Here is a 127,110-nt window from a genome sequence, read left to right on the forward strand (position 1 = left end):
CAGCTGCCATTTTATCCCCCCCAGCTTCCATTTCATCCCCCTGCTTCCCATCCATCCCCCAGTTCCCCATTCCCCGCGTTCAGGGAGCGGGGCGCAGGCTGGAGCTGGCGCGAGGCCGGCGACGCCGTGTGCCGTGACAGCACGGAGCGTCTCCTCTGCCTATGCCAGGGCATGCGCGGAGCCGGGGCTGAGCATGACCCTGCGGGGCCGAGCTCCAGAGCCACCCTGTACCCCCGTGTCCCCTGCCACAACCTCCGTACGCCCGGCTGGCGACGGGAACAGCCGGGCAGCTCCGCAGGGGTTTGGAGATTGTTCCCAGGCCATCGCATCGGCTGCCGCTCGCTCCTGTGCCTGGCCTGAGCATCAACTTGCAATCCTGAGTCGCAGAAGGATTTTGGTGCCTAAAATAAAGCTGAAGGAGGGATGGGGTGATGGCCATGCAGGTCACTGTCCTTCGGAGGCACGGCGTGATGGGGATGGGGAGCTGCTGCCCTTTTGAGGGACAGGGCAGTGGGATCAGCAGTTGCTGCCCTGCCATATCTCTCGTGCTGGTGGGTTTGCCACCTGCCATAACACATCATCCTAGTGAGATTTTGACATAAACCTGCTGAGTGTTTGTAAACTTCAGTCCTTTCTTAGGATATTTACTTTAAGCGTGGCACAGAAATCTCCCTGTGCCTGTGTTACCTTCTGGCTTCTCGTGCTTTGTGTTTGGGCTGATTTATGGCCTCTGGAAGCCGTGATTTGGTGGCACCACTGGCTTTGCTAGCGCCTTGGGGCGATAGCAGTGCTGCTGCCTCAGGGCCACGCAGATAACTCTACCCCAGCCTGAAACAATGCTCTTAAGGTGCTTTAAAAGAATCTCTTGTATTGGGATGGATATGCACTCAGTGGACAGGTTTGGGTTTCAGTCCCTGGGCCTGTGAGGGCTGCACTGGGAGCAGGGCTCTGCTGCTGCACCCTTGGGAGTTTCCCCTTCTGTCCCCAAATTTGGCTAAAGGATATCTGCTCCCACCCAGATTCACCCCTTGGGCAGGGGACTCATGAACCCCATGTTGGCAGAGGTGCTGTGAATCCTGCCCTGCTGTGGCTCCCCTGAGTATAGGCTGAACCTTGCATGTAAGCTCTGGTGATGCTGTGGCTTATCAGAGCAATAAAGCAGAAACTGGTGTATGCCTGGATGTGCCCAACATGGAGATGCTTGGAAAGGCAGTGGGAAAACCCAGGACATCTGACCCACAGGCAGCACTCAGGGAGGTACATGCAGTGGTTTTAAAAACTAAACTTATTTTCCCACAACTTTTAGTTTTCTTTATCCCTTACAAACTTCCTAAAGGCTGTTAATCTCAACTGTTGTCTTCCTGTGCTGAACCTTGCAAAACCCCCAAAGCTGCTCCATCTGTTGGGGCTCTTTATCTTCAGGAAACACAAAATTGTGTATGCCTGGTTCTGGGACAGGATTAGACTGAGAAACAAAGCCAGAAGAAGCACTTTGCCTGGAGAAACAGTACGAATGGTTTATCTCTAAACACTCTTTGCAGCTTCTCCCTAAACCCTGGGAAGAACAAAACAGAGAGAAATTATTAAGATGGCAGACGCAAGGAGGAAGCCAAATCAGGCAGGGAAGCTGCTCCTTAGGCAGGGTGATCTGCACGGAGCCACAGGCAGGTTCAACCTCCACTCTGGGATCTGGTGGCACTGTAGGGCCGTGGTGGGACATGGAGAGGAGCTGGTGTCACTTTTGTCCTGTCCCTCCAGCACTGGGGGCCGCCTTTGTCTGCGACTCCTGGCTCTGCGAGTCCCTGGCCGCTGCCTGGGCAGTGCAGGTGCAGCGGGAGACCTCGCGGTCTCCCAGGCCTAGGCGCCATTAGCAGGGACCCCAGGGTCACTGTGCAGAGTGCATAGCCTGGATGTGCCACCCGGTGTCCTCAGCAGGAGTGCTGGCACTTGCTGTGCCGGTGCTTCTCAAACCCCATCAGAGGGATGGAAAAGAGAGCTGCTGGACAGTTGAGGCCAGCTTGGCAGGACCCTCGGGGGTTAGCTCATGGTTGAGCCATGTTTGAACCACCGGCATCACACCTCTGGCATCACCATGCTGCCCTCCAGAGCCAGAGCAACTGGAGTACAGCCCCTGCATGCAGGTGTGATGGAGTTGGCACCACTCTTGCTGCTGTTCCTTGTGCTCTGTTGCAGCACCTGCAGCTTCACACTCTTGCCCAGCTCAACCTGTGTGACTGCACGTCCCAGGGTGCAGGGACACCCATTTGGCCAGGCAGGTTTATAGCTTGCACTTCAGTGTGTCACCTGTGATTTCCAGGTGGGAAGCACAGCAGTGTCATTTGCAATGTTTTGTGTGAGGATACAAAGAGCTCAGCAGCTTTCAGATGTCAGTCTGTAGTAAAAACGGTTTAGAGCCTGTTTTGGCTCATTTTTTTGCCTGCAGCCACCCCAGTGCAGGACAGGAGCAGAGCTTGGGTAGTTCAGCCTTGCCTGTAGCAGCCAGGCTCTGGTGCATAGACAGGTTTAATGCTGAGCTCTGATGGCTGCAGACGGAGCCTCTGTCCCGTATATGCATCACCTGCTGAAACTCAGTTTGCTGTCAAACGAAAAAGCACCCACAGGTGCAAGACCCTGGCAGTGCTCAGGTCACTTAGGAAGGAACAGGCAGCGATGTCTGGGTTGGCAGAGCTGAGACGGGGCTTTTTTAAGTTTGGGCTCTATGAAATGGCGTTGGTTGCTGCTTAGAGCCAGTGGTTTTGAAGGTGTCGAGCCTGGAGATTTGGAATGCCAATTGCTCACCCTCCCCAGCAGCTGCCTTTCCCATTGCCTTTCCCCTTGCTTTGCTTCCCGACATGGATTTCACTTCCGGGGGTGGGGGGTGCGTGTTGTTTCTGGTGTGGTTTAGGATGGGAGATGTCTCGGGGTGAGGATGGACCACGCTGCATGTCTGGTGGCATTTTTTCTGCCGCGACCCCGTCTGCACATCTCTGATTCCCTGTATTTTGGCGGGTGGGTGTGCGGAGAGGGGGCCGGCGCGGACCCGCCGCCGCCGCAATAAAACTCCCTTTTGTCTGGGCCCGGTTCCCGCGGCCCCTCGGCTGAATGCGGCGCTGGAGAGGATTTCAATGACATGGTAATTTCATGCTGTCCCACCGGCGGCTTCGCCCGGCGCAGGCAGCTGTTGGGCAGCGGGTCGTGTTCCCCAGCTGTTACAATAAATAACAGAAACAAAACGTATTCCAGCGCTAATTACCTCAAACTTGCTTTCACTTCGGTGGCTTTGCCCTCGCCGCCGTCTCTGCCCGCGGTACCCGGCGCAAGGGCGTCGATGCTCCGCCGCCGGCGCGTCCCCAAGGCACGGCTTTGTGTGCGAAAGTCTGTGATTCCTCCCGGGCCTCTGAATTTCTAATGGCAGCGGATTTCATCCCGCTCACTGGCCGCATTGTGCTGCAGGAACAACACTCGCCCTGCAGCCCCCGGCCCCGGCGCCCGCATTTACATGACAAAGTGGGAGCCTGTGCAGCTCCCATGGAGAGTCGAGGTATGCAGGACCCTCCTGTGTGCTGGAAGCCCCCCTGTTTCCATGCACTCTGGGTAGCTTTTTAACGGGGCTTCTTCTTTCTGGCTTCTTTTCTGCTGCCCTGAGCCGGCTTCAGGCATGAAGTGCCTGGGGATGACAGTCGAGCTGTCCGGGATTCTCTGGCAGCATCTTCTGAGCCAGGAGAAGGGTGGCTTTCACTTAGGCAAATCATGGAGGGACCCTGAGTGCTCCAAGGCAGGAATGTGGCATGTGAAAGGATGAGCCAAGCTTGCATGTTCACCAAAGGGTTTTGGGGTCTCTCCCACCTGGCTGAAGCAGCCAAGGCTGGGTGAGAGCTTGGCTCATGTGCTGGAGGTGCTGCCTGGTCAGCTGCTTTGGCTTGTCACATTCCAGGACCATGTGTTACTGTCACCAAAATAAAACTCTCTTAAGTCAGCCCAGGGCTGAACTTGCCCGTCCTTGATGCTGGTCGTGGTCCTTCCCTGGTCTTTGCAGAGCATCTCCTGCACCATCAGGTGCTGCTCCCTCTGGCCACTCTGCCCATTTATCTTACCCTGCGTTTGCTGTATCTTCTGTGTCCCATCAAAATTCTGAGCCAACTTTTGTTTTGCTGGAGGCTGGCTCCTTCCTTCACCTGTGATTCATGAGCCTAATTGCAGGGTGTTATGTTTATTAAGCATTTGGGGATCCTCTGGCAAAAGGGTTTGCATGGTAAAGCCTGGAGTGACCAAAGCAGTGCCAAGTGCGGGATTGATGTGGGGCGAATTGGTCATATCTCTGCAACTCCTGCCAGCCCTTAACTGGCTTCAGGTCCACTTGGGCACCCAAGTGCCACTGAGCAGCTGGCCAGCTGTGGCCACTGCCCTGTGTTCCCTGCATCTGTGGGGTTACTATGGGCACATAGTATGCAGTCCTGCTTACACACGGCTGCCAGGATTGTCTGGGGGGTGAGAGGAGGAGAAGCTATGGGTGCTGGGCTTGATGTGGCTACAGGAAAGCAGCGGAGAGCTGCTGTCCCCTGACAGATATTGCAGGTGGGTGGTATGGTTCCTCACTCAAAGTCAGGGACTGGAGGCTCCAGCAGCACTGGAGGCAAATACCTCTTTGCTTGTGAGCCATGATTTAAAAATGCATGAGCTTGCAGCCAGGGTGCTGGCCACTGCCAAGAAATGTTAATCATGTGAAGACATGACTTACACCAGGAGCAGCTCATCTGAAAATCAGTTCCTTCAAATGAGCTGCTTCTGAATTGCAGCACAGATGTTTTTCGGGGGCGGCTGGCAGTGACCCTGTCCTGGGGCAGCTGTGGGTGCCAACATAGTCTGAGCCCCACAGTGGACTCGGGGATCCCCACCTTGCTCCAAGTCTTGTGCTATCTTGTCTGAGGAGGTGCTGGGGCCGGGTGAACCCAGGCTTGGGGCTCCCAGCAGATTTTGAATCTCTTGAGCTCCTGTTGCAGGGCAGAAGCAGGAGCAGAGGTTGGCTTTGGAGAATTAACTTCTGCAGTTCAGCTCCTGGATGCTCACAAGAGTTCTCCCATCCCCTGGGTGTCCTGCAGCACTGGTGGCCTTCCATGGGCAGGAAAAGTCTTGTGAAGTTTGGGTGCAAAAGTAAAAGGCAAATTTGAAGCTTAGTTTGCTGCTGTACTGTTTTTCTGCTTCTGATATTTTTAGCCTAGAATGGAAATTTGGATTTAAAAAGAAAGTGGATGGGAGAAAGGGGTGCTAAAAGCACCATGTGTTCCGGAGCTTGAATTGGAGCTGGTTGCTTTGTGGGGCGATGTGGACAGTTGGCCGCGCAGATGGAGCTCTCTGAATACCCCCACACTCGATCCCTACACTATCCCAGCTGGCTCAGACCTTTTGGTGTTTGAGGAACAAAGAGAAGGTGTAGACTGAGAAGGGTGGAGATAGGAAAAGTGGGAATGGGGCAGGAGGGGCTGAGCTCACCTCAGAGAGTAGCGGGGTGGAATAAATCTGTGGCAATATTTTAAGATACATTTGAGTGCAAGGGTGCTGTTGATTGAGAAATGCAGCTCAGTCCTGTAGCCATGTACTGGTGCCATCATGCATCTCCAGAACTTCATAAGTGAGTCTGTGTAATGGGAATTATGGAAAAACTGGTATTTCCCTCTTTACAGGTCCCAACACTGCTTCAAGTGGGGATTTGAGATTGGTTTGGATTTTTTGTTGTTTTTTGTGGTTTGTTTTTGGGGTTGTTGGTTTTTTTTTTTTTGTTGTTTTTCGGGGTTTTTTTTGCAAAACCCAGCAGTTCAATAGTTGTGTAGTGCAGATGGAATAATGTGTTTCCTGTTTCTCGTGGCATCCTCCCTCCAGCAGTAAGTCGGAATTCGCTGGGGAATGGAGGGGAAATATATGTGTTGTGTCCCTGTTGACAGATTATCCAGGGAATTGCACCCCCTTGGAAAGGGCCACTGTGACAGTGGAGCTGATGCTGCTCTCACATAGCAAGTGGCAGTGCTGGAGCCTGTGCCAAGGGAGTTGGTGGGGACGCTGTGCCCTGGCACTGCCCTTCAATAGCTCGGCTGGCACCAGTGTTCCCCAGATGGTGCCCAGGGAAGCTGCTTCCTGGTGTGCTGCTCTGAATTCTGCCACTGCCACCTCCTGCCAGGAGGAGGGGTAGTGGGAGACTTACCTTCCTGTTTAGGATGTGGTGATGGAGAGCACTGTGACTCTGTGAGATCTGTCTGTCTGTCTGAGTATAGGGTCGCTGGCAGCCCTTCTGACCTGTGCTCTCTTCCACAGCTGCAGGCGCATACCTGCCCCCCTTGCAGCAGGTTTTTCAAGCACCACGTCGGCCCGGGATAGGAACTGTTGGGAAGCCCATCAAGCTCCTGGCCAACTACTTTGAAGTGGACATTCCCAAGATCGATGTGTATCATTATGAAGTGGATATCAAACCCGATAAATGTCCACGCAGAGTCAACAGGTAAGGCAAGTATTAGAGGTTTGGCACTTGCCCCCTGCTTCGAGTTTCCTAGTGGAGGCTCTATAAGTGCCTATCTCTGTCTTTGCAGTAGAAACCATTAGGGTTATGGCAGGGGTCACAGCAGTGGCAGGGGTCGTGGCACTGCACGATACCCACAGGTGGCTGGACCCCCCAGCCATGTTTGTGCAGCAGTGCTGCTTCCTGGCCTAGGAGTGTCAGGGGTCCAGAGCCTCAGCACAGTCCCTGCTGCTCCAAAGCAGCTGTGCTATTTTGGCAACAATCCCTGATTTAAAAATAGCAAGTCCAGACCTCGGGCCATCATGTACTTTTCTTTGTTTCTCTTTTTGATGTCCTCTTCGCTGCCTGACCCCTCCTGCCCTCAAAGCCTGGAGAGCTCTGTGCCCCGAGGGCCGGTGAGCAGATGCTTCATGTGCTTTCGGCAGCGAGTCATAACTGCAGCAGCTCCAGCCACTGTGTGTTCCCCTGTTCCCCTGCGCCATGTCAACTCCTTCTTCCCCCCAATGCCATGTACACTCCTGCCAAAGCCAATGTACCGAGCTGTAGGACAAGGCACGTAGCTGCTTCTCCAGGGGCTTTCCTGCCCCAGGGGTCTCAGCTCTGCTCTCAGTTGCCCCAGGGAGGAAGACTGTTGCAAAAGGCTGTAAAGAAAATGACAAAGCAAACCTCTCCCTTCTCTCCTCCTGCCCCCTCTGTCTTGCCTGTGTAGGGAAGTCGTGGAGTACATGGTGCAGCACTTCAAACCACAGATCTTTGGTGACCGAAAACCAGTCTATGATGGGAAGAAGAACATCTATACTGTCACGGCCTTACCCATTGGGAATGAGCGGGTAAGAGGGGGCAGCAAGCCCCATGTGTGCACTGAGACCTCCCTCCTGCCTGGGAAAGACCAGCAGAAAATGACCCAGCCTCGTCCCTGCAGGGATGCCATGGTCACTGTCCCTTCCCTCCTGCACCCAGGTTGACTTTGAGGTGACAATCCCAGGGGAAGGCAAGGACAGGATATTTAAGGTCTCTATCAAATGGATGGCCATTGTGAGCTGGCGCATGCTGCATGAGGCCCTGGTCAGCGGGCAGATCCCTGTTCCACTGGAGTCCGTCCAGGCACTGGATGTTGCCATGAGGCACCTGGCTTCCATGAGGTACCTGCACTGAGGGACAATGGGGCTGTGCCAGGGAGGGGAGGGCACTGCTGCCCTTGGTAGGCTGCTGTGGCTGAGACTGGCCTTGACAGTCATTGTAGGAGGTGGCTGTGCCAGCCTTGTCCTTGGGTGCTCCTTCAAAAGAAATAGAGGGTGTGAGGCAGCTGGCAGGGTGAGTGCCAGCTTGGGCATCTGGGGGTGCTGCTGTAGGCCCAGTGTGTGCCATTGACACGGTTTGTCCTGGTTCACAGGTACACTCCTGTCGGCCGCTCCTTCTTCTCCCCCCCTGAAGGCTACTACCACCCCCTGGGAGGGGGCAGGGAGGTCTGGTTTGGCTTCCACCAGTCAGTCCGGCCTGCCATGTGGAAGATGATGCTCAACATTGATGGTGACGTTATTTCTCATGTGGGGGAGCTGCAGTGGGAGGGCTTGGATGTATTTGGGAAGGCAGGTTGAGAGCAGAGACACATGGTGGTGTCTGTCCCACAGTGTCGGCCACTGCCTTCTACAAAGCCCAGCCTGTCATCGAGTTCATGTGTGAGGTGCTGGACATCCGGAACATCGATGAGCAGCCCAAGCCCCTGACGGACTCACAGAGAGTGCGTTTCACCAAGGAGATCAAAGGTAGAGCCCCCACGGAGCTCTGGAACATGTCCCCTGACACTGGCTGTGGCTTGTGTCCCACCTAGCCCCTGCAGTGAGGTGGGGTTGCACATTTTGATTCTGGGACATCACTGCCTCCCTCATGCTTGGAGTATCTTGGGTTGGAGTATCTTCAAGCAGGAAATTAGTTAAGGAAACTGTTGGCAGTGTCCTGGGGAAGTTGAGCAAAGGGGAATTGCTCCCATCTTCATCATGACTGTGCTGTGTCTCCCTGTCTCACTTCAGGTCTGAAGGTGGAGGTGACCCACTGTGGGCAGATGAAGAGGAAATACCGTGTGTGTAACGTTACCCGACGGCCAGCCAGCCACCAGACGTAAGGCGGGTGGGCAGATGCCCTTGGAAAAATCTGGGCTGTTCTCTTTGTTAACAGCTGCTGGTGTCATTAGGGAGAACTGAACAGGAAGCTCCAGTCTTTGATGGCAGAAGGAGACGTGTCAGGGGCTCCACAGCCCTGTGCCATGTGTGGAGTGGGATGCAGGGCGATGGGAGTGCAGAGGATGCTGTGTCTGGCAGGTGGAGCATGGTGATGGGTGGGAGCCGATATGCCAGGAATTGTCCCAGTTTTTGCCTCTGGGTTTGTTTTTTTTCATTCTTGAAATAGTCACTGCCAGAGCAGAGACTTTGTCAGGGGCTAACACAAGTGTCTCCCATGGAATTTTTTGTGCGTGCCTGGGAGCAGCCTGGCCCTGGGCACTCCTTGGTGTCTCCTGTGCACCAGCATCCTTGGGTTGCAGCCTTGGGGCTTAGTGAGAACAGGAGGAACATGGCACCTCGCTGATGTAGTCAGCCTGGTTCTCCTGTAATTTTGGTTCTCTACAGAATATCAGGTCAATTCTGAATTTTCATGGAGCTCTTTATGGAGCTGGGAGCAGCTGGTGCTGGCTGAGGATGGGTATTGTGCTCCAGCTGCGGGTGTCATGGCACATCTCAGCTCTGCAGCCAGGAAGTTTGGGCTTTTTTTTCCCTTCTATTTTTGAGGGGAAATGTTCCCCTCCTGCCTCCCTCTGCCCACCCTGCAACTGCTGTCCTGTACCTGGAGAGGCCAGTTAGCCTTTCCCAGTTCAACTCCCAGGGAGGACACCAGGCACAGAAACCCTCCGGAGTGCCAGTGTGCTCTATTTTTTTTGCCCAACCATGGCATGTATGGCATGTCTTGCAATAAACATTTGCCCTGATTAACTGGATTAGTGAGGAAGAGTTTTATTTAGGGACCTCACTCCCACACTGGGGTAAGAGTATTCCTGACTCCATTTCTGAAAATATCTTGTGCTTTTTATTTTGTTGTGTGGCAGCTCAGGGTGGGAGCCCAGCAGCTCCCTCCGCCCAGCCACAGTACATAGTGCCTGAGTTCTGGAAGTGTCTGTTCTGAGTAGGTGCATCTTTCATGTCCTGCCTCTTCCAGGTTCCCGCTGCAGCTGGAGAGTGGTCAGACAGTGGAGTGCACAGTGGCTCAGTACTTCAAGCAGAAATACAACCTGCAGCTGAAATACCCTCACCTGCCCTGTCTCCAGGTTGGCCAGGAACAGAAACACACGTACCTTCCCTTGGAGGTGAGTGTTGGCAGCTGTTGTTTGGGGCTGTGCTCAACTGTGGTCCCCTTTTGTCTTACCTGTCCCCAACACGTGGTTGCTGTCTGTCCCCTCCCCATGCAGGTATGTAACATCGTGGCAGGCCAGCGGTGCATCAAGAAGCTCACGGATAATCAAACGTCAACCATGATAAAAGCAACAGCCAGGTCTGCCCCAGACAGACAGGAGGAAATCAGTCGCCTGGTACGTGACACAGGTCCCTGGGGGGGCAGGATTGGGGCTTGGCACTGATAGCAGGTTATGGTGTTGTGTCTGTGTTGGACATTGCCATGGTCCTGCTCCTCAGCTGCTCTGTGGTGGAGAGCTGTGACCCACTGAGAAGGTGTTGGTGAGCTTAATGGTGGGGCTTTATCCCCCTCTTCCCACTGAATCCCTGTGCAGAGGTATCTGTGTGTATGTAATGGACACTGGCACAGGGGAGCCTGACTCCAAGAGACCATGCAAACGCACATACAGCAAATTCACACCCTTGCACTGATGGAACCTGACCCAAAGGGAGCTGAAACTAAAAATGGGTAACAGATTAGACACACTCCTGGCTGTGGGTGTTAGTGGGGCTATGTGGTGGGGCTGCAGTACAGGAACTCTGTCCGTGCCTGGTCACTTGTTAATGGGGCTGTTGCTCCCCAAATGTGTACATTTGTACATATGTGCATGGCTTTTGAAGCCAGGGACATTTGGTATTCCTTCTGGAACTCTTGTTAAGTTTCTTGCCAGTCTGAACTTTCCTGTTGAAATCTTAAATTTCAGGAGCAGGCTGTGCTGTTAGTTGCATTGGTTAGTGTGTTTCAAAATTAGGTCCCCCTGGGTCAGTTTGCAGGAGAGGGTTTGAGCCTCAGTGTTGATCTGCTTGCCCTCCCCTGTCAAAGCTGCTCCACCTGCAGCTCTGTGGAGAACAGGGTTTCTGGTGCCCACATTTGCTGGCCAGCTGCAGCCTGGGATGCAGCAGTTGGTCTTACTCCTTCCTGTGGCCCTTCCTGCTCTCTGCAGATGAAGAATGCCAGCTACAACCTGGATCCATACATTCAGGAGTTTGGGATCAAGGTGAAGGATGATATGACTGAGGTGACAGGGCGGGTCCTGCCTGCTCCCATCCTGCAGTATGGAGGCCGGGTAAGTGGGGCTGCCTGGGTTGGGCTGCACTGTGCAGGGAGATGCTGTCAACACCTGGAAACACTGTTTCTGAGCAAAAGTTGTGTTACCTTCACCTTAGAGCTGGAATGTTTTATCAAAGCGCCTTAGCTTTGTGGTTTTTGAGTTTTTTGTAATATAACTGGTTCTGAAAGTTGTAGCCAAGAGTCATTGGTGATAAGATGAAGAGGAGAGGGGTGCTCAGCATAGGGCAGCTTGGGTGAATTTTCTGTCACTGCTGAGGAGCTGAGGCTGTGGATTGCCCATCGCCAGGGAGTTAGCTCCAGCTCCAGCACTGGGACAGGGAGCACAGCCCCAGCCCACGCAGGGGCTCTGGGGCTGCGGGGCTGGGCAGGCTGCGGCTGCACTCTGACCCTCTGTTTGCCTTGCAGAACCGGGCCATTGCAACTCCCAACCAGGGCGTGTGGGACATGCGAGGGAAGCAGTTCTACAACGGCATTGAGATCAAAGTCTGGGCCATTGCCTGCTTTGCCCCGCAGAAGCAGTGTCGAGAGGAGGTGCTGAAGTAAGGAAAGGGGCAGCCCATGTGGGTGGGGGAAGCCAGAGGGGCCGTGGCTCCAGAGGTGGCCACACTGCTGCTCGCAGCTGGGGACTGCGTGTCCGGCATCACCAGTGCTGGAGCTGCAGGAAGCTCCACTGCTTGTGGTACCAGTCTAATGTGGGGTGTCTAGTTCCTGCTGCTCTTGGTTTATCCAGGGAGCCTAACTGTTTGTCCCAGCTGCAAGTGGTCCCTAAGCCATCACAAAGCTGCTAGGTTGGAGTACCTGTGAGCTGTCAGTCAGGCTCTCCTCGATCTGCTCTTAGTATCAGAGAGCTGCAGTATTCAGAGATGAAACTGCCAGCTTTGAAGCGGTATTGAACTCTTCTAGACTGAATCTCCTCAGAGAGAAGGGGTTCTGAGGATTAAAAGTTTTTCCAATAATCTGAAATGATGTAATTCATTTAGGAAGCATCCTAACTTTCCATGGGTTATTACAGAGAAGTTTTGGGCTTTCTGAAAAGCTTTAGTAATTTAGAGAATATGTTTCTGTAGCAAAGTGACACAGAGCAGGAACAGTTTATTTGACTTAGGGAAATGGACACTTTGGTTTTGGATTCTTCTGGGGCTTCAGGTTTCTCCTGACTGAGAGTGGATGCATTGAGGTGAGCACTTTGTGTGTGTCTTCTGGGTGTTTGGCATGGTCAGTGTTTGAGGTTTGGAGGAGCTCAGTGTCCATGTTTGCAGTACCTGGGTGCAGGTGGCAGTGACACCGCATTCCTCCCCGTGATCCCTTTGCAGCAGAGCTGTGAGCCCTGTGTTCCCTCTGGCTCTCGCCGCATCAAATCAATTCTTCGCATTCCAAAAATCCAGAGTGTGGCTGAATTATGGTAAGTGCAGGGTGACATTAGCTTTGCAGTCACCTGGAAATCAGCTGTGGCAGGCAGCAGGTTTGTTCTCCACTGCTCCAGCTTCCTAAGGGAGAAGGGCTCAGCTCCATTGCATTAAGAAAGAGTCAGTACGTGGGTAAGATGGCACCAAGAGGGGATAGTTTAACCCTGACATGTGCTGGTCTTGTGTTTTCCTGTGCCATGCATGTGCTGGGTGCCATAGAGCCACCAGTAGGTGATGTGCTGGGCCTGTCTCTGTCCCGTGCTGCAGCACTGAGCTGTGGGGCTCTGTGCTTGGTAGCACATCTGTCCTGCAGGAGGGCTCAGGGCTCACAGTTTCTTCTCCTGGCACAGGAACTTCACAGACCAGCTGCGCAAGATCTCCAAGGATGCTGGGATGCCGATCCAGGGCCAGCCCTGCTTCTGCAAGTATGCCCAGGGTGCAGACAGCGTGGAGCCCATGTTCCGACACCTCAAGAACACCTATTCAGGGCTTCAGCTCATCATTGTCATCCTGCCAGGGAAGACGCCTGTGTATGGTGCGTCTGGGGCGAGCACAGAAAGAAGGTCTTTGGGCTGGCTCTGCAGGACTGGCTCCTGCAGGGTTCTCTCTCCCCATTCCCAAGGGTGTTGCTGGAAGTGGTGCAGGGCTGATTGCCTGTATGCTTACCTGCTTACCTGCTTCCTCTGCCCACAGCCGAAGTGAAGCGTGTTGGGGACACTCTCCTGGGAATGGCCACGCAGTGCGTCCAGGTCAAGAATGTGGTGAAAACCTCCCCACAGACTCTTTCCAACCTCTGCCTCAAGATCAACGTCAAGCTTGGCGGGATCAACAACATCCTTGTGCCTCACCAACGGTTTGTACTGCTACTGCCTCGCATAGTTTTGGGGTTGTACCTCAAGTCCCTTGTGGTGCTGTCTGCCTGGCTTTACATGGAGAAGAGAGGGCCTTCATAAAGTAGCTCTTTGAAATGGGGGTTTGTAACTTGTTTCACCTTGTTGATAACGAGCTGTTGATGTGTCCAGGCCAGAGTTGGAGGTCAGGAGATATCCTTGATACCATCTGCTCATCTCCATTGGGTTGTACATCAGCCTGAGATGGCCCCAAAGGCTGACAGCTTGTTTTCTCTTCTCTCCCACCAGCTCTGCTGTCTTTCAGCAGCCGGTGATCTTCCTTGGGGCTGATGTCACTCACCCACCAGCAGGAGATGGGAAGAAACCCTCCATAACTGCTGTAAGTTCACAGCTTGGTGCCCAAAAACCCTGCAGGATGCAGGAGCTGTAATGGGACTCATGTGTCCATATGTTATTGCTGTCCCCATGGTGACACTTCTCAGGGTGGGCCCGTACCCTGTCAAGTGTTCTTATCCCAGTCCTGGGAAGTTGCATCCCAATCCCTTCCTGCCTCTGTGCAGGGAAGCTGTAGTTTTTGGGAACTGCAGGGAGACTGGCAGCTGCCACCAGATGGGGCTCATGATGTGCCAGCCCCGAGCATGGCCTTGGAGAATGCCAGGAGCTTAGTGGTGCATGGAGTCATCCTGGGGCATCCCTGTCCAGCTGCAGCCCTTCAGGGACCTTCCCCCTACTGGAGAGCTGGGGTTTGGGACATGGGGAAAACTGGAGTGACTGGGCTTCTAAGCCCTTTGTGGAGGAGGATTTGCCTCTTCTCAAATGAATAATGAGCATCCATGGAGCAAAGTTCTGCTCAGTGCCAGTGGGGCCAGGGACAGCTTGTGCCCTCCATTGGGCTGGGAGACTCTCGCCTGTGCTTGTTGCCATGCAGGATAAGCACATCAGCATTTTCCTATTAAGTTCTTAACTTTCCAAGACTCACAGCTCAGGTTTTCCTTGGCATGCAAATGTGTCTTTGGAGGAATGTTTTTTTTCTTAATTAGAAGGGGTTGGGAAAGGTTTTGGGTTGTTTGCTGTAGGTGTGGGTGGGACAGAACAGGCTGTTTCCTGGCAGCAGAGCTTCCCCTCTGAAAATATCTTTTGTGGTTTGTGCAAGACCACTGGGGCTTTTTTCTTAATTTTTGTGAAAGCTTTTTGAAGCTGCAGGGGAGGAGAAGGGTAAAGCCTCTGGAGCAACTTGACCATGTCCTTGGTGTGTTGCTGATTGGACAATAGTAGTGGGTCTGTGGCTGTGAAACTATAGGAACAGTTTTTATTGTACACATTGGCTCCAGTGGAGGAGCCCCAGCCCCAGAGCTCTGTTTGCAAAGCGAAAGTGGAAGTGTTGGGGCAGCAGATTCACACTGCTGAGGATGTGGAGTCTGTGGTGCTTCTCCTCTGCTCAGGGGACATGGGGCACATGGCACAGTTGCTGCTGAGTGTGGGGAGTGAGGCAGCTGGGTGTCTGTTCCCCAGCATGGGCCGGCACTTGATTCACGCTGTTCCCCCAGCCCTGTGTCACAGCCAAGCCAAGCTGCCCCTGACCTGTTGCTCTGACATGTCTGAGGCCTGCCTGCACTGCAGTGGGGACTCCCTGCTCAGTGATTCCCATGCAGTGACTCGACCCACCATGTCCTGGGGCAGCCCCACTTCCTCTCACTGCCAGGAAGGAGAAGTGAAGCAGGGGCAAAGCAGCAGCAGTCCCCCACAGCCACGGCATTCAGTGGCACCAACCAAAGTTGTTTCACTGGAAATTCCCACAAATGTTTAAAAGGACATGGCAGAGTGTGAGATCAGCATGTGGCCATGACCATGGATGTCCCTTCTGGGCACTGATTGCCTGTACAGTATTTGCTGTCCCATCTGATCTGTGAGTTCAGGTGCTCTGCCCATGGCCAGCTGTGTGTTTGGGAAGCAGGTGGAGGCTGGGAACATCCCACATCCCCTCTGTCCTTTCTGGTGTAAGACATGGGCCTGGCCTGTCTGTCACTGCAGGTTGTGGGCAGCATGGACGCCCACCCGAGCCGGTACTGTGCCACGGTACGTGTGCAGCGTCCTCGCCAAGAGATCATTGAGGATTTGTCCTACATGGTGAGGGAGCTCCTCATCCAGTTCTATAAATCCACACGCTTCAAACCCACCAGGATCATCTTCTATCGCGATGGTGTTCCTGAGGGGCAGCTCCCACAGGTGAGGAACCCTCAGATCCCTGTTGACCAGCAGGGCTGCACCAGCTCCTGTAAGGTTCCTTAAGGATGCCCAGAGACAGCTGGGTGCTAGTGTGTCCCCTCATTCTGTGTGCCCTTGTCTCTCCAGATCCTTCACTATGAGCTCCTGGCAATCCGAGATGCCTGCATCAAACTGGAGAAGGATTACCAGCCTGGCATCACCTACATCGTTGTCCAGAAGAGGCATCACACCCGGCTCTTCTGTGCAGACAAGAATGAGAGGGTGAGTGCTGCAGGGTGCCAGGGCTGGAGGCGGCTGATTCATCCCTGTCTGATGGAAGAGCCAGCCCTGGCTTTGCCAAGGGGAAATCTCACCACTGGCAGGGAGAGTTCATTCTGAATGAAACGTGCTGCTCAGTGAATGCCTACAGCCACATGGATTAGTCTGCTTCTAGAACCCCAGCCATCTGTTTGCTGTTATTATGAGTTACTGTGTGCTGATGATCCTAGTGACTCTTGAAATAGCCTCTGTCAGCTTGAAAACATCTGTTGTTTTGGTGATAGCTGGAGTTGCTGATGTGACAGGTTGAATAATCCCTTGCTTGCTCACAGCTTGTTCATGTGTGTTCTGCAGTAACACTGATTGCTGTCACTGTTCCTAGATTTCATCTGAATTTAATGGTCAGATCGAGTCTAACCAGACTGCTCCATATGAGCAGGAAGATTTAATCTTGAGAACTAAGGACAGTTTTTGATTAGGTTGTAAAAGCCCCAGTATCTTGTGGCACAGACTCCAGAACATGCTCTACAGACATCCCTGGAGTTTTTCTCACTTAATCCTCATCTCTAAAGTAGGATGGGCCCGTGCCCAGCCCTCACCCTGATGCTCTCTTTCCCATGCTGTTTGCTATGTCTCCCTGTCATGCCTGGTGTTGATTCCTGCAAAAAATGCCAGCAGGCCTATTTGGGCAGGTAGCAGAGTAGGATGAGCTGCTTCTCTCCCCTCTGAATGGGCACTTAGAGACCATCTCGACATCTCAAATGGACATGGGCACCCTCCACCATGGTCCTGAGGCAGGGCAGATGTCCTTAACTGTGTTAAGGACAGTGCTCTTGGCAACTGGAAATAACCAAACTCTGCAGTGCTTGGATCGCTTTCTATTCCCTGCAGATTGGAAAGAGTGGGAACATCCCAGCAGGAACAACAGTGGATACCAACATCACCCATCCCTTTGAGTTTGACTTCTACCTGTGCAGTCATGCAGGCATTCAGGTACTGTGCTCCAGCGCTGGCTCCTGGGATGCTGCTGGGTTTTTTGACTGATGTTGCAGATTGTGCTCTTGTGCATTTGTCCTGGCCCTGTAACAGCCTCCCTTTAGCATGGAGATGTGGGCAGTTGGATTTGAGGATAGTTGGATCTGAGCTGCCACTGCGGTGGTTTGGCAAGCAGGTGCCGGGTCCGTGCTGCTGCTGCATTGTGTGGCATGTACTTGGATTTTCTCCCGAAGCCAAGGGTCTCTCCTAAGAGATTTTTCTCTTCAGAGTAGCCAATTCAGCAGCTTGTCAGCTGGTGTCTGAGTGTGCTGGGTCACCCACTTGTCAGTAGGGACCTGCTGTCTGGCGGGAAAGCCAGGCCAGCCGTCCCTGCCTGCTCTGCAGCTGCCTGACTGCAGGCAGCCAAGATTAGTCAGAAACCAGACTGGAAAAACTGCACTCGTGTAATCTGCAGCTGCTTCCAGAAGGGAGGCTGCTCAGCTTCCCCTCCCCTGTGCAGCCAGCAGGAACTGGCCCAGGGTGATGGGGATGCAGTGGGGAATGCAGTGGGCTGTGTGGCACAGAGGGAACAGGCACCAGGCAGCAGCATTAGTACTGCTTTGCATCTTGGTGCCAAGGGCTTTCCTGCCTCGCTGCTATGTAGGGTTCTCACAGCAGAGAAGCACAAGCATCCTTCCTACCTAGGCCGGCTGACATCATTTGGATCAGAGAGGGGATGATGGGGATGTGAGGCAGCTTCATCCGGGTGCAAGCAGTATCTCTCACACCGGCCCCCTCCTTCCCAGGGCACGAGCCGGCCGTCCCACTACTACGTGCTCTGGGATGACAACCGGTTCACGGCAGACGAGCTGCAGATCCTCACGTACCAGCTGTGCCATACCTACGTGCGCTGCACCCGCTCCGTCTCCATCCCAGCCCCAGCCTATTACGCCCGGCTGGTGGCGTTCCGGGCACGGTACCATCTCGTGGATAAGGAGCACGACAGGTGAGGAGCACAGCCCATGGCCCTGGGAGGGCAGAGCCATGCATGGCCAGGGTACCTTGATATTTGAAAGTGCCTGTGTCTGAGTGCTGCAGCAGAGCCTTTCTAGGGGAAGACCTGCATGTAGCTGCATCCTCTTAAAGCCCAGCACAGGGGGAATGGGGATAAAGGAGGGTTAAATCCTATCCTGAACTCCTCCCAGGCTTGTGGGAGCATTTCCTTGGGTGTCTGAGCATTTCCAGCTGCCTCAAGGTGCTGGAACCTGCAGTACAGGCACAATCACCAGCATGCACAGTATCCCTATGCACTGCAGTGAGGTGACTTCCTGTGCTCCCAGCATTCAGCTGATCCCCATCTCCAGGGGAGTTTCTCAGTGTTCCCATGGGGAAAATGTGAAATAATTACACAGTGATTTCCTTGATTTTCAGTGGCGAGGGCAGCCATATATCTGGACAGAGCAACGGCAGAGACCCCCAGGCCTTGGCAAAGGCTGTGCAGGTTCATCAGGACACTTTACGTACCATGTACTTTGCTTGAAAGCCTAACTTTTGTTACCTCACTCAAGAAAGCTTTCAGATTTGTAGGAGCCATACAAAAAAGGAAGCATTGGGACACCTTGTTTTTTTTTTTCAATGAGAAATCACTGCAGGGCAGGCAGTGTCGACTCGAGGCAGGAGACCAGCACCACGGGACAGAACGATCCAACACCTTTGTAGGATTGGAAGAGACTGATGATGATGATGATGATGATGATAATTTTTTTAATTTTTTCTGGCTTTGCAAAATTTTGACCTGACCAAACACATGAAGGCGTTCAAGGGAAGGGATAAAACTCCCAGGAGGCGGAAGCAGGTTTTCATTTTTAAGATGCAATACTAGAGACTCCTGACTGTGAACTGGCGGCTTTGGTCCTCCGTTGCCCACCAGGCGCTGGTAGGTATTTTTGTGGGTGTTGGGGGGAGGGGATTTTTAGAGCCTTAAAACAGAAGACTAGATTTATAAAACTAATATTTTAGATTATGAGATGCTTTAATGGGTTGAGGGGAAAAGAAAAAAAACAAACAACTAGTTTATAGGAGAAGTGTAACACTAACAGTTCCCCGCCCCCGAGTAATTCCCCCTGGATAATGTAAGGCACCCTAGCACTTAGCTCAGAACTGAAAACTGTCTTCCTCGTGTTACAAGCTAGTCACCTGCTGCCGCTCGAAGCAACAGTCACAGACTTTTCCATGGGTGAGTGCCTTACTATGATGCTGCAAAATTTCAATGTTTTTAATCTTGTAAGGAAACTAGTAATCTTGTCTTGATGGTGGTCCATATTTCCATCGGAAGGAGTTAATTTCTATGGTCCTCAGTTGCAGTTTGTGTCAGATCATGACCTCACAGTGGTTAAACCCCATTGAAAGATGTGCACTTTCATACAGGACACGTTTAATGGCTGCTGACCCATTTTTGTTTCCAATGTATTACTTGTTATTTAAAACTGTTTCTGACAAATGGGGGCATCTCAATCCCATGAGGACAGAAAGCGCTATCCATGTTTTTTCTTTAGGTTTTTTCCCCCCTGAATTTTTATGATGGACACCGGGATTTTTTACTAAACATTATTTTTATACGATATTGAGTCTGTTGCCAAAATCCACAAGTCATTAACATTCTCAAAGTTTACATCCCCGCACTTCCTGAGGCTGTATGCTCACACCACAGCTCTCCGTTTCTGTCCAATGAGTGCTGCCGACTGCAGCCTGTGCTGTGCCAGGTGCTCCACAGTGCTCGTTGCCCGTGTGCATTCGGCATGTGTCTGCCCAGGCCTGCTTTCCCACCTACCATATCTCCACCTTCAGCACCCCAGGCTCTCACCCTCTCTGCTGCTAGGTTTTGCTGATCTTTGTGTCATGGTATCACTGCTCTCATGCCCAGGGTTTTTATTCTGAAAGCACACCAGATTGTTCCTTAGAATGATGAAATCCCTGTTGTTGTTATGGGGGAAACTCCTGATTTGTCCTTGTACCAGGAAAACAGCCTTTTCCCCCACAGGAACCTGGTCACTGCTTTTCAGACCCATTTTGCTGCACAGTGACCGTACGCACGGTGGCGGGACCGTGGTGGCAGCTCAGTACCAGTATCATCCGGGCACATTATCTGGGGTTTTTTCTATGAAAGTGTTCACAGCACTTCCTTCAAGAGACAAATGAGGCGCACGCTCCTGCCACGCTCTGAGGGGAAGAGCTCTGGTATCATTTTCCTGCTGAACGCATTTCCCAGGCGGCCCCACACAAGCGCTACCCCTGGCCCATGCGCAGACAGAAGCACATGAAAACCTCTTTGATTTGTACTTTCTGACGTTGAAACTTGCCTTGCCTTCATGAAAACCACACCGGTCATGTTGGCCCACTGAGCTGTCCTAACCCTGGGAATTCACTCTTTCCATTTTCTTTTGGGGCAACGTGTCTGTGAACAGTGACAACATCACTATGCTATGCAAACTAAGTGCTGAGTCCACTGATGTCACGTTTGGTGAAGATTCTGCGTTTAGCACAGTCCTGTTTTCCTCAAGACCACAGTGTTTGGTTCATATCCTCCTTTGCACCTTGTGTCAACCTCCACTGCTGTATACCCCCAAGGTGACGGGGAGGAGACCAGGAACCATCCGTGGTCAGTAGGTAGGGAACTCTTAAGGAAGGCTTAGAGCATAGGGAACACATCAACACTTAAGTGTCAACATGAGAAGCCTACATTCCTCTACACAAGTGCCTGCATAGTGACACCAATCAGCACCTCCATCTCATCCTCCGAACTCTGGCTTGTGTTCACTGAAAGCAAAACAATCTCAGAGGGGCTGTTCCCGCTCACCTGGTGTTAGAAGGCTCCTCCTTATGAATAAAATCGGGGTCAAGGTCAAGGTTCTCTCTGCAAATCAGTTTGTTCACCAGCATTACACCGGAACGCACCTGGCTGCTGCTCTGCAGTGAGGGGCAAAGGTATTTAGGTTCCTTGTTTTTATTTTAGTGTTTTAGTTGGGTCTAGAATTCTGAAATGTCTTTTAGTAGCTGTGGCATAGCACGTGCCATTTTTAACCATTTGAAAAGAGATAGTGTGGGCATTTACAGAAACAGCTTGTTGCTCTGTAACAATTTTTTTTTAACCTTGAGACTTGAAATGTAAAATGGACCTTTAAGATTTGCACTCATTTGTAAGGTGGCTGTTCATAGAAAACTATGAATGAAGACTTGCTGATGTAGCACCTACTTTTAACAGCAATTTTAACTACACAAAAGCTTCACAGCTTCTGAAACTCTCAGCTGTTGACTTGCAGATCATGTTCTGACCTTATTTCACCCTCTGTGTTGGGTTTTCATGGTTTTGGATAAACAAAAAAGCCAATCTCAGTAGCTGCTGTGCCCTTTAAACCCTGTTTCCACTTTGAAGAAGTTTAGAGAGGTTGGAGTGACCTGCATGTTTTCTATACTAGACTATGCACCGTACCCTCTCCGCGCTCCAGCACTGGCATTTCTCCCCCTCTCTTGTCTGAGATGAAAACAAGTAGCTGCATGTTGAGGTGCGTTTTGCTGCCTGTAGCGGATAGGTGTTACCCCAGGTACAAATCAGGATCTGTAGTTAGCCACAAACCCCACACGGGCATCCCGATCAGCTCCGAGTGTCTGCCTTCTCCATGCGCACGAGTTCCACCTGCGATTGGAAGTGTCGCTGAGTGCATGCAGTTCTGTGGGAAGAGGAGTAGCTTTCATTTACCTGTTGAATGCTGTCGTTTCCCTTATCTCGTATCTGAAAAGAATGGGGCGGGAGGGTTGCTCTGCCCTCTCTCCGAAGCTTCCAGGGCAGTCAGGGTGTTCTTGGATCGCACATGATGTCTCAAACAGCCCAAGCATCCAGCATTGCCTCATGGAAGGTTTTCTTCTTGGAAAATCAGTGTGAAATAAAAGAATGTGATTGTTTCAGGAAGGGAAGCCAGACAGCAGGAGAGCAATAAACAAGTGAAATTCGTTTCTTGCCCAAGTGATTTGCACTTCAATAGTTGTGAAAGAAAATTTCCAGGACTCCAGTGCTTTTGTGTTCGATTTCCAGCCCCTTTCGTACCTCCTTTCTATGAGCAAGTGTGGGACTGTACATAGGGTGTTTACAGGATGCTCCGTTTGGGTTGTTATTTTTCTTGTGGGTTTTTTTTGCTCTAGCTTGAACTCTGTATGGTCCATTTGTTAAATAGCCGTGAACAGTTGATGTACAGTACTTACTAAACAAGCAGCAGCACAAAATTTATTTTATTAAGAAAATATGGCTTATATTTTAAAGGTTGAATATCATTTTTTTTTATTTTTTTTTGGTATGTGTGGAATTAAGGCTGGTGAAGAGTAACAAAGTCCTTGGATTAGGCCAAAAGAAAATACTGTAAGATCCTAACCACCTCTTTATTAAAGAAAGCAGTATGATTAAAGAGCTCCAGAACATTGTATTTATATTGGATTTGATTTAATTGCATTTGTGGATTATTTTTTTTGCCTTGGTCCTGATTTTTGCTTGCAACTTCAACTTTGCAGTCCCAAGTGTCTGTTACCCTGTAACTGTTGGCAGAAGACCTAAATAAAAGCAATGTGAATATGTTTTTATTGACATAAAAATACTCCTGAGTCACATCGCGTGGGGAAGGGACACGTGCATCCCAGCCATTCCCTCAGGAAAGGCAGGGGGACAAACAGGGAAACACTGACTGGAGCCGAATTGCATCAGACACAGCAGAGGATCCAACACCTCTCACTGTCCAATGAGAGAAACACTTAAGCAAACAAATACATGCTTAAAACTTCTGGCAATATAGTACAATTCCTCTTTTTATTAAAGCATCACCTGAGAACTGACTGATTTTGGGCTCCTGGGTTATTAGATAATAGAAATGTATATCAAAATCTGCTGTTCCTCCAGCCTCTCTGAGTGCTTCAGGGGCTCTTGGCTCTGAGGTGCTTTAAGGACAGATTTCAGACTCCTTTTTGGATTGAGGTTAAACTTGATCCTCTGGGTTTCTGCAGTGCCTCATGTTTTACATTTCACATCATGTTTTATATTTCCCAGGTTTGCAATTCTTGCAAACATCCTAGCCTTCTCCAATGCCAGCAGCTTATGGTTGAATTTTACAGAATTGGAGGTTGTTTGCCATCCTCTCAGTTCTTTGTTGGAGGAGTTCTTTGTTTTACTTTACAAAGGTGCAGGGGCAGACCTTAAGCCAATGAATGATTTAGCAATTGAGCTGTAACTGGGTTTTTGAATAATGCCAAGGAATTTCAAGGAAGTCCTTGCTAATGGCATGCAGACACTTGTCAGTTAATTTACCTAACTGCAGCATGAGAAAGTTCTGTCCGGAGCTGGGCACCTGTACAGGTCCTGCACACACCTGGCTGTTTTGTGGGTTGTATCACCTATTTTAAATGTTTCCTACTACATAACAGAATCTTTAGCAGTTTTAAAGGAGCTTTTTCTGTCTGAGGTACAACAGCAAATTGTGCCTTGTATAGCTGGGTCTGGAGTCCTTGGAAAACAGGTCAGAAAACTGGTTTCAAGTGTTAGATTGGCATTTGAGCCCCAGCCCTGGTGCTGATTACAGTGCCCGAGCTGTGGGACCAGATGTCCTGCCCCTGAAGGCTGTGTGTTTGTAGAGATGCCTCTCTCACATATCTGCTTCATCCTGGAGATCACATTTCCCACTCCCAATTTCAGTTAAGGAAATATTCTAGTAGGTTACCTTTAATTTGCATGGGTTTAAAATCCTTACTGTGTCACTTACCTGAAAACTAAATTTATGCTTTTAAAGACTAGTTCAGCTGGGAATCTCCGGGATGCTAATTCTTAATAATGACCCTGAGATTTGGATTATGGGTCTTTAACTTCTGGCCCAAAATTCCAGTTCTTCAGTACCTGCTCAGTTGTTCCCCAGGGGAAGGGCCCCTCTCACTACCAGAAAAAGTCATGTTCTTTCTTCACAATGAGTAGCAGGTTCAAACACTTGAACAAGTCTCAGTATACTGTTCTTACTAAAAAATGATCTTTTGAGGGCAGAGGAAATAGAGGTAAAGGTGTCAGTGTCTGAGCCAGCACTGAGCCTGTTGCGTCTGTCACTTTCAAACGTCGTCCCGGCATGCCATTTGCCTCTTTCACCCCTCTGCTTGTTTGGTGCCAGTTTGTTTAACAAATTCGTAACGGAGCGGTACTGAACATCGCTAAAAAGTCTCAAAAAATGAGAACAGGGCAAGCATAAACTCTGAATTTATGTTGAGACAATGAATAATCGAATCATGAATCATGGAATATCCTTAAATTGGAAGGGATCCACAAGGACCATCCAGTCCAATGCCTGGCCCTGCACAGACACCCCAACAATCCCACCCTGCGCTGAGAGCGTTGTCCAAACACTCCCTGAGTTCTGGCAGGGTCGGGGCCGAGCCCATTCCCTGGGGAGCCCGTCCAGGGCCCGACCCCGTTCTGGCTCCCGCAGCGCTGTCGCAGCCGGACTCGTTCCGCGTGTTCCCGGACCGGGGCACCGCGCGGGCCGTGCCGGCGGCTTCGGCGCTCCTAGCGTGTCCATGTCCCGCGCATGACAACACTTGGGCGCCACCGGGGCTAGAGCGCGGGGGTTCTTCTGGCTAGGTTAGTGAGGATTAAGAAGGCATCAGCTGAGCTCACTGGGGACCGGGCTGGAAGCCCTCGAAGCCCCCGCACATGGCAGCTGCTGCTGCAGGTAGACAGCACCGCAGACATAATGCGTTGTACTGAAATACCACAGCACTGCGGGGTCGGAAATAACCCCCCGTGCTTCCATTCTGACTCCCGATGGGGTCACGTTGTGCTTTCCCGGCGCGGGCGGTGCCGGTGTCCCAACCCCGTCCATCCCGCTCCGGGGAGGCCGCCGGTGCCTGCGGGGCTACCCCTACGCTCCCCCGGCCCTGACGGCCCCGCCGGCTCCCGCCGCCGTTCCCGCCTCCCCCTCACTGTTGCCGTGGCAACCGCGCCTGCTCGCGCCCCGCCCGCTTCCGGCGCCTCTTCCCCTTCCCCCGGAAAGGAAGGGGCACGCGCGGGGGCAGGGGAAGCGTGGGCGGGATTTCCGGCGGGCGGGGCGCGCGCGCGGCGGGGCGGGAGCGGGCGCGCGAGCCTGGGCTGCGGGGCGGCCACGCCACTTCCGCCTCCGCCGCCGCGTGAGGGGCCGGGACCGCCGGGAGCGGCACCGGGAGCGCCGGGAATTCCGGGAGCAGCGCCGAGAGCGGCCCAGCCGGGAGCGCGGCGGAGGAACCGCCGCCCAGCGCAGCCCCGCGCCGGCCGCCGCAGCCCCGAGCGGCTGCGCCCCAGCTCCATGAATGGAAATCGGCAGCGCAGGTGAGGGCGGGCCCGCCGGGCCCTGGCGGGGTTGGGGAACGCCCCCCCTGCGCCATCCCCCCAACTCCCGGTGCTCGCCCGGTGCCGCGGGGCAGCGGCCGGGCCGAGCCCATCCCGTGGGGGATCGGACGGGAGGAGCTGAGCCCCGCGGGCAGGGCCCCGGTACCGGGCAGAGCCGGGGCCGAGCCTCTCCGTGCCCTGATTCCCGTGCCGAAGGTGGAGGAGGAATTGTCGGTATTTCATAACCGGTGTGCCCGGCTTGCGTAACCCGCGCCGTGCCGGTGCCCGAGGGACGGACCCGCAGAGCCCGGCGGGACCGGGCAGCGCTCCCTCGAGCAGCCCCTGCCGGGCACATATCGGGTGTTTGGCCCCTGTGTGTCAGCGCGCTGACTTTTAGGGCTCATTCCTGTGCCTTTGGGTGTGCTGCTTCACAATAATCATTCCGAGGTGGTTATTGCTTAGAGAAGTGGTGGCTGCCCCATCCCTGGGTAGTGTCCAAGGCCAGGTTGGACGGAGCTTGGACCAACCTGGGCTAGTGGAAGGTGTCCCTTCCCATGGCAGGGGGTGGAATGGGATGGGCTGTAAGTTATTTTCCAACCCAAAGCGTTCTGTGATTCTATGAAAATCTTCATATTTTGGCCTTTTGCCAAAATATACATACATATCCTTTTGCCGGGAAGCACGTGCTCAGTATTTATCAACTCTGTGGTTTAAATGGATTTTGAGGGTTGGAGAAGGAAGTTCTAATTCAATTTTTCAAGATAATTTATTCCAAGTCTGGCAGAACAGCAGAGGAGGATGCAGGGTTGGGCAGTGCTTAATCAGCAGTTCCCTGGCTGTACGTTGATGGCAAAGGGAATGTCCAAAGCCACCTGGAGTTCCATGTCTGTCGCTTGAATAGGTACCACAGGTGGTGAAAATATAAGACTGAGACTGAAGGTGTTAACACAAGACGTGTCTTCCCATCTCCATATGGAGAGCCTTTTCTAACATACTTAGAGACTTAAGGACAATGGTGGATTTGGCTGGAAAAACTCCCTACCTCAGCTGTTGCCTGGTTTGAGGCTGTGATGGGTTGAGAATATTTTAAGATGCAGAATTTTAACAATCTGGTGGAATTCATATGATGCTCTCTTATACGGTATTAAATAAACTCTGATTGAAACCTGGTGCAATTGTAGTTGTTTCCTGATAAACAGATTTGCAAGTAAATGGTTTAGTTTTCCTTTGGAGTGGATTTACCTGTTGTTAGGCTGCAGTATGTTGGATTTTATCAAAGCTGCTGCAGAGTGTTCCTTTTGGGCTCTGGCAGTGTCCAGCATGCTGGATGGTTCTTCCTATGCTGTGTGATGAGTGAAGTGTTAAGTGCAGTGTTCACATTCCAAATGTTGGGGTGTTGGAACAGGAGGACACAAACCATCCTTGGTAGAACAAATGAGGATTAAAGCTCTGTCATGAAAGAGAGAAAGACACTTGAGATGTGCTTTGTTTTCTGTGCATGAAGAGAAAACATGGGATAAAATAAGCAGAGAGGGGAACAGTGTCCCTGGAGTAAAATCTGGAAGCGTGTGCCAGGACATCTTGGGTAAAGCAGTGCTGTAGGTGATTTCCTGTTTTGTGTGAGAGGCTTAGCTTAAGGAATCTGGGGAGTATTATGGCTCTCCTGGTCTGTGGAATTTTCACGTCACTGAAAATAGGGGCAAGATGTGAAGGTGGCTACTTGGGACGTAGGTTGTGGTGAAACCAAACTGAGGAACAGCAATAAAGTGTTTGGTGGGGAAAGTGAAGGAGAAGCTGCTCTCGGCACAGGTCAGGCATTTGTACTTCCACCAGGAGAATGCCAAAAGGCAGGGAGGTTCAACCAACAGGGGATGTTCCATGGTGTGACCAAGTTGTATCAATGCTGATTTTCTTCATTTCCCTGTCCTACCTTGTTCTTTCAAAGCTCACAGCTTTCTGCGTTAAGAGTGTTAAATTGGGTATTTTAATTTCAGTTTTTGATGAAGCACTGCAGGCATCCTTAATGTTCACAAGTATCATACAAACTTTGGGCAGAGAAAATCCCAAGAAGTGTTTTTTCTCTTTGATTGAGAGTAGTGATTTGGGAGACCCATTAAAAGTCCCGTTTTTGTGGGTGTGGTAGAGCAGGGAAGGGGCTGATTCATAGTTGCCTTCAAAAGTTACCCTACTGTGAGATACAGTAGCAGATTTCCTTTGGAGTTGCTGTGGAAGTTGTTCGACTCACAGTATGAACTTTACAAATTGTTTCATCCCCGGAGCTTTACTTTCTCAGGGGTGAAGATGTCAAAGACTATTTCTTGAGCTAATTTTTACCTTCCTGATTTTAGTCTGTGGAAATACCTTCCAGGGAAAACCCTTGCAGGGTTTGTGTGGGCTGGCACATTCTCTTCTCCCAGAGCAATTGGGTATTAACTTCATTCACTATGTGCATATAAGCTGCTTTTTTGGGCTTAAAGCTTTTTGTATTTAGATTTTTTTTTAATGGTTCAGAAGCATTGATTGTCTTTTAAATTCTCCCAATACACTTCAGTGTGTTTTCTGTAAATCCATTAGGCCAGAATAAGTTACCACACCAGTATTTGCTTGTGCACTTGGCAGTCACAAACCACGGCATCAAATGTTGGCTTTTGACGAGTTTGAACATGACTTAGTATTTGAAACCTTGAAAAAAACCAAACCCTAGATTGCAAGAAGGAATGTTTAGAAAACATGGATTGCATTACTCATAAATAATGTAATGCCACCCAGCAAGGCCAAGTGATAGAAATGAGGCAATTCATGATTTCTGGCAGATGGAGCTGGATCATTGAAACCGATGTTTGAGTCAAACCTTCTCTATGTATTTTTTTAATCCAGAACTAGGTTATTTTTTGCTAGTGATAAGATTTTCTTAGGACTCTACAGGCTGGGCCTCTGAGTAGGGGCCAGGGGCCCTGTGAAAGGGATTCTTTTATTTTTCCCCCTCCATGGAGAGCTCTAGCTCTCCCCAGTGCAGCTCCAGCCCAGCCTGTGATTGGTTCCACAAATCTGCCTTGTGTTCCTGAGCCAGAGTAAGTTGTATTTACCTGCTCAGGCCTTGATGATATGTTTTGGGCTGTTCCAGCATCCATCCAGCTTTAATCCAGGATTTAGAACTGTTGTATAAACAAAAATAAAACCACTAAGTTATTTCTGTTAATACAATTTGGCTTTATAATGATGAAGACACAGTGGGAAAGAGGATAATTTTTTTTGGAAGCTCGGTGGGGATGGCCCTTTCTGTAAGGAAATCTGCATTTCCTATTAGCATCCTGCTGGAGATCAGGGATTTTCTTCATTCTGTAAAAATGTTGTGCGTGCCAGAAGCTGCAGTTTTTCATACAATGGTGTGTTGGAAGCATTTGCAGGTTTCTGAGCTCCTGCTCGTTGTGTTCAGGCTTTATTCCGACAGGGCTTCTCTGGTTGCTAGGTAGGTGCAGCCAGTGTTTGGATGCAAGCCAGACATGTCCATGTGCTGGCTGGGCTGCTGAGGAATCACCGTCCCTTTCGGCTGTGTTTAAGCTTGATTGGAACATCGACACTTGCGTGGAAGAAAAGAGTCTCACTCAGAGCTCATTGGAACCATTAGAGGGACTTCCACAGTGGAACTGGGGGAGCTTTAAGGTCCCTTCCAAGTCAATCCATTCTGTAATCTTGAGACATGCTCCCTTGCTGCACAAAAGCCTTCGAAAAATCTGAGATACCAGTTTTAGTTGCTTTTTGTGTCTTCATTGCTTTCTGTTATAAGTCAGTTGAGTTTTAGTGCTGAGGACTTTACTGAGCTGGTTTTATGAATTGAGCTCTACTCCAGCACACTGAACAGACTTGATTGGGAGTTTTCTTTGGACTTCTAAGAACGTCTTAGGTATGTATCTGAAGGGAGCCTACAAGAAAGATTGAGAGGGCTATTTACGAGGCTTGGAGTGACAGGGGAATCGCTTCCCACTGCCAGAGGGCTGGCTTAGTGGGATATTGGGAAAGAATTCTTCCCTGTGAGGGTGGAGAGGCCCTGGCACAGGTTACCCAGAGAAGCTGCCCCATCCCTGGAAGTGTCCAAGGCCAGGCTGGATGGGGCTTGGAGCAGCCTGGGATAGTGGAAGGTGTCCCTGCCCATGGCAGGGGGTAGGAATAAGGCGATCTTTAAGGTGCCTTCCAACCCAAACCATTCCATGATTCTGTGGTACTTACCTGGTGCTGTAATGGCAGTTTCTTCAATTTCATTTTTATATTGGTTTCTTTAACACAAAGAAGTTTCTCCTCTCAAGCCTATGGGCAGCTGAGCAGTGCAGGAGTCTCTGGAAGCACTGAGGACCTGTTCCATCCCCTGTGGAGGAGGCCTCACTGTCCTGCTGCTTTGAGAAAGGTTTTTGAGCCTTGACCCACTTTATTTTTGCAATGGTTAAAGGACCTGAAGGAAAGGATCTGCCGCTCAGGCATCCTGTACTCTGCAGAATAATAGTACTTGGAATATTTTTGATTTGTGTGTTTATTTCCATGGGCTTGACACAGGACTTAGGCATGAGGTTGGGTGAGTCACTGATAGATCTGCGGCAGAACCATTCCCAGAGCATCGCTGGTTATTTGGGTTTGAGTCACAGCTTTGAAGCCACTAACACAAGACCTTCACAACAGAATCTGGCAAATCAGTGTCTCTTGAAAGCAAGGTTTTCTGAGTGGGTGCTCCTCTATCTGGGCAGTACTGGCATACTCATGTTTTTAAGTTCATTTGTCCAAGGGAGCTTATGATTCACACAATAATAGCAAAATAGCTGAATGTTTCAAAATTATACCTGAACAGTGTGTAGACCTGCACTTCTGATTCATTTATTGGTCATTTAATTCCTGTTTGCCAAAATCTGGGTTCTAACTTCTTCCAGGGTAGGCTGGGTGAGTGGGACACACTGACCAGACTAAAAGAGCCTTTTTAATATTATCTTCATTTTAGCAGTTTTGTTAGTCTTTCCTTCATACAGGAACTAAATATAAACTATGGTGTGTATGTCTTCAGAATATTAAAATAAACTAGTAACTTGTTTATGCCACTTAAATGTTTTGTAGTAACTTCTTTTTGCTTATGCTTATATTCTGCAAATATAGCTGGAGTAAATTCTAGGGCTGCTTTTACTCATGTGAGAGTATTAGAATGAGGGAAAAGTTGAAGAGAGCAGATGCTTGGAACAAGTTTTGCATAAGCAGAGTCTGTGAGCGGGGTTTAAATGATGCTTCTTAGTTTCTGTTTTGTTTTATCTTATGGCTCCAAGCCAGCCCCACTCAGAATTTTTCAGTAGTTTTCTGGGTAGAGCCAGACAAATGTTAGAGGAACTTGGCTTTGATGTTCACCTGTTTTCAGGACACGATTTCCTTCAAGATAATACAGTTTTTTTTGCAGAAATTATGGAGATTAGTCAAAAGGCAAATAAAAAATATTTTTTTTCCCAGCACTTGACATTTTAACTCTGCTATGAAAACGAGTGGGCTGGAATTGCTGGCTGCATCACCGAGTAGGAGGAGAGGGGAGAACTTTGCACTATCTTGCTTGAATGCTCTGTTAATCAGGACATTTGTGCCACGAGTAACTTCTCAAAACTCAGGCTACCAAGCATTTTGGGGTTTTTGTTGTTTCTTAACTGGAAAGAGGTATTTTTAAGCGGAAATACTAGTAGAAGTTCTGGGAAATGGGCTATGTTTACTACTGTGTTTGATTTGTAAGGCATAAGTAATGCAAATCTTGAGTGGAGGGTTCTCATGTAAATGATGCAAAACAAATTAAATAGATGAGAATGGAACAAATCTGGGCAGGTATTTTAGCTACTTTTCAAAATACCTATCTCAGTGCAGATTTGGATGTTTCTCTTAGCAGTTCTGGCTATTCTTCTCTAGTGTACAAGTAATCAAGAGTTTTACAATCCTGTCTTAATTTGATTCTTTACTCTTCTGGCAAATTGGCTTTATGGGGGCAGTTAGATGGAAGGTAATGGTCTTACTCTTCATCCATTTTCAGCCAGCAAAGTTCGAGAATAATCTGTCTTCCAAGACTAAGCTGATATTGGCACTGAAATGAAGAGTTTATCTCAAATCCTGTGCATCAGTCCAGAGCTACTTCTGTATTTTTGTACTCTGCAGCCACTTGGTTATTACCAGGGTATTCAGAAAAGACTTGTAAAACTTCCTGTGTTATTTTTGGGGTGGTTTTTGTTTAAGGATTTTTTTTGTTGTTGGTGGTGGTGGTTTGTGGGGGGTGTTTTTGTTGGTTTTTTTTTCTTTTCTTTTTTTTTTGTTTTGTTTTGTTTTGGATTTTTAGTTGGGTTGTTTTAGGAAATCTCCTAAACAAAACCTTCTGATTTTATTCATGCTGACTGCTGAAGCTCATGAGTAAGAGAACCGTCTAGATGTAGGTGGAGGCTTAGGGATTAATAATGGGCAAGCATTTGTTTGGAATTTCATGGGCAGCATGCTGTTGGAGACAGCTGATTTTCTTTCCTCAAGTGTGCTGGCTCTGGTGCCCACCTGGTTGTCCTGGGAGTTGGTTCAGGGGATTGTCTGTTGTGCTTTTTCTCCTAATCTGTGGGATTTTTCCTTTGCAGGATCCGTGGGGGCACAGCCCCTGCTCATGGTGCCCAGACGTCCTGGATATGGCACCATGGGCAAACCCATTAAACTGCTGGCCAACTGCTTCCAAGTTGAAATCCCAAAGATTGATGTCTACCTCTATGAGGTGGATATCAAACCAGATAAGTGTCCTCGGCGGGTGAACAGGTGAGAAGACACATTTGTCTTGCAGATTATACCAATGGGAATATTGATTAACATCAAGAGCTGTGAAAGGGAGGATTTCTTTCCTTTTCCCCACCTCCCAGCTGGGAGGTAAAAGTGCTGCTGCTCATTCAGCTTGAAGAGGAAGTCAATATCATCTTCCTGAAGTACTTTGGGTTAATATTGCCTGGCCAGGACCTGGTGCCTGAGAGCTGCTACTGTTCGCATGTGCTGAAGGAAAATGTTTCCATTTTGTGCGACTGAAACACCAAGATTTCCCAAAAAATTCAATTCCAAAGGCCTGTTACAGTTGGAGGTGTTCCAAAAGTCTCTTTTTATCTACTACTCTCATCAAGAAGCATCTTTGTATAAGCTGAAAATTTCATGATGGTTTTTCAAGTGTAATTTCAGTGCTTGTGTCAGGTTAATTTTTATTGCCATCAATTTATAATAAAGCAAGGGAGGCAAATCTATAATTGTGTGCAAATTGGATTGGGCTTTTACATGATTTTGTAAAAACTCAGGTTATTAAGGACTTAAAGCCAAACCTTTTTTGTTAGGGCATCTCATGTTTATAACCGGTGTAGGCAGAATTCAAAATTCTTATCAGTTGAGGAACAGAGAAACATTGCTGCAGACAGTACAATGAACTGGCAGAGCTTCCAGTTGGGGGTTTGTACTGTTTTTTCACAATACCACTTTGTGGGTTTTTCCCAAGGTAACAGTGTCCTTGTATTCCATAATAAAGATGATGCAAAGGCCTTGGTCATTTCTAGGAGTTTCTGAAATAATTTCAATACCAATATTTCCCAGTACTTAAACATTTGCATTGATTCTTATTTTATTCTGTAGTGTTTATTTATTTAGTTCAAGCATGTGAAGCACCTTTTGGAATAGCAGTGGGTGTTTAGAATTCACTCAAGTATTGTTTATTGCAACTACTTCAGCAAAACACTAAGGAGTGAGAGCCAGCTTGGGTCTGATCCTTCCTCAGAAACATCTTCAATGTAAATATCCCTTTTCCAGGGACGTGGTGGACTCTATGGTGCAACATTTTAAAGTGACAATATTTGGGGACCGTAGACCAGTTTATGATGGGAAAAGAAGCCTCTATACAGCCAATCCACTTCCTGTGGCCACTACTGGGGTAAGATAACTGGGATGATGCTGTATTGGTAGCAGCTTCATAGGAAAGGAAAAAAGCCAACTTTAAATATTACTGATGTCAGAAAAGCTGGAACTATCTTACACTATCTGTACTGAAACTGAGTCCTTCTGATACATTTCCTGCAAATTCCAGTGTGTGTAAATGTTCATGGAACAGTTGCATTCAGAACTTCCTGTAGAATTTCGTAGCTGCCTTCTAAAGCAAAATCGATTAAAACATTTCATTTTACAGACTGCAACATATGATCTTGTGAATGAATTGAAAAACCAAGCCAGAGTTTTTCTAGAATGTATCGCTTAATGATTAGAGCTGACAAAAAGTTATCTTCTTCTGCTTGGTCAGGGCCCAGTTCTCATCACTTTGTGCATTTGATAATGTACTTTCATCAAATGTGCTGTCTTTTCAATATTTTTGAGTTTTTGAGTCTCTGGCCCAGTTATGGACAGGAGTAGTCACAAGGGTACCAGACTCCAGATTAAAAAGCTTTTTATTTCTTTCTTTTCTCCTCTGCCCAGGTGGATTTGGATGTGACACTACCTGGAGAAGGTGGAAAAGATCGTCCCTTCAAAGTGTCAATAAAGTTTGTTTCTCGGGTGAGCTGGCACTTGCTGCATGAAGTTTTGACAGGAAGAACCTTGCCTGAGCCTCTGGAACTAGACAAACCTATCAGCACTAACCCTGTTCATGCTGTCGATGTGGTGCTACGACACCTCCCCTCCATGAAGTAGGTTCACTGTCTTCCTGCGGTCTGTCTTTACCTGAAGTATCCCCACTGGGAGACCTTCATCCCCATTTCTTCACAGGTGAAAAGAGAAACTGCTCATTCCCCTTTGCAGCACAGCTGGTGAGCTGAAAGGGGAGCTTGTAGCCAGTTCTGTACAAGTGTTTCTGTAGGCAGAGCAGGTGATATGTGTGTTGGAAAAGATCAAGAAACAGCAGGCATTTATAATAGGTCTTCACTGAAATGTTGAGAGGTGCCAGTGAGCTGTAGTGCTGCTGTCCTGGTTCTGCTCAACCTGAGCCAAGTCATGGCAGTGCCTGTGAAAAAGCACAGGTCTCTCTAATCCATTGATATACTGTGACCAGTGCGCGCTTCTCACGTCTGAAATACATGGCTGGGACCACGTACCTGGCTAAACAAAGTCTCATATTTGTTTTTTTATCTCAGAACCCTGAAATTTAGAGAAGGCTAATTTCACCTGATTTGGTCAATGAAAGTTGCTTTTGAAGTTTGTTGGCTTTAGGCAGCACGATGGCTTTGCTCTGATAGGTGTCACTGCATGTAGCTGACTCCTAAAAAAAGTGCCCTGTGGTTTTGTTGGGAATCCAGTGTTCCTCAGCTTCCTCAGATCTGAAGATGTTAACCTCTATACTAATGCCTGTGCATTACAAAACAGGAGGTGTGGAGACTCAGGAGCAGCTGTTTTCTACTTGTGAGAGAAACATCATTTCCTCTAGTTCTTTGTTTCCCCCATAGTTTTTGCTTCTCTCAATGTATCTTGTATTCAAAAGGTCCCTATGAAATAGGAAAAGTGGTATTTAAGGGTCAGGTCAGTGTAGACAAGGCTGTTGTACACACTCTGCTGTGGTGGAGATTCCACTTTCTTGAAGCAGAAGATCAGGAAGGGTACGTTAACTTAGTTCCTGATTTGTTGTAAAAACTGAAAGTGGTTTGTGCATTGCTAAAAATAGTGAATGTTTTTGTCTAAATTTAAAAGCACTGCAATAGGAACAGAAGCATTCAGGATATTTTGTTTATAGTTGCTTCTTGGCACAGATTGCTGGTGCACAAAATGCCAAAAAAATAATAATGCTGTGTGTTATAGTCTTTGTTACATGAATTTTATGTTTGGAAAGCAAGAATATAAATGTGTGGCCACCTGTTTCACTAGGTACACCCCTGTGGGCCGCTCCTTCTTCTCAGCTCCCGAAGGCTATGACCACCCCCTGGGAGGGGGCAGGGAGGTCTGGTTTGGGTTCCATCAGTCAGTCCGACCTGCCATGTGGAAAATGATGCTCAACATCGATGGTAAGTGGAGATTCAGGGCTGAGATTCAGACCAGACATGTATGGCAAAGGCTACCCAGAAATTCTAGTCTTTTTTCTTACATTTGTCATCATGTCAATGTTTGAGCAGAAATTTAGCTGCCATATAAAGACCAATATCCCTGTGTAAGAAGGAATTGCACAGGGCTTGTTTTCCTACTTAATTTCAGTCCTGGTGCATCCCCAGTGACAGAGGCAGGTTGCCTGCGCTGTGTCTCGGTGCAGCTGTACACAGTGAGTGGTGCTCAGTACTTCCAAGAAAACTCTGTAAAACATACCCCAAACACTTCTCTGAATAAGGCTGATTGGGATAGGCTTTCTTATGCAAAAGCATGAGCTCTGCAGCACTTTATTGAGTCCCAGATGAATGGATCTGAGATTGGCTGGTGCCTTTGTCAGACTCCTCATCCTGTGAGCACTCGACTCTATTTAGTTGTTAAACCCTCATGGAAAAGTGTCAGTGGTGGAGGTGCAGGTGCTGCCTGAGGTTTTCTCTGATGTGCATTCAGTTCCCACTGTCTTTGAAAGGCTTTATAAACCCAAGGTAAATTGTCTTGCTCTACATTGAGTACTCCAAGTCAGGTTGTGCTTAGCATGTGTCTTAGAGCATATTGCAGATGTTGAACTGTCTTGCTGGAAATTTGTAAGTCCGTGTGTTCTGCTTTACGTAAATTGTGGTGATTCTTGTGTGACTGAAGTCACACGGTTTGTTCTTGTAAAATTGCCTTTCTAACGGCAGCTGTGGTTTAAAAAATGAATGTAAAAATCCCAACCTGTCCCAGAAAGAACCAGTGCTGGTATCTATGTGCAAGGTACTGAGAGAACTGCAGTTCAGGCAGGAGAAGAGGATAAATTTACACCAGTTGATGATGTACTGTGCTGTTACTTTGTGAGGCAAGTTTTTCTTACCAGCATTAGCAAGTGTAGTAGTAATTCTTGGAGTAGAAGTTTTTCAGTCCTTCCTTGTGAATGAGAAATTTTAAGTCTGTTGTAAGTGGTGATTCACAGAGCTGTTGTTCTGTTTCCTGATTTGAGGCTGTGAAATTGCCTTCAAATCCCATCACTGGAGGTTTTTCAGTTGTTTAGTTGGATGAGGTTCTCCATGAAAGTGTTGCTGTGGGAGACAACCCACATGTTGCCAGGGTGGGGAGAGTGAGGATTTGGGGTCACTCAGAAATCTGGAGCAGTCTTAGGCATCTGGAGATGTTGGCTGATGCGTCATGTGAGGTTGGTAGGCTGCTCAAGTGACACAAGTCTGAAGAATGTTGGATTGTATCAGCACAGATATGTGGCGGGTTCGGTACATGAGATCTGGAAAACTGATAAATGCTTGTTGAGTATTTCTTTACTGTTGTTACCATTTAAAGTTTTAAACGTGTGGAAGAGTTTGTGTCTGAACTTTGTCTAGTCCCACCTCACCCTTCCTGCCAAAGGTGTTGTTTCAGTTGTTTATAACTTAGTCCATAAGGTAATTTATGATCTTCCTTGCATGGAATAAATCAGCTGTCATGCTTAAAAACAGTATATTATCCCTTAAAGTGATAGTGTCATTAGCTTGTGGAGAGGGTGAGAGATTTGAATAGATCAAGGGTTCTACTCCCCACTACATGAACACAATTTGTGCATAGTCAAAATAGTGCTCATGTCTACACCAGATACTGTTTCAGTAATTGAGCAGATTATGTAATTGACAAAATTATATTGTGTGTTGAATTATGTTAGCTTTTAATATTCAAAAGTCTGAGGTAGAGAGGTATTAGTCCTATCTCTGCAGCTTCATACAGAGGTGAATGAGAATGTCTCTCTGGGGTGCTGCAGCTCTCTAGAAATAAATGTTCTCTGGGGAAAAACCCTTCCAAACCTCTGAAATTCCAGGTAGTAGCAGAATGACTGTACCAGGGACAGATGTGTCACTGTGGACCTTTTTCCTGGCTTTTTGATATTTTACTCTTGCAGAACTCACTGTTCTGTTTCTAAATGTGCCTGAGGTTTACGTGAAATTCTAAGAAATATTGATGTATGAAATGCTTCACAATACCTTGTCTGGGGGTTTTTACACTTAATGTTTTGCTCTGTGTAGTTTCTGCCACTGCCTTCTACAAAGCACAACCCGTAATTCAGTTCATGTGTGAAGTCCTTGACATTCATAATATTGATGAACAACCAAGACCTCTGACTGATTCTCATCGGGTAAAATTCACCAAAGAGATAAAGGGTGAGTAGAAATGGGTCTGTTTTGTCCCAGGTGACACAATAAAGGTAATTCTAATGGAATTGTTTTGACTGGAAACCTGGTTAACATGCGTCAGAAGGGCATGGAACTGCCAAGAGAATTGTAGTGTCCATGTATATAGCTCTAATACTGAGAGAAACAGTGCTGCTCTGCAGAGCTGAAGAACATTCCCAGTGCCTTAAAGGCCAAAAGGGAGCATGTTGTTCATTGCCTGGGCAGAGGTAAGTGGCTGGTGCTAGCCTCTCCTAACCCAGGGTCCCTGAGGCTACCTGGCATTGTGTGTGGGCTCCTGCTGTTTCATTGCTGTGGCAAAGTGAACATTGATTTCAAGGCTAACATTGAATCTTTGAAAGAGTGTTGTTACAGTGAATTCTAATAAGTGATTGTCTTGTGGAAAAACAAGTACCACTTGCAGCTGAAGGCCAAATTCCATTCCAAAGGAATTGCATAAGCTGCTGCTTTGAGTGGTTTCACTCCATATATGCTACTCGGGTTTGTATTTTCCCATATCCTTCATTGCAGTGTAATTTGCAGAGGGAAAAGATGTGAAGGGGCTCAGTTCTTAAACACCTGATGCAATGTTAGACTCTACTGAAATACTGGGCAACTAAAAAGTAAATTTGAACTCTAGTCATAAAGGGATGTGCTCACAGAAGAGTCATGACTGAAAAAGACTTACAGGAATTATTTTGTATTAGTCCTAACATGTCCCCTTTTACATCTACCTGTCTGTCTTCATTCTGTAGGGCAGGTAACTGGAGATTGAGAAACTGCCTCTTCTTAATCTCAGATGCCTCAGAGGCTCTGATACCATAGTCAGAAAATGTTGAAAGTTATCCTTTTGCTCTCAGATTTGTCTTTGCTGCTTTAGGGTCTGAGAGCTCCAGCCAGGACGTGACCACATACAGCAAAACAAGCCCTGCATTAGAGCTGGCTGTGTGTGAGCAGCACTGGGGGAGGGCACTGCCTTGGTAGTGTCACAGCAGAGTAATGACAGAGCAGGGAATGGATTCCAGATATCTCTGTGTTCATCAGCCCTTGTCTGTGGTCACAGTGCCCCATGGTTTCTCTATTTTCTCTTAATGCCGTGTCAGGGCAGTGGTGGTTTATTTTTAACTGTGAGTAATGCTGATGTTCTTGATGCAATTAGTGTTTTATGGGAGCAAGGAGGTACAGCCAGTGTTTCTTTGTGATGTCTGTGTCCCCAGTAAACTAAATACAGTCTGGTGTCTGGTACCTGGGGACCTGATTTTGAGTGGGTGTTCAGTCAGTGGTCCACAAACCTCAACAGGATGAGCCATCCAATTGCTCTCCCAAAGGCCTTTACTACTAGACTTCACCAGTATTAGACTTTACTACTGGAGGTGAATCCTTTGAATACCCAGGCTCTGTTTTTAGCTGCTTTCTGTCCCCTGGGGCTGGAGAAAGACAGCAGCGTGTGGATGCTGTGCAGCCCTTGTGTGATAAGCTCAGTGCTTCCAGCAGATGTTGAGGCTGCCCTGTGTGAGCAGCACAGTGTGTGCACAGTGACAGCAACAGCCCCCAGAGCCTCTTGGAGCTGCCACTGTCATGATTATTGTGGGCAGAGGTAAGTCTGGAGAGGCTCTGGTGTGTAGGCTGGGTGCTTTGAGGCGAGATGCTCAAAATTCAAAATTCAGCTTGGTCACTGAAATTAAAGAAAATTACGGGCTGAATGTAAAAACAAACAACAAATAAAAAGCTGTGGAGAAAGACGATAAAGTAGAAATCTGGTTTTGCCCTTTTAATTTCAAATACATTGGAACTGATAGTTTGGAGAGATGTTCAAGACTGAGAATGAGAACAAGAGGATATGGTGAAAAACTGCTCTCTGAGTTCAGTCAGTGCTTTTTAAATGAAACTGCTAAATGAAATTCAGAAGACACTGAACATTAAATATTCTACGTCATGCTTTCTTTCTGAAGATAGTAATGAGGATTAGTCAGAACTCAAATTATAATGAAAGTAAAAATGTTTAGAGAATAATAGTTTCTTACATTTGTGCTATTTGGTGCTGGTTTAGGGCAGATCTGGGAGAAAACCTCCAATGAGGCTTCCCCTGGAAGCAAACCCAAGTGGCCCTTTTCTCCCACCCCCCAACCAGTTCGGGAAGAGATTTCTCTGAGAGAAGTGGAAAAAACCTGTTTATTTCACAGGTACAGCACTACCCAGCACAAGAATGAACGATACCAAATTACAAATCCTCTTGCCGTTCCAAAGAGATGACAAACTTCAGAGGGTCTCTTTCCTGTGGGTGTTCACTCTGTTATCAGTCCCTCTGGTGCTGGAAAATGCCGCTGCCCAGGCTGGGCTCCACGGGTGCGAGCTCACGGTGCTCCCCCGAGTCCCCAGTCCAGAGCAGGTTCAATTCGTTTCAGAAAAAGGGAAAGAAAACAGTCCAGGAAGACCTCTCTGCTCTGACTAGTTGGAAAGCCAAGGCGATCTGTCTCTTGTTGTCTGTGTGTGCTGTATTCAAAACTCCCGATGCGGGGGGCAGCAAGTACAGTCTCTGATAACAGACTCGGTGCTTCTTTTCCACTCACTTTTACTCTTAGATGGAATTTTAAGAATGCAAAACCTGTGTCTGGGTTAGGTGGACGAATGGGGATACAATTTATCATAATCAACCCAGGACAATCCCAAAGCTGTTATGTTCTATGATTTGAAACCTTGTGCCTTCTGTGTACATGTTTGTGTAGTTATGGCATCAGGGTTTTTTTATGCTTTTATGCAGGCCTAAAGGTAGAAGTGACTCACTGTGGGACAATGAGAAGGAAGTACCGTGTCTGTAACGTAACAAGACGGCCTGCAAGTCATCAAACGTAAGAGGCTTTTTGTCAGAGCATGAAATGTGTGATATTTTCACACTGAGCAACAGGACCTGATAGTCCATTAATTTTGGGACAATGTCATTTGACAACTAATATTTTACTAACATGTTTGTCTTCTCAGCTTTCCTTTACAGCTAGAAAATGGCCAGACTGTGGAGAGGACAGTAGCACAGTATTTCAGAGAGAAATACAACCTCCAGCTGAAATACCCTCACCTTCCTTGTCTGCAAGTGGGACAGGAACAAAAACACACCTACCTGCCTTTAGAAGTAAGAGCCTTACTCTGATTGATCAGATGGGTTTGGATGGGTTCTATCAGTTTGCAAAACATTAAGAATTTATGCTCTTTGCAATACAAGTGTGTTTACAGGTTTACGTGTTCAACCCTCTTAATTTCAGACTAAAGAATGTCTGTATCCTAAAGTGCTTTAAAGTGTAGAAATACAAGAAAGAACAGGAAGTTGCTTAAACATGTTGGGCTTGTGGTTTATAGTGACAGCGGAGTGTGGTGCGTATACAGTGTGATGTGATCTGAGTGCTTCTGATGTGAATTAATGCTTCTGATTTTCCCGTGCAGGTGTGTAACATCGTGGCAGGCCAGCGTTGTATCAAGAAGCTTACAGACAATCAGACATCAACCATGATAAAAGCGACAGCCAGGTCTGCCCCAGACAGGCAGGAGGAGATCAGCAGATTGGTGAGTGCCCCAATCCCAGCTCCATGGGACACTGGGCTGGATTATATCCATGCAGAACTTCCTAGTCTTTTCATTCCTCCTTGTCCTTTAGCTGAATAGATTTAAACTACTTTTTTAATAGGATGTATTTAAAATGGCCTGCAATGATAGCATGAATACAGGCTCTTTCTTGCATTATTATCTCTACAATTAATTTACTGTGAAGAAACACTCAAAAAAATCCTTTAGAACGAACAAACTCCAAATGAGCACTTGCATAATGAAGGGAACAGAAACCATCTCACCCAATATATCTCATGGTAGCAATTGTTTTCATTGGGGATGGGTTGATAGTGCTGAGCAGTCAATTCTGAGCCTTTCTCAATGAAATTGTGTAAGAACACTTCTGCAATGTTCCTGTTAGCCTGTGGCTTGTTATATGGATTATAATCAGATAACATGTAAAATAACATGTACATTTCCATGTAACATGGAAAAATCTCTCCTAGGTGAGAAGTGCAAATTACGATGCAGATCCATTTGTCCAAGAGTTCCAGTTCAAAGTGAGGGATGAGATGGCCCATGTGACAGGACGTGTGCTCCCAGCCCCGATGCTGCAGTACGGAGGACGGGTGAGGCTTTGGCTTTTCCTCTGGTTTCCTTTTGAGGAGTGATTTCTTGTACACCTTGACTCTACAGGGATCAGACTTTGAGTAATAAACTCTTCTTTGTTATCCTGAAACTGCAAATAGCACTGGCTGCTTCTTTTTCAGTCGCTTGAGTGTCTGTTGCTTTTGTTTCCCCAGAATCGAACCGTGGCAACACCAAGCCACGGCGTGTGGGACATGCGAGGGAAACAGTTCCACACTGGGGTGGAGATCAAGATGTGGGCCATAGCTTGCTTTGCAACACAGAGACAGTGCAGAGAAGAAATTCTGAAGTAAGGCATGTTGTGGTTCAGGCTTTGGACTGTTCTCGTAATGGAGTGAAACATGAATGTAGGATTACAATGAGCATTTTACCTGTGTTCGATGTGAGATATTAGGGTGAGAATCCAGGCTGGTGTGCTTCCGTGCTGGGTTCACTGTGGGGTGTTTGTCCTGTGACATCACTGTATATAGTCCCTTCTGACATCTTGAACAAAGTACTGAAGGTGTCTAGACTATTTTTTAACCCATTCTGGCCTGTGGCATTTCACAGCTGTACAGCCTTCACATAACAAACCTTTTTTTAAATGCTGCTTTAAAAGCTATTTGGAATCGTCCTCCTTTGATGGTTCTGTCCCTTTGTGCGTTGGTTCTCATGTGCTGTTGCTACTACAAAAATCCAAAAATCTCCTCTCTGCAGGGGTTTCACAGACCAGCTGCGCAAGATCTCCAAGGATGCTGGGATGCCGATCCAGGGCCAGCCCTGCTTCTGCAAGTATGCCCAGGGTGCAGACAGCGTGGAGCCCATGTTCCGACACCTCAAGAACACCTATTCAGGGCTTCAGCTCATCATTGTCATCCTGCCAGGGAAGACACCTGTGTATGGTAAGGGCACACCTCTGTCTTCACCTGTTATGTCAGGTATCATTTGGAGAAATCTGCTGTCCAGCGTATGTTAAAAATCTCTCAGAACCATCCCTTAAGTATTAGAAACCACTGTTTTATGTTGGAAGATAAATTGGAAGCAGGTCTGAGTATGCAGATAAGTTAGAAGTTGCTGCAGAGTACTCTGAAGTTATTGTGACTTAGCTAAGATAGAAATGCAGCAATAACCTCGAATGGACTCAAGTTGTCTCCTTGTATTTGCTTCCCAGCGGAGGTGAAGCGCGTGGGAGATACACTGCTGGGAATGGCCACACAATGTGTTCAGGTCAAGAACGTCATTAAAACATCTCCACAGACCCTCTCAAACCTGTGCCTGAAGATTAACGTTAAACTAGGAGGAATCAACAACATCCTTGTACCTCATCAACGGTAAGACTCTGGAGATTGCGTTGGGTTTTCTTTTAACAGATGTGGTTACATTTGCTGCTTAGCACCCAAAATTTAAATGTGGCCAAGTTTTAAGTTAAAATAGTCTTCTGATAATAGTATGTGGTATTTGAAGTAGAATTAAATTCCTTCCAGCACAGGCTCAGAGTGGTGGTTGGTCTGTGCATTAGGTCTTCAGCCAAGATTCTTGTCAAATGTTTGATCACTGTCAAAGCTGAAATGAGGAACAGTTGTGTGAGGAAGAATATTTTAAAGGCAGTGTAAGACCATCCTGGTGCTCAGCTACTGGAGAACAGTGTAATGTGTATGCTGGTGCTATAGCTCAGTGGTGCCCAGGGGACCCCCAGGGCCTCTGAAGGCCCTGGCTGTGCCACTTCGCTGAAGGCCTGAGGCTGCTCCCCACCAGAATCATGCCCTAGTTCTGGCAGCGTGTTTGCAGCGTGTTTTGGGCTCTGCTGGGGAGGGTTCCAAGTTCACCTCTTGTGCACAAAGATCCCATTGTTGAGCCTTGGCCCAGGTACCTGGTAAGGCTGAGACACAAACAACCCCCACGGTGAGTAATGACCTTGCGGCAGCTCTTCAGCTACAAGTGTGACTTAGCACTTTTTTCTTTTTGAAGACCTTCTGTGTTCCAGCAGCCAGTGATCTTTTTGGGAGCTGATGTCACTCACCCTCCAGCTGGAGATGGGAAGAAGCCTTCCATTGCTGCTGTAAGTTTTATTAAATTTACATGGTATTTTTTTCATCTTGGGTAAAGGTTAGAACAGTAAATGCAACTCATGGACTATATCTGTATCAAATATTTTTCAGGGTTTATGCCAGTTCTTTGTACAGATTCCCAATGACATTAAAAACCATGTATTTAAAAGGAAAAAACTGCCTGATACTTCAGAGTGGTTCCTTAGCCCTTTAATTTTTAAATCAAGGTAAAATGGCATTGTTAAATAATATATTTCAGCAGAAATACTATTAAGGAAATAACACAGCTTGGTGACATTAGCTAGTAACATTTTTTGTCTTTTTAAAGGAGAAAAGTGTAATTAAAGGCCTGATTTGGTAGAATTTTTTTTGATATTTCTTACCTTTTATATTGGTACAGTCCAGGAACTCAAGGTGGTGATTGGAGGCTTGGTCAGTCCTCTCCTACTTCGTCCCCTTGGTATTTTAGTTGTCATTGATTGCAGTTATGGAAACTGCATTTGTGTTTAACTAAGGGAAGCTGAGGTTTTTCTCAAAGGTGAGAAAACATCACAGAAAAATGTCTGTCTGTATTATAAAATTATGCCATAGTGAGAAGACAAATTCTGCAGGTCCATTTCAGGATGCTTAGGGGCAAAAGGTGTTAAACCTGTACCAAATACAAGTTCCTGTTGAAAGTGTTACTGTGGTTGTTGTCTAGCACAAATATCTTGTGCTTGCTGCTCTTGGCTTTTTTGTTTTTAATTGTTTTGGTATAGATTTGAGCTTGAAGCCCCTTCCCTGCTGCACTCTCCCTGCAGGTTGTAGGCAGCATGGATGCTCATCCCAGCCGGTACTGTGCCACGGTGAGGGTCCAGCGGCCCCGGCAGGAGATCATCCAGGACCTGGCCTCCATGGTCAGAGAGCTGCTCATCCAGTTCTACAAATCAACACGGTTCAAGCCCACCCGTATCATCTTCTACAGGGACGGGGTCTCTGAGGGACAGTTCCGACAGGTTGGTTCAGTTTCTTGAAAGCTTCTGTTACTCCGTAATAGTTGCTGGTCTTGTTTTGTACTGTTTGAGTTGCTTACGTTTACACAAAATAATTGAGACTTTTAAGGAGAGAGATTTTTAATCTTGTTGGGTAAGAAGAGTTGCAGCTGTTTTCCTGTCTGGGAAGGAGAAGTCTTCAAATTTGGGAAACCACATATCTCTAAGTACTTTCTGAGATTACCAGCTGTGTGCTAAAGTTGTGCCTACTGTTAACTACACCAAGTTAGTAGGTGGTGTATATAGGATAGAGTGGAAAGAAAACCTAAATTCTTCTGTTCTTGTGCTTGTAGGTTTTGTATTATGAACTGCTGGCCATTAGAGAAGCCTGCATCAGTTTGGAGAAAGATTACCAGCCTGGAATAACCTACATTGTGGTGCAGAAGCGACACCATACACGGCTGTTCTGTGCTGACAGAACAGAAAGGGTAATCACTGCCCTCTGAGGAGCCTTTTGGGAAAGCTTCATGTCAAGCTTTTAGGCTGCTGGAGAAAATATTAGCATGGGCTTCTGTCCTTCTGGTTGAATGTGCATGCAAGGAGGTGTTGATTTCATGAAATGGGGCCTCAAATTGAAAAATCATTGACCTTAAGTATGTTAAAAGCCCCCACAACCTTTCATTGGAGCTAAAGTCCATGTGACTACTCAGAACCAATCTCTAGCAGTTGTAATAGAAGAAAGTACAAAATGATGGAACCTTTTTACTGAGTTAGTCAATCCAAACTGAAGCTGACAACTCTAAATACAAATATCTGTGCAGCTCTTCAGTCTGAGCCAGAAAGTTCTGATGTGCTGGAGGTGCAGTGTTGTGTAAAGTGCTGGAGAGCCATCCAGTGTCCTTGTCAAATCTCCGAGGCTGATGTAGTGGCACATTCCACACAGTTCTGTGGCACTTCATGTGCTGAAACCTTGCCAGTGGTGAATAGAAGCTTGCATTTTTCATTACAGTTGAGCTGTTACAAACAGCTGAGGCCACACTTACCAAACCTCTTCTCTAGGTTGGACGCAGTGGCAATATTCCAGCTGGGACAACTGTAGATACAGACATTACACACCCCTACGAATTTGATTTTTACCTCTGTAGCCATGCTGGAATACAGGTATGGTTGCTTTGTGTAAGTAAATGTGAATTTAGAACACATTGTTTTTCTCCTTTTTGTGACACCTGATTACAGTTATTTAGCAGGGAAATGTTCTTTTAGCTTGGTTTTATCTGAGATAAAACATTTTTGTGGGACTTGGAGAATGATTTGCTTAAGAGGTGGTCGCTGCTACATGTTTAAATTTGCACTGATGGTAAGTGGTGCTTTTTAAAGTTTGTGTTTAAAGAAGCCACTTTATTTCGTAACATTATTTCTGAAAAAAAAAAAAAGATTTCAGCTTTTATCAGGCTCTTGCTTGAAATGTAAAAAAAATTTGTTCTGTAGATTTTTATGATGTGAGTCTGACCGCATTATCATCAGTTTTGTTTAGATTGGCCGGGCATTACTTCTTTTCCAGTTTTGAATAATTTCAGTGGTTTTTTTGTCAATCTTTACACTGTGTCTGAGCAAGCTGGTTTTGGCCCCTTGGAAAAAGAAATTTATTGAAATTACAGCTCATTGTGTTTAATATAGCAAAGCATAAACAACCTCAACTAAATTGATACTTCAGATGTATTTGTTTTAAAAAGAGAGACTTTTAGCTTGGCTAAAGCACAACTATTTACCCAATTCAGGTGCACTGTAAGATTTAACTTGAGTTTCTAGTGTTCATACTTGCAATTAGGGTGATCAGGAGCTGGAGGGATGTAAAAGCACTGGTTATTTCTCTGAGATGTTTCTCTGTGGAAGCACTGGTTATTTCTCTGGGATGTTCCTCTGTGAGAAACAGTTTAATTGAAGGTAGGTAAAAGATGCTTTAATTGTGGTTCAGTCATGTTGGGAGCAGATGCTGATCAGTGAGGGTTATGTAGAAGGGGTTTTATCCAAGCAAGAACATTTAGAGCAATATAACCATGTATATGTTAGACTTACTCATCTGTAAATACATTTAGGCCTGACATAAAACTGAACTTGTTTGGCTGCTGTTATGTAGGAACTCACGCTAGATAGTCTGGCCCTTTCTGAACATCAAAACCTATCTTGTTTATGGAAATCCAGAGAAGTGACCCTCCATCCCCATCTCTGCAGGGAACCAGCCGTCCCTCCCACTACCATGTCCTGTGGGATGACAACTGTTTCACAGCAGATGAGCTGCAGCTGCTGACGTACCAGCTGTGCCACACATATGTGCGCTGCACCCGCTCTGTCTCCATCCCCGCACCTGCCTACTACGCTCACCTGGTGGCATTCAGAGCACGCTACCACCTCGTGGACAAGGAACATGACAGGTAAATCACAGACTGTCCTCAGGGTTTAGTCCCCACTGCTCTCCTCTACTGTCAGGCCTAAAGACACCTGACTACAAGCGGTTCCTGCTGGTCTTGCACTTAGTTTTTGTTGCCTCTAGGACTGATGTTAGATCATCACTCCTGGCAGCTGCTGCTCTACATCAAACCAGTGTGGGTTGGTGGATTTTAATGAATAACACTCAGATTAAAAGAATTAAAAGAATTCAGTTACTGAAGTATTTAGTTATGACTCTGATGTGGTCTGAGGGAATCAAGCCATGGATTTAGTTTTTTTGCTATAGGATCAGAGTAGTCATGAATGAACCAAATGTTAAGTGCTTCCACTTATCTAACTCTGTACATCAGAAATATTTTATAACCTTCAAGCCATCAGTGTATTTATAAAAAGCTTATTTTTAGCTGAACAAGCTGAGTAGCCATGGTGAAGAGATTTGTCAAAAGCTTCAAGGTTGCTGGGTGAATATGAGTTGATATTTCTCAGTGTCCAGTTCTGACACTCATGCTGTGTTGGTGAAGGGTCTGGAAAGTCAGTCCTTTGGGTAGCAGCTGGGGGGGCTCAGCCTGGAGAAAAGGAGGCTCAGGGGGGACCTTCTCAGTCTCCACAACTCCCTGACAGGAGGGTGCAGCCAGGGCTGGTTGGGCTTCCAGGTAACATGGGCAAGTCATGGTGAAACAGCCTCATGCTGTGCCAGGGGAGGGTCAGGTTTGACATCAGGAGGGATTTCTCCACGGAAAGGAGAAATTTGCATTGGAAGGGGCTGCCCAGGGAGGTGGTGGAGCCCCATCCTTGCAGGTGTTCAAGAACAACTGGACATGGCACTCAGTGCTCAGGGCTGGGTGATGCGGTTGGGATCAATCACAGGTTGGACTTGATCTTACAGGTCATTTCCAGCCTCAGTGATTCTGTCAAAGAGATGCAGAAGCAGCTTTTTGATCCAAATTAATACAATTTACAGCCCTGCCTGTCTCTCCCTCGTTCCCTGCAGTGCTGAAGGGAGCCACGTGTCAGGACAGAGCAACGGGCGAGACCCGCAGGCCCTGGCGAAGGCTGTACAGATTCACCAAGACACCTTACGCACGATGTACTTCGCTTAAGTCAATGACCCGGGAGACACAGAGAGGAGAACTGAGAACTTAAGCCACATACAATGTATGTTTCCAGGGGGTTGGTTTAGGGGCTGTGCCTCCCATCGTGCTGGAGCTGACGCTGTGCAGGGGCGAGAGGCTCACCCTTAAATTGACACGAGGAAGATTGTTTACTTCATCCAGGAACACAGCACTATTATGCAATATGAAACCAGCCAACTGCTTTTTTGCGGCGGGCTCCTGTGGGAAGCACCGCCATAATTTTTTTTTAATTATTATTTCTCGTAGTTTAACCCTCTTCTGCCTTTACCTCAAGTTGCTCGGCAGCACAACTATTGTTGCAAAAAAAAAAAGTAATAATATACTAAAATCTGTTGTGTAATTTAAAACAAAAAACAAACCACCTTTTAGGAACAATCACAGTGATTGTTTGGAGAAGGGAAGTGTGCAAAAAAGAAAATAAGTTTTTAAACCCCATGCATTGAGGAATCTTTCTCTCAGTATTGCCATCGAGCATTCGAATGTGTGAACATATCCAAGTGCATTGGAATGCAGCACTAGCTAGGAAGCAGTGAGTGGGGAAAGATGTTTTGCACACTAATCCAATAATTTGAACCTAATTTAGCCAACGGCTGCCTTTGTGTCTTTTCTCACAGCTTTGGAGTTCCCAGCTCCAAGAGTTCCCTTTCAAAAGCAATCCAAGAAGCTCGTGGTTCATGTGCAGGCAGTAGTGACCCAACTCTTCTTGCTCCCTGGGGGAATTTACTAAAGCTGCTGTTTTACGTAGTCCAAAAGTTTCAATTTTTTCCTATCTGGCGAGTCAAATCTGTTGAAGCTTCATGTAAGATCCAATGTCCCAGGTTTTCTGGGATGACATACAGTAATCACCAGAACTGAAACTTTAGAGCTAAGGTCTTTTTGGAAAAAAAAGAAACCTGCTACTTTACTTGCTGCCTCTCACACCTTAATGTGATTCATATGTATGTGTGTTTGAAGTTTAGCTTACTTTTGTTTCTTTTATATTTATTAGAATAATAATAATGCTTTAATTTAATTATTACAGAACATATGGTCAACAGCAACTTTTTATTTTTTAGAAATGTAATCATGTTTATTTTTAAAAAAAAGAAACTGACAACTTGTTTTGCTATCTTTTAGTGCAATAAGCATTCTAAAGAAAAACTGTGTCCATTGAGCTGTACTGAAGCAGTGTCTGTACCACGGACTGTGGGAGAATGGACACCTCCAGGATTTTAAAAGGACAAAGTAAAAGCCTTAATTTTGAAAGGAAAGTTTTATAGTCAGAAGGAATCTTGAATTTTCCTTTTTTAAATCAAAAAAAATACAAAAAATGCTTCTAGACTTCTGCAAGCTTTACTTGTTGCTGCAGTCTTTTGATTTAACAAAGGAATTGGCCTTATTTTTGGCTTTGAAATGTGGAGCATATTTGAATTAAATGGACAGGGTTTTGTATTAAGATCTCAGTTTTTACATGCTTAGTTAAACCTATTTGACATCAGTAAAATGTCTGGAACGAATAAAAGTTTTTAGGCTTTTTTCCTCTTTGATAGTGACTTTCCTTTTAAAATTAAGTTATTGGTAATTTCATTTCACTTTGCAAATAAAGAGGGCTGGGATAGTTCTAACATGTTAAATTACTGAAATGTGAAACAAACCAATGGGACTCTTTCATTCCACTTTAAAACCAATGTTTAAGATGTCAGAGACGAGCATTTATTCAACAAGGGGACTGGGTAGTTTTGCACTTTGTAAACTTGTGAACTGCATTTTTGACTGTTTTCATTTGCACTGGTTCATAGTATATTTACTGCAGCTGTTTGTATGGGCATTGCTGTGATCCCAGCCCTCCCGACCTCCACCTGCTCTCACATGAAAACCTGGTTGGTCTAAGTAGCTTCTCTCCTCATTCTCAACAAATCAGCTGTTTGCCAATATACTGTATTTTGAGCCTAAAATCTGAGCCCATTTTGCTTCACCAGGCATGAACCCCCTTTTTTCTGCCAGAAAAACCAAGTACTGTATTTTTGTTTGTATATTGTATGAAAATGTCCGTAGTGCTGTTCACAACACTGTCTGCAAGAGCTTTACTAACAGCCGGTGTAGATACCTATTTTATCTCTCAAAACCAAGGAAAATAATGTAAAATACTAACTTGGCAAAGCTAAAATTGCACTGGAAACAGTGGTGGGGGTGGGCATGACTGGAGTGCTCAGAGGGGAGGTGGGGGTGGCTGGGGGGCTCAGCAGGGCCCCGAGGGGTTGGGGACCCCCAGAGCCAGGGGGTCCCAGCTCAGAGTGCCCTGTCCCTGCGAGTGTCTTCGGACACACGTGGTGCAGGGAGGAGGCTGCAACCAAGTCCTTTGAGTGAGGTGGTTTCTCAGTGAGTCTCTCAGATGTTTTTTCCAGTCTGTGGCCTGACACTTTTCTCCTAAAGCTCTCTCAGTAGCAGAGACGTTTGTAAAAGGTTCAGCTTAAGCTTTATACAGAAATTTATTTTGCAACAGAGAACTTTTTTTGTTAAAGAAAACAATTTTACAAAGAGTTCTTGTGGAATTCTGGCATTTAGCTGAAAATTCCTTTTTACAAAGCCTTCTAACTCTCCTTTCAAAGCTGCTTCTCATCCTGCCCACGCTCGGTGACTCGGATTTGAGAAGCGTTTTTGCTCCCTACTTTCACCAAAAACTAAAGAAACTTCATTGGCAAAGTGACTTCAGTTTTCAAGGTAACATTGTACCTGGTTTTCATGTGAAGAGTATTTGGAAGTTTTAATCTCTCCTTAGTTTTGCAAATATCTTCGTCAAGTGCCGATACTTCTTTGTATTACGATATCAAGTTACTGACGTTGTGAGGGCCACACATTTATGATGCTGTAGCTGCTATATTTATTTAAATGGAGATGGACAATTACTGCACTAAGGAATGAGGAGAAAAGCAAGGAATCAAGGTTAGTTAGATATCTTGGGTTTTTTTCAAAAGAGAATTAATGGTGTGAAATATCAAGTGTAACAAAGGGTGCTGTCATTTTAACTGAGATTAAATAGCCAGATATTCTTCTTTTGTTTAAAAACATATATATTTTGATGTTTGCAGTTTGGGGGTGGGGGGTCGGGATAAATGGTACCTCATCTGTGGTGGCAGTTTCCAGTATATTTTCAGAGTATATGGATTTCTTTTATTTTTGTACCTGCTCTCCTTGATAAAGAAAAAAAAAAAATCTCAAATTTTATGTGCTGTTTGAGGAAATCTTGAGTGGCACAGCAGATCCCACTCTCCGGCTGGGAGCTGGCTGTGGATAGTCCAAAGAGGGTTATGGGCACAGGCTGATGGCTCTTCTTGTTTTGCAGACACCGGCCTCGGGTTTCTGCCTGTGGAGAAAAGCAGTTCCCGTCTCCTCAGACACTGCATCGAGACCTCACTTGTACTGAACAAGTGCCACTAAGTGCTCCCATGGTGGGGGCAGCCCCAGGGTATCACCGAGCCCCTCCTCACGCAGCCAGCCCTGCCCAAACCTCCCACCTGGCCACTCCAGATCCAGAGCTGGAGAGAATCGTAGAATGTTTGTGGTTGAGGTGTTAAACTCGCGACATTTGCCAACAGGAGGAGTGACTCCACTGTAAGTCGCCTTTTTCCCTTTCTAGGGACCTGAGCCGTGGCCATTTGACTCAGGATCGCTGTGTCACTGTTCCGTGTGTCATCTGGTTACAAGTGTCCAAAAGTTATTTTTATAGGATTCATTCCGGTGTTCTTTTGGGAGTTTGGCCACAGAAATGGTTTTCAGGAGTAAAATAGGTTTCTGGAAGTTGTCAGTCAAATTATTTCAAGATGCTCTTGGTCCTAAATGATTTTCACTTCTTTATGTACAAATACTTGTCCTATAAAATGCTCAACATGAGATACCACATAGTCTACTGTAAAAATTCCAGCTACAAATACTGGTTTTCTACTAGTCTTAAAGTTCACTCTGGTGAAATTCCAAGCTCAAGCTTGAGGTCTTTTTTTTTTTTTTCCCCTTCTCTTATACTTTCTTCATATCTTGTCCACTTTTGGTATTTTCCCTGTTTTGTGAACTGAGGGTTTAGAACCTTACTCAAAGCACTTTTATAACTAAGGAATCAAAAGCTCAGATTATCTATGTTGGACCTGTAAATTCAGTTTTCAGACATGGTCGTTTCTAAATGGCCATTGTGGTCTCTGGTCAGGCCGGGCAAATGCTCTGTCCCTTTCAGTGCTGTGGAGTTTCATGGCTGCTACTGGCAGGTTGATTTGATCTAGTGAAAAATTCCATATGGGTGTCAAAGGGAAAGATTTCTGTCTGTCTTTTCTACCCAAAGATGGTACTTTAGGTTGATGTTGTGTGTTCGGAATATCATTTTTGGTTTGGCACGTGTTGAAATCAAACTTCACTTAGCCAATTCACTCCTTGTTTTTGTAAAATATCGTGGTTAGAGCTTGAGCTCGTTGATGCTTTCTGCTGATAGAAGATTTTGTACTTTCTGTAGCTGAAGTATGAGCAAGATGGATACAGGATCCTACTCTTACTTCCCAAGCAGAATCTTAAATTCCCGATCTTCATGACACTAAAACCCAAATTGCTGTCCCCTGAGTAGACAAAGGTGCATAGGGAGAGGAAGTAATTGTAAGGGAGAGGCGTTCAAGGGAAAATATCAAAGCATTGGTTTGGCAAGAATGAGAGTGTTGGGGAGACTCCATCCACTTTCCATCCCCCTTGCCCTGGCCTTTCACATCCTGTCTGAGGCACCTCCTCACCTGACATGGGTTGTTACCGTAGGGTCCTTTTCAAATAAAGCAGTTCCACTGTTTAAAACTTGGAGTGACTTTTATTTTTTTTTAAGCAAGACAGTCCTCAGAAAGTGCCTTTTTAGAAGATGGTGCTGTAGATTTTTATTTTCCAGTTGTACGTGGCTGCAAATTTAAGATAAAATTATTGAAAATGCCAAGTGTTTGATGGTATCTTCTAGGTACTTTCAAGCATCAGCTTCTCCGAGTCAGGACCAAGAATGACCAGGAAGGTGTTTTCCTTTTGAGGGAGAGGCATTGAGGAACGATCACCAAATTCAGCTGGTAGGCTGTGGTTAGGTTGGGTTTGGTCTATGTGATTTACCTCTTCATATTGAGGGGGCTGGGGGTTTGGGGTGTGGGAGAAGCCGTGGGGCCATAACTGGTGCTGAGAGGAATCCATACCTCCCGAAGAATGTCTTCTCTTAGGGGAAGCACATTCCCAAAGATGGAGACAAACTGAAGGGTGTCTTTGAAAGATGTCTTAAGGATGGCCTGGGAGATGGTTGGTCCGCACATGGCTTGTGTGTGTTCAGGATGGGTCATTGGGTCTTCTGATTGCCAGCTGAGATCTGGATGCTCTGGATGGGAGCAGCTTGGTGGCTGGGCAATGCCACAGAGGGGGTGGTGAGTTTGGTGAGCGTTCCTGCAGTCAGGAAAAGCTGTAGACTAGACTATTAAACACTGCACCTCAGTAACCTTGTAATGCTGCATAAAGTAATAATAATAGCAAAGTTGTGCTTTGATGACACTGTAATGTGCTTGCACATGCCTGCAAAAAACACTTCCCTTTCTTTTGGTATCGGTCTGAATAGCAGTTATGGGACTTCTCTTTTATGATGAGCCTTGTCCTTTGTTATGGTGTTTCTATATATTTATTGGTGGTCTGTGTGCAGCTCTTAAGTCTGTGTGTCTGCTCTGTGTGTTGCTTTTAACACTTATTTTTAGGCAGGAGAAGTTTCTGAGTGTTTTGGTTTTCTTCTCCAAAGAAAGTTAGCTTAACCAGTTGTGTTTGAGAGGAGACAATTAACCCGCTTGCCATAGACAAGTGCTTCATTGGTACCTTGTTTCTCTACAACTAAAATGACTTTGTGCATTTTATTACTGTTTATAGTGTTGGGCATTCAAGACGTGGAATAATTTGATGTCAGGATATTTTTAAATATCAGGAGCTTAACCACAGAACTCACTGAGTAATTCCAAGTGGTCTCTTTGCAGGAATATGTTCATGTCCAGATTTTGTAGGAGCAAGCAGAACTTCTGGCATAGTCAGCAAAATACATGGGGTTCAGAATCCCAGCACTGGGCAATGCCCTTGCTGAGTTGCCCACACCTTGTTGAGGGGATGCTGCAGCTCCCCAGGCACAAGTTGACTCTCTGCTCTGCAATTTCTTCTGATTAAAGTTTGAGACATGATCTAATGTCTCTTGTAGCTTGTACCAACTTTCTTGTCTTATTGCAGTGCCCAAGGCCACTGTGTTGGTATTTAAGCTTGCCATGATGTTCAATTATTTTATATTTCCAATTTCTCAATGTTACTAGGCTGGGGTTTAGAAAGCATTTTTCAGTCTAAATTCTGAGCCAAAACTGTGTCTCCTGACCCTTTTAGTTGTAGCTGTTTCTATCTTTTAGACTAAAAAGGGCCAAAAACCTTGCACCATCAGCTTGTTTGCAGCAATATTCTCCATCTCCTTCCCTGTCTGTCAACCAACTGCTTTGTTTCATTTATACTGGACCTGTATATTCATTCATACTGAACCTGTTGAGATTTAGAAGGAAAGTTGGTGCCTCTTCTTTCTATCAAAAGGAATGAACTTGCACCTGATAAAGCAGTTTTTTCTGTTGGACACAAATCTCTTGCCTTGGTGTCCATGAGCTGCCACATGGGAAGTTAATTCTAGTAGAAGTGTTTCTGTTGAAGTTGTTGGAGGGTGCATGATGGTTTAAAGTATCCAAATTAAATAAGAGCTAGCAAATCACTAAAAATAGACGTTATTAAAATACTTTAAAATTTAAAAAACAAAAACAACCCAGCAAACCAAAACACAACAAAGGAGCAGCTGCAGGTGGACAGGGAGGACCTTCTCAAGGAGATGGAGAACATGTGGGACATTGAGATCCTGTGGCTATTGGGACAGGTCTACAAGGGAAAGAAAAAGGGTGGAAGAGGCTGAAAGGGCAGACTCAGAGTAACAGAGTGCAGTAGGAGTTATTCAGACTTTAAAAATTACCAAGTGGGAAAATCAAAACAGAATATTGATGCTAATGAAGAAGCAGCAGAGCCTCCTTTGCCTCCTGTAGGAAATGAAAAAGCAAAACTTGACAGTTGGTGTTTTTCTTCAGTACCTTTCAGTAATTAAAAAGGCCTGTAAGAACGATAGGAGTGAACTTTTAGGAGGGCCAGTTGCCACAGGATACGGGGTGATGGTTTTAAACTAAGGGAGGTCAGTTTGAATTAGATTTAAGAAGTTTTTTATAATGTGTGTGATAAAACACTGGCACAGGTTGCCCAGAAAAGCTGTGGCTGCCCCATCCCTGAAAACATCCAAGCTGTCAGGTTGGCTGGGGCTTGGAGCAACCTGGTCCAGAGGTGCCAGGTCACAGCAGGGGGATTTGTCTGGATGAGCTTTAAAAGATCCCTTCCAACCCAAATTACTCTTATTCTCTGACTGCTAATTAAAAAACTAATATATGAGGAAAAAAGCATGTTCCTGTATATTTTTAAGGGTGCCTGTTCTTCTCCAGGACTGTGCTGCAAGCAGGTGGCAATGCCTGTGACAGCTCCCCCCTGAAATCAAACTCTGGTTTTATCCAAACCTTGGAATCCCTTACTTGGGTGAAACAGATGCAATTTCCAGTGAATCCACTGGTTCAAACAGCAGTGACCCACGGGAGTTGTGATTTTCAAATTTGTGAGCAATATGTGGCCCTCCTGTACAATACAGATGCCCTGAGAGATTGCTGGTTACCTGGAGGTGTACCCGACTCCCAGGAACAGCAGCAGGCAGGTGTAGAGGTCATTTTGCTGTAGCACTGCAGTTGTTCTGCTTTTACTCAACTCTTACCTCCCCATTCCCTGAACAGGGTCTTTCTCCCTCCACTGCCTGTATGGAATTAGCCATGTTGAGGCTGCTTTGACTGAGTGGAGCACAGATCAGCTCTGGATGTGAGAGTGGGATGGTGAAAAAAGCCTGTAGAAACAAAGGACTGGGTAGGAGGTGGGTGGGTGTCAGGTGAGCTGTGATCAGCTCACACCTTTCAGGGACATTGATGGGGACATCAGACATGACCTTGGGTATCCTGAACTTCTTGTGTTGGACTTGAACTCACTGAGAGCAAGTATGTGCCTTTTTCTGACCAGGAACAGAGCTGGAAAAACCTGTACTTGCAATGGTAGGATGGTTAGTATTTTTCTTGTTTTTAAAGCTCAAAGTCCTTGGTCAGACTTGGATTTCTGTTGAATTACTTAATCAAAGCAAGCCCTGAATTATTTGTGAATTAGAACTACCCAGAGAGGAGAAGCTTTTAAAATAAGTGGTTTCTGCAGAGTGATGTCATCAAATAAACCTACTTCGTGGTAGACTTGCAATTTTTAAAATAAAATTTAACCTTGATATGTTTATCTAATGAGAATCATTAATTCTGCCTTTATTTGAATGTTGCCTGTCCAGTGATGTCCTCACTCTTTACTGTGCTCCTGCAGCTTTCCATACACTCCATTGCCTCTCCCCTCTCCACCCACATGGAGGTTGCAGGGACATGGGGAATGTTGTCCAATGAATGTCAGGGAGCAGTGCAAAGCTCTGACTCAGTGGGAACATGGAGGTGAGGATTAAACATCACAGATAAGTTCAAAAAGGAGTTTGCCAGCAGCAGGGGGGTGGCTGTGTCTGGGAACAGAATCGTGTGGTCACTTGGGTGTGGAAAGAGGAACAATCCCCCATCCTCTGACACCAGATCCCCATTGTAGACACTGCACTGTGCAGAAGTAGGCACCTGTGTGCTTAGATGCCAGTTTGGGCTTTAAACTGCTAAAAAAGTGGGTTTTCAGACCAAAATGGAAGAGCTTTTCCCCCAAGTTCTCTTTGAAGCTGTTTTGAGACATTGGTATGTTGGCCAGCCAGGAGTTCTGGAATCAGCTGGCTCTGAAGCAGTTTCCCTTTCTGACCTGGGGGAAACGATTCTGCCTCATTTATCATCTAGAAAATGTTTGTGATGATTCATGTCACCTTATGAGAGTAAGTTACTAGGTAATCTGAGGGTGAACCATGTCATGACAGGGTGAACTCATGATACAAACCCGTGCAATTCTTGCATGTTTGCATCTTCCAGTGAATCCAGTTGTTTGGAGCCCATTCTTGCTGGGAGCTGGAGCTCTTGCCTCCCATCCCATTGCAGCTCTGCCCGAGACTGAAGCCCCTTGGGGTCAGTCCCATGTTTGCCATCTTGCTTTCTTTAAACGAACCCATTTGTTGTAAAACAGATGCTCAAAGGGCAAGTTTGAAATTAAATGGGTTTTTTAAATTAAAGGGGTTTTTTTTTCATTGCTGAGAATTACACAGGTCTTTCAAATGCATTTGGCAGTTGGAACATTAATTCTGTAACACTATCTAGCAACACAAAAATATGGCTGTATGTTAAGTTTAGGGCCATGCTTGCCCATAAATCATAGATCCACAACCCATTTCAGTATAGGTGTGCAAAGGTTAGCTTTTAAAATAGTTACTAATAAACTTTCATTTTGCTTACATTTGCAAATCTCTTAAATATCTTCAAAACCAGTTTCTTTGGTAGAAAATACATGTCTTGGTAGGTAGTGTCCACTCAGTTGTAATAGCAAAGTGATGCCCACTTGAGCAATGCTGAATTTAAAAAACTTTTGAAGTTTTAGAACCTGATGGTGTTCCAGCAGAGGGAAAACTTGAGTATTGCTCCTGAAGTAGTGAGGATAATTGAACACCAACAAAACTTGGTGAGAGGAAGAATGCCAGAGATGGAGTTTGGCTTCTGGCAACTTTGCAGTGCACAATGGCTTCTTCTGGGTACTCGCTTTTGTGCATCACTTCTCTCCTGTGGCTGTAGTGTTTACTTTTTTTAAAATGTGATTTCTGTTTTTCAGTGAAATCTTCTCATTTTTGCAGTTTTCAGTGTTGAATCTCACCTTGAGACAACTACGTTTTCCTGTAGAAAAACCTGCTTCTAGCTCATTGTGTTTGGTATCTGTTTGCAGGCAGATGTGGAAAGTGAGCTGCAGCACAGCAGTGGGGCAGGCAAAGTGAGTTTTGAGTCAGAAATGTTGATTTTACAGGCACTGGTGTACAGATCAGTGTTCCAGGGCAGCAGTGACACTTTGGGCTTGCAGGGTATGGACCCTCCTGCCTGATGTTCTTTTCTTTTCCCTTGGTATAAGTAGTTCAGCTCCCCAGGTTGCCTCATGATGGATAAACGGTGCTTGGTGGGGAAAAACTGGGCTGTTCACCTGGCTGGAGGTCTGTGATCATGGACAAGGACATTGCCTGTCAGCAGGTGTTACTTCAGAACTTTCACAGTAATTGGTAACTTTTGGTTATGAGCCAATATTAAAGGATTTTCAGAAGGTGGCCCAGGTGGCATTGTGTGTGCCATAAACATCACTGGCCAGTGAACTGTGTTAGTTTTGGAGACTGCTGGAAACAATGTCACACATAAAAATTTTGTGTATTTAACACCATGTGTTTAAATTGTTTTAAAAAAGTCATGCTGTTTGGGATTCTTTTTTCTGAATGAAATTCTAATAAACCAGTCCTGGTGGATTGATCCTCTCCCATGTGTCTGCTCTTTCTCATATGCTGGTAACTGCTCCCCTGTTTTGGTGTCCCATTGCTTCGACAGGAGTGTGAATGTGTTCCCACCATGAAGGTCCTGGGGGCTGTCGAAGCAAAAGGGAGATGTTTCAAGAGTAAAGTAGAGCTGTGACTTGAGACGTTGCACAAATAGATTGTAGATGGATGGCAAACAAACTGGTAAAAGCCTTTATTTTTACTTAACCATCTTGACCATGTGTGCCTCTTTGTACCGTGGCCTGCAGCCGTGCGGGGTGGGAGGGAACGTGTTGGTGTTTGAGATGTACTTGCTAAGCTGAAGCAGTGTCCTCTGCCCCTTCTCCCTTTCCGGAAAAATTGTTCTTGCCAAAATTTTCTACCTGTTGCAAGAGTTGCTTTCCTTCCAGCACAGTAAAATGTTGACTTCTCTCACTGTTCCTTCCCTCTCGTAGGCATCTGTAACCTCTGTACGACTGTGTATAGGACACAGCAGTCATCGATCTCTGCTGGCTATAGATACCATCAACTTGCGTGTATTGTAAACAAACTGTATTCATTTGAAAAATAAAATTTTTTTGAAATGCACGTGTGTGAGACTATTTATACTTGCATCATTTTGATTTATTCCCAAAGCAAGGAGCAGATGGAAGTGTTGGTCTGGGTTGGGGAGATGTGGATGGAGGCACACCAGGCACATCTAAGGAGAGAAAACCATTTACTTTTGGTCTACTTTGTATTTTAATGCCGTTTAACTAAATTTAGAAGAAAAAAAAAAAGGCAAGAGCTTGTCAAAGTGCCCACATCCTGGGGCAGGATGGCTGTGGAAATGAGAGAGCTCTGGAAGTGGACACCCCCAGCTCGTTCCTGCTTTATGGGCCATTTCGTGGGATTTTTTTAAACCACATTATTTGGCACTGATTTGGGCGCTGCTTTGCTGCAGTTTGCCGTGTCCCTGTCATCGACACCCGCCCAAGAGCCGCCGCCGCACCCGCCGGGGCCCCCCGGCAACGGCCCCGCGCGAGAGCGGGGAACGGTGAGGGGACAGCGGGTATCGGCCGGGAAGGTGCGGGGACAGCGGGGATAGGCCGGGAACGGTGAGGGAAGAGGGGGGACGAGGGGATCGACCAGACAAAGTGAGAGGAAAGTGGAGGTCATCTGGGAACAGTGAGTGGAGAGGGGCAAAATCGGCCGGTAACGGTGAGGTGAGAGAGCGGCCCCGCCCTGGCCCAGCCCTGAGGCGGAAGCCAAAGCACGGCGGGTCCGGAGGAGCTGAGTGCCCTCATACCAGCCGGGGTGAGGCCCCTTGCGAGCTGGCGGCTGAGCCCTTTCCCTTTTTCTCCCCTTTCCGTCTTTCCCCTCCACCTGCGGTCGGGACCCTGTGCCCCGCGGCCCTTTGTGCCCTCCCTCGAGGCTTGGCCTGGACATCCCCGTCAACCCAACTTCATGTCGGTGGCTGTGCTTGAGGAGCTCCGGCCCAGCGCCCTGTGCCCCCGGGGGCTGCGGCAGACACGGCATATCCCGCTGCCAAGGGATTTTGTCCCAGAACTGCCCCTGACTGTGGGTTTGGGCACCTGCAGCCCCCTCGGGAGCTCCTTGGACCTTCTGGAGTGGGGTCTGCCCGTCAGTTTCTGCCCGTTGTGTATGGTGTGCTGGAAAAAAGGATAAGCTTAAAAACTCAGCTGTTCCTTCAAAGCCTTGGAGCCCCCTGGGGTCACAGCCCAGGGCTGAGCCTTCAGTAGTAGCACAACAAAATCTGTCATGTCCTCAGCTGTTTTTGTCCAAACTCAGTAAATATCATATAGAAGCTGGTGCTGTGAGCAGCTCCTTGTCCCTGAAAACAGTTCCATTCCTAGGGAGGAACAGGTGGGACAGGTGCACAGGGTTTTTCCCTCTGGCCCAGGGCAGAGGATGGCTCCCATCATCTGCCCTTGTGCTCCCCCATTTTAAGGACTTGAGTCTGCATTAGGCCAGGTGCCAGGTTGTAGCTTGCTGCTGCTTTTCTCCTGAAGAGCTCTGTAGATTTTGGCTGCAGCTCCATTTTGGGTGTATTTCCATGAATAAACACATAAATCTTCCACTTCCTTTCAGACACCTGTTCAGCGAGATGGCCTCACTAAGTATAAAGCCAGGCCAGCGCTTCACCTTGCCAGACTGGCAGAACAACTCCCTCCTCATCTCAGCTGATGCCGAACAGCAGCGTTTTAATTCCCATCATATCCGGCAGGAAGGACGAGCTCTCCGCAATGAAACTGGCAACCAGGTGAGCCCTCTGGCAGAGGGTTTGCTCACAGGTTTGTCAGGATACTGGGCTGAGGAGCTGGGGAGAGTGTTTAGATTTGGGTGTATGGGTACCTGTACAGAACATGCTAAATATGGACATTTGCTCCCTGTAAACCCACCTGCAATGATGTATCTGTACTGTCATGAAATCCCCCTTGTGTGTTTCTCACATTCACTGGCACTCATGTTCTCTGTGCTCTCCATTTGTGTAAATGACTGTGATTCCAGATGGCAAGGTGTTGTATTCCTGTGAGAGGCTCAGTCAGTCCTGAAAATGAGGAAGGGCTTCAGCAAGATTCACAACTACAATTTTAAAAAGAGTAATGGCATTTCTCTCTAATTCCAGGCAAGATGGGATGAGCACAACAGCCGAACCCGCCTCAATGATCGTATTATCAGCGTGGACAGATGGAGAGAGGCCCTGGCCAAATGCCTCACAGAGATTGATTTGGAAATTGATGCCTTAACCAAAGTATGTTGGGAAGGCAGATGGCTGGAAATGAACTTACACTCTCAACATGGGATGTGAAATAACTGAGGCTTGTCTTGTGCAATGGGCAAGCCCATCTGGAGTTCAAGGAGGGGCTTCTCACTAGATATATTTGTGTGTGTGTATATATATATATATATATTTATTTTATACTGAGATCCATACTTGATGGAATGACTTCCTGGAAAACAAACCACTGTGTTCTTGGCTCAGCCAAACCATGTCATGCAGCTGTATATTGCATGTTTGGATTTCTGGGTAGATTTTTTTGTTTGGACTTTTTATAAATCTCTGAAGGATAATAAGAAGTATGTTAACACCATCCTTCAAAAATTTTTGGGTTTAAATAGAGAATAGCAGTGGGAGATCTCTGATACTGTGAGTTCTAAACCCAGAGGCTGCTGCTGCTTCTGGAGTTAATCCCCAGCAAGGTGTGATTCTCAATGCAAATAGCAGGTGTAGAGGACTGTGGTGTTTGGCTCTGGAAATATTTATTCCAGACTTGATAAAAGGTTTCAGAACTGCAAAGACGATGTAATCCCTCTTAATGATGGTATGGGTGGGTTCCCCTTCCTTTCTCTTTCCCATCTCTAAAAGATCCCTCCTACGCATGTTTGATTGCTTCTTCCAGGTGAAGGAAGCAGCAGAAAATGCCATCCAGGCAAAGAACTTGTGTTTGGATGTTGCCATTGAGTGCCTGATGTTCCGTGAGAGTCGTCGTGACATTGATGTGGTGAGAGATCCTGCAGAAGAGGAGCTACTCAAAGAGGTGAAGGTGATTGAGAAAACCAAGAAAGAACTGCAGCAGCGAGTGGATGATGCCTTCAAACAGTTCTGGTGAGGAGTGACAGCTTTTGGCTGATGACTGCTCTCTTTGCTTGGTCCCAGATACTTCATATGCCTCTAATGCCACGCTGAGATGGGCAGACAGGCAGGCAGGGAACTACACACGAGCCCTGGATGATTTTCAGGGTCTGGGGTTTGCAGGGAAGGGTGTGTCAAGGGCAACTTCACAATCACCCTTTGGAAATTTTGTCCCAGATCTCTTGTACCACCTGCCCATTTAGGAATCAGTGGCCACAAGGTGTTAAAGCTCCCAGGCCCTGATACTCAGGGAGTCCTTTGCAGCTCCATTCTCCAGGGCAATAGCAGTGCAGGGTCCGAGGCAGCCAGGCAGGCACTGCTGGGCAGGTCGGGCTTATTTCCCAGGGAGTGTGGGAGCTCATAATTTACATCACAAAGTTGACTGACACAGTGATGAAGGCTTTGGGAATTGTGAGCTGCCCCTGCCCTGGGCCTGCTCCCCACTGACTCAAGCCTGGTTCTCTGCAGTCTCTTAAAGGAAGCTCGTCAGCAGCTGAGCTGTGACCACAGGCACAAGGTGGAAGCATTGGAACTTGATCGGCAGTGCATGTCCTTCAATCCCACCTCTGGTAACATCTCCTTCAAGGTCAATCCAACACGGATCCCAGACGGGTAAGGAAAAAAAAATCTGTCCTTGTGTGGCCAAATCTGCCCCGAGCCCTGGGATACTTTTTCCTTCCATGCTGTGGGGCTTGATGGGTAGAGTTTTGGAGAGAGCTCAAAACAGAAGTTGGCTGTGGCATAGGGAAGCCACAGACTTTTGGGAGATAGTCTTTGTCACCACAAATCCAGCAGAGGCCAGGTGCCCTGCCTCCCTCCTGTCTGGCTGTAGGTGACTCTCAGCAGGTGGTGTCACCTCTGTGCAGCTGGTCCCCCTGAGCTGTGTCATTTTCACTTGCCTGGCATTCCCTTCCATGAATGGGATGTGTCCCTGGGTGGAGCAGATGTTGGGCCTGATGGGGTTCAGTTTCTGAGGAGATTAGGCAAGATGTGACCAGAATAATTTTGTGCTGCCATACTGGCCTGCAGCAGGTGGTTCCTTTAAAATGTCTTGCAAACACTCATTTTATTTTTGTAACTGATTTGTTCACAGAACAACTGCACTTCATGAGTGGGAACTGAACAGCCAGTGTAACAAGGACCATGCTGAGGCAGAAATGAAAGCCTCAGTTGATCTCCGAGGAGCAATCACACTTAGCATTGCCCAGGTAAACTCTTTGCTCTCTTGGCCCAGAATCTGTGATGCCATTCTGGATCTGGTGTGGGAGAGTGGCAGGCATGTCTCTGTATCTGTTTGGAAGCAGCTGCCCTCCTAGTTTAAGTAGGAGTTTGGTTATACTGCAGAGCTTGCAGCAGTCTCAGCAAGCTGGAGGACATGTCCTTGTCCATTGATCCCTGCCTTTTGGCTGCTGGGGGAGTGTGACCTGCACACATGTGGCAGCAACCAAACCCAAGTTTTGCTCCTGGGTTTGTCCCAGCCTTCCAGGCACAGCTTGGGGGAGACACAGACACCTTGCAGCCATGTGTGACTGGAGCCGTTCTCTCCTCAGACAAACAATGAGCTGGATGCTCAGCGTATAGCTACAGAGTTTGCACTGAGGAAGAGGATTAGAGACATGGAAGGAGCCCTTAGTGAGCTGAGATGGCAGGAACAGAATGTAAGTGTTGTTTCTTTGGTCTTCGACTACAACCCTGGCTGGGAATGGAATCCCAAAGGCTGTTTGTTACAGGGAAAGTGACTCAGCCTGAGCATAGTTTCCACATGTTTGCTGTTCAGTGGCACACATACAACCCCAGCAGTATCCCACCTCTCATAAGTGCTTTTCTGGCACTGCTTGGCAGCACTGCCAGGTTTGGGCCTTTTTATCTCACCCCTTGTCTCAGCAGCACCATCCTGATCCATATGGAAGCCAAGGATTCAGTCCTCAGAAGCCCTTGAGTAAAATCTATCCAGCACAGTAACATTCCCACAGACACGAGGAGCAGTTTCCCAGTCTGTATCTTGGGCTGTCCCTCATGACATGTCTATCCTTAGACCTTGAAGGAAATCACTGAAATGGAGGAGGAGATCCGGCAGCTGGAGGAAGATCTCCGGAAGAGAACACTGGATCTGAAAGTGGCTCACACCCGCCTGGAGACGCGCACATACCGGCCCCACATTGAACTCTGCCAGGATCAGGTACCTCACATGGCGTGGTCCCTGCAGGGAACTGACTGGGAATGGGGCTTTGAAAAATGTGGATGAGTTTTGGAGCAGCTGAGCAATGGATCCTACAGTGACATAGCACAGCAAGGAAATGTCAGAGCTGGGGGAGAGGAAAGTGAAGGAACTGTGGCCTTTGACAACACCCTGTTAAGTGCTGTCCCCTCCTCCCTGCAGGCTCAGTATGGACTGACCGACGAGGTCCAGCAGCTGGAGGGGGCAATCCGTGTGCTCCAGAAGAAGCGGACAGAGTCACAGTGAGTGTCCTGCTGCCCAGGAACAGCAGTGCTCAGCACTGGCCTGACCGGATGAGGCTGTGGGTGTCCCTGCTCTGGGCACGCCTCCAGCCTCTTGGTGCTCATGGTACTTGGGTTCATGAGGGGCAGCAGTGTTTGGGCTTGGTGGGTGCAGGATGCAGGCACAAGGGTCTATGCTGGAATGGGAATGAGGCACCTCTGACCCATGCTTGACTCTGAATTCATCCAGGCCCTGGCTGGGCCAAAAGGGACAAAAAAAGAGAGTGACAATGAAGAAACAGAAGTGCTGCTGTGTGCTGGCAGCTCCCTGGGTGCACATTTCTTGCTGCCCTCCCAGAGCAGTGTGAAGCCTCGCTATTCACTGCCCCAAACAATAAGTATCTGATGAGTTTGCTCTTTGTACAGGGCCAAATGCTGCCAGAAAGTGGGAAGTTGGGTGTTTCCTGTCCAGTTTAAAATCATGGAATATCCTGAGTTGGGAGAGACACACAAGAATTACTGAGACCAACTCCTGGCCCTGCACAGGACACCCCAACAATCCCACCCTGTGCTTGAAAGCATTTTCCAAATGTTCCTTGAGCTTTGGCAGGCTTAGTGCTGTGACCATTCCCTGGGGACCCTGTTCCTGGGAAGCAATGCAGCATTTGATCCCAGCTCCTGTCCCATCTGCTCATTCCTAGGGATGCCTTGGATGCTCTTTACCGACAACTTCACCGAATTCAGACTGATATTGGCTACAAAACCAATTCCCTGCAGCTGGACAACAAGTGCATGGACACCCGGAAAAAGCTCGTGGTCCCTGTGGAGAAATTTGAACCAGAGGTCGATGCCATCAACCGCACCAGGAACCTGCCGAGGAAGAGTCAGCTGGAGCTGGCTTAGCCTACAGGGAATTGTGCAAGCGCGGGGGAAAACTCCCGGTGATTCAGTTCCGTAGTGAGGAAAAGCGACATCTGTGTCGTGTTTTGGGAGAATGGAGTTCTCCTAGTTTGTTTTGTAACTGTCTGGCCCTTGGATGATGTTTACAGCCTCCCGCGCTCCGAGGAGATTTATAAACAATAAAGGGCCTGTCCCCAGTTGTCATCCGCGATGATTAAATCCAGCTGGATTCCAGGAGGGATTAAAGGAACAGGCGGGTGTGCTGTGGGCACCTCGGTCCTCCGGGCCGCCAGGGGGCAGTGTGCACACTGCCCCCTGGCGGCCCGGAGGGAGAAGGCGCCGCGCACGGCAAGATGGCGGCGGCGGGTCCTGCCTCAGGCCCCGGGCAGCTCCTGGCTCGTCCCCGGCCGGGCCTCGCTCGGTTCCGGGGCTGCTTGGCCGGGGCATTGTTGGGTGATTGCCTGGGAGCTGTTTTCGAAGGCAGGAGCGTCGTGAAGCTGCCGGAGCTGCTGAGTTTCCTCAAAGGGCTGGAACCGGCGCCGCCTGAGGAGGGAGGGGAAGCGGCGGGGAGCACACGTGGAGGTGCGTGGGGGGGGGAGCGCGGCACATCCCCTGGTCCCCCTTCACAAACCCCGCACGGGACTCGGCACCCCAGAGGTTCGGGTTAGGTCCCAGAACTCCCCTGGGTGTTCTGGCTTTGGGATGTTTGTGCCCTACTCCCTCAGCACTCCCAGGACTAGGCTTTGGGGTGCGCCCAACCTGCAAAACCTGCAACACTTCTGCTCCACTGAAACGTGGGACTCCCAGGTCCTTACCCCTCACCTGGTTATGGGACATTCTCAGCTGTGACTGCCCTGGCTGTCCCCTGCCCTGCTCTGGGCCCCTGTGCTGTGGGGATTCAACACCCATTCCTGATTTCCTAGGAATTCCTTAGGGACGCCGCTGATGCAGAGGGACCTGTGGTTTGCCCTGCTCGGCGCGCTGCTCCTACTCCAGGGTGCTGAGGTGGAGTGTGCTGTGAATGGGTGTGACAGTGCTGGGGTGTCAGCAGTGAGCAGTGGTACCAAAACTTGAGTAGAAGAGCGAGAGAAGAACAGAGTTGTTATTCAGCTCTTAGGAAGTGATTGCAGCCTTCCAGTGCATGAGAGGAGTCTGCAGGAAAGATTGAGTTTATTGACAAATGCCTGGAGTGACAGGACACAGGGAATGGCTTCCCACTGCCAGAGAGGAGGGTTAGATGGGATACTCAGAAGGAATTCTTCCCTATGGGGGTGGAGAGGCCCTGACACACAGATTACCCAAAGAAGGTGTAGCTACTCCATTCCTGGAAGTGTTCCGGGCCAGACTGGATGGGGCTTGGAGCAACCTGGGATAGTAGAAAGTGTCCCTGCTCATGTCAGGAAAGTGGAACAGGGTGGGTTTTAAGGTCATTTCCAGCCCAAACCATCCTGGAAATCTGTGATTCTGTGTTGGCCTGACTCTTGTCCATATATATGCCTCTGGATGTCATACATTTTCTCCTGGCTCTTACTAACCTTGAAGTATATTCTGTGTTATTATAGCTGTGGATGTAGCTCCCTGGCTGTGTCTCCTTACTCTGACAACCATAGCAGTGTCAACCTCAGCGTGCTGGGGAACTTAAATTCCAGACAGATTTGAGTTGGAAGGCACCTTAAAAATCATCGAGTTCCACCCCCTGCCATCGGCAGGGACACCTTCCACTGTCCCAGGTTGCTCCAAGCCCCGTCCAACCTGGCCTTGGACACTGCCAGGGATCCAGGGACAACCACAGCTGTTCCAGGCAATTTGTGGCAGTCAGGCCTTGGAGATGAGGGTGGTGCTGGCAAAGGGCAGAAGCAGTTTGTCCCTGGCTGCTGGTGTCAATCTTTGCCCTCCCGTTGCAGAGTTGCTGCCATACACGGACGACACGGCCATGAGCAGGTCGGTGGTGCAGTCACTGCTGGCCAAGCAGGAGTTCGATGAGGTTGACATGGCCAAGAGGTGAGGATGAGGCTTCCTGAAGGTGTAACCATCACTGTGACTGTCTGTGGAAGGGGTCAGGGCCTGAGGCAGACTAATTCTAATTACTAATATTTAGAGGGGAAAAAGTTAGGAAAGAGGTGGTTAATCCTTTAGTTTGTTGTTGCTTTGCCATGCCTTGGACTGTGCAGCAGCGTCAGCTTCAGTGTGGAGTCTGAAGCTGCCTTGACAGGGCAGTGCTACTGTGTGTCAGCTTTGTGTGTGTTCACCTTTGGGGAGGAGAATGCTTAGAGAGTCCAGAAACATTTTGTTTCATGTTTATTTGTTGCTATTTATGTTTGTACTGCCCTTAATTTAGAGAGAGAATAGCAGTGAGCTCAGCTTGAATTTGTTTATGATCCGTTTCCCTGTTGAATCCCCAGCCCTGAGAGCATTTGGTTCCACTTAAGGGAAAGCATTTCTTTGTTTAGAAAACTCTTCCATTGAACTTGAACAAAAGACTTTCTTTGTGGTTGTGACCCTTGGTAATGTTTCTAGTTTGCTTCTATTTTGAGGCAGAGTTGAGAGGGAAACAAGTGGGTTATGGAAGGTGATGTTTATATATCCTTCTTTCACACTGTTCTTTGGGAATTGTTTCCCTGCAGAACTGCATCACTGAGCCCTGGCTGTCACTGATTTACATGTGTGTTATTAATTCACTTTAGCAAGAGGCTTCATCCAATCACAAACCCCAAGTAACAGACTAGGTGTTTTCCCACCCTGCCCACACTAGGTTTGCCGAGGAATACAAGAAGGAGCCCAACAGGGGCTATGGGATGGCCGTGGTCAATGTCTTCAAGAAGCTCCTGAGCCCCAAGTGCAATGACGTGTTTGAGCCCGCTAGAGCCCAGTTCAATGGGAAGGGTTCCTACGGGAATGGCGGGGCCATGAGAGTGGCCGGCATCTCCCTTGTCTACTCTGATGTCCAGGATGTCAAGAAGGTAATGGAACATTCTGGGCTTCTCTGGGTGTCCCTGCTGCCAGGGGAGTGTCCCAGGAAGCTTTTCTGACACTGGGGTTTCTCTGGCAGTTTGCGAAGCTGAGTGCAGAGCTGACCCACGCCAACTCCCTGGGCTACAATGGGGCCATCCTGCAGGCCCTGGCTGTGCACCTGGCACTGCAGGAAGGGCTCAGCAGGGAAACCTTCCTGGAGCAGCTCATCTGCCACATGGAACACGTGGAGGCAAATGACAAGTCTCTCAGTGATGCCCGAGCGTGAGTAGCTTGGGGAAAGCCCCAACCCTGCTGTGGTGATTTGTTCTGACTCTTCATGTTCTCTCCTCTTGACTGCACTCTCTCTTTGCAGGCTGGGGTTTGAGGATTTACCATTTTCCAGGCGTCTAAAGAAAATCAAGGAATTTTTGGAGCTCAGCAGTGTTCCCAAAGAAGATGTATTGTTTGAGCTGGGTGAGTACATTTCTTAGTACAAGCATTAGGAAAGCTGGAAGCAGGACTAACTCAGCAAGCCTGGTAGATGTAGATTCCCCCAGATTCCTCTTCAGCCTGTGCTTCCTGTCAGGTACAGAATATGCTGAAAAAGCAGCCTGTGCTTACCAGTCAGGAATTCTGAATCTCAACCCAGTGATTTTCTCTATGTATTGATATGAAAAAAATGTCTTGCTAAGGGAAATTTACATTGCTTAACGTTTCTTAGCATTCCAAGATCTCTTTAAGGGCTATTGGACCATCATGTTGAATGGGAATGAGTAGATGTGTATGGCCAGGCTGTACGGGTAACTGGGAATTGCTCTGCAGGATGTGAGTGGTACTGGGGAACTGGGGAGTTTCTGAGAGACAAACTTATGCACATTTTCCTGGTAAAATCCATGATATCGTTATGGAAAGTTACTGGCAACATCAAGTTGCAGTAGGAAGGGAAAAGGATGGAAGCCCAGAGGGTACTGACGGGGTGTGTTCCAGGCAATGGCATCGCTGCACTGCGCTCCGTCCCCACTGCCATTTACTCCTTCCTGCGCTGCATGGACACTGATCCTGACATTCCTGACCACTACAACGCCCTGCAGAGAACCATCATCTTCTGCATCTCCCTGGGGGGAGACACAGACACCATCGCCACCATGGCAGGGGCCATTGCTGGTGCCTATTACGGGGAGGAGCAGGTGCCCCCGAGCTGGGAGCAGAGCTGTGAGGCTTTCCAGGAGACCCAGAGGATGGCCAAGAGCCTCTATGAACTCTACTGCCAGCGGCTCTGAGCTCTGGGGCAGCACCAGGGCTTTTCTGAAGGCGAAGGGATGGTCAGCTCTGCTTCTCCGGTCAGACCCAGTGGTGGATCTGCACCATCGGCCAACGCCAGCAAGCCTCACCTGGGAAGGGTGCTTGCTGCTGAGAGCTGGGAGCCAGCGCCAGCTTGGAAAAGAGGGGACATCCCCTTCAGTCACAGATCAGCCGGGAAGTGGCTGCACTTGGACAGTGGGTGAAGCTCCCTCAGTGTACATAAGTGTCTCATTTCCATAGGATTTCTGCTGCTTGTTTTGTCCACCATTGTGCCATTTGTCATTGCAGTTACTGGCAGGTGTCTGAATCTGCAAACATTTTCCCTCTTTTACTCTGCTCCTGTGTCCATGGGCTGTTTTGGTGGTCAGTGGCTTGTCCAGTGGCTTTGGGAGGATCCACACTCCTGGTACAGCAGCAGGTCATCCTCAGCTGGCCAAATAAGGGATGTCACAAGAGTCACCAGAGAGGCCTGGTGGCCCAGGTGTCACCTATGCTGAATTAGGATTATGGAGTGTAGATTTCTGGGAAGGTTTGTTGCCTTAAAGGCAGAATGAGAAGGGCCAGTGAAGGGAGAAGGGATTTCTTTGCATTGCTGATGGCTCTGTGAGAGACCTTTGATGCCTGCAGACAATCTTGGCTGGCTCATTGTCCCTGCTGGGAGAGGGTGTCACTAATTGCTGCTCTCTTCCTGGTCTTTGACCCTATGATCCAGCAGGCACCTGCTGTATTTGTGCCCCCTTGCACAGCTGCTGTTACACTGCTGCAGCCACTCTGGCTGCTCCCGTGTTCCTAATCCATGCATCCCGTATATGCCCAGAGCACCAGGTGACATTCCTGTTTAAATTACAGAGTATCCCAAACTGAAACAGATCCACATAACAGTCCAGTTTCTGTGGAGTGCAGATCTGGGAGTGGAGGTAGTACAGGGATAGAATGCCTGGTTCTGCTGCAGACAGCCACAAAGTGACTTGAGTAGGATGCAGGAGGTCACTTATCACACTCTTAGCCTCTGTACTTGGTAAAAACTGCCCCAAAATTAAAGGGAAAGGTGGGTTAATTGGGGACATCAGTATTTAAAAGAAGCTGGTGCTGGTGGCCAAGAACATTCTAGCAAAAACTGTGTTCCAGAATTTTACATTTAAAACCTTTTCCTAGTGGAGCTGGTCAAAAAGGGAGAAACAGCTTGGGAATGGCACATCTAGAAAGGGTTGGAAACTTTTTAATATTGAAAACAAAAAGTCATCATATGGAAATGTTTATAAACTTAAATGTGACAGTGTAACTCTTGTTATTTCTCCAGTATGTCTTGTGACACTGGGAAATGGCCATGGTGCTCCCCAGTGGTGTCAGCACATGGTGGCTGTGTCAGGCTGCATGCACATGGCGGGATCTGGCTGCCACAGGTCCTTCCAGTTTTCCCTGTAGTCTGCTTCCTTCAAGTTCCAGTCTTTTGTGTGATGCTCTAAATGGGTTTTCCTTGTATAAATGGATTCTTGTCTTGGGAATATGTGGAATTTTTGTCTGTTGTATATTTTTGTATTGTGCTGTAAAATATCAGGTTTTCTACATTATTCTGCCAGAGGGGCTACCAGGTTAATGTAATTATGTAAAAGAAGATATTTTTCTTTTCTTTAAAAGAAGAAGCAGATTTATAATTTTAAATGTTTGGAACTCCTGACAAGCAAAGAGCTCCTGTTTAAAGACTAAAGCCCTAGTTTCCTTGGAAAGAAGTAAAATCCCTCAGTTATCTTTGTTAAGTAGCCACTGCTTTGGTGTTTTCACTCCAGTCATGAGGTTGTGCATCCTCAGTGCCAAGAGGACCAGGAGTGGTTCTTGGTACAAGGGTGAGTTGATGCTGGGCATTGCAGGGAGGGCCTTTGGAAAGGCCCCTTTTCCTTAGCCTGTGGAGGGACTTCAGGTGCTGAAATCCAGCATGTGATGATGGTGCAGAGACCAGGGAATTCACTTGGAGCCTCATTAGGCAGGAGGATGGCTTGCTCCTTGGAATGAGCTTTTGAAGGTGCCTGTGTGTCAGCCAAGCTTCCCTGGAAAAGTTTTGCCTCTGCCAGCTGAGATCAGGTGGGAAAATTCTTCTGTTTGGACTGTGCGCCTGTGAAGGTGCTTTACAGGTAAGTCACCAGTTTTGAGTGTTCCTGACTCACTCAGGATGGAGGCTGGCTGTGCACAAGGTGTGTGATGTAGGATAAAAAAAATTATGAGAAAAAAAACACATGGAAAGGAAAGGGAATTCCTAAGGGAATTCAACTTGAGTCACTCAAATTAAAAATCACCAGCTGTAAGGATATGGATTTCAACCTTTTCTAAAACTGAATTTCTGGAGTCTTAATCACAAGAAGCATGCAATAATGTTTTGCATAAGGCTGTTAATTAGGGAATGTGCTGGGAATGAGCGAGACGATTTGAGGTGGGAATACAGTGTAAGAGAACTGTATGAGATAGATTAAGTCCCAGGACAAAGCACAGCTGAGCCCACCCTCTATACAGTAAGTTTTATTGATGTTTGTCAATACAATCAAGTACTGCAGTTTTAGTTGTGAAGAGCAGGTCAGTTTTGGGTCACAAAGAGTGCATTTTAAACCAACTTTTACTAGGACAGTGCATGTAGTATTTACAAAACTAAAAACCTCTATATACTAGGTTAGAAATGAAGATACTAGAGGCAAATTTTAAAAAAAAATAGTAAGAATTTGTATATAAAAATGCACAACTAATGCAGTTTTCAGCATTAAAAATAGACATACCTCATCCAACCCAACCTTTTTTATTCTTGTGATTGAAACCAAAATCCCACGCGCTCACACACACGACAGAAAATAATCCTTTCTGCTGGCTAATATGTACTCAATATTCCAGAAAAAAAACCCTTCTGAAGAGTGAACAGCCTACCTCATCCTGTGCATCTTCTTTTTTTTTTTTTTTAGCCTAACTATGTGCATGTAATATCTTTGCTTTCCATTAGTGTGTAAATGTAAGAGGTTAAATAGCTTCGAGGGGTGATTATGGGTTCGCTCTGCATGTGAAGGGAAAGTGGAATTACAAAACAGTATCTACAGCACAAACTCATTCTGGGGGTGGTTACAGTGAGAAATTTGGTTGTTGCTTTTTGCCAGCTCGAACAAGAAGTCTGGAATGAAGCAGAACAGAACAAGAAGAGATGGGCTGTAGATTAGGCACAGTATAAATAAGTCGCTTTGAGGAGCAGCATGAAGCTCCCACCAGGCGTGGCAGCTCCTGGCCCTGTGCAAGGTTGGACCAGCTCAAATCCCTCTGTTCTCCACAGAAAAGGAGACAAATCCCCTCCCAGAACCCTCCCTTACCAAACTTGGGCTTGGAAAAATCATCTAAGCTTCCACTTTTAATTTTAGGAACTGTTCCTGTTCCTGCTGGGAAATCACCTGTTAGTACCACAACACAAATGGTCCTGACCCTACTCTCAGGAGTTAAAAATGTCGAGTGGGATCAGACACCTTTCAGCTTGAGGAGTTTCATCTCTGCATGAAACTTGCAGCTTTAAGGAGAGAAATTCACAGGGAGGGGACACAGTCCCAACAGGCAGTGCCCAGAGCACTGGCCTTCCAACTGCAAATTTCCTTCTTGTGTTTCTTTATTTCAGGGATAGGTGAGTTTTTAAAAGGAAGGCCTGAATGGCAAGAGACAGAAACACAGGACAGGCTTGAGGAGAAAACAAACAAGCAAAACAGAAATAGGAAAAGTTGTTTAAATATCCCAGAGTCCATCTGGAAACAAGCCCAGTCCCAGTCTTGCTACATTTCTTTGGCCATCAGACAGGCTTTAGGAAAATGCAAAGGTCAGAGCTGGTGACCAAATTGTTGCTGTTTCTCAGGGATGTGCCTTTGCAGAGGGACATGCAGTGGAATATGCACATGGATTGACTGCAGCAGCATGCTCCTGGCCTGGGATGTGCAGCATCCCTGTCCTGGAAGCGGCAGTGACTGTTCTACTGTAACAAAACCTGCAGAGCCACAAGATCTGTGTGAGGCAGTGTCATCATGCCTGGCCTAGAGTCCTGCAGCTCATGCTCAGGTCAGTAATGCTCCAAGCATTAGAGAGACAAAGTGGTAATGACAGGCAACCTAAGTCACGGAGTTGCCCCGGGGCTGGTGCCCTGTCACAGGTACGTATTGCACTACACTTGTAAATTATGTTCTTAAATGGGTCTTAGCACCATGGTGAAATCACTGCTTGGAAAGTTAGAATTAGCACTATTTTTTCTTAATTCCAAGATTCCCAGTGAAAGGGGGGACACCAATGCAAGAGTTCACACATCCCAAAATAGTGAGACAAGAAAAGCAAGTTGTCCATCAGTGGCACTTCCTTATGTCACACCAGCTGGCAGCACCGTGAGCTGGCCTCACATTGCCATCCTTATGTGAGCAGAGATGCTCCTGAGGCCAAGGAAGTCTTTGGGCTGCAGAGACAGACGGGACAGGACCAGCCCTTGGACTTCCCAGCAGGTGAATGGAGAGAGCAGATCGTTGTTCATCATGAGGGTCCCAGCTTCCCTCGTTGCCTTTGCAACCGGTCGTGGCATTCTCCCAGGTACCAGTGCCTGGATGATTTTATTCCTAAAGATGCTGGGGGGGAGGGTTAAAAACAATATTTACTTCTTAGAAGAAGGTGCTTATGCAAAGTGTTCCACTCTTTAGGATTATAAATCCAACCATACTGAATCCGGAGTGAATTGGAGAGACTGCCCCAAAGCACAGTCTGGAAAAACAGGTGTCAGCGAGCCTGAAACTTGGGCATCTGATGGTTTGGAAGGAAATTTCTCAATCCAGCGTGGATCCCTGCTGCTGTACGAATCTGTGTAAGTGCCTGGGACCCTGCGTTGGTTACCAAACATGCCAGCCGTGACACAGCTGGATTTATTTATCTAGCATTCCAAATGGGAAATGAGGGCACTTGATACAGACCACAGGGGTCTGGTCTTCCAGCTGACCCTCTCTGGGTCACAGAGCCAGATCCTTGCCATCCCAAGCATGTTCCTGTGTTTGATGTCCAATCACTAGGGTATTTATTCCAAATATGCTTTGTTGAGGAAGTGGCTCCCCTCCCTCCTTTCTCCCTCCCCCCAAAAAAGAAAGGTAGATGGATAGATGTCTCCTTCCCAATTACCCTCTTGACTCATGGATCAAACAGCGTGAAGCAAGGTCTCATGACAATGTCTTGCGCGTTCTTCCCAGTGATTTTTCTTTTTTGCATTAATTTTAAAACACTTTTTTATAAAAAAAAAAGAAGACAGTTTATGGCTAAAGTGGGTGAAAAGGAAAAGTGCCCAACAGCTGTTATGTGGGGCAGAGCAGGAACCCAGAGAAGGAGGAGTGGATGTATTCCGTGGAGTACAGCCCATTGGCCTGGTCCGAGGGCATTTGTACCCAGACCTGGTCATTCTCCTTGAGTTCAAGCACAGCACTGCCCGAGGCCTGGTCCAGGTACCCCTTTTTGTACTCATCATAGGTGTAGGTGGCTGGCACGTTGTTCTTATACAGGGCCACCCAAACGTTGGTCCCTTTGACGTGCACATGGTAGGCAAAGTAGTAGATTCCAGATATGGGGCAGGTGAAGATCCCAGTGACTGGGTTGTAGCCATTGTGTCCATTATACAAGGTCCGGTCAAACTTGACGGGCATGCCGGATGCGGGGAAGGGGGAGGTGAGGATGGCAGTGAAGGCTGGCGCGATGCGGGCAGCAAGCTCTCCGCGGCCGTACTGAGGCTTGCCCGGCTTCCCGTTGCCCAGCACAGCTCCCTCCACGCCACCGTCTGGCAGGTGCAGCCCTGCGATGCCCGTCTCGTCCAGCACCCCGGGAGCTCCAGGTGGCCCAGGTGGCCCTGGTGGGCCTGGTGGCCCGTTCAGTCCCGGTGTTCCCGGCATTCCAGGTGGGCCAATAGGTCCAGCCATGCCAGGCTCGCCGGTCTTCCCCTCGCCGGGAATGCCAGGGAGACCGGGCTCCCCTTTCAAGCCAGGTAACCCCTGCGGCCCCATGGGACCAGCAGGTCCTTGCAATCCCGGGATGCCGGAGGGGCCCCTCAGCCCCGGCTGCCCCGGGATCCCACCGTCCCCTTTGGGCCCGGGGCCACCCGTCAATCCAGGCACCCCCGGAAGGCCGATGAACCCTGGTTCACCTTTGGGGCCCGTTGGGCCGGGAGGTCCCAGTGACCCGGGCAGGCCCCTTTCTCCCGGCACCCCCGGCTTCCCCGCGAAGCCGTTCGGGCCCTGGTCTCCACGCATCCCCGGCATTCCCGGGGGCCCGCTCGGCCCCACGTCCCCCTTGGGGCCGGGCAGCCCGTGCTTGCCCGGCAGCCCCATAGACCCCGGCGGGCCCGGCGGGCCGATGATGCCAGCAGGGCCTGGTTCGCCCGGCTCCCCATCAACGCCGGGCTCCCCCTTATCGCCGATGGCTCCCTGTGCCCCGGGCTGCCCGCGGTCTCCTTTCAGCCCGGGCATGCCTGGCTTCCCATAGCCCGTGGGGCCTGGCAGGCCAGGGAGGCCGCGGATCCCGGGCTCTCCCTTCGGTCCCATGAGGCCCTGTATTCCCGGCACCCCCGCGACGCCCGGGACACCGATCCCATCGATCCCGGGGGGTCCCCGCGGCCCCACAGGGCCGGGCTCCCCGGTGACACCCGGCCCGCCCGGGGGCCCCATGTCGCCCTTGTCCCCGGGCGCGCCCGGCAGCCCATCGAGGCCAGGCTTCCCAACGCCGGCGGGCCCCGGGGGCCCCGCGGGGCCGGGAGGGCCCCCGTTCCCCCGGGGCCCCGGTAAGCCTGGCTTCCCCACGCCGTTCTCGCCCTTCATCCCTCGTTCTCCGCGGGGACCCGGCTCTCCTTTCGGGCCAGGCTCTCCCCGAAACCCGGGCAGGCCGGGGCCTCCCTGGGGACCCGGCTTCCCATTGACAGAGAGGCCGGCTGGCCCGGGCAGCCCCGGCGGGCCAGGAAGTCCCCTCGGCCCTTGCTCCCCACGCATGCCAGGCTCGCCCTTGGCTCCTGGCATCCCTTTCATACCAGCCTTTCCGGGGAGTCCTGGGATGCCGGGTTTCCCAATGCCCGAGAAGCCAGGGGGCCCAGCGGGCCCAGGCTGGCCGTGCATTCCCGGCTTCCCCGTGCCCGGTTTTCCTGGGTAGCCAGGAGGCCCGGGGGGTCCACGCGGGCCGGGCTTCCCTGGCGGTCCTGGCTCGCCTTTGAGGTCCATGGGCAGCAGCGGCGGCATGTCTGTGGAGAGAGGAGACGCAGAGTGTCACTACAGCTGGCTGTGGGCAAGGAGCGTCCTTGGGATGTTGGAACCTGGGTACGTTCAACAACAGCTTGGCTGGGCTGGGCTGGGCTGGGCTGGGCTGGGCTAGGCTAGGCTAGAAGGTGGACCCTTCCACTTAAATACGGCCACAGCAGCTTCCTGAGCCCCCTCATCAGCAGGGCTGTCCTGAAGCAAGGCCAAAGCCCAGAGTTCTCATTCCAGCTTCACATCCCTCCATGATGTCAGGTGACACTATGGAAGGTGCCAGTGCTTGCTCTCGGCTCTGTCAGGTGATGAGTTACTGCAGGGTGTTTTTGGAGCTGGATTCAAACCTCCAGCTGCCTCACTTCCCAGCAGCCTCAAAAGCACCATGGGATTCAGTTGCTCCTGCCTGGGCTTAGCTGAGAGGATGGCGACAGAGCGAGCCAAGACTGAGGATAATCCCTCAGCCCGTCCCACAAGTCCAGGGCCTTTAATCCTTTTGGATTAAAAAGAGAACTCTTGGACATGTACTTGAGAGCCTGAGGAGGCAATGAATGTATGGGTTAGGCCATGCCCACAGTGCTTGCTGGCGCAGCTCCCGAGTCCAGCAAGGCGGAGAAAAACCAAATAGCAAAAAAGCTCTGGGGATGGAGGAAAAGCCAAGAGCTGGGAGGGAAATGCAGCCTCAGGTCCATCCAAATGAGTCAGCCCAGCTGGGAATAGGCCACAACCACTTGACATTTCAAGAATTTATTGATTTTTGCAAACGGATATAAGAAAGAAACTAATGGGCTGAGAGACTCCAAAGGCAAGGAGAGGCAGATGACATGCCCACCATAACTCAGCATTGAAAGCACAGATGTGAGCATAAATAACTCTTCAAGGCTGGCCCTGGCAGGGTGTCACCTCCCATGTGACACCAGGAAAAGGTGAGAAAGAATAAATCTGACAAACTCTTTTTTGTGCAGTTTGAAATGAAGGAAATACTCAACAGTCACATGTACATGGGACGATAATAAGAAATGCGAAAGGCAGAGGAAAAGGCTGTGACATCTTGGGTGAATTTAAATCAAATCTGCCCAAGGGAGACCATTCCAGTTGGGAAGAGATCTATATGGATGAGTTCCTGGGATGGGGATGGATCCTGCCTGGGGTGGGAGCAGGATACAAGGCTGCATGCCACAGGTCCCCAAGGTCTGCCAGTCTGGCCTCCTCAGTGAGCCAAGCTGGGCTTTGGGAGCACGGACACACGTGCTGTGATCCGCCAGCATGGAGATTTCCTCAGTTAATGGGAAAAGCTTATGTGAGATTTGAGACACGTGAAAAGAATAACTGTGGCAGCAGCAGGCACAGCTCCCGGAGCATTAGAGGTGGCTTTGCCTGCCCTGAACACAGCAATTAGCTCTGGCCCTTCCCAGCCCGGTGCTGCTGTGTTCTCCTTTGGGTGATGGAAACATTTTTATGTTATCTATAAATCAAAGCCTGGCCCACACCCGCAGCTGTAGCTGCAGTCACTTGGCTCTCTTGATGAAGGAAATACTTGTCTGTCATGACACTGCCACTGGATTTCTGCAAGCTTCTGCTCCTCACCCCGGAAAATGGTGTGGGAAAGAGGACAAGGGAGCTGTGCAGTGCTGCACTATTTCTAGGGTTTGAATTCTGGAAAAAAAATTCTCCGGAAAATTATTTCAATGTGTTTTCTCCCCCCATTTGTTAATTTTTTTTTTTTTTTCTTGCAATGGTTTGAAATAAATTCGTTTTCTAGGTCATTTTGCATGGAATCAGAACAAGGATCTACAGCTGAACCCACAAAGGAAGGAAAAAGCACACACACACTCTCTCACACAAGGCAGTGGAGAGAAACGCCAGGCAGGAGCTGCCAGCTTGCAGGCGGCCAAAAAAGCAGACAGGAAAACCAAACCGGGGCCATCAGCGGAGAGAAACTGGGACACTGCAGCCCCACTGGTGTCCAATTTCAAAAGCCCATGTCTTACCACAGACACATGTCTTGGAGCTCTGTGCTTCGCAGCACTAGCGTGAGGTTCTGTGTTCCCCTTGAAGCATGAACTGAGCTGCCATGAACGTTAACGCAGAGCCAGCTGGGGCAGTGGGAAGGGGATTGGGCAAGAATGACCCCCTGGGAGCTCCCACCTGGGCACCAAGGAGCTTTCCACCTCCTGAGGAACATGGACAAGGCCAAGTGGGAGCTGCAGCCCCTATGGAGCTGCGTTCATCCTGCTAAGGACCCCTCCTGCCTGGAGAAGGGACCTAGCAGCACAGACCGTCCAGCAAGAGGAATAATTCATCAGGATGGGAAGTGGTTCCCAGCCATGAGCAGCCAGTAGTGGGTCTGGCCAGCACGGCCAGATGACACTGCAGGAAGGAGAGGTTGGCTACTCTGTAGCAGAGCCAGCCGAGCTTGTTCCAGAGTGGCTGCCAAGCCCTGTCTCATGAGAGAGTTTCACAGGCTCACAGGGATGTTGTGTGGGATCCGTGTTTTAGCACCTCTCATACTGTCTCCCAGCAGTGGGTGTCCCAGCACAGCACTCACTTGTGGGTTTACCTGGCTGCAGGGCCATCAGCATGGTTTAAATTAAGCCAAAGGAAATCCCACTATGCAAATCTCTGCTTCAACGTCCTGAGCATTTCAGCATTTAGAAGCATCTCCTCCCCTGAGCTCACTCTATGCTCTGGGACAGCTATTTTTGAGTGAGAAAAGGTGTTTGGCACCCTGAGGAAACCTGTCACTCACCAGATGGCACCTGGAGGCAGGAGGAAACCCCCTGGTCCCCAGGCCAGGCTAGGGCAGCCCAGGGACCTCCCACAGCTCCCACCAGGTCGGGGTAACCCGCAGAGGCACGGCACAGCCCTGTGCCATTCATGGCCAGTCAGCTGAGCTCCCCGAGCAGGGCAGAAGGCCAGCAGGGATTTTCTTTGCCAAATTAGAGGTTAAGCAGAGATGGGAGCTCTGTGGGATCCAGGAGGCACTGGCTTCCCTAGCTGCCTCTGTGTGGCCCCACAGCCAGTGGCCTGGGCTGCAGCTGTCACTGTGTCCCCCTCTCCTGTCCCCCACCTGTCCTCTCTTTCCCAAGGGTTTTAGAGGAGTAATCTCCAGGGGACTTCTGTGCTCTGCCCTGCCTCAATGTCCTCTCTGCCCGGTCTAACCTGGCAGAGCTTGTCCAAACTCCTCCTTGTCCCAGCCTGGCACACTTGCTGCTCTCCCCAGCATAGACAGCATTGCTCAGAGGCAATGCAAGCCACTCCCATGCATAGGAAGAAGGGAAAAAAAGAAGGGAGAACAGCAGGGAGATATTTGAATCCAGTCCCACCAGCAGCTGAAGTGTTCCTGTGCTACGCTGGAAGGTTTTGGCTCTGGCTGGGATTCAGGGAGCAGCTTTACAACAGCTGGGAAGGGGGGAGGGAGAGGGGGGCTTGTAGCACACTTCAGCTCCAGGTTTTGCTGTGTGTTTTCTGACACGTGCTGAGCTGAACTCCTGATAAGCCATTCAGCCCTCCAGTAAATAAGCCACCGGTGGCTCAGCCTTCTTCAGTTTCTCCTTCCAGAGCCAAGACTTCAGTTCCTGGGAAGGTCCAACCTGTGGGGAAGCTCCAGTGCTCTTCACAAGGGCCAAGCACCGACCTGGTGGGTCTGGATACCTGAACCCAGCAGTGCCCCATCCCATGGTGGTGCCAGCACTGAGGTGGATGCAGGCAGGGCAGCTGGGGACAGGTTACAGAAGGCTCGAGGTGCTGGAGCCCCAGCTGTGCAGAACAATGACCCCGGTGTCTCTGCCCCTCTGGGTGCACATCACTCGGTGGGGAGCGATTTAACATGTGTGGAGTTTCTGGTCGCTGCTCTCTGAGAAAGGAAATGTCTCTCTCCTGCTCTTCCCTCTCCAGGCTGGGTCTCAGCTCCAGCCTTGGCACTCTTTCCTTTCCCAGCTGGTGCAAAATGCAGACAAGGAAACGGAATAGGTGGAGGAGTGGAAAAAGCCTTGCCAAGACAGCTCAGGTTTAACAGCAGGGAGAGGCAGAGATGGTGAGTGCTGGGACTTCTGTGCCTCCCTCTGCTGGGGAGGGGCAGGAGGGCATGAGCCAGAGGCTGGAAGGTCCCCTGTGTCTCCTGGCTCCCAGAACAAGGGGCCCATGGGTGTCCTCCCAGCCCCAGCAAAGGGCTTCACTTCCCTGCTGAGCCTCTACCCATGTCCATCCTGTCCTTTTGCACTGGGTTAGCAATCAAAATGGTCCCTCCATGCTTGGCCCAAAGTGTTTTGGACAGCAGCTGTGCCAGGCAGCTCCCAGGAGTTCTGACCCTGAGAGTAGAGGATGACAACTGCTCTGAGGCGCCATGTCCCCTCCCCACTGCCCCGTGTCCTCCCACAGTCCCACAGAGTACATCCCTTACCCAGGTACTGCCCTTTGCCTTCACGGAATGGGGGTCCCAGGGGTCCCTTCACCATGGGCTGCATGTACTTGACTTGAGCGTAGCCCCCCACGCCGCCGCCTGTGGCCAAGCGAGGGCCCAGCACTATCACCATCGTCCCCAGTATCAGCAGCAGCGCCACGACGTCTGGCAGCATCCTGCTCCCACGGCTCCTGCAACAGTGACAAAGCAACAGTGAGACTGGGTACACACCCCCACCTCACCAGGACCAGCTGGGAATCTCCGTGGGAGCGGGACTCCCTTGAATTTGCATTTTTGTGGATCAGAGATCATGCGGCCCTTCCCAATACACCACAGCTGGGAGATGCATGGTAAATACAGTTTATAGAATGGAATCCCAGAATCACTGAGGCTGGAAAAGACCTCCAAGACCATTGAGGCCAACCTGTGACTGATCCCCACCTTGCAACTAGCCCAAAACACTGAGTGCCACATCCAGTTGTTCCTCGGACACCTGTAGGGATTTGAAATCCACCACTTCCTTGGGCAGCCCCTTCCAATGTCTCACAGCCCGTTCCACAGAGAAATTCTTTCTGATGTCCAGCCTGAACAACCCCTAGCACAGCTTGAGGCTCTTCCCTCATCTTGCACTGTAACCAACCACGGGAGTGCCCAGTGGAGTCTTACAGAAGCTTCCCTGAGTGTCTGTGGTAACTCTCACATGCCTTATACATTTTTAACAAATATAAGAGGGGGGGAAAAAAGGCAGATGAGACCTGCAGCGCACTGAGCCCAGCATTGCTGTCACATCCCTCAAGTGAGCAGGCCCCTGTGAGAGGCATAGGCTGCCACTGCCAAGCCCTGCCTTCCCTGGGGGCAGTCAGTGGGGGCTGAGGCTCCCAGGTGGGTGCTGGGCCAAACCCTCAATGTGGGAGCCAGAGACTTGCTGTGTTTTTAGCTCAATTGTGGCACTTCACAGGCAGCGCTGGGAACTTGCACCGAGGATGAGGGACAGGACATGGGAGCAGCCTCAGCCTTAAGTGCCTGCTTATTTAAAATAAACTCCCTTTATAAATACTCTCTTCCTCTAGCAACTCTCCCTGTCAGCTGCATGTGCAGAGCTGCAAACAGATTGATTTGCAAAGAACATTTATTTTTGGAAGCTTAAACAACACATGATGCCACAGAGCTTTGTGCTGCTTTTCCTCCTTCTTGCAATAATTGACCTGTGGTGGTTATTAATAAGAATTAAGCTCATGGCCTGTCCTGCCGGGGAGCAGGGGCAGGGCTGCTGCATGCCAGGGTTTCATCGGAATTTCCTGAATTGCTTTTGCTGAAGCAGCAGTGAAAAAAAAAAGAAAAAAAAAGCTGCAGCCGAGAGAAAAAACAACCCAAATTAAAACAAAATTAAAGCAAATTAAGTCAAGGGAGCAGGGAGCCCTGGCATGGGATTGTTCCTGACACCACAAGGGCTTGGCAGGTTTTGGGAGTCTCGAGGGAAAAGGCAGCCTTGACAGCTGCTCCTGTGCCTGGAAAATAGTCTGGGAGTCAGCTGAGGGCTGGAGGGGACAGGGATGGCCCTACCAGCAGCACGATGGACCCTGTTAGGATGCGGGTGGCAGATGCTGGAAGAGGAGCTCTGTCTTGCCCATCCCACCAGAGCCACGGGCCTGGAGCGATGGCATTCCCATTGAGACACCCGGAGCCGAGGCTGTGGGTCGGGTGGCACTGCCAGAGACATGAGTAACAGCCAGCCCTGGCCTCCTTGGCAGCATGGCCGGAGCCTCACCGTCATTATTGTTTTTCTGTCTTCAGGGTCGAGGAGAGGAACGCTTCTTTTTATGAAGCATTATTTTACAAGGATTTGTTTAAGGGGGAAAGAATCCCATTTTAAGGGATTGCAGCTGTAAAAATACAGTTTCTGTTAAATAAAAGAGGAGAACAAACCCCTGAATCAGCTATTTACTTGTTTTCCTTACCTGGTATGACCTCTGTGCATCCATCTCTACCTCCCTCCCTTCCTAGCTCTCTCCTCTCCCACCTGAGCTGGATTCACCCTGATCCTCGCCACCACTGGGCTGTTTTCTCAGGATGCTGCCATAGGAGCAGCACCCAGGGGTGGTTCAGCCCCTTGCTACTGGGCACTGCATCCTCCTTCTGTGACACCTCAGCCCTCGGTGAGATGTGGGATGCAGGGAAAATGGAGCCAGAGTGAAGGGGGAGAGAGGACAAGGGAATCTGAGCACGGTTTTGTTGTGTATTGGATGTGAAACTGAGTTCCCTGCTCTGTGTCCTCTGCCCCACCCTTGATTCAGCTGGGTCATTCCAGCTGCCCCAGTCTCTGCAGAGCAACAGGGGGAGCCTGGCCTGAGCCCCCTAGGTAGATATTCCTCAAAAAAAGGGGTCTCCTGTGCTGTGCTGTCCCCACCGGCCATGCCTGGCACTGAGGCCTCCTGCTACTCGCACTCTCCAGGCAGTGATTTGAAAACAATAAAATGGAAACATCTGGAGTCTCATATGATGGATAAAGTGTGCACAACGTGCTTGTGGAGAAGATCTTTCATGCTTGAAATCTCCTGTGTGATGAAGTGATAATCACATGGAGCAGCCACACGACGCTCCCATCTCACCTGGCAGGTTGCAAATGGTGGCCAATCCATTATGTGTATGGGGTGGCTACAGACAGACAGACAGACAGGGGTCACCTGCCCATTCTCCTGAGGGACACCTGCCCATCCTCCTGGGGGTCTCCTGCCTGTCCTGGGGTCTGGGATCAAGAACTTGCTCTTGCATGGCAAACAGAAACCCCACAAGATTAACTTTTTTCCCACTTGGAGCAGGAGGGATGCTTTGGGGGTCCCAATTGTAGCCCCTCCTGGCTCACTCTACTCTGCCTGGGCACTGCAGGCACCAGGCTGGGCACAGAGGCAGCTCCAGCCCCCGCCAGCACACTCCAGTACGAGCAAAACCATCCCTTGACACAAAGCCGAGCCCAGCAGGAGCTGCTGAGCCAGGAGGGTTCATACAGGGGCAGCACTTGAGGGGTCCATGCTATTCTTTGGGGATGCTGGAGCAGGATGGGACCCAGCAACACCGCTCTGCTAGGCTCTGGGGAGAGCAGGGCCCCGACTCAGCACCAAGACCCCTGGCACGGCTTCAGAGCCGCCGCCGCTGCCATGCTGATGGTGCGAGTGTCAGCTCCCCTGGCAGGTGGTGAGCAGACGTGTTAAAAACCCCTGGCATGCCATGAAAGCACTGGGAACAGGGAAAAAATCTCACACCTAAAGCATGAGAAAAGATGCAAGAAATGTCACCTTGTCCTTGCAGGAAAACAACTAGTCCGTGCTGCCTTCGTCACTCCAGAACTGCTTGTGGCTTGTGCTGGGCAGCCTGGTGAGCTCCCAGCGTGTTCCTGGCATGCTCCTGGTCATTCCCAGAGGAAGAGGGCTGCTGCCCCCCACACTGTCCCACTCTCCCCACAGAGCCCATGTCAGCACTCTCATGGCTGTGGACTGGGCAATGTTCCTGTGAACACCATGGCCTCGCTTCCCCATGGACACAGCCAGGGCTGTTGGCTGAGCTGGGGCTGATTTATGGCCCCTGGTACTTAAATATTAATGAAGGGCCTGGCCGGCCCTGTGCCTGCTGTCTTTGAGGCTAATTATTTTTTAAGTCAATATATGTGATCCACAGGGGATCTGCCATTGTGACTAAAGGTCGACACAATAGGGAACTTGTTTAAACCCGGCAGTCAAAGCACGGTCAGTTTGGGGCACAGCATGTGCTTGCTGGCACACACCCCAGCTCTGGCCCCACATCCACCCCAGGACCACACCAGCCCCGCAGAGGGGCTCAGGGATGAGGCAGAATGGGGAATTTGATGCACTTAAACTGCATCCCAGGCTCACTGGTGAGGCCTCATCCCATCCTGGTTTCTGTCCCCATGACCATTTCTCTCCCCATCCTCTTCCCCATGCCTATACCCATCTCAGTCTCTGTGCTCTGGATCACAAGGCACAGCCACCACATCTGGAAGCCGTGGCAGAAGGTGGCTCGGGGGGAGCAGTGGGAAGCACCTCGCATTCTCCCAGGGCGGGGGGACGCAGGAAAAGGGAAGCACCGGGAGCAGCCGGCGCATGTGGGTGGGCTGGAGTAGGCAGGCTTGGCCGCCGCCGTGTCCCACCGAGCTGCTCCATCCTCCGGTCATTTACAACAAAAAATAAAGCAGGGAGGATTTCCAAGCCCAACACGGGACTGGCCCGGGTCCAGCGGGAGGTCGATGATTTGCTTTGCGCTACACATGCTTTAAAAATAATAGTAAACCGAGTCAAAAACGAAAAGTGAGCTATGCAGCACGTTGTTTCCGCAGGCCGGGCTGCGAAAGCCAAAGGCATCAGGGAGCAGTTCGGCTGAGCAGTGCCGGAGAGTGTGGGAGACATGGCACCAGCCTGTCCTTAACTGCATGACACCTGATCCCATCCAAGGCTGCTGTACGCGCTGCCGGAGCCGGAGCCGGAGCCAGAGCCTCGCTCACCAGCAGCCCAAGGAACAAGAAGACATTTTCCTTTACGAAGAAAAAACGCCCCACCCCATCTGCAGGGACCTGCTCTCCCGCACAGTGCCCGCGCCTGGCCCTGAATGGAGCAGTATAGGCACGGCACAGCGTGGCACGACATGGCATGGTACAGCATGGTATAGCCTGCTACGGCATGGCATGGCAGGGCATGGCACCGGATGGCATGGCACAGCATGGCATGGTACAGCCTGGTATGGCATGGCATGGAATGGCAGAGCATGGCACAGCATGGCACGGCACAGGATGGCATGGAATGGCACGGCACAGTACATCATGGCATGGCATGCTACAGCATGGCACAGCCTGGCACGGGATGGCATGGCATGGCCTGACCCGGCATGGCACAGCATGGCACAGCCCAGCAGGTCATGGCACAGCCTGGCACAGCCCAGCAGGTCATGACACGGCCCAGCACAGCATGACGGTGGTGCAGGCTGCCCACTGTTCACACTGCCTGGAGCTGGGGATCCCGGGCTCCTGCAGCGGTGCCAGCATCAGGGGCGGTGCCAGCTCTTGATCCCGCGGCGGCCGGGTCAGGGCTCAGCTCAAGCCGATTAGTGACCCCGGGCGTGTGCGCCGGGAACGCAGCCGCAGGTCATGGCTCAGGGCTTAATCCCTCACCTCCAGCTGTCAAAATTCTTCGGAAGCGCGGAGAGCACCGGCTATCGCTGCCGTGGGGCTGAGGCCGTCCCTGCAGAAGAGTGGGCACCGCCAGGCCCAGGCGGAGACCCCTGGCTCTGGGTGGAAAACCCTGGTTCGGAGCTGCAGGAACATCAGGCTCCTGCCTTGGGCAAGGCTCAGCCTGGCTCATGTCATCCCTGTCGTGCTGCAGTTCCCTCGCTGATATACAGCTGGGAAGTTGCCCACGGAGGTGAGACCCAAAGGATATGTTCTCCCTTGCCCTGGCCCCAGCAGAGGGTTTCTGCACCCCAAATCCCTGGTCCCATCCCCCCGCCAGCCTCCACTCCACTGAAATACCAGAGCTGCAGCATTAATAACAGGGTTCCCTGCCAGGTGCATAGTTTGACCAGTCGAATCACATATGCCAAACCACAGGTATTTTATGAGACGTTTCCTGTTATGAAGACATTTTTGTGGGGATTCATTTTTTTTTTCTTCCCTTTTTCTTCCCCTCTCCTCCTCCTCCTCTTCCCAGTGGGATGATCGCCTGCCCGGGGGACAGATGTGACGCTGTCCCTGAGGGCTGGAAGAGCAGAGCAGTAGCCAAGTGCCAGAGCTGGGCTGCAGTAAGGATGAGGGTGCTGAGGGTGCTGGAGGGTTCCATCCCCTCAGCTGGAACCCCTTCCCGGGGGACTTCACAGGGGCTGTGCAGGGTCCAAACTGCTCTGCAAGCCCAAGCTCAAGCCGTGACCAAACACAGACACTTGTGCCCAGATCCTGCTGTGGGATGTGGAGCGTTTGCCCACACACCACAGGGAGGGACAGGAGCTGCCAGCCCCAGTGAGCTGCTGGAGCATTGGGCATCACTCCCAAGGAGCCTGTTCTGGCTGGAGCAGCCCTGCTCCAGGTGTCCTGGGGGAGCAGTGGGAAGCACCTGGAGTTTCCCCGAGGTCCGCAGGTCAGACCCACATTGCTCTCGCAGTTCCTGTGCAGAAATAATGTTTTCTAAGGCAACGGGTGTTTTGCAAAGAAATCTGCTAAGCCTGGAGAGACACACAGAGAGCGATTCCCGTCTCAGGGAATTTGCAGGCAAGTGGCCATCTACTGCAGACATTTAAACTTCCAGCCTCGTGCTGGGGTCACCAGCTTCATTATAATGAGCCTTCTGGGAAGGGTGCTCAGGGCGGCTCCCTTTGGGGGGCTGCAGGCTGGGACATGGTGGGGCAGCAGCACTGTGGCTGTTCCAGCCCTGCTCACCCATCCCACGGGAAGGGAACTGCTGCTAAGGGGGATGCACTGGGAGCCCATAACAGCACTTGGGGAGCCCACTGTGGCTCCGGGTGCAACAAGGAGCCTCAGCAGCAGCACCTGCTCTCCCAGAGGAAAGATGTGGCATCTCACCGTGGTAAATACAAGCTCCAGAGCAGTGGGACAACATGGAGCCAGCACCCCTGAGCTGACTCCCGATGCCCCAGGACAGCCGGTGCTATTGGTCAGCAGCTCAGTCCCTGGCACAGCATCCCCACCATGGTTTCCCCACTCCGTGGTTTTCCCACCTGAGCTCTCCACTCCTCCCTCAGCACCCGCTCAGGTACAACAGTAAATGTGTGAATTGCTGTGAAAACATCCTCTCCTGTCTAAAACACCAGGAACATCCCCCATCTCTGCCCTAGCTGCTCAGACAAGAACCTGCCTCGCTCTGTTTATTCTAACAGTAATTTTATTTTAATGCCAGAGTTTGAAATATAGTCTCCTTGGTTTTGTTTGGTGCTTTGATCTCCATTTCCTCTCCTCTTCCAGACTTTTAGCAATCCCCCAGGTGAGGCCGGCTGGTGCCAGCACTGCTGCCTGCGCCTGCCCTCCCAAGCAGCCCCCGCTCCCGCACATCCTCCCCGCGATTATCCTCCCCAAAACCCCTCTGACAAAACACCCGGTGAGACCCGCTTCACCCTCGGAGCTGCATCTCCTCGGGGGACACTCCAGAGCTCGGTTCCAACAGGGCAAGACCCTGGTTAGGCCCCCCCCGGTTCCACCAGTCCCTCCCCGACCACTGCAAACCCTCCCGGTGCGACCACCCCCCGACTGCCACCTCTCCCTGTCCCTCAGGTGTGTCCCACACAGTGGGTGCCAGCCCTTGGGGACAGCGGCGTGGCTGCAGGTGATGGGACCTGCCTGGAGCGGTGCTGGGATGCCCCTGCCTGAGGTTCGGCCTGGGCAGGTGCCGTGTGCCCGGGGAGGGTCAGTGTCCCCCCGCCGCCGTGTCGCCGAACTGGCCCCTGCGCCGCTTCTGGGGTTAACAGGGGAGAAATATTGTTTATGCTTCTCTAATATCGACCTTCTGTTTTGCATTTGCCGTTTCTTCAAAGATAGGGAGCCGCCTCTGCCAAGATTCCAGAGGAGATATCCTCAGCAATGCCGACCGCACTCCCCACCGCACTCAAAGAAAACAAATGTCAAGCCAAGGATTGATATGAAATAGTTTAAAAATGAGAAAAAGCTGCCTTACAGCTAGGTTTACATTAAAATAAATTTCAGGAGTGGGAGACTCGGCTGTGTCCCTCCCTGGCGGGTAGCGCTGGGGGATGGGGTTACCTGCTGGGGCAGTGCCTCCGTCCTGCCATCACCTCGGCATTGGCTTCTCCATCCCCTTGCCATCCCCATTCCTTCACCATTTCTACACCCATCCCCTCGCCATCACCTCCTCATCCCCATCCTCTGCTGCCCCCAAGGCCATGCACCATAAAGGAGCACTCCTGGCACACCAGCTGTGTGTGGCTGCTACTTCCACACCCAGGGAAGGGGATGGAGTGCACGTTTCAGGCAGTATTTATGTTATTTAATTTAATTTAATTTCTGTGAGCTGATTTGAGACCCCAGCCAGCCCGAGGTGTTCAGTGGGAACCCTGACAAGACACTCCTGTATCCCACGCTCCCATCTGGCACAGCCTCATGTTCCTGGCTGGATTTCAGATTTCCCCTGTGCCCTGTAATCCCTATTCTAGGGGGCGTCCTCTCTGCCAGGCTGTGCTCCTCAGGCCCCACAGCACCATGGATCACCATGCCCTCATCCCAATGGACAACCCCCATGTGCCTTTCCATTGGGACAGACGTGGGTTGTGAAAAATCAAGCAGATTTCTTCCCAGAATTTTGTTTGGAAAAAATTTGCCTGATGCTGTCACAAGATGTTTCACCATTGCTGAATCAGCTGCTTTGATTTTTCAATTTGATTTATTTTTTCTTTTTTTAGTTTTCACATTTCCTTTGTCTTGGAGTTGACAGCCTCACAGGGAATTCCAGTGGTCCTGCTTTCCTGGGGATTATGCCAAACCCCCCGTGCCCCAGGACACCATGCAGAGGCAGCAGAGTCCCACAGGACAGCTGGATGACATGTCCTGGGGAACATGAGGTGCCACTCAGTGTCTCCACTCTGCCATGTGCACCATCTCTGTCGATAACCATCTTTCAAGATCACTTAATGCCATCGTGCTATGACCCAAAGCCACACTCCCCTTTCCAGGCTCCAAATTTCCAGTTCAGTCAAGTATCCCATTGAATTTGTTTCAAAGGGTTCCAGACCACCCCTTTGCCTGGATCCCTGCACCCACAAATGTGTTCATCTCCCACTGCTCTTCTCCTCCCCATGCGACACCATTGGGCAGCTCTGCCCTGCTCAGGGCATACAGCATCTGCAGAGCAACCAGACCTGGACAGGGCCAGACCAGAGGGAAATGGTATGGATTTAATGTGTCCCAGATCATCCCAGAGGAAAAAACACTTCTGGACCCAGGATGGAGAAAGGAGAAGCTGGGACAGTGCTGGGAACTGACTAAGAAAGGCCCAGAGGAGCCAGTGACCTTCACAGCTCCAGAGCATCTGCCTTGGGTGTCGCTGTTACCATTGACCCTTTGCCAAGCAAAACTGGGAACTTGGAGCTGCAGCACCAGTGGAAAGCAGTGCAGAATATATGGAATATTTTCTTGGTAGGACTCATTTGTTTCTGTTAGAGATGCTGGCCCTGGATGGACATGCAGCCAGCGGCATTCAGGATTGTCTCCATGTCCCTGCAGTGTCCCAGGGGACTGAGAATGGGATGGAGTCTGGTGCCTCAGGGTCAGTCCGTGGTTTTGCACCCCTGTGCTCCCATCTGGTAGATTCAAATGCTCCCATTCAGAAGCTTCGAGGCGCAAAACCGGACACTGAATGTGGGGACAGGAGACACTTATTACAAAACCTTTTGTTTAGGCTTCGAGCTGGAAAAACACTCAGCTCACTCTGAGTTCTCCTCTGGCCTGTGTCATGTCATGTCATGGAACCTCCCTCGGTCTCCACTCGGGACCCACTGCCCAGAGGGTCTCCTCCTGCCAGTAGAACGCTGCAGAGCCCAGCTAGGAACCCCTGCCTTGGTCCCTTGTTTGGGCACAGGTGCCAGGAGGCTGCCGAGGTGCTCAGGATGGGGCTGGCATGGTTACTGCGCCCAAGGGACCCCAACTGTTATGCCAATCATTTCCCTGTGTTAGTAGCAGACCCAGATCCTGGGAACAGACACAGATCTGGGAATAGATCAAAACCCAGGGATCAGACCTGATGCAGGGATCAGACCAAACCTGGGGCATTTTGTTGCCTTCTAGGAAGTGTCAGATGCATTGCAGCCCCGTTTGGGCATCTGCTGCAGGTGCCACGCTGCCACACGGGCCTGGCGTTTCTGAGCAATGAAACACGGGGAAAAATTAAATTTACCTATTCAGCCTATTTCTCTAAAGGACAATTATAAAAAAAAACACAAAATAACAGAAGATAAAAGATACCCAAGGAGCCATTCAGCTTTCAGCCTGGTGGGAAGAGGGTAGAGAAAAGCTCTGGAGACAGGGATGGCAGCAGGCAATGCCTGGGGAGGGTGAGGTGACACCTCCTTCATGCCTTGAGTGGCTGCAGAACCCACCTGGGACAGGCAGCACCAGCTTCACCCCTGCTACAGAAATAACTGGGATCAGCAGAGTGATTGCAGGGGTGTCTCGGAGAGCTGTGGGGCTCCATAGGATCCCACTCCATCCCAGCTGCTCTGGGAGGGCTCAGCCAGCACCAGGCACACCCACGGTGTGGCCAGCTCCCGGGAGCCTTCCTGCACAAGCCCACAGACATTTTCCACTGCTTTTACAGCAAGAGCATTAAAATGCTGTTTTCCGAAGGCTTGGCACGTTGAAATGCCAGGCCCTGGGTGGAATGTGGCAGGGGCACGGTGGGAGGAGGACTCTGGTCTCAGTTCCCTAATGGAACCCCCATCTGTGCCGGCCTTTGCCCCAAGGGAGGCACCGGGGGCTGCGGCAGCCTCCATCCCCCGGCGCACCGCGGGCAGTGGGGAGTGGAGGCCGCCACTTCGAGGAGCCCTGGACGGGGTTTTGCCCCTGCACTTGGCTCCCGGCACTGTCTCCTGCCCACTGCCGGGCTCCTTTTGTTGGGAGGTTACGGCTGCCCCTTCCCACGGTCCCCGCTGGGCTCTGCCAGGGCTGAAGCACGGTCCTGATGAGCCAATGGAAGGCAAATTCTGTGCGAGGCCAGTGTCCCACGGCCTCTGGCCACTCTTGCCCGCAGCAGCCCAGCACCACAGCCCCACACCGTGTGCGGCCGGGCAGTGCGGGAGGTGAGGTGCTGGGGCCGGCACTCTCCTCCAGATTCTTCAGCAACCAGAGATAGCCAAGGGGCCACTCGCGGCAGCCAATGTCTCCTCTGCACGGTGGCAGCACACGCTGTGCCCTAGGGATGCTCCCGCACCCGTCCTTGCATCTCCAGGCATGGCTCTGGTGTCTGCTGCTCACTTCTGGACACCCCTACTGGCTGTGGGGCAGCCAGGCCTGGGAAACATGTCCCGTTTGGAGGTTGGTGGGAGCAGGAATACATCCCAGATGGCCAGGGCAGTGTGTCCCAGCACTTCAGGAGGGGTGGGGAGGGGGACACGGGGCTCTTGTGCAAGAGTGGCCAGGACGGGGTTGGGAAGCTGGGAGAGCGACGGGTGTCTCCCGAACTCAGCAGCCAAATACCCCGTGTCAGGGTGGTAGGTCTAATTCAGGAGCTTTCAGCACCATCCAGAGAGGTGTCCGACACTTTATAAACCCGCTGGCTCCTGCGCAGCTCCAGCCTCTCACATGCAGGAAAAAGCCCATCGGAGCCAAGACAAACAGAACCAGCAGCATCCCTGCACAACAGGAGGCAGCACCAAGCAGGCCAAGGATACTCCAGCCGGACCACCCAGTCCTGGTGGCCAGAGATGGCCGTGCCCTGGCACCATGGCCCCGGGGCCAGGCTCCAACAGCACAGGCTGCCATGGCATTCCCGCAGCTGCCCTTTGTGTGCTGGCTGTGCAGGGGCTCTTTGGAGCAGGTGGAAGGATGCCAGTGGGATCCTGAATGCTTCCCCCAGTGCAGGGGATGCTGCTCGTGCCCAAAGGCAGAGAGGGATGTGAATTCCCACAGCTCCCATTGAGTGTGAGGGTGAGCTCCAGCCCTGTGTGAGGGGCCAGAAGGGCTGCCCCTAGATGGATTGCCCCAGCTCCAGCCCCCAGCAGTGTGGCAACAACTGAATTATTGTCAGTGTGTGCCAGGGACATGAGTGTGACAAGGGAATTCAATGAACCCAGTGCATTCTGCTGGTCCCAGCCCAGGCCAATCCCATAAAATGCCCTGTCAGCAAAACCAGCAAGGAGGGACAGCAGCTCCTGCCCCTCCATCTCCCCCAGGCACCATCGAAGGGCAAAGAAGTGCCATGGCCTCAGCACTCCAAGGTGGATGCAGACAAAGGCAGTGCAAGCGCCAGCTCCAGCTCCGGCTGCTCGGGGGACTCAGCTAATGGGGTCCATTTACTGGGTAGTTCTTGGAATAACAAATTGTATCATCCAAAAAAGCAAAACCACAAAAGGGGATCAGCTTGCAGTTCTGCTCACAAAAGCCTCTTGTCTGGAGGCCCCCCGCGCCCCCCAATCTCCCAGAGAAAACTCAATTTAACCAAAATAAACAGCACACCCAGCCCTGTGCTCTCACGCTCCATGGCAAACTGCAGAGCAATGTGGATCAACCCGACCCTGCAGTTGGCAAATGTCATCAGTGGGCACTTGGCTGTGCCACACAGTTCTGGAGCTGCTGACCACCCCATCCAGCCAAAACTGAGCTGGCTGGTGCTCGGAGGGCTCTGGCCATGGTGCAAACCCCAGTGCTGTTCCATCTCCCAGTCCATCCCAGTTAGCAGCAAACACATGGAGGGAAAGGGCAGGACTTGTGCAAGAACAGGGAAGATGAAACCATGGATTTCCCTGTACCAGGATGAAAGATGAGGGCTGACACCTGCTAAACCTTCTAATCCCCTTAACTCACACCTGACAGCTTTCTCCCGGGCTGGAGCCCACTGACCCGGTGGGAGGTGGAAGTTTAGAGCAAATGAGGTTCCCAGCATGGCAAGATGATCCCAGCCTGCAGTGGGACCAGCTGGATGGATCCACTGGCTCCCTCTGGTTTCTAAATCCCACAAAGGTGTCCTGTGTCTCCTCCCATTGACCCAGGGTCACCCAAGGTCACGAGCTTCTGTTTGCATCCTAAGAGATGCAGTGGCTGAGATGCTCACCTGGGTTCTGTCCTGGGAGGCTGCAAGATGGGGAGGGCTGAAGGGAGGGGAGTTACACCCTTTCCCAGTGGGCAGATCTCCAGAATGATGTGATTTTTGAACTACTTCTTCAGTTGGGGTTGGACCCCAGGGACTAAACTCCATTCCAAGCCAAGAGTCCTCCAGCAGCAGCCCTGCAGAGGTCCTACCTTTGGGAAGGTGCCCCTGCCATGCCCCAACAGTAGTGGACAGTGGTATGCTTCTACCACAGCTCTGGTCTTCACACCTTCTTGTGCAGGGCAGGAGCACCAGCTCCCAACCCTTGCTCCCACACTGCTTCAGCCCCCAGCCCTAGTTAGGTATCCTTAGCCCCAAAAATCACTTGAAATCTGCAATCTGAGCAGTTTTGCTCAGGTTTTGGACCAGGTTCCACCCCTGGGCCAGCTGCTACCATCCAGGGGACTCAAGCAGACTCTCTGTGTTGCCTCATCCCACGCATGCAGGGACAGCACCGGGCACTGGGATGGGAACGCTCATGGCCACAACCTTCACAGAGCTTTGGGGACAAACACACTTGGACTCCCACATCCCCTGGGAGCACAGGATGGGATGGGACTGCTGGAGTCCCATGCCTGGCTGTTTCCCAGACAGTCACTCCAGCATCTCTTCCTAGCCACATGCCCCCAGGAAGCCGAGGCTGGCGCAGCTCCGGACTGGGGGTGACCGCACCATCACAGCCCATCTGCCGCGGGTAATTCACCGCCTGCCCGGCAGCACTCTGGCTGCATTCCTGCCCTAAGTACCACGGATTTGCTGTGCTTTATGAAAAATGAGAAGAATGTTTTAAATGAAATTAATTCTGACGAACCCAAGATTTCATAAAAGCACTGCCTGGGCATGGTTTGGCTTAGGCCTGCTCTTGTTCACTCTAGTGCCTCCCTGGGGGGAGGAAAATACCAGGCTTGGCATAAAATAATTACAGACTCCTTGTACAGCTCAATTTATGGCTGCTGAAGGAGTGCTGGGGTCTTGTCGTGGCCCGTAGCTGATGGTTGGCAATGACATCTCATGTGGTCTTCAATGAATGGCTATGGGAGGTGTAATGGAAAGGACCATCAACACCAACTGTGCCAAGCTGTCGAAGTGCTTTACACCTGAGTGTCCCATGCCAGGCCTCAGGTGTCATCCCACACTGCCACAGGAGCTGATACTTCCTAGCACAGCGTAGTGCTGGCACAGACTGGGTCCATTCGTGGTGTGGACGTGTCTGTGCCAGCGGTGGGAAGGAGCAGGCGAAGTATCGGGCAGCGGGCATGGAGCCACTGGTGTTCAGCATGGCCCCACCAGCTTCCTTTGGAGGCAGACAGAGGAACTGCTGCGGCCTTGCCTGGCTCTCCCTTTCATCTTGACTTTAAAAAGCCACTAAATTAAAACCATAAAGGCACCCAAGCCCTGAAGGGACTCTGCTGTCCCGCTAGCCCCCACACTGGGGATGCCTGGGAGGACGTAGTGCTTGTGCACAGCAGGAGCAACTCGCAGGGCCCTGACCTTGTTATTTATGTAACACAAAGCTCTTTTCCTGTGTTCATGTACTGCCATGAGCTAGATGCTGAGACCCCCACAACGTGACCCTGAGAGGTCTGTGGGCCCATGGCAATTGATGGGTTTTGGAGTCTTTGAACTGCTGTGAGGGGCAGGGGGTTGGCCTGGCTCCAACTGTGGAATAGACTCCCCAGAGATGTGGTGGAGTCAGAATCCTTGGAAGAGCTCAAAAAACAGACGTGGCATTTCACAGCACAGCTTAGTGGGCATGGAGTATTTGGTTGAAGGCTGGACTTGAAGGGCTTTTCCAACCTTAATGATTCTGTGTGCCTGCAGTGCCTTGGCATGAGCCTGGTTTGGGGTCTGCCCTTGACCCAGGCTTCCCACCCTGGGGCTGTGGGCTCTGCCCTCCAGGGTTATCAGCTCAGCCCTACAGGGCACAAAGCATCTGAAATTAAAGGCAAAGCAAAGACAAAGGTATCGCTGCTGTAATCCAAACCCAGGCCCAGGCCAGGATCTGCCCATGGGTTGTGAGTGCCAGACTGGCAATATCAGGAAATATGAAGAAATAGCAATAAAAGTCGTCTTGTTCTTGTCTGCTGGCTCACAGCACACAGAGCAGTGAGAAATACCTTTCTGAAGTTGTTGACAATGCATATTTGAGGCTGAAAATATGCTTCTCTGGCAAAAGCCCACATATTTAACCCCGGTGGGCACTGGCAGTTCACCCTGTGAGTCCAGAGCAGGACTTCAGTGAGGGCAGTGGAACTTCCCAGCCTGCCTGGGCACAGCAGCTTGGGAGATGCTACTCTGGCTGATGACATGGAGCAGGATGTGAGGGAGATAAGTGTTGAGTGTTGAAATGAAAGCTACAGTGAGAGCAAAGGACCTGCTGCAGGTTTGTGCCGTGCCAAGCCTCCCACTGCCTTATCGGTGCTTTTCTGAGAACGATGGTTGTGTTGTCCTGACATTAAATATTCTCCTTGTGGTGATCCTTATCTCCTCCATTTGTCACAGAACCCGAGCGCTCCAGCCCTGATGCACACCCTGGATTCACACTCTCAGCCCTGGAGCCAAGCCAAAATCTCCAAAGGAAAAATGCAGCCAGAGCTTCCAAGTCTCATGGTGAAACCACATGATTTTGATGGGAAGCCATAAATCAGTCCCAGGCTCTCTCAGCCTCTGGTAATTTCTTAAAACAAACCTGGGCTGAATTCTGGGTCTTGTAATGAAATCCAAAAGCAGGTGAATTGGCTGCAGGGTTTATTCATCACCACAAGTGAGTGCATGGAGCAGCTCCAGCTGCTCTGGACAGCCTCGACCCTTGTCTGAGTGTGTTCAACTATCCCATAACGATGGGGCACAACCAAAGCATCACCCACCTTCTGTGGGTACCCAGAAGAGGCCTGAGTGCTGCCCAATCCCTGCAACACTGCTGAGACCTTCCCAGCCCTGGGGGCATGGACACCACTGCCACAGGAGGGACAGGACAGGGAGCACCCCAGCAATGAGATAGGCAGGACCTGCTGCCCTGCCCTGCTAGGAAAATGGGCATGGGGAAAGGGGTAAATCCTCATGTGGCTGCAGGGATGAGGGCAGCCCTGAGGTGGTCTGGCCTCAAGGCCTTAGGTTTCTGAACAAAACAAAGTGAAGGCTCTTATTTGGCTAATGTGCCTCTGAAGAAAGGCTCTATCCTTGTTTGCTCCCACTGCTGCATTGTCTGTGGATAAAGACAGGGATAGTTCTCATCTGATACAGCAATATCATCTCGCCCATCTGGACAGGGCTCTTTACAAGACCCTGCTTTAGAATTTAGATCCCTGGGAACTTGGAAGGCAGCAGTAAAACAAAACCCTCCACCAGAACAATAAAGAGACTCTCAGCGACAGCCAGAGCTCTGTGGGGAAGGCACAGGAGTGCTGTGAGGTCCCAGGGGTCCAGCATTGCCAGGCTGCTCCGGTGTGCAGCAGGTTTGCAGAAATCCCCTGGTCTGGGGCAATTTCTGGGGCCACATCCTGCCTGGTGAATGCAGAACTTGGGCTGGGAGTGCTGCAAGAAGTAAGGACTCAGACTTTTGGTGCAAAACAGCCAAGCTGGGCAAGGCATTACATCGGCCACTGCATCCACCGCAGGTAGACATTGAAGTTGTTGTCCTCCTCCCTGACTGCTCCCTGCCAAGCCCTGTCCTGGATGGAGGTGTCTGGAAGAACCTCTGAGGACAAACATCTCTAGATGGGCCAGCAGGATGGGCTTGGCCCCAGGGAAGGTCACAGAGACCAGACCTGGCTGCTCTGCAGATTTTGGCTGCAGTTGCTGCCTGTGATCTGGAGCTTAGCTCTGTGAACTTGTCTGACACTGAAGCCAGATGCCATGGGAGCACTCTATGGCCACTGGGCTGAGGGGACAGCAAATGCCCTCACACTGCCACCTTTAGCTCTTTTTAAATCTCATCCCATTTTTGGTAGGACCCATCTCCCCAGCCAAGCCCAAGAGCGCTGCAGAGAGGCAGCAGCCATCAGGAGCCGTGGGGTCCCTGCTCCTGGGATGCTTCTGTGAGAACGTGGGAGAACAGGGCAGGATGAGGCTTTGGTGAAGAGTCCAGCTCCTGCAGCTCTTTGGGGAAGACAAGCAATGCCTAGGGGTGAGCCAGGCTTTTGGGGAGCAGAGCATCACATCCCAGCAGCCACGCCAGCCCCTGTACCCCCCTGGCCCCGTGCAGATGTTTCCCGGAGCGTTGCCATCCCTCCAGCTCTTCCCGGCTGGGATGGATCCCATTGCTTTGAAGTCTGCAGCTGATGCACAGGGTTATGCAGCCAGAGCAGACAGCCCTGGGGAAGAGCCAGGCAGCCAGGGATGTGACTCAGGAATGGCTCCAGTGACAGGGAGAAAAGGAAAAGCGGTTTATTATGTCTGTGCCGGCATCCAAGTCGCCAACGCAGGGAAGCAATGTGCAGATGAGCCCTGAGCAAGGGGGGAGAGCTGGGGGGCTGGCAGTGTGGAGTGTCACCACTGCCTCACCAGCCACCCTGAGGGTCCCAATCCCACTGGATAACTGCAGGACACAGCCAGGTTCTAGCAGAACCCTGCCCTGCTCCCCAAATGCCCATCACAGGGAACCCCTGAGTGCAAAAGAGGGAATGGGCACATGTCAATGTGTGTGTCCCCCACCTCCTCCGCTGCCTTCATTAAGGCAGTTAATTTCCCTCTCTAATTAGCTGTGACAAAGTGCATGGGGGATGGGGGATGCTCAGAGTCTAGCAGGTGCCCAACAGAGTCAATGGGGCACCATCTCCCAGAGGGAAAAAGGTGGGCTGAGAAACCGAGGGAAGACAAATGCAATTTGGTGTCTTTTTATCCCTTCCTTTTCTGAACTGTGAGATTTTATTGTCACAGATATTTTCTTTAGTGCAGAGGAATGGAAATTCTGCTTCTTCCTGGGCTGTGGACAAGATGAAATAGGAGAGAATAATAGAGGGGTGTGTAGGGACAGACAGGACCAGCCCCACACCCACCTTTTGCAGGTGCCACAGCCCAAATCCCTTTGATTGGCCTTCATCGTGGCATGTGAAGAGCCCAGCTACTGCCAGCCATGGCTGCCAGGGCCCATGGAGGAGGTTTTGTCCCCCACATCCCAGATCCAGAGAGCAGACAGAGCACTAAAACCAGGTGGTTTCATCTTCACCTTCCCAGGAGAGACTGCACACAGTGCCAGCAGCCGAGCACTTGGATGCACCATGCAGTGCCGGCATCCTGTGATGGATCAGCACTGAAAACAGCACCCTGCTAATCTGCCTCCCCGGCACACATAAAACTGTCCTCCCAGTTCCTCCAAAGAGGATTTACAGTGGTTCAAAGCATCCTGGAGTGGCCTGCAGAGGTGAGAGCTCCCGTGGGTGCTGCTCCCACACCTGGGGCACTCTGTGGCATTGTGGTGATGCCCCCCTATCTTGGCCTCTAGTCACTCCACTTGATTCCCCCCAAACTAATGCTCCTCAACAGGGACTTGCCAGCCCCCCAGAGCAGGTCAGTGACCCTAGGGTCACTGACCTCAGGAGCCCCTCACCAAGGTCCCAGCACCCCCAAAAGACTCCTCTCTGGGCTGTTGCTGTTCCCTGTGCTGAGGGCAAACAGGGCAGGCTTTGCTGGGGACAGCTGGTCTGTAGCTACAGTCACAGCCTTGGTGGCCATCACTCGAGGGACAGCACCTCACCCAGCTATGGGCTCACTGAGAGGTGGCTGCTCACCAGCCCCGGGGTCCTGTGTGACCACGGCAGCTCTGGGCCACAACGCCTGGGCACAGCCCATGCTGGGCCCCTCTGGCACCAGGAAATCTTTCAGCACTGGGCACAGGGAATGGGAGCGCTGCCCCAATGCTCCCCCTGCTCCATATCCAAGTGGGAAACTGAAAACCCAATGCAAGGCAAGCTGTGCTGAGCCCCTGCCAAGAGCCACTGACAGAAATATCCTTGATTTCACCAAGGTGTGAATAACTTTTGACACTTCTAGGGCTTATTGCCTTAAAAAAATCCCCCCGCAGTCCCCATTCACACTCGGCAGGACTGTGTTTCATATGAATGGAATATATGAATCACTGCAAAGAATTTAAATGCTTCCCTGTACAAAGAAACCGCTCCCTCCCCGCCCCTGTGGCCCGGCTCTGCACTGCCTAAAACAAAGGCATGGCAGGAGAGGGGACAAATCCTGATCACTACACTGCTGCCTCCTTGGACAAGGGCAACCTGGCCTCTCAGTCTGGCCCAGTGCAGTGGGGCAGAGCCTTCACCACCTATTTCAACCCACATCCAACTGCCCTGGCAAACCGGTGGTTTCCGAAATCCCAATGAGCCCCTGACAGCTGCTGGATTCACATCTCTGTGTGCTGTTTGTGTTTCAGCTCTGCTCCTGTTTCTAAACCCAGTTTTCAGATTGGAACAGGCAAAGAAAATTGCTTTATTGACATTCCTCTGGCCAGTTTGAGAGAATCCACCACCCCATTGCTGAGAAATCGGGTCAGCTGGGCTGATGGAAACCAGGTGAGTCTTCCTGCAAGAACCTCTCCCATTTTTTAGCAGTTTGGGTCTTGCTGCTTCTTTTCCCTTTAAACAGGACAAGAAGGAAAAATGTAACTGGAAGCCTAGTGCGGCCCCACTGCACTGTGATGTTTCCCCTGGCATCACTGCCTTAGCTCCACACATGAGGTTGTGTCCAGAGCCCCAGCGGAGTGAGGAAAGCCAAGATGGGGCTTCAGGCACCTGGGTTACATTGATCCCCAAAAGAGCAGGGACAGGATAGCACATGCCCCAGCATGGCACTGCCCCTGCCCAGGGGGCTCGCAGCCACCAGCCCTGCTGCCAGGTCTGTGTCCTAAATTCTCAAGATCCGGCTCTGAAAAGAGCCGCTTTGTTTCCCAGTATCCCTCGCAGATGGATCAAAACTGCATTTTTACAGAAGCAATAAAAATCCCAGGAATTCATCGGCCTTATGATTTATTAAACATGTTCCTTATAGCAAAGCTGCCCATAGATGAGAAATATCTCTGGTAGGTTATTGCCTGGCCTGGGGCTACTGTACAGGGGGGATCTTTCCTGGCTTATTGGGAATGTTCAAAGCTGGAGAACCTGGTAGCTCCAGCACCTGGAGAACCTGTTGCTGTTAATTGGTAGGAGCCAATTAACAGCAACACTCTTAAAAAAATAAGCACCCTGTGTTTCCCAAGGTTTTTGTGGAAGGCACCACAGTGCCAGTACCCGGGAATGATGCAGGTACCCGGGTGCAGATGTTGGGAGCTGCGGGAGGGGACAAGACTCCAGGCGGGGCTGGGGCAGTAAGTGCCAGCAGTGGCTGTCCCAAAGGTCACGGCACTTTCCCCAAAACACTTTTGTTCTCACAAACATACTTCCTAACAGCAGAAAGAAAGGTCTGGGCACTGGGAGACGGCAGAGGCTCTGAGGAGGATTCCCTGGGAACGGGACGTGACCGAGGTGGGTCAGAGGAGGGAGAAAAGATGAGAAACAGTAAAGTAGAGGAAAGCGGTCTCAGACCTGCCGGAGGAAGGATGGCTGGAGCGTCCAGCGGTGTTCCTCTGGGAAAGGGCACCAGAACAGCAGGACTCGTGACTGGGAAATCCACGAGATCAACTCCCGCCCGAGCCCGGCGCAGCCCGCGGGATGCGCAGGCGAGCGGGAGCAGGGGCCGGGAGCGGTGGGGCCCTAACCCCATCCCGGCCGAGCGGCGCGGACCTTACCTCACCTCCCCTCGGCGGAGCGGAGCGGAGCTGCGGGCACGGGCGGTCGCTGGCGGTCGCGGCGGGCCGGGCCGGGCCGGGACGGGCACCCCGCGGGGCGGAGCGGGGCGGGAGGGAGGGCGGAGCGGGGACGGGGGTGCGGGAGGTGCGGGGAATGCGAAGCGGAGCCGCGGGTGCGGAGGGATGCGAAGCGGGAAGGGGGGATGCGGAGAGAGGGATGCGGAGCGGGATCAGGGGTGTGGGGGATGCAGAGCGGGACCAAAGGTGCGAGGGGTGCGGAGCGGAGCCGCGCCGGGGCGACTGCTGAGATTTCTCTCTTTTCCCTCTTTTTTCCACTCTCCCCTCGCCGGTCCCAGCCCGGCCGCGCTGTTTGTTCCTCCAGCGCGGGAGGGAGACTGCGCGCACCGCACCCCCCGAGAGCCCCTGCCCCCGCCCCCCGGCCCCTCCTCGCCACCCCACCCGGGACAGGGGCCCGTGGGCACGGCCGCCCCCAGACCCGCCCGTCTTTCACGGGGCAGGGATGCCCTGTGCCTCGGGGATGCTGATGTCAGCAACAGCAGCCATAAAGGTGGGAAAAGAGCTACCGTCCATCTGCAGACCCCGCGGGACTGGGTGCTGCCTGCCCCTGGGATGGGGCCCAATGGGGTCCAACATTCTTTCCCCTTCTTGGCCCATTCGGCAGCCCAGGGCTGGAGCAGCGTTGCCCCCACGCTCACCCAAAATCATCGCCCACTTCCTTTGTGGAGATGGGGCCACAGCAGGAGATGATCCCCATTTCTGTGGTGGGGGAAATCCGCCACCCTGAAAATTCCTTTGCCCTGGGCAAAACAGTTCGGACCGGGTCCTGCTGACTCATGTCTTGGCACAGCATTAAATCACACACTAGGACGGAGGTGCCCTCAATCATAGGAGAATGGGGTGCCTGCAGCCCCCTCCTCTCGCCTTTCCCAGCCACGGCATTGCCCACGGCCAAGGCGGAGGAGCTGTGGCATCCCGCTGGCAGCCGCGTGCCAGGCACAGCCGGGCCACCGCAGGCACTGCCGCAGCTGCAGGGGTGCATGGGCGCGGGGATGCAGGGCCCCGGTGTGCCCCGGGAGGCAGATTAGGGTTGCTCAGGCAACGGGCACGGAGAAAGCCCGTCGGGATGGAGGCCGCTGGGTGCACAAGGGTGTTTGTTTTCCGTATTAAGCGCCTGAGCAAGGGGGGCATCAGACGGCTAATCCCCCCTCAATGCCTTTCCCCGGAGAGCAACCGCCGTGGGGCCGGACCCTGCTCCCAGGAATGCTGATGTGCTGTGCCCTGCGAGGGTGGACGCGGCTGGGGTCCCCTCCGTGCCCTGAGCAGGCAAGGCTGGGGATCCCCAGTCCCCACAGCGGGCCACGGTGGGCAGCTCAGAGCAGCACCAAGGCTTCTCCAGGCCAGGGCTGAACCCGGATGAACCACGGCACACGGTGACTGCTCGGGATGGCTGCTGGCAGCAGCTGCTCTGCCACCAGCTCAGCACCACAGCCACGGTGTTCCTGCAGTATCAGCTCTCCTGCCCATGCCCTTATCCCACCTGCAGCACCAGGGCACAGGGCAGAGCATGGAGGGGCCTCCACTGGCACGGCAGCTCCCACAGAAGTGAACCAGTGTTGTTTAACCAGAGCTCTCACTGGCAAAGCATTTCCTCCGCTCAGAGACTTGTTTGCCAGCACGGACATTCCTCTGTCCCGCAGAGCAAATCATGGGCTGCAGCCTCTCTCCGTGCTGGCCTCTGCTGCCTGTCATTGCTCCTGTGCTGGCTCATTCCTCCCCAGGCTGTCCCTTCACCAGGATGGAGCCAGGGGTGAAGCCGTGGCACCCTGGCCATGACACATCGGCTGTGCTGTGCCACTCTGACTGCTCCTGGCCATGCACAGGCTTCTTCTCACTGCCCAGCAATGGTCATTTTTGCTCTGGGATCTTCTAACCCCTCACTGGGTTCTTTCTTTTCTATCTTGTGGAGTTACAGCTGCTTCTGACTGCAGCCCCCTGTTCTCTGGTTTGGGTGCTGGTGCACCTGCTCACTGGCAGAGCAAGGAACTGAAAAATATGTAGGACTTGAATAAACTCCAAGCAACACCTGACCCATCAGTGTGTTATCAATATTATTGTACTAAAGGCAAAAGCCAGCCCTGTACCAGCTGTTGGGAAAATTACAATGAAATTAACTCTATTCCAGCCCAAAAGGTATCCAGGTGTGAGCTCAAATCTTGCAGCCTGAGGCCGCAGCAATCCCAGCTCCCCGTGCTGAGCCAGGAAGGAGAACAACATCCCAACTCACCCAGTGCCATAACTCTGAGTAATTCATCCTACTTAAAATTTATTTATTTGAGCTAAACTACTGATACCTCTCAACACTGTGCTGAGCCACTGCTGATGGCTCTGCTTCCCAGTGGGAGAGGGAAGCTGGGCTTAGAGTGGGATTTAGTGGCTCTGCTGCCTGTATCTCCTGGCAGCTGTGCGTCCACTGCTGTGCCAGGGCTCCACGGTGTCCCCAGCATTGTGCTGGCCCTGCCAGGGCCACACGTGAACCAGTGAGAGCTCCAGTGCCACAGCAGCCCTGGGCACTGCTGCACCTCAGGGTCCCACTGCCTCCCCAAAATTCCTGTCCCAGCCATCCAGCTGCTCCACACTGGAGGAACAAGAGAGAGGGAGGAGACATAATTCAATCTAGGGCTGAAAAATGCCTTAACTTAATTTCGGTGGGTCACGGACATAATCAAATCAGCTCCATGCACTGGAATATCGTTTCCATGTTTCCACAAAGATGGATAATTGTGCTTGGAAAACCAGCCCTTGGTGCTCAGGGGGAAAATGTACTATGGGGGTGGGAGGGGGCCAGGAGCTGGGCTGGCAGTGCTGACCAGAGCCGGGGTATGCTGCTGTGCCTGCTCAGGGTACTGGTATAGGTTGATGAGGGCAGACAAGGGGCTGGGAGCATCGCCCCGCTGTGCCAGCAGTGACATGCAGGTGAGAGGTGGCCTGAGCAGGAGGACACCGGGCAGGGAGAGGTGGTGTTGGCACATTGCGGGGTGAACCACGGCTCCGTGTGGAGCATGGTGCCAGATCCCAGCTTTCGGGAACATTCAGTGATGGATTAAATGCAATCTGACTACCACTGTGGGAGGTTGGAGAGAATTACTTCATACAAATGCACTTTGGAAAGTATTTAGAGTCAAATTTTCAAAAGTCCCTGAACGACTTAAGAGCCAAAATCCCATTTTCCAAAGTCACTTAAATGAGCAAGAAAAGATCAGTTAAGAAAACACGCGAGCAGCCGGGGCCTGGGGGCACAGGCTGCGGTGGCGGCGGGTGCAGCACCACACCACGATCAGCCACTGCAGCCCTTACCCTGGGAGACACGAGGATGTATCGGCCTCAAAAAACATCCCCGTGTTTCTTCCTGAGGAATCAGTCCGGGATGGGTCCCGCTGGGTCACATCGAAGGGAATGGTCCTGCTGGGATCAGGGACAGCGCCCAGCTCAGCAGCTGTGGGGCTGCCGCTGTCACCTCCGGCTCCCATTGCAGACCCCGCTGGGGTATTCACCGGCTGTAATGGGAGAAGGCAGAGTTGCAGCTGGGAACTGAAGGGCTCCTTCCCTTACCCCACAACCGCTGCAGCCTCCTAAAGGCATCTCCAGTTCCCCGCTCAGCATCCTAATGAACCGCAAGGGCAGCTGGGACCCTTTGAGGCAGCAACCATGGAGACTCAACCCCCACAAAGAGCAAATCCCAAAGCAATTAGCTTTGCAAGGCTCGGCCGGGCTGGTGGAGGTTCCACATTCCTCGGTGGCTGTAAAGCTCTTTACTGGGATTGTTTTCCTGCGTGAGCCCTGCCCGGGGTACACATAGTGACTCCGGCTCCCAGCACCTTTGGTGCATGCAATAAAAAAACACTCTCACGTTGCCTTTGCTTGGGCTGAATTGCAGCGAGTTCATACACTTCCCCCAATAGAAAGCAAAAAGGATCTGAGACAGAATTCTTGATCCAGGATCCTTTACAATTCCTGGAGGACATTTTTGGAAAGGGAAGGGTTGTATTTACTTTGGCAGCTGACTCTGCTCCTATATGCATATGCATGGAAAAACTGCACTCACCTACTGTTTCCAAGGCTTCCTTGTCTGCAGTGCACCAGCCCAGGTGGTAGCTGGCGGCCCCCGGACCTCTGTTTGGAAATGGCACGTGGAATTGGAAGCTGAAGTTTAGATGTCTCCCCAGGGCAGCCCTGAAGGCTGCTGGCCCTTCCCAGGAGCACTGGAGGGGATGCGGCAGGCCCGGAACTCATCACAGCTCAACACAACCAGAGGCAGGACCGTCCCTGTGATGGCCCCATGTGCCCCCACCACCCTTGTCTCCTGGCATCTCTCCCCACCTGTACCTCCAGCCTTCCCATGGCTGCTGTGATTAATTCACTGACAGTGGGGTTGGAATAAATCCACTCATTGGCATGTTGTAAATTTATCATGTGCTGGGGACACACAGTCCAGCCCACCATAAACACTGCTGGCTACGAGCTAGTAAATCTGCCTTCAGAGCTGGTGGATGAATGAAGTCCCTGGGTCCTGGGGGCTGCTCCAATCCGGAGTTGGGGTGACCCCACAGCACCCAGCTGTCTCTGAAAGGAGGTGGTTCAAGAAAGGGCTGTCAGGAGCAGCCCAGCTGCTGCTGTCATCCTCACAGTTTGTATCTTTCCTCCCTGTGCCATTCCTGCCCTGGTGGTAGGGGTGGGTGCTCCTATTAGTACTGGGGACCCATGTGATGAGGGCAGGGTGCTGCAGCCTGTCTGGGAGCTGCCCAGAGCACACAGAGGAAGTTTGTTACCCTGGTGTTCTGCTGAGCTGCTGAAATGTTCAGGCAGTAAACTAGTTGTAAAACAGAAAAAAAAAAACCAACCCCAAAACATTTTATTATCCACCAAACAGCTGCTGCTTCATTTATGGGGGTCATTATCTGAGGAGGTCAGGCTGGCAGAGCAGAGACAGCAGCCCAGGTCTTGGTGGGCTCCAGGCTCCTGGCACCCCCAACTCAGCTTCTCCATACCCCAGTGCCACAGGGGGCACAGGCAGGGAAGGGCACCTGTGGCTGTAGGGTTTTATCAGCTGCACTATTGTTGGGGCTGTCAGCAGGTTGCTCTGGGGAAGGGGCATGGAGGGATCCACCTGCAGGGCCAGACAGTGCGTAAGCAGCTGCACAGGGGAGAGCAGGGAGCAAGCATCAGGGCTGGTTCCCACCATCTTCCCTGGAAAAGGAAGCTGGGGCAGAGTTCATCTTCCCTTTCCCAGAGGAAGCCAAGTGCTTGGGATGTGGCACTGGCACAGGTTGCAGATTCCATCCTGGGGGGCTGAGGCTGCAACAGCCCCAGCACTGCACGGAGCCTGTTCCCCCTGGAGAACTGAATGCAGGGCTGAGGGGCACCACCAGGGATGATATCCCCGTGGAGGCATAAGCATCAACCAGGGACAGACAATCATGTGGACATGCCAGGCGTTGCCCTGCTGCTCCCTTTTCTCGTTCTCCATCCCTTCTGCCCCCTTTGCCCATTCTGGTGGGAGCTGTGTGCTCCACATGGGCCCATTTTAGGGACCTGGAACATGGCTTCTTCCAGCACTGAGGAGGGGGCCTGGGGTCTGTGCCTGCCCAAGAGCTCCGGGCAGCTCCAACCTCTATGAAATAATTTGTTATTTTAGTTGTAGAACAGTAAGTGGCCCCTTTCCAGGAGGAGAAGGGAAAAGCCAAACAGCCCCACTCCTGTTAATGACTGAACAAGTCAGTCAGCATGGGAGCAGGACTTGTCTCCCCTGTGCCCCCTCTGACACCCCTGTGCCCCCTCTGACACTCCTGTGCCCTCTCCATTGCCATGGAGGAACATAAGGGCAGAACTAATGATTGATTACCAGGGCTGCCACCTCTCAGAGGAGCTGCTGTTCAGGGCCACAGCACTGCAATGCCACGGGCTGCAGGGACACAGCCTGCCTTGCCATGGTTTTCATCACAGGCTGCCGAGGATCCTTTGTTTCAGAGGTAACAGTGGAGCTCCAGTGTGTCCAGTACAGCACCAGTGCGCGAGCCATTGCCCAGCCGTGGCTGTCACCAGGATGTTCCCAGGCACAGCAGTGAGGTGACAGCAGCACAACATAAGCCAACCAAAGCCGTCGCAATCTCTAACACTTTATGCCCCATGTTGAGTGCTGGGACAAGTTTCCCCATCTGAGCTTCAAAGGGGATGGGAAGTCCCAGGATGGAGGTGGGGATGGATGGGATTGTGTTGTTCCCTAGGCTAGGTGTGTGTGTCGTTTGCTTCTTGGCATCTTCCCTGCCCCCAGAAATGGGGACACCCCCTCCTGTTGCTCTGAGCAGGAGCCCTGGGGTGCAGCAGGGACTCAGCAGGGCCCTGCTCAGGGATTTTTCTCCCCAGCAGAAGCAGTGCCTGCTCTGAGTGCTGGGAACAGACAAAGAACCCAACCCCATTTCACCAGGGTCATTCCGAGGATCCCAGGGATCTTGCAGCGGTGCTGGGGCAGCACAAGCATCACTCCCAGAATCTGGCAGCACCATGTGGAGGGCTCCAGGGCTGTGCAGGCAACACCCTTTCCGCTGTCAGGTTAAAGACTTGAGTCCTCAAAAATGCAAAAAATGCACCGGGAATCGAAGTTGGCCTGAAGAGTTTTGATCTTTCTGCAATTGCTGCAGGATTGCTGTAAGTGCATCCAGATGGCTTAGACCACACAGACACAGTGCCCACTGCCATCGTCACCTTCAGCCACCCTGTCCCACCCCTTCTGCCCTGCTCCTTCACCTCAGGGGCTGGGGGGATGTGCCAAGGGGCAGCGCTCAGGGACACGGCAGGTTGAGCTGCATGTCACTAGCGTCAACCCTAAAGGGTGGCAATGGGGTGATCTGTTCCCTAGGGCTGGTGGCTTGTCGTGTGGCCACAAGGTGGCAGGGCTATTGCCCCAGCTTGTACCAGGGGTGAGGAATGTGACCTCCCATTGTTTTGCTAAATGTAATGGAGACCTGAACACACTGTAGCCAAACTTCAGAGCAGCTGCTGAGAGGTGATGCTGAACTGTGTCTCAAAACCACTGTCTTTGTCCCCTTGGCTCTGGCACAACCCCTGCACAGCTCCTCAGTGTGTCAGGTCCCTGCCTGGCTCTGTGACTTCACAGAGTTCAGGTGCAGACCTGCACCTATTCTGGTGCTTTTACTTCATCTCAGAGCTGAGGAGGGAAGGATGGAAGGGTAGGTGAAGGCTGACAGACACTCTGGCCTCGAGTTGTTCCCCAGAGATGTTTGGTCCCAGCTCAGGGCATCTGTTCTGGCCCCATCTTCCCATCCTTCTCTTCCTCTCTTCCTGCTCCCCAAGATCTGATGAGCAGGTGATGCTAAATCAGACAAAGGCTCATTTTCACCCACCAATCACATTACTCATGCTCAGAGCCACAGTGGGAACAGGGCTGGCGAGGCAGTGCAGGTGCTTGGATTCGGACAGGGGTGCTGGAGTGGGCAGAGTGGCACAGGCAGGGCTGGGGGTCCCTCCTGCCCATGTGGGGGCCCCCAGAGCACACTGGTGTTGGCAGCGCTGACCCCTGGTCTCACTCCTTGCAGGAGTGGGAATGTATTTACCCAGAGCTTGCTCCTTAGGGAACAAACCCGCAGTGGCTTTTTGTCAAAAAGCAAGAACATTTCTAGGCAGTTCAGAATTTCTTTTCCTGAAAGCCAGTTCCCAGGAAGGAAAACATGTTTTGGCCAAAAACTGATGCCCAGTTCTGAGTCGTTTAGCCGAGAACAGAAGATACAGTGTCAGCAGCGAGAGTGCCTCGCCACCGAGGACACCAGGTCCCCCCGTGCAGGGGACCTGGGGCTACGCCCCAGCTGGAATCACCCCAATGACAGCCCAACTGTCAGCGTAGGGCTCATGTGGTACATGGTGGGGATGCTCCCAGCATCCAACATGTTCCTCTCCCATCACCTCCCATCACCTGGAGTAAGGTCCTGGTCCCATCCCTGCTGACCTCCTTGCCCCCGGTCCCAGCCGAGCACCCGCACACCAGTGGCTGTGCTCCCCCTCCCCTGCACTGCCCACCAAACTGAGGAAGTCACAACCGCAGAGCTCTTGAAAGCATTTTTTTGGTGGAGACCACCGGTACTGAGAGATTAAAATTGCTGTTGTTTCTTCCATTACTCAGCTTTCCTGAATTATGGGGTGTAATACTCAGGGAGTGGGAATAATTAGGGGAGAACAATGGCAGGCTTGAAGGCTTAACTACGCCTGTGTGGTACTGCTGGCCAGGCCAGCCTGCTGTCACATTTCTCTAGGCCTCCATTTTCCACAGCCTGTGCCAAGCCTTTTCCACCACGGTACCCGCTCTGGCTTCCTCATTCCTGGAGCTCTGCTCCCCGGAATGTCCCAGTTAACACTCAGTTCCCCAGCTGCCAGCCAGCATCCACAGCACGGTGCTCCGTGCCCTGCCCAGCAAGGATTCGGGAGCCTGGGGGATGCAGGAGTGTGGGACAGAGGGATGCTGAACCCTGGAGTAAAGGGATGCGGGAGCTCAGGGAATGTGGAAAGGAGGGAGGCTGGAGGGATGCAGGAGGCCAGGGCAGCCCCATTGCCTTTCTGTCCCCTCCAGGCTCCTCAGCATGAGGCAAGCAGAGGTCTCACCAGGTCATTTCAGTGTTCCATGCTCGGGGGAGCCACTGGATTTCTCCCCTTAGCAGGGAACACCCTCCAGCTCCTCAGTGACATCTTGCTCAATAGCCTTCCCAGCAATGGCTCGGTGCTGTGGGGCCTGGGGAGCAGTGACAGCCCTGGCCAAGAGCTTGGGCAAGAGGCCACAATGCTGGTCCCAGCCCCAGGCAGTCACTGGCTCCAGCCGGGGCATGCGGGCAGCTGTGGGGGGCTCTGTGCCTGCCATTGGACAGGGACAAGGAGCCACAGCCCAGGGCAGAGCCAGCCCAGTGCCTGGCAACTTCTCCCTGAGCTCTTGGATGTCAGCGCTAGTGTTAATTAAAATAAAAGCAATATTTTTTTGCTGTAAAAAAAGACATTGTTCTGGCGAGCTGACTTTCCCCAAGTCAGCTCCTGTGTCTGTGTGATGGGCAGGCAGAAGGCAATGGGATCCTGGGGCTGCAAGGAACATCTGGGGCTTTGCTTCATTTGGGGAGGGGATTGGTTTTGAATTTTCAAATCATTTTCTCATTTCTCTATTAACAACTATTTGGAAGTCTTGACTGCAGCCATCCCTGGTCATCCAGGCATCTGGTTCAGTTCTGCTTGTGGTGAGCCACTTGCCATGGCAGGGACAGGATGGGGTTGGGGATGGGATCAGGGCTGGGGAATGAGATGGGATCAGGGACAGCTCATTAGGTCTCCACTTTAATTAATGTTTTCTGGGCAGGTGGCTCCCCTTGAGCTTATCAGAAACTTGCTCTCTTCCCAGAATTCCTGGTCTCTCAGGAGCTCCTGTTTTTTCTCATGAACAGTCTCAAGACTTCATTTTTCTGCTGAAAAACAGCCTGAGTGGAATCATATTTTAGTTATTGGACACTTCGAGGAAAATTTCCATAGCTACCAATTGGGATTGTGGCTAGGATGGGAATTCATTAAAACCTGAAGTCAGTCCTTTCACAACCCTGTACCCAGTGGTCCTGAGTGACACCCTTTGAGCTCTCCTGGGCAGCAGCAGCTGTGCCAGTATCTCGCTCAGAGCAGAATTCCTCTTGGAGCTGATCCTCTCTGTGATACCGAGAGGACCAATGATGATGGTGGAGCCTGGGTTGATGTCCCCCACCACCACTACGGGGCTCTACCCTTCACCATTGAGAAAATGCATCAATATGAGTATTTTGCTGAACTTGAGGTGAATTTTTCACAGGTCTGTTTTTTTGTGCAAGCTCTTTATGTCCCAGTGTGTGCACATGATAGATGTTACTACTTTAGACTGATAATTCAATTAGAGTGATGTTTATAGAAAATCCCATTCAAGTCATTTTGTATGAGTTAAATTATTGAATTGATCAAGTGCTGCTATTGCTGTGTTAATGAGGTATTATTATGATTAAATGTGGGTAAATCCTTTAGACTTAATCCACTGATCCAATCTGAGGCTAAATTTAGTAAGGGGATCCTCTCTGTGCCTGGTGACTCAGCTTGGGAGTGTCCCGTACCCCCTTGCATTCCTGACTTTTTCCTCACTTCCTTTTTCTCTCCACATTTCCACTTAAATCATTGTAGACTATTTTAAATCCACTTTTTCTTGGTGTGATTTATCTACACCATAAGAAATAGAATGACAGAATTATATCAAACTTGCTTTTGCCCGTGATTCAGCCCCAAACCCCTCATTAACCACAGGCTCAGGGAAAGAGCCACCATTCTTGAGGCTTCCTTACTTGGAAGCCACAATTAAAACTATTTTAAAAGAAAACAAACATTTCTCATCGAAATTCCTGCCTGTTTCTGGCTCTCGTTGTGGGCCTAGGCTGCTCAGCACCAGCAGCTTTCCGAGCTGCCTCTGGGCAAACCCACCATGCTGGGGTCTGGAGTCCTGGCTGCAGCTGGGAAAATGGAAATTTTCCTGTGGAAATTCAGGAAGGCTGGAGTGGCTTCCTCGGGTCCAGCGAGCTCATGGCTCCGCTGTCTCTGGGGCAAAGCCTGTGCCTGAGCTGTTCCCATCCCACGGCTCCCCGGCAGTTTTGGGGGGATCCCGGCCACCCCCTGCACCTCGGGCAGCTGAGAGCGGCTTCCAGAGGGAAGTGGAGCTGCTGCTGCTGGGACCGCGGCGCTGTGCTTTGAATTATTGGGGTTTGGGGGTGTGGGGTGGAACGAGGTATGGGGGACTGGACTGTCCCACTCGGGGAGAGCCCCGGCGTCCTCACCCAGCCACGGGGCTGGGAATGGTGGCGTGGCCGATGTCACCCTCCTTCCCTGCGACCGGATCGTCCCTTCCCATTGCAGCTGCCGCTGCCCAAAGGGTCACACAGAGGAACAGAGCACCACGGAGAGCCGGGACCTGAGCAGGGGCAGGAGGACACTGAGATGAGTCCCACCCTGCATGTGCCTCTGATGGCCTGTCTGTGCCGGAGGAAGGACGATTTTCCCTGCATTTCCCTTCGCCCAGGACTCAGCAGCCGCCTCCGGCGCAGTGTTGGCTTTCACAGGGCTGGATCCGCTCCGCAGCCGGGCAGAGCGTGGGAGGAGGGTGCCGATCCCGCTTAGGAAACACAAAACAATAAAAGAGGAACAATGGAGCTTCCTTCCCGTAACTCCAAATACCAAACGCCACCAGAATGTGGCTCAGCTCCGAGCAGCGCTGCCGGGGCTGCTCCTGTGTCCCCTGACCCGAGGGAGGAACTGCAGACACCTCCTCTTCCGCGCCCTGGCAAGGGATGCTGCGGGAGGGCGCGTGCCAAGGAGCATCGCCAAAGGGCTGCCCTGACCCGGCGTTGCTGCCAGAGGCATTCCCAGCTTTGCAAACTGCGTTTGGGCGAGGGTAGGGGGTGCAGCGTGGCCGTGCCTTGCGAGGAGATTTTGTCAGTTGCCTGCACTTCCAGGGTAGCCAAACACGTATTGCAGCCGGCCCAGGGGCCCAGGAAGGGTTATAAAAACATCCAGATAGTCAAACTCACCAGATCATTATCAGCCAGGGAACATGTTCTCATGGATTTGGTGCCTGTGTAGTGCCAAGCATGGGGAGATGCTCGGCCAGGTTGGTCACAGCTGGGCATCTGGGGGGAGCTGGATCCACACCTGAGTGGTACCCACATCCTGAGTATCCCACAGATGGATGTGGCAGGTGCTTAGGACACAGGGCCAGAGCCCCCTGAGGGACTGGTACCTGCCTGTCCTTGCTGGCTCCACGTGCACCTTGGCTGCTTGGGGCCACCAGCACTGTGCCAGCCCTGCCAACAAGCCCCGTCCCTGGTACACAAGCCCTTGTGGGTGAAACATCCTTTGCACAGCCTCAGTGAGTGCCCGGCACCCTGGCCAAGCACATCTGGCTGAAAGCTGTGGGAACTGCCCCGGCAATGAGGACACCAGCCCGGAAATGCCTCTTTCCCGGAGAGATTCTCTTGTCCCATGCAGGATCCCCTCCCAGCGCCATCACTGGCCTTTCAGCAAGTGCTGGACTGTGGGGTCTGGACAGTGCCCAGGGATGTCACCCACCCTGTTTTGAGTGACAGAAGCCAAGCTAGGAGCTCTGCTTCCTACTGGAGAGTAGAGAAGGGACCACCTGGCTCATGGCTGGTGAAAGACTGGGGAGAATGGCTGGAGCTCGCCACCAGCCAGGAGCAGCGGTCAGGTTGTCCAGGTTTTCCAACACTGGCCAGGTTGTCCCCACTCTAGGGACATAAACTGGTTTAAACCCTCACCCTGGACCCTGTGAGTCACACATTGACCTTCAGCTCCTGTCAGTGCGCTCCATCAAGACACCAGCCAATATCTCATTTTCCTGCAGGAGAGGGACAAGGGCTGGAAAACTCCTTCCACTTCTGCAGGCACTGCAGCAAACAAAGCTCTTCCATCCTGCTGCTGTGCGAGCCTGGGATGTGGTTGGTACACATGTGGCCAATGCCATCACGGGGTGCTCAGGCTGGTGATGGGGGGGCTCACCCCAGGCACTGCGGTCCTGCAGCATTGCTCTCTGGCACCGCTCCCACCCCATGTCCCGCATTCCCCCCTTGACTTGTTGCTATTGTCATCTCCAATATCACACAGGGATGTGAGAGGCTGGAAGTCGCCTCTTTTCCTGCCAGGTTAAATCGCTCACTAGGAATGTCTATTATTCCCACAAGTCAACTTTCCCCTCCGCGGTATGTGTCAGGGGTCAGGGCTGGCACCACATGAAAGCAACGGGTATTCAATAACCGAGAGCCGTGGAAAGGCTTCAGTCCAAGCCCAGCCACGTTGGGGTTTATTGATGCAGATGCCTTTCTCCATTTGTTTCCTATAAACAGCACATGGTAATATTTAGTAGGTTTCAAACAGAGCTTTTTGCATATTCTCCCTTGTCTGCAGCGAGCTGCTCAGTAGTAGACAGTTTTAATTTTCTTAATGCAATTTCTGCTTTTTGTTCTTCCAGAAGGTCTGGGCTGGTTTTGACCCTGTCGCCCCTGCAAATTACTGTAATTCCCAAGGGGCTGAGAGCAGGAGTCCAGGATCCACTCTCTGAAGGGGTGAGGACAAGGGATCTAACTCCCCGCAGACCCTCTGGGACAGCCTCAGGAGCCGGGTGCATACTGGGACTGTTTGGGGCTGCCCTGGCTGGCTCCTGCTCTTGGCCAGGCTGGCAGCACGTGGTGCTTGCCAGCTCAAGAGAAAAAAACCCACATTATTGCAAAAGCTGTCACTTCCCCATCCTCAGAGCTGGCAGAGGTGGCATAGCCCTGGGCGCTCAGTGCCCAGGATGGAGTGTGACTGCAGGGTGATCCTGGAGCAGAGATTCCACCACAGCAGGGCTCCTGGGGAGCACTTACACAAGAAAGTGAACCATGAACTGCTCCTGGAGAGCAGCCGCTGCTGTTCCTTGTCTCCATGCTCCTGGCAGCAGCACTACATGGCTGATGCCAGCCATGGAGCCACATCGAGCTGGCAGCAGAGGAAGCTCAGATGCCCCTCCAGGTGATTTTTTGCCACTGCAAATGCCCAGAGAGTCTTGGCTCTGCAGCAGCTGCCTCGGGCTGGCAGCAGAGTCCCAGCACACAGTGGATTCACAGACGCCAAGCCAGCAACAGAGTGTCTCCCCCCAGCCCCTCTGTGTGTGGAATATTGGGCAGGTTCCTCCAGGCAGCAGCTTCCAGGCCCACCAGCAGCCAAGAATTCTTGGTGCAGTGCTACTGCCAGCCCTGGGCACCCTGTCACCATTGCCACCCTGCCAGCCTCAGGCAGGGGTTGAGCCCCTGCTGCCACTCCCCACCAGCACACAGGTAAGAGACCACAGAATTGACACCGTGATTCTTTTAATGCAATTGATTCTAAAATGCAGCTGTAAAGTGACTTGGAATGGTCAACAATGAGAAATAAGGGATGGCTTTGAGCTCTGCACTGTGACCAGGCAGCACCTCTGCCACCAACACCCACCTGCCACTGCTAGGCCACTGCCATGCCTCTGACTGCTCTTACAGCCACTCACTGTTCCTTCACAGGGCACATCTCACACAGGACATCCAAAGGGACCTATTTGGGGCCAAAATAGGGACAGGGCAAGACATCCAGTGCCAGATGACCCAACATTCCTCCAGAAAAGCCAAAAAAGAGCAGCACAAGCAGAGGATTGCTCCCTCTCACCTCATATTCGGGCATCAACCAAAGCAGATTCCAGAGCTCACAAAGACCTTGAGGGGCTGTGTTTTCATGCTACATAAAGTGATTTGGGAACCCAGTGCCTGCCTGTTCTTTGGCTCTGGGTGGTAGAGGAAGCTGATATTCCAATCTCTTGCTTTTTGTTATCTAATACTTCTTTATGTATTTATTTTTGAGAGCAGCAAGTGCCACAGGTCAAGTTATTGGGAAATTCTACTGAACACCAGTGAGAACAAACCCAGGCATTGCCCTCACACCATGCAGCCTTTACATTCTCAAACAGAAGAACAGAACCTGAAATGTCTTTAACACCTCACAGGCCTCAGCCTGAGTTTGGTTCTCACTCTGTGACTCCCCATAGAGCCCTGGGCTGTGCCCACTGTGGAGCACTGGTGCCATTTTAGCCACTCTTTCTCGAGGTAAAATAGTTCCTACTGCTCCACTGGAGTTTGACCTCTCCCCTCCCAAGAGGCTTTCTGGGGGAGGGAGACTGGAAAGGCCATTGGATTCCCAGATTTCTGTGGTGCCCCATGAGCAGAGCAGCCCAAGCCCTGGTATACAAGTACTCTAACAGCTCTCCCCAGTCATCCCTTTGGATCAAGCCTGCATTTGCCAGCGACTTCAGAATCAAGTGCAGGAAGCCAGTTTGATCTACAGAAACACTACACACATCTCCAAACACCTCATTTAAAGAAGGGCAGGGTTTAGCAGGGAATCAGTGGACTCTTGTAGCTTGGTCTCCAATTCTGGCCATCTGATACCGATGCAGATGTGAAGAGACTGGAGCTCTCCTGGAGTCTGAGCAGTTGTTCTCACACAACCCAGGTCACAATTGGAAACTGAGCCTAGGAAACCCCCAGGGGGAGGGAAAAGGACATCATATGATGAAAAAGCTTCAGAATGAACCTGGGAAATAAACACCAACCAGACAATAATCTTCTACAGAGGATCAAAGTGAGAGTAGAAGAAAATAACATCTGAGACAATCAGTGAGTCTGTCCGAGTGTGCACGGGCAGGAGATCCCTATGGATCTGTGAGGAAAGCTAATGGCCAAACCCAACTGGTCCCTCCAGTCCCCAGGGAGATGGGGCTGTGGTTCACTCTTCCCCAGCTGGAAGGTTGTCTTCAATCCTCCTGATGAACTTCATCCGTATTTCTGTGACGCTGTCGCCCTTCAGGGTGTCCTGGACAAACTTCACATCGACAGCCATCTGCACCTAAGTGAGGGAGGAGTAGAGAGGAGCTGGTAACTCCCTCCTCACAGCAGCTTCTCCAGGGATTAAATGACCCTGGAGCACCAGCTTAAGGGCTCTAAGGGCATGACATGACACACAGGGCTCAACACAGTCCTAAATTTGAGACACAGCTGTTCTCTTGTCCTGAGCAATTCCCAGCTAGGGCTCACAGCAGTTGCAGAGTGAGGATTTTTGGAACTTCATATAAATTCAGGGAGATACTACCAGTGCTTGAACTTGGCTTGAGAGTTGAAGTGGCTCAGGGACCACCTCTGGGCCTCAGCTGCCACACATGACAACACCCAAATGCTCCCGCAGCTCTGCCCTTCTCCTGGGAATGCGTTTCAAGTCCAAAGCAAACCCAGAAGTCAGGCACACAAGCCAGAATTCAAGTATCTGCTGACACTTGGCTATCCATATACCCATCCCAAGGAAGACAGAGAGAGATGTGGCTCACCATTTCCAGGGCACCTCTCAGCACCCCACAGAGCAGGTTGGAGTAGATGAGGGTTGAGTGGTTGTCAGGGAGCTCCACAAAGTCCACCAAGGGGTTATTTTCCAAGATCAGGGAGAACTCATCACCCCCAGGGCTCCAGTTGGTGATGCTCGGAGTGATGCCCAGGTACATCTTAAATGCAATCTATTGTGGCAAACAAGAGAAAGAAAAACAGGTGAAGCAATGGCACAGTGTTGATCTTTGTAAAATTATTTAAGGGGTTTGCAAACATCTCTCCTTTCTTCCAGTTCCCACCAGCCAGCAGTACTTGGGCTAAAGCTTTTTTTTCCCTCCCCAAAATCTTTGTCAGACTCTCATAATTGTCCCATGAGTAGCAAATATTCCATCCTCACATGCAAAACCCCAAAAAAGCCTGACAAAGCTGCACTTGGACATTTACCTTTGCAATAACATCTGCAGTTTCACGGAAATCATGGCATCTCCCAACGTTGGAACGGGCCAGGAAGTCCTCAATGAGCCGGACACCGATGTTGTAACCCCTGTGAAGGGACCAGAGCAACAGCTTTAGAAAGACAACAAATATTTATAAAAGAAGAAGATAGTGAAGAAGCAAAGCCTAATCTGAGAAATCACAGCGTTAAATAACTTCAGCCTGCCTGGATTTTGCTGCTGGAGCAGCACACAGGGGTGTGGTTGTGACCCCTGCTGTGATTCATGCAGCGATCCCAGCTCCCACACAGTTATAGCACAGCAGATCCACGCCCACTTGTGCATCCACTCACATTTTGTCCAGCTGCTTGTTGACATCATCATCATTCTCATAGTCCTTGCAGAGCTGGGTCACCAGGGCGCCATACGTCAGCGTGAACAGCTCCGAGTTCTGTGCACAGGAAAAGAGATTGACCCACCAGAACCTGCCCAGGCTTCGCTGCCTCCATGTCCAGCGCCGCCACCATTGACACAGAGGGGAACCGGGACCTGCTGTCTCAAAGGAATCTGGTGCTTAATAAGGAGAGATCCCAGCTCCAATTCTGGTAACAACTTCATTCTCCTTGGAACAGGGCTTGGAGGAACCTGGTCTACTGGAAGGTGCCCCTGCCTTTGGTAGGGGGTGGAACTGGAGGAGTTTTAAGATCTCCTTCAACGCAAATCATTCTGGGACTGTGGGAAAGAGATCAACACCTCCTGGATAGCTGGAGGTGCCATGCCAGGGTCCTGAATTTACCTCTACCACAGGCCTAGAGCTGAGATCTGACTCAAACTCTTCCCTCTGTTTCATGAACATGTTACAAGTGGGCAGTGCCCATTAGGCTCCAGCTCTGGTACTTTCAAGAGACCCAAAATGCTCCTCCAGTCAGGGATTTATGAAATTCTGTACCATGAAAAAGGACTCATCTGGAAAAAGTTTTCATCTTAGAAAGTTGTCCAGGCACAGAATTTGCTTCACAGATTGAAATCAGCTCCTCAGACCCATAATAGGCTCAGGGAGAACAAACCCAGGCCAGCTCAGCATTCAAGTGCTGCTGTGCATGTCCACTCTAGGACTGGCCAGGACCAAAGTCACTCATGTTTTCTTTGCACAATCGTCAGATTTGCAGAGAATTTGTGAAAAAAAGGAAATGTTCTGTTCTCCCAGCCACTACCTTCAATCCTCACCCTTAAATGATGTCAAAGAGCATTTTTTGGGAGCCATTAAGTCAGACCAGTGATTAACGAGATTGTTACAGGCTGCAGAACAAAACTCTGCAAAAGGAAGTGTTTTGGGGAACAAACAAATCCCCAGCACTGGTTTCTGCTGTCAGTTTTGGCATGCAGAGGGATCACAGGGGCTGACCTGGGATCTGTCACCTACCATGAGCTGCAGAGAGGCAGAAGGTGAAATGAATGGCAAATACCAATACTAGAGAATGAAAGCAGCAGCAGGCAGGGAGGGAAAAGAGACAAGATCAGAGTTAAGTGACAACACAGATCACCATAAGTTCACACAAAGCCACAAAAAACACACAAAGAAAACACCCCCAAACAAATAGAAATTTAGTTTATAGAGGACACAGGGAATTCCACCTTGTCTTGTTCCTGGATTAGGAAAAAACTCTTCCCTATGTGAGGGTGGGGAGGCCCTGGCACAGGGTGCCCAGAGAAGCTGTGGCTGCCCCATGATCCCTGCAAGTGTCCAAGGCCAGGTTAGAGCAACTTGGGACAGTGGAAGCCGTCCCTGCCCATGGTGGGGGGTGGAATGGGATCAGCTTTAAGGCCTCTTCCAATCCAAACCCATCTGGGATCCTGGGATTGCCATTCACAAGGACAAAATGCTTCAGGTATATAAATAACCAGTCAGGCTGCTTGGAGCTGCTGCCCACTTTGGATCTAAAGAACTGACATGTTCTTTGGGGGTTTAACTTAAAAATCTGGTTTTCTTTCAGAAAATGAAAGGTCAGGCAATTCACATCATCAGAAGGACAAGGTGGACATTCCTTTGGCTCAGCTGGAGTCAGAGACTTGGCAGAGAATTTAACAGATATGAAGAACAGGTAGTGTTGGTTTTAAGGGTTTCGGTTTTAGTAAAGATTGGAGTGGAGAGGGGATGGATGGAGAGAATCCAGCTGTCTCCAGCCTGAGGTGCTGTCACCGTGTGAGGCTATGGCAGCGTCACCTGCCACCATAAGCCCCAACACACCCAGAGCCGATCTCACTTATTGCTGAGACATTGTTATTAAAGGTAACTTAAGCTGTTGCAATAAGGCAAATTCCTAAATTCAAATTTGGACAAAAAGTTTTGGTTTTTATCCCACTTGATGTAATAAAGAAGCCCAAAGCTTTCCCAGTATTTTTATTATTGGACACTGTAGAGCAGTGTACACTCTCCACACTATGCATCTGTTGTATGGCTACAGAAGTGTCAGAACTCCAGCGAATTAACACAATTCTTTACATAAGCGCTGAATTTAAAGAGCTGAATCCCTAGAAAATAATCCCCTGGGGTTGGAGAGGCAGGAGAGGGCAGCTAAGCCCGACCCGGCCCCTCCTCAGGCCAATGAGGGAGAAAATACCATGTTTTACATTTTATTACTTATTTTGCATTAAAAATCAATGAATTCGACCTGGTTTGACCCAGCATTCGAGCTCAGCTCTGGAGCTTTGGGCTCCATCTCTCAGTTCCTGACTCAGCCGGGCTGATAACGCGGAATGAGCTGGAGAGGGGAAGCGAAGACATGCCAGGGAAGCGTTTTGGGTGAGAACTCCCCATAAACGGGAGCGCTCGGTGCCGTGATTGCTACTCGGCCCCGCCGCACCGGGCCCGATCACCCCCGTCCCGGGCCGGTTCCTCGGGTGCCCCACGCCATGCAGTGGCCGCGCCGGCCCCGCCGTTACCATTTTCTTGCTCTCGGTGCCGCGCCCGCCCTGCCGCGACATCGTGTCCGCCCAGCCCGACCCAGCCGCTCCGTCCGCCGCAGGGCACCAAGGGACAACCGGGGCACCGCGAGGCACCACGGGACAAAGAGTCCCCACCACGCCGCCGTCCGCGCTCCGCCTGCCCGACCGGACTACAAAACCCAGAATGCATCGCGCGCCCACAGGTAGCCCCTGTCCAGCGTCACGTGACCACCAGGCACCTACCAATCCCGGCGTGTAGGGGGGGTCGGTGATGGCCGCGGTCGCCGCGAGGGGGCGCTACCGCCCGCCGCCAAGCGTGGCGCTGCAGCTGTCGAGGCCGCGCCGGGCCCAGCCCGGCACGGGACAGCCGTTCCCTCCGCCTCAGGTCCTGCGACAGCCCGCTCCCGCCGCCTCCCGTCTCACGTCCCGGGATAGCCGCTCCCTCCGCCTTACGTCCCGGGACAGCCGCTCCCGCCGCCCCCCGCCTCACGTTAAAATGATATGCGGATAGAAAAAGAACTCTATAACTCGCAGAGTAGTTATATGAGCAGGTATGAATTTATTTAGCGCTGAGGTGCATGGGGGATATCTCCTCCAAAAAGCATGCACACCTTTTTAGATTTGGCTTTCTCCTTTTATCCTTTACAAACGGGTTGCCCAATACGCTTAATACATATTCATTTCCTAACCCCGCCTGTCCTTGCTTCATATTACAATTAGCTCCACGCCCCTTTGCAGCTGCGCGCTGGTCGTTTCTGGTCAGTTCAGTGGTCGTCTGGGGGGGTCTTTGGGATGAGGTCAGCAATTTTCTCCTTAGCTGGACGCTTTACTTTGTCTTTTCGCAAGTGCCTCTTTCAGTCCTTTGACCACCTGTTAGACTTTGAATCCGTTCCTTCCGGCTTAGAGATCCAAGGAGTTTCCTTATCCTGTGGTGCCTTAGTCTTTGCATCTTGTTTGTGTATTCTAGCTCTTTATCTTATCTTGCAGTCTGACTCTTTTCCTGTTCTTGTGGAGCAGGGTATGGTTTTTGTCAACTCCCCCCTTCTTTTAGCCAAGCATTTCTTTATGTTTAATTCTTAATTCATAATTTGTCTGTTTCACTCCCCCCTTTTCTAGAAAATTAGTAAATTCTTTTGCTTAGCAATATTAATGCCTTTCCCTTTTCAGTCTACTAATACAGCTTGCTCTCTTCGGTATGTATCTCTCATTGCATTACTATATGCTGCTGCTAGGGAAGTTAGTACTGCCATCTGTTTTAGCATTTTCTAATTCTAAACAAGCATTGTGATAGATAGCACTAGACTTACACTTACTGATGACAATAATAGGATGGCGAAGTGTGTTCAAAATCTCAGTTGCGGTCGGTGACCATCTAAAAAGTGCATCTTACCAGTGATGATTTGTGTCTTGGTTCACTCTTTGTAATACTTTTCTTATTTCTTTTATATCATGATAGAGAGTAACTAGAGTCTTTTGCCTATTTTCTTGAATCCCCTTCAGGATTTTTGCTAAGTCTTGGTGGTTCATTAGCTGTCTTACTAATGTAAGGTTCATTTCAATGGGTGTAGGTGATCATCTATTTCTACGGAAACACAAGCAGTTCTTAGGCTAAGATACGCAACTACAGTTTTTTTATTAGTATCTGGATGAATTTCAAAGTGGCAAATGTTTTGCTCACTGTCCAGACATATATTTTGTGCATCATGTTCTAAATTTACAGTTTGCCACATCTCATTCATCATTTGGGCTCATGCTCTATGCTTTGAGGGGTAGAGCACTGTCCTTTCATGATTCAATATGCTGATATTGTAAGTAGTGGCGTTACATATAGTTAGTATGAAAGCAGTAGCAGTCTCAGTGGTGGGGTCATAAGTAAAATTTTCCAGGGTCCACCAGTGTATTTGTCCTGGTTTAGGGCAAATTTGGGAGAAAACCTCCAGTGGGGCTCCCCCCCGGGAAGCAAACCCACGTGGCCCTTTTCTCCCATCCCCCAACCGGTTCGGGAAGAGATTTCTCTGAGAAAAGTGGAAAAAACCTGTTTATTTCACAGGTACAGCACTACCCAGCACAAGAATGAACGATACCAAATTACAAATCCTCTTGCCGTTCCAAAGAGATGACAAACTTCAGAGGGTCTCTTTCCTGTGGGTGTTCACTCTGTTATCAGTCCCTCTGGTGCTGGAAAATGCCGCTGCCCAGGCTGGGCTCCACGGGTGCGAGCTCACGGTGCTCCCCCGAGTCCCCAGTCCAGAGCAGGTTCAATTCGTTTCAGAAAAAGGGAAAGAAAACAGTCCAGGAAGACCTCTCTGCTCTGACTAGTTGGAAAGCCAAGGCGATCTGTCTCTTGTTGTCTGTGTGTGCTGTATTCAAAACTCCCGATGCGGGGGGCAGCAAGTACAGTCTCTGATAACAGACTCGGTGCTTCTTTTCCACTCACTTTTACTCTTAGATGGAATTTTAAGGATACAAAACCTGTGTCTGTGTTAGGTGGATGAATGGGGATACAATTTAACATCATAATCAACCCAGGACAACCAGGATTGAAGTTTCCTTTCTAAATTGTTTGCATTGTCCCAGACAATCTTCCAAATCTCAGTTGGGAAAGCACTTTCATTTCCTTCCTTTATTATTAAAGCAACCACTGATTGTAGCCATAATTGTGCCTGTATGCAGCTGAGGGCTAAGGACACATTGTCCTGGGCCATATTAAATGCATTTATTATTAGTTTGTGGTCTTGGTCTCCAGCTTCTTCTCATTTTGGTAAAACTTTGGAAATTTGCTATTGGTTAGTTCCTAGTGCTAATAAAGAGGATTGTAAGGGCTGTTTTAGTTTGGTCAAATCACTTGTTGCAGCAGCTAATTTATTCATTAATATTTCTGAGTCTATTCTATTTAGGACCCCCAATCCTGTTCTTAATATTCCAGTTAAATCTCTTTGTCTTCTGTTTCTGAAGTAAACTTGTTTCAGTAACTATGTTGCTCAGCCTTCAGATGATGTCTTTAGGAAAGAGGAGCAAGCTGGCTGAATCTCAGAGATGTTAGTTTCCATTAGGAATTCAATACGCTTGAGAACCACTCCGGGTTAAATAAGAGCTGTTGTTGTCTCGTATTCCATATTACATAGGGGCTAACTTCATAGGTTCAATTTTAGGTGGTGCTGTCTGAGCTCGGGTTACAGTTGATTTGGTTGTTGCAATTTAAATTTGAATGAGAGCTCAGTAATACCATGACTCCACAGGCAAACCACATCTACTGTCTGCACTAATGTGAAGTTATACCAACAATCCAATTCACTTAGATGATTACAAATTTTTCAGTGCTTGCCTGTGGAGTAAGTTGAAACACTAATTTGAATTGCCTTTTCATGGTTAGTCTCATTAATCATCTAGCATCTTACTTAGATTACCTTTCTTATAGTCCCTTGAAGAAACAACAACTTTTCTCTTTGTCATTCTCACTTTTCATACACCTGGTTTTCATGTGTAACTACAATTGACAGGTTTAAATCCTTTATATCAGAATATTTTCCTATGAATCCAGTGGATTGAATGAAAGCTTGGGACCAAGGCCATTCAGCACTTTTCTGGTTAGAGGTGCTTTCCAATTCTTGGATTACACTTATAGTTACAAGTAAAACAAACAGAATGATCTTATGGACTAGGTTTCCGCAAGCTAAATCATGGAATACTCTCAACCGCAATGTATTAATTTTGCTCAAGTAAGTTTTAGTTCATTGTGTCAGGAAAATTAATCCACGAACACCAGAGGTTTATATCCAAAAAGGAGACAGAGGAGTCCTTTTACTTTATTCGAGTAAAGGGAGAGGCCATGGGGCATTCCCCTGGGGTCTCTCAAATTTTTGAGAAGCACAGCCTCCTTTTTATCCTAATTCCCGGCCGCTTGTCCCTTCTCTCTTTCCCCATAGGCTGAGGTACTTGAGAGGTACAGGCTTCCCGGAACGCCTGATACCGGCGATGATACCTTCCCCCCCCACCCCCAATGCATAATGCATAATCCCTTCTTAACTTTTATGGAATTCATAGTGTTTTTTTAGTGCTCTTTTGATCTTCTACTGGAATCCATCCCATTGTTTCTGTCGTCTCTCACTGATAGCTACCTCTTATCAACTGACCCACAGCTTGTTTGTAAAGACAAACCCATCATTCTTCTCAATCCCTCCTCTTTTAATTTTTGTTAATAATTGTCTTTACAAACTTTAGTTATCATTGACTTAATTTCTTGTTCTTGGATCCTTTTTGGTTTTGCAATTATTTGCAGGGGCATCACTCTGCCCTTTTGTAGCCATCGCTGGGTCAGTAGGCATGGCTACTACCTGCATTCCTTTGATCACATGTTGAATGAGTTGTATTAAGCAAGGGATCATGCATGGTAAGAAGATTAGAGTTGCTACAACACATAAGAGGAAAAAAAGCATTTGTTTGACCCATAGGCCACCAGGTAACCATGAAAACATGTCCCATTCCCATCTTTCCATGTTTGGACCGGTACATGGGCTAACTTTCTTATTCCTTTTGTTATTTGTTTTACCACTTTTCCATTGCCATCTACTTGCAAACAGCATTTTGAGTCATTAAATTTTCCACACCCCCCCCTTCTTCTGCTAATAAGTAGTCTAATACCATCCGATGTTGAAATATTGCATTTCTCATCTGAGTAGACTGGTCAGCAAGAAGGTCAAGAGCTGTAGCTGTCTGGTTGATTATTATTTCATAGACAGCTTGCAACCTAATTATCCGATTTAGATTATAAATGGGTTCTCTGGCACCTGATACTAATTCATTTGGGTTCTAGGTAGCTGGTCCATAGTGTTGTATGATTCGTTCAGGTGGCCATTCATCTTTTTGGTAATTATGGAAGGAACACCTTACCCAGCTACCATTAGTGAGCTTAACATGCATTTGATTCCATCTGCCTTGATATCTGGAACAGTCATAAGGAGGACAGTTGGGGGTCCAACAATCTAAACCCAAAGATAAAGTCTAGTCACAAGTGCTCTTTCCCACATATGTGCTTCCTGTTCTGTTTAGGCAATAAATGCCTCTTTCAGAAGAATGAAGCTGCCATGGACTTCCTTTTTTGTCCCAAAATCCTGTTCCATTATGGACTTCACTCAGGGTGCTGACCCACCATTTAGGCTCGACTGGGCTGGCTACCCATGGCCAGCTTTCAGATCCCCCTGGCCCTCCGCAGACCTAACAGTTCTTAAGGTTAAAGGTCCTTGCTACTTGTTCTCCTAAAGTAAAAAAATTATTTTCCCACTTTAGACCCTAACGTAACTGAAAATATAAAGGTAAAATTATTAAGAGAAACATTCTAATAGTGTTACAATCTAATTTCTAATTTTCAGTTTCACGTTGTCTTTTACACCACCTGTGGCAAGTGAAAGCACAGAAACAGCTTAGCATAAAGAAAGCAATGACAGCATGGATTGGTTCTCAGTGTCTGGAGATTTGAGAGTAGGGATGCCCAAACAGACTATTTCAGCAGGCAGTCTGTGGGTAGGCACTCAGAGTTTCCCCCAATGTCGACGCACGGCTACTGCTCCAGTCCACTCCTGCAGAGTGTCAGTCG

At 50.2% G+C, this 127,110-nt stretch overlaps 6 protein-coding genes across 17 annotated transcripts; 4 read left to right on the forward strand and 2 right to left on the reverse strand.

Annotated features, from left to right (window-relative positions):
- The first annotated feature begins 6,309 nt into the window (after nucleotides 1-6,309).
- LOC107214130 (protein argonaute-1) lies at nucleotides 6,310-22,374 on the forward strand. 4 transcript variants are annotated; one of them, XR_004500126.1, is made up of 19 exons: nucleotides 6,407-6,490; nucleotides 7,218-7,338; nucleotides 7,469-7,650; nucleotides 7,902-8,038; nucleotides 8,140-8,274; nucleotides 8,539-8,626; nucleotides 9,716-9,863; nucleotides 9,966-10,085; nucleotides 10,893-11,015; nucleotides 11,426-11,559; nucleotides 12,777-12,961; nucleotides 13,120-13,279; nucleotides 13,566-13,656; nucleotides 15,309-15,503; nucleotides 15,630-15,764; nucleotides 16,653-16,754; nucleotides 17,543-17,742; nucleotides 18,168-18,672; nucleotides 18,925-22,374. XR_004500126.1 is itself a non-coding variant. In XM_033519574.1 (19 exons), the coding sequence occupies exons 2-18, from the start codon at nucleotides 7,234-7,236 to the stop codon at nucleotides 18,626-18,628; spliced, it is 2,319 nt and encodes a 772-aa protein (XP_033375465.1). In that variant the 5' UTR covers nucleotides 6,407-6,490; nucleotides 7,218-7,233; the 3' UTR covers nucleotides 18,629-18,672; nucleotides 18,925-22,374. The 4 variants fall into 4 exon arrangements, 3 of the variants coding, with proteins under 3 accessions (XP_015504653.1, XP_033375465.1, XP_015504652.1); XM_033519574.1 differs by having other exon boundaries at nucleotides 18,550-18,672; XM_015649167.2 differs by having other exon boundaries at nucleotides 6,310-6,490; nucleotides 18,168-22,374.
- A 2,462-nt stretch (nucleotides 22,375-24,836) lies between these two features.
- On the forward strand, nucleotides 24,837-59,271 carry LOC107214129 (protein argonaute-3). Of its 5 annotated transcripts, none has more exons than XM_019008881.1 (22): nucleotides 24,837-25,116; nucleotides 31,740-31,911; nucleotides 32,935-33,055; nucleotides 33,592-33,800; nucleotides 34,969-35,105; nucleotides 37,203-37,337; nucleotides 40,108-40,195; nucleotides 40,326-40,473; nucleotides 40,782-40,901; nucleotides 41,390-41,512; nucleotides 41,687-41,820; nucleotides 42,228-42,412; nucleotides 42,682-42,841; nucleotides 43,479-43,569; nucleotides 44,359-44,553; nucleotides 44,883-45,017; nucleotides 45,589-45,690; nucleotides 46,762-46,961; nucleotides 47,969-51,701; nucleotides 53,068-53,170; nucleotides 58,757-58,887; nucleotides 59,139-59,271. In XM_019008881.1, the coding sequence occupies exons 1-19, from the start codon at nucleotides 25,098-25,100 to the stop codon at nucleotides 48,075-48,077; spliced, it is 2,583 nt and encodes an 860-aa protein (XP_018864426.1). In that variant the 5' UTR covers nucleotides 24,837-25,097; the 3' UTR covers nucleotides 48,078-51,701; nucleotides 53,068-53,170; nucleotides 58,757-58,887; nucleotides 59,139-59,271. The 5 variants fall into 5 exon arrangements, with proteins under 5 accessions (XP_018864426.1, XP_018864424.1, XP_033375443.1 ...); XM_019008879.2 differs by having other exon boundaries at nucleotides 47,969-51,032; nucleotides 51,433-51,701; nucleotides 58,757-59,271; XM_033519552.1 differs by having other exon boundaries at nucleotides 47,969-50,810; nucleotides 51,433-51,701; nucleotides 58,757-59,271.
- Nucleotides 51,604-65,870, forward strand: TEKT2 (tektin 2). 4 transcript variants are annotated; one of them, XM_033519553.1, is made up of 10 exons: nucleotides 51,604-51,701; nucleotides 60,775-60,946; nucleotides 61,313-61,438; nucleotides 62,088-62,293; nucleotides 62,789-62,932; nucleotides 63,414-63,528; nucleotides 63,871-63,978; nucleotides 64,356-64,499; nucleotides 64,701-64,780; nucleotides 65,461-65,870. In XM_033519553.1, the coding sequence occupies exons 1-10, from the start codon at nucleotides 51,643-51,645 to the stop codon at nucleotides 65,660-65,662; spliced, it is 1,356 nt and encodes a 451-aa protein (XP_033375444.1). In that variant the 5' UTR covers nucleotides 51,604-51,642; the 3' UTR covers nucleotides 65,663-65,870. The 4 variants fall into 4 exon arrangements, with proteins under 4 accessions (XP_033375444.1, XP_015504655.1, XP_015504656.1 ...); XM_015649169.3 differs by lacking the exon at nucleotides 51,604-51,701 and adding an exon at nucleotides 53,068-53,170; XM_015649170.2 differs by lacking the exon at nucleotides 51,604-51,701 and adding an exon at nucleotides 59,682-59,749.
- Nucleotides 65,871-65,991: 121 nt separating this feature from the next.
- Nucleotides 65,992-72,666, forward strand: ADPRS (ADP-ribosylserine hydrolase). The gene is made up of 6 exons (XM_015649173.2): nucleotides 65,992-66,241; nucleotides 67,564-67,660; nucleotides 68,412-68,619; nucleotides 68,709-68,893; nucleotides 68,985-69,085; nucleotides 69,599-72,666. Exons 1-6 carry the CDS (start codon nucleotides 66,013-66,015, stop codon nucleotides 69,889-69,891), a joined length of 1,113 nt encoding a protein of 370 aa, XP_015504659.1. The 5' UTR covers nucleotides 65,992-66,012; the 3' UTR covers nucleotides 69,892-72,666.
- Nucleotides 72,667-75,198: 2,532 nt separating this feature from the next.
- COL8A2 (collagen type VIII alpha 2 chain) lies at nucleotides 75,199-102,181 on the reverse strand. Its single transcript, XM_015649168.3, has 3 exons — nucleotides 102,122-102,181; nucleotides 81,572-81,762; nucleotides 75,199-77,162 (listed from the first exon to the last, which is right to left on the reverse strand). Exons 2-3 carry the CDS (start codon nucleotides 81,744-81,746, stop codon nucleotides 75,241-75,243), a joined length of 2,097 nt encoding a protein of 698 aa, XP_015504654.1. The 5' UTR covers nucleotides 81,747-81,762; nucleotides 102,122-102,181; the 3' UTR covers nucleotides 75,199-75,240.
- A 13,908-nt stretch (nucleotides 102,182-116,089) lies between these two features.
- On the reverse strand, nucleotides 116,090-121,634 carry TRAPPC3 (trafficking protein particle complex 3). Of its 2 annotated transcripts, XM_015649523.3 has the most exons (6): nucleotides 121,515-121,599; nucleotides 119,995-120,042; nucleotides 118,925-119,022; nucleotides 118,582-118,681; nucleotides 118,143-118,325; nucleotides 116,090-117,667 (listed from the first exon to the last, which is right to left on the reverse strand). In XM_015649523.3, the coding sequence occupies exons 1-6, from the start codon at nucleotides 121,554-121,556 to the stop codon at nucleotides 117,548-117,550; spliced, it is 591 nt and encodes a 196-aa protein (XP_015505009.1). In that variant the 5' UTR covers nucleotides 121,557-121,599; the 3' UTR covers nucleotides 116,090-117,547. The 2 variants fall into 2 exon arrangements, with proteins under 2 accessions (XP_015505009.1, XP_015505010.1); XM_015649524.2 differs by lacking the exon at nucleotides 119,995-120,042 and having other exon boundaries at nucleotides 121,515-121,634.
- Between the last annotated feature and the right edge of the window lie 5,476 nt (nucleotides 121,635-127,110).

This window comes from Parus major, chromosome 23 (assembly GCF_001522545.3).
Source record: "Parus major isolate Abel chromosome 23, Parus_major1.1, whole genome shotgun sequence".
Taxonomy (NCBI): Eukaryota; Metazoa; Chordata; class Aves; order Passeriformes; family Paridae; genus Parus; species Parus major.

Bases quoted from the DNA above. Each gene is read 5' to 3' on its own strand.
- TRAPPC3 (XM_015649523.3), bottom strand. From the start codon at position 121,556: ATGTCGCGGCAGGGCGGGCGCGGCACCGAGAGCAAGAAAATG. The intron at 120,043-121,514 runs GTAACGGCGGGG...TTCATTCTCTAG, and splicing joins GCACCGAGAGCAAGAAAATG to TATTGGTATTTGCCATTCAT. The intron at 118,682-118,924 runs GTGAGTGGATGC...GTCCCTTCACAG, and splicing joins AACAAGCAGCTGGACAAAAT to GGGTTACAACATCGGTGTCC.
- TEKT2 (XM_033519553.1), top strand. From the start codon at position 51,643: ATGTTTGTGGTTGAGGTGTTAAACTCGCGACATTTGCCAACAGGAGGA. The intron at 51,702-60,774 runs GTAAGTCGCCTT...ACTTCCTTTCAG, and splicing joins ACAGGAGGAGTGACTCCACT to ACACCTGTTCAGCGAGATGG. The intron at 64,781-65,460 runs GTGAGTGTCCTG...GCTCATTCCTAG, and splicing joins AAGAAGCGGACAGAGTCACA to GGATGCCTTGGATGCTCTTT.
- LOC107214129 (XM_015649161.2), top strand. The intron at 37,338-40,107 runs GTGAGTAGAAAT...GCTTTTATGCAG, and splicing joins ATTCACCAAAGAGATAAAGG to GCCTAAAGGTAGAAGTGACT. The intron at 43,570-44,358 runs GTAAGTTTTATT...CTCTCCCTGCAG, and splicing joins AGAAGCCTTCCATTGCTGCT to GTTGTAGGCAGCATGGATGC.
- COL8A2 (XM_015649168.3), bottom strand. From the start codon at position 81,746: ATGCTGCCAGACGTCGTGGCGCTGCTGCTGATACTGGGGACGATGGTG. The intron at 77,163-81,571 runs GTAAGGGATGTA...CTCTCTCCACAG, and splicing joins AGGCAAAGGGCAGTACCTGG to ACATGCCGCCGCTGCTGCCC.
- LOC107214130 (XM_015649167.2), top strand. From the start codon at position 7,234: ATGGTGCAGCACTTCAAACCACAGATCTTTGGTGACCGAAAACCAGTC. The intron at 7,339-7,468 runs GTAAGAGGGGGC...TCCTGCACCCAG, and splicing joins TACCCATTGGGAATGAGCGG to GTTGACTTTGAGGTGACAAT. The intron at 11,016-11,425 runs GTAAGTGGGGCT...TTTGCCTTGCAG, and splicing joins TCCTGCAGTATGGAGGCCGG to AACCGGGCCATTGCAACTCC.
- ADPRS (XM_015649173.2), top strand. From the start codon at position 66,013: ATGGCGGCGGCGGGTCCTGCCTCAGGCCCCGGGCAGCTCCTGGCTCGT. The intron at 66,242-67,563 runs GTGCGTGGGGGG...CTCCCGTTGCAG, and splicing joins GGCGGGGAGCACACGTGGAG to AGTTGCTGCCATACACGGAC. The intron at 69,086-69,598 runs GTGAGTACATTT...GGTGTGTTCCAG, and splicing joins AGATGTATTGTTTGAGCTGG to GCAATGGCATCGCTGCACTG.